The 122,239-nt window shown below is 44.4% G+C and overlaps 2 protein-coding genes across 2 annotated transcripts; one reads left to right on the top strand and one right to left on the bottom strand.

Annotated features, from left to right (window-relative positions):
- Nucleotides 1-1,455: 1,455 nt before the first annotated feature.
- On the bottom strand, nt 1,456-80,943 carry recql4 (RecQ helicase-like 4). The gene is made up of 25 exons (XM_068015737.1): nt 80,874-80,943; nt 64,567-64,684; nt 63,359-63,392; nt 60,313-60,443; nt 56,662-56,808; nt 54,577-55,838; nt 47,869-47,971; nt 47,236-47,359; nt 44,854-44,973; nt 43,916-44,068; nt 38,114-38,206; nt 36,142-36,278; nt 32,856-32,939; nt 28,107-28,295; nt 26,209-26,391; nt 25,478-25,682; nt 22,677-22,954; nt 14,176-14,313; nt 10,377-10,554; nt 9,964-10,093; nt 8,305-8,480; nt 6,247-6,433; nt 5,554-5,713; nt 4,034-4,142; nt 1,456-2,862 (listed from the first exon to the last, which is right to left on the bottom strand). Exons 2-25 carry the CDS (start codon nt 64,648-64,650, stop codon nt 2,741-2,743), a joined length of 4,527 nt encoding a protein of 1,508 aa, XP_067871838.1. The 5' UTR covers nt 64,651-64,684; nt 80,874-80,943; the 3' UTR covers nt 1,456-2,740.
- On the top strand, nt 15,289-17,072 carry LOC137351010 (acyl-coenzyme A thioesterase MBLAC2-like). The gene has a single exon (XM_068015736.1). The coding sequence runs from the start codon at nt 15,348-15,350 to the stop codon at nt 16,149-16,151; it is 804 nt and encodes a 267-aa protein (XP_067871837.1). The 5' UTR covers nt 15,289-15,347; the 3' UTR covers nt 16,152-17,072.
- Nucleotides 80,944-122,239: the final 41,296 nt, after the last annotated feature.

Raw genomic sequence — 122,239 nt, 5'->3', positions numbered from 1 at the left:
AATGTTGTGTTTCTCACCTCAATGAGCATAAAAACACAGGAGGTAAAGATAAAGATAATGTTTGCTACACTCTACTTAAGAGGTAAAGAGAAAAAAAGGAAATGCCATGGTGTAACCTGTTACACATTTCCAACAGTGACCATTTTTGAAAGCTTTCATTTACAACTTATATTTTATATACCACCTTAATAAAACATCCCAAGGCACTTCATAGGAGCATTGTAAAGCAAAATTTAACACTGAGCCACGTAAGGAGAAATTAGGGAAGATGACCCTTGGCCGGTCACCAATGGTGCAGCAATTAAAATCAGGGATGCAACATTCTGCTCAATTACTAGGGAATAGTGCTGAACCCTGGTCACACTCTTGCAGCCCAATGGGCCCATTGAACCTTCAGTGATTGGAATATATATCCTTGTGATGAATTCAGCTCAAAGGTTGAAAACTGTACTTTGAAATTATAGGATTGTAAATTCTGCAAGAGGGTCTCCAAATGGCTCAGTAACTTCAGTCCATAGTTGAACCATACAGAAAGTGATGGTCACAAATCTCTGTGCTTGAAAATGTGAGTTCAAGTCCCACTCCAGAGATTTGAGCACAGAATCCAGGCTGACACTCCCAGTTCAGTACTGAGGAAGTGCTGCACTGTCTTTTGGATGAAGTGTTAAGAACATAAGAAATAGGAGCAGGGCCCCTTCAGCCTGTTCCACAAAATCTGCCCAGATGTAAAAGATCCTAAGATTCTACTCAAAGAGCAGCAGGGGGGTTTTCCCCAGTGTCTTGGCCAACATTTTTCCCCCAACCGTCACTAAAACAGACTATCTGGTCATTATCTCTCTGCTGTTTGTGGGAGCATACTGTGCAGAAATTGTCTGCCATATTTCCTACATTACAACAGTGACTACATTTTAGAAGTACTTATATGGCTGCAAAGTGCTTTGGGACATGCAAGGCTGTGAAAGGCACTGTAGAAATGTTAATTCTTTCTTTCAACCTTTGCCAATTTAGCTGATCTCAGCTGAAGCAATGCTAAATGCATTATAAATGGCATCCGCCAAAGAAAAATTGTTGGAAGCACAGACCACACAAGGTTAATTCAGCAACAACAGCTCAGTCATATCCCATTCTACCCCTTCTTGTACAAGTCCTCCCTCGGAGCTTTGAGTGAAACAGCGATACAGACACTGGTATGACAGTAGTCTCTGCAGGACTGTTCCCAGGGTAGCTTGAAATGGTGGAACAACCTATCCTAGTGAATCAAAAAGTTTGGTATTGCATGATTGTTTGTTGTATTGCTTTTTCCCTCCCATGTTGAATGCTATGATAGATACAATACTGGTGTAGTGCAAGAATAAAAGGATGCAAGCTGTGCAGAGTGTGGTCAATCTTTCTCAGCAAAATTTATTTGGAAAAAATGACATTAAAAAAAATGTACAAAAAAGTTACTTTTTGGAGTTAGAGTTCAAAAATGTTTAATTTACTACAAATATGTATGAGATTCAAAACAGTGCACAGGCACAGTGTAAAATGTGAATATTGTGGCACCTCTGGAATGTTCCTCCAGATACAGGATGACTCATTCAATAAACACTGCAGCACACAATCTCCGTGCAGCCACTACAGCAGTGAAGGCTGTTTTCAAGGAGGTAACTGAATTAATAAAGACACTTGGAAGACATGATTGCTGAATCACTCAAGTTTCCGATGACCATTATTCATCTACCCTCAAATATCTTTCAAAAGAAGGAAGTATTAAAGTTACCTCAGGCTACCACTAAAAACTTTGCAACTGATTTAAAGACTTTAAAATGCCAGACTGTCACAGCTTTGTAAAAAAGGGAAAAACACAAAAGCTGAAAACCCAAACTGATAATTGAAATGTCTATAAAAACGCAGCACAATCATCAACACCTAGAGAGAGACAAGAATGTTTTGGGCGCATGTCTTTCACGACAGCACTTTTGATAAAAGGTTCAGCCCAGCTGATTTAGCTGCACCTTCTTCACAGATGTTGAAGATCTTGCTGTGATTCAATATTTTATTTTTGTTTTAGATTTGTTTAGTGATGCCAGCACAGCACAAACTAGTGACAAGAAGCAGTTACCAATACAGCTTGCTAAGGGTGACAGTTACAGACAAGTTTTTTTTATCTTTCATCAATGTTTTGTCAAAGCTCACGATCCCTTGCTTGAAGGGTCCCTCGATACCTTGTACCAATGTGATATGATTCAGGTGCCCCACCTGTGAGCTCCTGGTTTTAATCCTGCCACTGCTGGCATATTTGCCCAGTTAAAGCCAGGTACTTTGATACAGGACCAAGGTTTTATTCGCAAGGTCTATTTCAAGAGGATCCTTCCTCCTGTTCCACGAAAGTTGGGATATCCCTGCTTCCTAATAGCATTCCCTTGCCTTTTATTTTGGGTTGGAAAGCAAGATGCAAACAGGGAACAGCCCTGAAATCCAGGTGGGTCAATGTCCCACAGCTAAGAAGGCCCTGAATGGCACCTGGAGCATCATAGTCTACAGAGGGTCACAGGTGAACCCATAGTACCAAAGCCACGTTATATCAATGTAACACTAAAAGATTGTTGCCTCCAAGGTGTTGAATTCCTCACTTTAGGACCATAGAATTTGTGGAATATTTGAGGCAACTACAACACGGATGGTACCAGTAATGGTGCCAGGTGACACACAGTTCATCCCAGGAGTCACGCTGCCAAAGCTCATCGCACTCAGCACTTCACTTCATTCCAATAATTTCCTCCGTTGCAATCCGTATTATTTCGTTGAAGTCAAAGTTGAGATACTTCCGCCAGAATCTTCGATCCCGTCCATAAACCTGAGCTGGATAACATGGGCTCTCTAGGTGAGGAAAAGGTCATTCTATTAATAGCAAATATCGAACAGCTGTTTGGTTTTCATTCTCTTATCCAACAATGAACCAAACTTCAGCTCTGAATGCACCATTTAAATAGAAGCACCAGCTGGCAGCCATCTCATCTCTAGATTCTATACTCAGACTCCCATCCAGGAGAACAAGGCATGTGTGAGGGACAGGGTAATAGTGGGAACGGATGTGGTGTGGGCACACACCAATACCTCAATCCCAGGTCTGTACTGAGGTGACTGAGCAGGTAGATGCGTTACCCAGTGTCTATGTCTCGTGGTTATGGCACTGGACCAACAACCTAGAGATGCCATAAATCACAAAGTATGAAAACAGATGAGTTAAATCTGGTAAGTTATGGGAAAGCGCCAGAAAATGACCATGAGAGCTGCCAGAGTGTGATTAAAAATCCAACTGGTTCACTGTTTTCCCTCAGGGAAGGAAAACGCCATGATTTCAGTCCCACACTTTGTGATTGACTTTTAATGTCATCGGGACAGCTCAGGATAGCAGGTGAAAACAAAATTTGCCAGGTTTCCCACTCCTGACCACAATCCTAGACAGGGGGCGGACACATATGACTGAGACATAGAGAAATTTCTTCACTCAGAGCGTTGTGGATCTTTGGAATTCTCTACCCCAAAGTGGTAGATGTGGACGCTCAGTTGTTGAGTATATTCAAGACAGAGGTTGATAGATTTTTGGATACTAAGGGAAATAAGGGATACAGGGATAAAGCGGGAAGGTGGAATCAGTCATGGTTTTAGTGAATAGTGGAACAGGCTCAAAGGGCTGAATAGTCTACTCCAGCTCCGATTTCTTATGTGCCTACTTATTCCAGTAAGTGTTAGAAGACTATGTCTCTCTCAAACAAGAGAGGCTGAGTTCAGGCTCATACACTCACTGCTGACATTCTCTCAAAGCTCACATATGAATAAGAGGCACTTGGATGAGCTACCGGAGGCAAACTGGTTCCCATGGAACCACAATCCAGGAAGAAAAGGGAAGGAAGGAGAAAATTGGCAAGAAAAAATAAGTGACATTACAAATTCACCCCAATTCCACTAGGCCTCAAAGCTGAAACAGTGGTAACACATTTTTACTGTGTTAATATATAAATAAATGCGGTTAAATCCAGTGCCTCACCGATCCCATGAAATATTCTTGCGATTGCTCTGCCTGAGAACTTTTCGTCATGACGAATGGACAAGAACTGGCGGATGTCAGTTCGGATCTGACTCTCCCAGTCTTTGACCTGAAACAAGAGACACCATTGGGTGAAGTGTTACAACACCTTCCCTCCCTCGAGATTTTTTTTTTTTTTAAAAGGCCACACATAGTGACACTGCTAGTCCTGGCCAGAATGGAGATGATTGGGTAATTCTCCTGTCAATTACACCTGGGGATCACACTGCTGTAAGTGACTGGGACTGATGTTATGCACATAGTTTGTATGATGTGATTATCCTCCACTTACAGCATTTTCCTGCTTTTACCAAGGGAATGCTGTAATTTTGGTCATAAGTTGTGTTTGCTGTAGTCCGTAGGGACTCCATTTAAATAGCCTCTAACAGAACAATGGGCTGCCTTTAAAAGAGATGGTTTGGGTACAGTCGGGGTACGTTCTCACAAGCGTGAAAGGTAGGGCAAACAGAGCTTCCTGGTTGACAAGAGAGTAAAATGAAGCTGAAAAAGGGTGCATTTACAGATGCCAGCTGGATAATACAATTGAGAACCAGGATGAATATAGCAGGTTCAGAGGGGAAGTGAAAAGACAACTAAGAGAAGCAAAGAGAGAGCGGATGAGAAGAGACTGGGTTCTAAAAGAAAGAGTGGGGCCAATTAGGGACCTAGACAGGCTGGTGCAATGGCAGACAAGTGACAGATGAAATGTAAAACAAAAAAGTGTTAAGTGATTCACTTTGGTAGGAAAAACATGCAGAGGCAATATAAAAGAAAGGGTAAAATTCCAAAGTGGGTGCAGGAGAAGAGGGACCTGGGGGTGGGGGGGTGTATGTACACAAATCATTGAAGGTGGCAGGATAGGTGGTTAATAAAGCATACGGGATCTTGGGCTTCATAAATAGGGGCATAGGGTACAAAAATAAGGAAGTTATGATAAATCTGTATCATATACTAGTTCAGTCTTAACTAGAATACTATGTTTGATTCTGGGCACCACACTTTTGGTGACTGGCAAAATGACAAAAGGCGAAATGAGAAAAACATTTTAAGAAGCGAATGGTTAGGATCTGGAATGCACTGCCTGAGTGTGTGATGGAGGCAGATTCAATAATGGTTTTCAAAAGGGAACTGGATAATTGAAGAGAGGAAATTTGCAGGGCTACGAAGAAAAGGTAGGGGAGTGGGACTAGGTGAGTTGCTCTTGCAAACACCAGCATGGACACGATGGGCCGAATGACCTTCTTCTGTGCTGTAACCATTCTATGTTTATAGTGAGACCTGCTGTAAGTGCAACTACATCTCTAACCAATTGGCTGTCACAACACTCACTGCAATTTTAAATGCTGCTCATTGCCAACATCTTCACCACAAGGTTAAGTTGTCAAACGGCCCTCAGCTCCTAACACGGTCAAATACACTGTTCACCCAGCTCATTACAACACACCAAGCAGCGCCTATAAAGGCCGTAAGTCGTTACAAACCTTCGCTCTGTTCAGAACGTCATCCTCTTGTTCTGCACAATTCGTGCTTTGACTCTGGTCGTTCTTCTGGTCAAAATAGTCCTTCAGCAACTGCTTTAAGCATAAGCTCTTCTCCACAGAAACAGCATCTGCACAGATGCTGCAGTTCTTAAAGGCCACACTGGAAGACAGTGCGAGAGACAGAGCGGGCGAGCAAGCGACAAAGACAGAGCCGGCCGAGCGCATCAAGAGGCAGAGCGAGCGAGAGCGTCAGAAACAGAGGACAGAGTGAGAGAGACACAGACAGAAACACACAAAGGGAGACAGTTGTTAATTAAATCACTTCACAGAATGCCATAATTTTTAATCAACTGAAAGTACCTCCTGGACCCACTCTAACTCTAATTACTAGAATTACTGGTATGCAAGCAGTGAGGAGCAAGGTCAACTACCCAATTATACTGCAGGATAATGGCCATCTGCTTCAGTGTTCACTTTTCGTACAGACTGCTACCCACTTACATGACAACCTTATTTAACACATTTGCACAACTGTGTCATTACTGTAGAATGGCACCAACTTGCTGGACTTCACTTTACTGAAAGATGGCATTTGTCGAAATAACTGATCCACTCCTCCCCACTCCATTCTGTAACATGGTGCTCATCTACTTGATTACCACAACCTGTCTTTTCCAGGAGGATGCTGCCTACCTGTGAAATGACTTGAAGCAGGCTTTGAGGCGGTATAGTGCAGTCTTCTCATGGGCCAGTATACGCTGGTGCAGGAATTTGCAGACTGCATCTAGTTCCTCATGGTCGAGATCTCCATAGGATCGAAAGTGGAAGGACAGGTTACTGAATTCCACCAGCACTCCACTCTTCCCTGAGCCTTGAAATCCTACCAAATCACAGAAAGAGCAGAAACACAGGATAATTGAGTGAATACAACTAGACACCTAAGCTGACTGAGCAAAATCTCAACAACGAGCTTTTACCAAGGGAAAGCAGAAAGCAAATGTGGCTGGAGCAGGAGTTGGTGACTGCGTTATAAGTGCATTGTGTAATCACATCAATGTGAGGTCTTTGAAATGAAGAGCAGCTGAAAAATGGAGAAAGTTTTTTTTTTAAAAGATGGGAACCAAGTGACTTTGGCCAAGTCGGAGTGGGTCTGGTATCGCCGACCAGGCAGGTGAGTGAGAATGTGCTCTAATTATTAAGTCTAGAGTAGGCTAGAATTTAGCAGCATAGTAATAGCAGGATAAGGAGCTGGGCTAGTGAAATGTGGAGTGTTCAGATAGTGGCACGTTCCAGATCTGCAAGGTATCCCGGAGTTCATTTCAGGAAGAGCCTGAAAGTTGTGTTGTTCAAGTAGAGGCTAGCTGGCTCTATCCAGTATCACACCTGGAGAGGAAAGGTTACTTGAAGACTTATTCGAGAAGCTCCAACTCAAACAGTAAAATAAATGGTGATTCAGAGAAAAGGAAATCAGTCACTGCACAATGGAAAGAGAGGAATACCCAGTACAGGAAAACCTTATTGAGATTACAGTCATAGAGTCATACAGCACAGAAACAGGCCCTTCGGCCCATCGAGTCTGTGGCGGCCATCAAGCACCTATCTATTCTAATCCCATTTTCCAGCACTTAGAGTCATAGAGGGTTGTCCAATGGGTACACAATTCTCTATGTCTATGATGAATACAAGGAAGGAGCCATAAGCAAGGGTAATCAACAAAGGAACACTGGAATATTGGAACAGAAGTAGGCCATTTAGCCCCTCGAGTCTATACTACCATTCAATGAAATCATGGTTGATCTGCAACCTAACTCCATATGCCTTAATACCAGCTTTGGTTAACAAAAATCTATCAATCACAGTTCTAATATTTGCACTTGATCTAACATCAACTGAGTTCCACTCTTTGCGTGAAGAAGTGTTTCCTAATTTCAATCCTCAATCAAGATTACACCAGGGCAGTATGAAGTAAATATTTACCTCACAGAAAAAGGAGACACACTAGACATGGGAAGAGTAGAGTGACAGTGGTGGGAAATTCTATAACTGGTGAGTAGGCAGCTTTTGCAGTCATGATTGCAAGTCCCAATGGTATTATACCTCTCAGCTCCCAAGGTAAAGGTCTTAACAGAGCTTTTAAAAAAAAAAGTCTTTCATGGGATTTGGGCATCACTGGCAAGGCCAGCATTTGTTACCCATCCCTAATTACCCTTGAACAACTGAGTGGCTTGCTAGACCATTTCAGAGGGCAGTTAAGAGTCAACTACATTGCTGTGAGTCTGGAGTCACATGTAGGCCAGACCGGGTAAGGATGGCAGATCTCCTTCCCTAAAGGACATGAGTGAACCAGATGAGTTTTTATGACAATCGATGATAGTTTCATGTCACCATTACTGAGACTAGCTTTCAATTCCAGATTTGTATTAATTAATTGAATTTATTAATTTATTGAATTTAAATTCCACTAGCCGCCATGATGGGATTTGAACCAGGGTCCCCAAGGCATTAGCCTGGGCCCCTGGATTACAAATTCAGTGACATTACCACTATGCCACCATCAAAGAGAGGGACAACAGTTAGAAGTGGTTTGTGTAGGAACCAATGACATTGGAAAGTTCAGAAGAGAAGTCAGCAGAACGAGTAGTTATTTTCTAGACTGAATACAAGATGTAGAGGGTAGCAGTCTCAGGATTATCCCAGATTCCCAACATGAGATTCTCAGCTGGACCAAGTTCAACTTCCTTTGACACTCACCTTTCTTGGACTGAGTCATTGTCCACTGTAGTTGCCTTAGTTCTCGTTTGACTGGGAGCAGCTCCCACCCCATTGAATCTGCCAGTTCCACCACATCAAACTCAACTGAACTGGAGTGGGTGTGATCCACACCACATAAGCGCTCTTTAGCAAGGGCCACGGCCACAGGAGGGCATCTTCATACAAAGGAAAGATGGAGATTAAACACCTTCAATCTCATGGGATATCAAAGTCAAAACATGCTAAATTACTTGACAAATAAGACATCAACTTATGGGACTGAAAGTCCTGGGGAGTGAAAGGGTTTAAAGCAAATGAGGCACCCAAGGGTGTGGTAAGGACCGGTATTTGCAGCGGGACCCACATCAGTCTCACTTCCGCTTTAGGCTCTGCCATAAATTGAGATTAGTGGAGGGTGAATGAGAATGCCGTCTTTTGTTAGGAACATAAGAGATAGGAGCAGGAGTAGGCCATTTGACCCTTGAGCCTGCTCCGCCATCCAACTAGATCATGGCTGATCTTCTAGCTTAATGCCATTTTCCCGCACTGTCCTCATATCCCTTGATGCCTTTAATATCTAGCAATCTATTCTTTCCTCTAGACGGAGTGTCCAGGTTGTTTCTGGGTTACCTCGGGAATCCTACCCATTACAACCTTGTTAGAACCTGCAGAAGCCATGCTTTCTAAAAACTGACCCCAGAAGGATGATGGAGGAGTAGCAATCGACCCCTAGGAGACTGATTACCGAATTGTGGCCAAGTTTTGTGTTTCGGATGAAACAACATTTGTTTGAAAATTCTCCCAAAGGCCTGTAAACAGCCTCTGGCTACCCCATTTGGAGTTGCAGGACAACATTCCGATTCCTGGGGCTTTCTCGGGGAAGGTTCTGCTGCAGGTGCAGGTCACCAAACCCTTGTACTTAAATGACACTAATTACAGGGAGCGGGAAGCCAATGTCATCTGCTGCAGGTGACCAGCAGTCACACTCATGGCAGTGGAGCTGAGACCCTGGAAACTTGTCCCCAATATCACGAAAATAGATACTCCAGCTTCAACGAAAGAAAGCGAGTTTGAGAATTCATAGAATTCACTCCTTGGTATAGGTGAAGCATCAGCTGATGGGATGGGGAGGAGCTGCAAGAGACCACAGAGGACCAGGTGCAGCAAAACTGAAAAGTAAGCTTGGATGCACTGGAAAGTTTTCCTATGCGCAAGGTGCTAGATAAATGGCAGTTGTTGTTGAAAGTGAGAAAGATAATTTTGACCCACACCAACATCACCACAAGCTGGGTACAGCATGGACTACAGCCTAGTAAACCTTGATCTACACTGTCACACTCACGGCAACTTGCTTTATCCTTTCCTGCCTCAATAAGCTGGACAGTAATTGCTTCAAGTAACATTTTCCAGCCTTAACAAGGCATTGTGTTTATGCAGTTTCAATTGTAACCAGTCATGCTCATCACACCCTACCACCTGCACGACTTCTCAATGCGCCAAGATGCGAGTTTGCTGTCATAAACCGCCTTTTATTGAGATGTACTCTGTCTTGTTCCTTTTTCAACAGACACCACTAAACTCTGCAATGAAAGCCTTTCTGCTCAGGGTTACACTGCAGAGGCCATTACCTCTAATCATCGTAGCAGGAACAATGTTTACCTTCTTGCCGTGGTTCTTAGCTGCATGGGTCCGCTGTAACACATGAGGCGACAGGTTGAAAAGGTTGGGTGCATCAACTCCACCCAGCGCTGGGGGTGAAGCTCCAAGTAACAGAGCAAAGTCTCAATTCCTGCAAGTTAAATAGAAATGTGCAGGAGTCACCAATGTGCTACAATTACCAGTACAGAATCAACATCACACAAAACAACACTTTCCTCTTGTAACCTGGTCACGACAAGAGCGTGGGCATTTCGAAGATTGGGATACCAGTGAAAAATACTGCCCACAATCAGCTCGATTTTGCTTACTTCAGTTTCTCTTTATTAAATGTAAAACAATTGAGCATTTTTTTTTAAACTGAGATATCCGACTCCAGGAAAGATGGCACTGGGACAACAAGCATGGCTACTTACCTTCCTCTCGGAGATCCAACATTTCTACAGTTGTCTGAATAGGCATCGCCCTCTCGTGCCTGTGGCAGATCCTCAGAGAACTCCTGTCAAATTCTTCGAGGGGCTGAGCCTCCTCGGGGGGCATTTCCTCAGATGGGTCAGGGATCTCCATCATCTCATCATCCGCTATGGCCCCACACTGTCAGTGGGAGAAAATAATCACGAATCTCACTTTCTACCACCTTTTACAGTATAAAATCAAATGCACTACAACAGCGCACGATTCCAAGAAATCAGAACACAAGAAAAAGCCTATGAACTGCTGGGGCCATTCCCCCTCTCACCTCCAGCTTCCAAAATTGTCTCTCAATTACAACCCTTTTTTTTGATTCTACGATGGTCTTTGACCTGTGATTTTTTTTCATTGCTCCTAGTATTCAAATACTCCAACCTACACACTCACTAGCCAGGATTTCAATTTCCCGTTAGGAATCCAGATATCGTGATGATTTCCGAGTCTCGGCCACGCACCGACAAGGAAATGCATACTTGCCGCAATTTTGTTATGCCAAGTGCTTATTTGGCCAGTGAACGAGGGAAGGAGGCGGGACCAAGCCAGAAGGCCCGATTTGAAGGGTAAGCGGCAGCCATTCATCCACAAAGTGGAAGCACAACCTGAGCAGAGGGCGGTGGGCAGGAAGGGCCCCGTGCTACAAATAGGCAGTAGGTCCATAAACTTTTCCAAAGAAAAAGATACATTAACATCTTGGGCACAGGTCCATTCAGTTCTAATGGTAACAAAAGCAGCTTCCATTTAAATAACATCTTTAATGTATAGAAATTTCCTAAACAGAGGCATCAGGACAAATAAACACTAAGCCAAAGAAGGAGAGATAAGGAAGGGTGCCCACAAAAAGGGTCTGCACTTCAAATATGAGCCTATTCTTCCTTTTTTCAGATGCTAATAGACTTGCCAGCATGTTACCAGAATGTTTTGTTTTTGTTTGCCGGTATTGAATCCTATCTCCCCAGTGTACCTTGACAATTTGCTGCTGCCAACACTGAGGGCCATCTCACAGTCTTCTCTCTTCAATGCTGCCTTTTGCCTCCGTCCCGCCATTACAGATCACTCCCAGCCATGTCACCATCTCCTACATGTCGTGGTTCTGACGCTGCACTGAACTCAACCCATGAAAATAAAATCCCAATCTATCCTGTGAATGAGCTGACAACAAGCTCATTAATGGCGTTAAGTGGCCAATAAGGTAATTTTATCAGGCTGCCTCCTCCAGCTCATTCCAAAATCTGAGCATGGTGATCTCGGGTCGGGAAACTGGCATGCCAACCTAGGTGGTGGGTTTAAGTGACCCAAACCCACTCTCTCCAATAAACCAAAATCTTTAGTATATTCTTTCCCAGGAGCTCAAATCAGTACAGCACCTCATCTCCCTCAGTCCTACAATCTAAAGACATTAAAACTTAAAGATTAGCATTATCTAACCACTACTTCCCAATTTACCTGGTTTTCTTCACTATTCTTTTTTTTTAACAAGGCCTCTGCCCTTCACCTGGGGGCACAGAACACAAAAGTCCAAGTGTATCAAGCCTGTGTCCTCAGTACCTTGCTCTATAGCAGCGAGGCCTGGACAATGTATGTCAGCCAAGAGCAACGTCTCAACTCATTCCATCTTCGCTGTCTCCAGAGAATCCTTGGCATCCTGCCACATCCAGCCATGAATGATGGTAGACAATTAAACAACTAACTGGAGGAGGTGGCTCCACAAATATCCCCATCCTCAATGATGGGGGAGCCCAGCACATCAGTGCGAAAGATAAGCCTGAAGCATTTGCAACAATCTTCAGCCAGAAGTGCCGAGTGGATGATCCATCTCGGCCTCCTCCTGAAGTCCCCAGCATCACAGATGCCAGACTTCAGTCAATTCGATTCACTTTGCGTGATATCAAGAAACGACTGGATACTGCAAAAGCTATGGGCCCTGACAATATTCCGGCAATAGTACTGAAGACCTGTGCTCCAGAACTTACCGCGCCCCTAGCCAAGCTGTTCCAGTACAGCTACAACACTGGCATCTACCCTGCAATGTGGAAAATTGCCACGGTATGTCCTGTACACAAAAAGGACAAATTCAACCCGGCCAATTACCGCCCCATCAGTCTACTCACAATCATCAGTAAAGTGATGGAAGGTGTCATCAACAGTGCCATCAAGCGGCAATTGCTTAGCAAGAAACTGCTCAGTTTGGGTTCCGACAGGACCACTCAGCTCCTGACCTCATTACAGCCTTGGTTCAAACATGGACAAAAGAGCTGAACTCAAGAGGTGAGGTGAGAGTGACTGCCCTTGACGTCAAGGCAGCATTTGACCGAGTATGGCATCAAGGAGCCCGAGAAAAACTGAGGTCAATGGTAATCAGGGGAAAAACCCTCCACTGGCTAGAGTCATACCTAGCGCAAAGGAAGATGGTTGTGGTTGTTGGAGGTCAATCATCTGAGCTCCAGGACATCACTGCAGGAGTTCCTCAGGGTAGTATTCTAAGCCCAACCATCTTCAGCTGCTAAGGTCAGAAGTGGGGATGTTCGCTGATGATTGCACAATGTTCAGCACCATTCGTGATTCCTCAGATACTGAAGCAGTCTGTGTAGAAATGCAGCAAGACCTGGACAATATCCAGGCTTGGGCTGATAAGTAACAAGTAACATTCACACCACACAAGTGCCAGGCAATGACCATCTCCAACAAGAGAGAATCTAACCATCTCCCCTTGACATTCAACGGCATTACCATCGCTGAATCCCCCACTATCAACATCCTAGGGGTTACCATTGACCAGAAACTGAACTGGATTAGTCATATAAATACCGTGGAGCCAGTTGCCAGTGATCGTCAGAGCTGGCGGACAGCCATAAAGGTGGGGCTAAAGAGTGGCGAGTCGAAGAGACTTAGCTGTTGACAGGAAAAAAGAAAGAAGCGCAAGGAGAGAGCCAACTGCGTAATAGCCCTGACAACCAATTTTATCAGCAGCGCCTGTGGAAGAGTCTGTCACTCTAGAGTTGGCCTTTATAGCCACTCCAGGTGCTGCTCCACAAACCACTGACCACCTTCAGGCGCTTACCCATTGTCTCTCGAGACAAGGAAGCCAAAGAAGAACTCCAGGACTACAATGAAGGTCCTTGTTAATGATTACAGTCATGTTATTAACAAAATGGATTCTCTGCATGAAATAATCGCCAGAGACTGTAAAATTAGATGTTAGGGTCAACTATTTCATTTAAAAATGTGCGTGCTTCAGGACACTCTGGTGGTGATGTGGTATTTAAATCAGGTCTAGCGGTCAGTATTCTGCAGCAAGCAGTCCATTCACAAATATTATTTAAAATATTTTACTACTAAAAATAGCTGACAGCATTTGGTGATTTTGAAAACTTATATTGCTTTACGTTTGGAGCGGTCATTAATGCCACAAAGGTGGCATCCATAAACTATGAAAATTGTAGACTGCTCCATGTTGCTTTGATCACTTGTTTGACTTCGTGACGTTCACCAATGCCTAAAATAAACAACTATTTTACGGATTTGCTCAGGTCTTTCTGGGCTCTAATCTTTCCCCAATATTTTATAAAAATAAAAACTGATAAACACCCAATATCCCAGGTTTCTGAATTGAATATAAAAACTTATATATGACTTAGCATGGCACTGAGAAATACATCAAAGCCTTTTGTATTTTGTACTGCTCATAATGAAAATGAAAGGGGAAAAAAATCACCTCGATGTTGAAAAACAAATTCTGTGACTTACACTGATGATATCCTGCTGTCTCTGTTGAATTTCACGGCATTTGCAGGGCAGGAATACTTTCTGTACCAGTTTCTTGACTGTGTAATAATCCACAGTGTCGGTGTAGATATGTCGTCGCAGCTCATTCATATCTCCACCCTGAGTAGAAAAAACCCAGAAGCAAACAGATAACAAAGGATGCAGCTCACAAATTAAAACTTAAGTTGGTCGAAAAATGTATGTGGAAGATGAGAACACCCAAACGTTTTCGAATGTTCTACATGCAAACCCTTATATAACATTTTACTTACACATACAAACACGCATGGTTAGGATTGCCAATTCTGGCTGGACGTATTCCTGAATGTATCACGTCACCTCCAACCGCTCCACTTTCACACTTCCTTCATCAGTTTCTTAAAATAACCAACCTGTGAGTTACTGCCTTCCCCACCACTCGGAACGCAAACAGTCTCTTCATTTACACAAAATAAAAACTGAAAATGCTGGTAATACTCACGAAAGGTCACCGACCTGAAACATTAACTCTGGTTGTCTCTTTGCAGATGCTGAGTATTGCCAGCATTTTCTAATTTTATTTCAGATTTCCAGTATCTTCATTTACCCAATTCAAAATCATGAGTGCTACGGACAGAAGAGATAGGGATAAACTGTTCCCATTGGTGGAAGGATCCAGAACCAGAGGGCTGAATTTAAGGTGAATGGGAAAAGAAGCAACAGGGACATTAGGAAAAACTTTTTATGCAGTGAGTGGTTAGGACCTGGAATGTACTGCCCGAGTGTGTGTTGGAGGCAGGTTCCATTGAGGCCTTCTAAAGAGATGTGGATAAATATCCAAAGAGAAAACATTTGTAGGGCTATGGGGAAAAGTCCAGGGAGTGGGACTCCCAGCAACTAGGTGAGTTGCTCTTGTACAGAGCTGGCATAGACAAGATGGGCCGAATGACCTCATCCTATGCTGTAACCTTTCTATGAAATGGATGATTCCTGAATGTCTGTGAAACAGCGTTTTTTGTCCCCAATCTTGATTTTATTATATAACTCAAAAGAAAATACACTAGAGTGAAAAGCCTGCTCTCTGAATGTTCTCCTGAATTAGTCTGGATGTTGAAGTGCTGGAGACTCCCGGGCAATCCGGGAGGGTTGGGAAGCGGGTGCCGTGCAGCCGGACGATGGACGGGGACTGGTTCTGGGTGCAGCAGGTGGCGGACGGCCTGTACCTGATCCGGGAGCGCTACTTCCAGTCGGGGAACCGGGCTAACATATGGCTGCTGCAGGGCTCGCAGCGGGACCTGGTGGTAGATGCCGGCCTGGGCCTGAGCAGCCTCCCCGAGTACCTGCGCCGGGCCGGCTTGAGCGGCTCCAGGCCGCTGCTGGCTGTCGCCACCCACATCCACTTCGACCACTCGGGCGGCCTGCACCACTTCGACAGTGTGGCCGTGCACCGGGCCGAGGCCGCCGCCCTGGCCCGGGGGGACAACCTGGAGGCGGTGACTTGGCTGAGCGACGGGGAGGTGAGCAGGCGGCCGGAGCCCGGCTGGAGGGCCAGCGGCTACAGGGTGATGGCCGTGCGGCCCAGCCAGCTACTGGAGAGCGGGGACATCATCAGCCTGGGGGACCGGCAGCTCGCCGTGCTACACACACCCGGCCACTCCCGGGGCAGCATCTGTCTTCATGACCGGGAGCACGGCCTCCTGTTCAGCGGGGATACGGTGTATGATGGAGCTCTGATTGACTGGCTCCCTCACAGCAACATCAGCCACTACACCCAGAGCTGCAGACAGCTCCTGGCACTGGTGGAACAAGGCCTGGTGAAGACTGTGCTGCCCGGTCACTTCAACACCTTTGGCCCAGACAGACTCTACACTCTGGCTTCGGACTACATCGCCAATGCTGGGGTGTGCCACAAGATATCAACCAGTGCCATCAGCTGCATTGCAAACCTAGCCCTTCGGGGGAAGAATTTGGGCAGATGAAGAGCGGATCAATATTTAAGACTACAGGTTTCTGCAAATTGATGTGATAGGATGGACCACATTTGTAAATAAAAGTTCTTGGGGAGTTGAAAGTTAGTAGTTGAAGGAGGCATCTTTGTAACCATCTATGTTTCAGTAGGAGTAATGTCATGAAACAAAAATTTCATGACAATTTGTTAAAAGCAAATTGTCATTATACAGTCATTAATAAAAAGGAATTAAACTTGATTCACAGAAGTTTAAAAAAAAAATAAAGATAGACTACCAAATTCATACTATAGATCAATTTTGTATTTGCTTGCTGGCCTACACTGGCTCTAAATACAAGAAATGCTGCAAATACTCAGCAGGTCTGGCAGCATTTGTGGAGAGAGAAGCAGAGTTAACATTTCAGGTCAAGCCAGTGGCTTTTAACCTAGTTTTCAAATCCCTCCCTAATTCTGTAATCTCCAGCCCCACAACCCTCCAAAATATCTGCACTCATCTAGTTCTGGCCTCTTGACCATCTGCGATTTTAATCGCTCCACCATTGGTTGCCCAGGCCCCAAGCTTTGGAATACCCTCCCTACAACTCTCCACCTCACTTTCCTCCTTTAAGCCACTCCTTAAGACCTTGTCTTTAACCAAGATTTTGCCCATCAGATCTAAAAAAAATTTTATGTGGTCTGTCATATTTTGTGCTATAATGCTCCTGTGAAGTGCCTTGGGACATTTTATTATGTTAAAGCTGTTCTATAAATATAAGTTGTTCTTGTTGAAGAAAGGCTACCCAGAGAATTAGATTATCATAATAACAAATTTTTCAATATCATACTTTTATTTCTCTGAGCTTTAATTCTAGAACATTGGTTCCATATTTCATTTGGTTCCCAGCTTAGAACTCAATTTTGCAGATTAAATGAAAGCAATTACAAAATGGAACTGCTTAAATTTTATTAACGTTTCTTTCTACTCTCTTTTCTTGTCTTCAACATAAAGATATATAAATCACATCATCCAAACCCTTTGATTAAACCCTAGCTTCATTCGGTTTAGTTGTCCAGTCACCCTTAGGGCTCTATTGTGCTTCTGTGACTGCCAGATTAAGACAGGATGCTCCCCACTGTGAAATAGCTTGCCAACACCTGCTCGATAAGGTAACATGAAGAAGTCACTTGGATGATATCTGAGAACTGGCTGAACCCATGGAGATATAATGCTGCATCAATCAGCATTTTCAAAAACAGGGAGAAATTGGAAAACGTTTTTTTTTAATTTTAGTTTTTGAACAGAGATGTTTGACTAACAATTTACAGCTCAGAGGTTTGATTGTTAACTTGTTAACTATGTGTTAACTTAGTTCTCAATTGTGGTAGAAATAGTGATATTACGATTGGCTTGAGTGGCTCTGTGCTCTCAAAATTGGGGTAGGAGGACAGGGAGAGAAGGAAATATCAGTATGATACTTCCTACTATCACGATCATATTTCAACTGTTGGAATTGTGCCATTCTGATTTCAGATAATAGCATCAGATTCTGTCAAACTGAATCCTGTGTTAATGTTTCTGTATGAACAGAATTATATAGCACAGGAGGTGGCCATACAGCCCATTGTGCCTGTGCTGACTCCTTCTAAGAATTACCCAATTAGTCCCACTCCCCCTACTTCATTCACCATAGCCCTGCAATTTTTTCCTTTCCAGATATTTAAACGTTTGAAAATTATTGAATCTGCTTCCACTGCCCTTATAGGCAGTGCATTCCAGATCATAACTTCGCTGCATTTAAAACAAAATTCTCATTGTTCCTTTGGTTCTTTTGCCCAATATCTGAATTCTGTGCCCTGATTACTGAATCTCCTGCCACTGCAAACAGTTTCTCCTCATCAACTCCATCAAAACCCTTCACAACTTTGAGCACCTCTATCAAATCCCCTCTTAACCTTGCTGCTTTGAGAAAAACCCCAGCTTCTCTAGTGTCTCCACATAACTGAAGTCCCTCATCCCTGGTACCATTCTATAAATCCAAATAAAGTCAAAGAGTCATTTATGGCACAGAAGGAGGCCATTCAGCTCATCGAGTCCATTCCGGCTCTCCGCGGAGCAATCCAGTCAGTCCCACTCCCCCACTCAATCCCCGTAGCTCTGCAAGTTTATCTCCCTCAAGTGCCCGTCCAATTTCCTTTTGAAATCATTACCTCCGCTTCCACCACCCTCATGGGCAGCGAATTTCAGGTCATCACCACTTGCTGCGTAAAAAAGTGTTCTTCCATTCTCCCTGCATCTCTTGCTCAAAACCTTTAATGTGTCCCCTAGTCTTTATAACCATTAACGGGAAATGTTTTTCCTTGTCTAACTTATCTAAGCCAGTCACAATCTTGTACACTTCTATCAAATTTCCTTTGCTCCAGGGAGAACAACCCCAGTTTTTCCAATATAAACTTGTAACTAAAATTCCCCTCCCATCAGTGGAACCATTCTGGTAAATCTCCTCTGCGTCCTCTCAAGGACCCTCACGTCCTTCCTGAAGTATGGTGACCAGAACTGAATGCAGTACTCCATTTGGAGCTAAACAAAGCTTTACAAAGGTTCAGCATAACTTCCCTGCTTTTGCACTCAATGCCTCTATCTAGGAAACCCAAGATCTCAAATGCATTGCTAACCACTCTCTTATGTCCTACCACCTTCAAAGATCGATGCACATGCACCCCCAGGTTCCCCTGTCCCTGCACTCGTTAGAACTGTGCCATTTAATCTATATTGCCTCACCCTATCCCTTCTGCCAAAATGCATCACTTCACACTTGTCTGTATTAAGTTCCATCTGCCACCTCTCTGCCCATTCTGCTAGCCTATCTTTGCCCTGTTGCAGGCAGTTCGTATCATCCTCACTGTCTGCCACTCCTCCAGGTTTGGTATCATTAGCAAATTTTGTGATTCTACTCTCCAAGTCATTTATATATAGCAAAAAAAAGCAGTGGTCCCAGCACTGACCCTTGGAAACACCAATGTCTAACATTCTTCAGTCTGAAATCAAACAACCATTTACCATATCTCACTGTTTTCTGTCCTTAAGCCAATTTTTTTTTTATCCAATTGGACACCAACCCTCCTATTCCATGAGCCCCAACTGTGTTAACCAGCTTTTTACGTGTTACTTTATCAAAGACTTTAAAATCCAGAGACAACATCCACCACATTCCCTTCATCAATCCTCTCTGTTACTTAATCAAAAAATTCAATTCGATTAGTCAAACACGATCAGCCTTTTACAATTCTATGCTGGCTATCCTTATTAACTCAAACCTCTCCAAGTGACTGTTGATTATTTTCCCCTGATTATTGTTTCTAAAACCTTACCCATCACTAATGTTAAACTAACTGGCCTGTAGTTGCTAGGATTATCCTTACACCCTTTCTTGAATAAGGGTGTCACATTTGCCACTTTCCAATCATCTGGCACCTCCCCCATATCTAGGGAAGATTATGACAAGCCCTTCCGCTATCTCTACCCCCACTTCCCTTAGCAACCCGAGATGCAAGCCATCCAGACCAGGTGACTTATCTACCCTAAGCATAGCCAGCCTTTCCAGTACCTCCTCCCTCTCAATTTTTACACTATCCATTGCCTCTACTCTCTCCGTCCGCTTCTACCGATATTTTGTCAGATTCCTCTTCCTTAATGAGCACTGATACAAAGTAAGAATTAAGCATTCGAGTCTTTCCCTGTGCCTCTCAGCATATATTACCCTCTTTGTCCCCAAAAGGCCCCACTCCACCTCTTACTACCCACTTACTATTTACATCATAGAAGATTTTTGAGTTCCCTTTTATGTTAACTGCCATTCGATTCTCAGAATCTCTCTTTGCCAATCTCATTTTCTTCTTCACCTCCCCTCTCAACTTATATTTGGCTTGGTTCTCACTTGAAGAATTCACCTGACATGCATCAAACACCCTCTTTTTTGGTTTCATCATAATCTCTATCTCCCTCGTCATCCAAGGAGCCCTGTTTTTGGTTTCCCAACTTTTGCATTTGTTGGAACGTACCCAGCCTGTACCTGAAACATCTCTTTCTTAAAGATCACCCATCGTTCCATTACAGTTTTTCCTGTCAGTCTTTGGTTCCATTTTATCCTGGCTAGATCCATTCTCACTACATTGAAATTAGCCCTCTTCCAATCTAGCCATTCTACTTTATATTGTTCCTTGCTTTTCTGCATTACAAATCTAAACCTTGATATGACGATCACTCTTAGCAAAGTGCTCCCCCACAGACACTTGGTCCACCTCTTTTTTAAAAAAAATTTGTTCGTGGGATGTGAACATCACTGGCTAGGCCAGCATTTATTGCCCATCCCTAATTGCTCTCAACAAGGTAGTGATGAGCTGCCTTCTTGAACCGCTGCAGTCCTTTGGGTTTAGGTACACCAACAGTGCTGTTGGGAAGGGAGTTCCAGGATTTTGACCCAATTTCCCAGCACCAGAACTAGTAATACCTCCTTTCTAGTTGGGCTGAGAACATACTGATCAAGTAAGTTCTCCTAAACACAATCCAGGAATTCCTCCCTCTCCTTTCCCTTTACTCTAACATTATCCCAATTGATATTCGGGTAATTATAGTACCCCAGTATCACCACTCTATAGCTCTTGTACATCTTGGATGATTTCCCTGCAGATTTGCTCCTCCCTCTCTCACAACTTGAAGGCATATAGAATACCCTTTTTGCTCCTGAACTCTAACCAAATGGATTCGGTCCTTGCTCTCTCAAGGATATCCCCGCTTTCCAACACTACAATGTCTTCCCTAATCAGTACTGCCATCCCACCGACCTCTTTTCATTCTCTATCTTTTCTGAACACTCTATATACTTGCATATTAAGCACCAGTCCTCAGCATTTTTAAGCTGTGTTTCTGTTATTGCCACTACCATCATATTCTCATACTGCTAATTGTGCTTGTAGTTCAGCAACCTTATTCACCACACTTTGTGCAATTACATACATGCATTGTAATCCTGTCTTCGCATTCCTCGTAGCCCTTCTCAGTCTGCTCCTGTTTAATATGGAACTACTCCTGTCTCTAGTACTGTCCAACCCCTCACATTATACATCTTATTCCTTTTTCTACTTCTATACACTGGTGCCCATCCCCCTGCCAATTTAGTTTAAACCTTCTCCAACCACACTAGCGAGTCCTCCCCACAAGAAAATTGGTCCCAGTCCTATTGATGTGCAAGCCTTCCCTTGTGAATAGATGCCTTCTGCCCAGAACTGGTTCCAATGCCCCAAAATTCTGAAGCCTTCCCTCCTGCACCATGCTTCAAGCCATGCATTGATCCTCCCTAACTTCCTATTTCTACTCTCGCTAGCATGTGGCACTGAGAGTAATCCAGAGATTACTACCTACAAGGTCCTACACTTTAATCTCCTCCCTAGCTCCTGTAAATCTGACCATAGGACCTAGATACCTGCCCTTGCTATGTCGTTGGTACCATATGTATCACAACTTATGGCTCACTCCCACCCCCCTGCAGAATATCTTGCACTCTCTCTGTGATGTCCTTTATCCTGGCACCAGGGATGCAACACACCATACAGGACTCATGAGTGTTACAGAAATGCCCGTCTGTCCCCAACTATGGAATCTTCTATAACAACTGCATTTCTACACTTTGCTGCTCCCTCCTGTGCAGTCAGTTGCCCAGTGGTACCATGGTCTGCACTGCACTCCTTCAGGGTATCGTCACTCCGAGCAGTCTCCAATGCAGAGTACCTGTTTGAGAGTGGCGCACACCCTGAAGACTCCTGCACCTCCTGCCTCTTCCTAGTCTTCCAGATAGCCATCCACCTAGTATCCCAAACTCTTACTGCCTGTGAGGTGACCACCTCTAAGAAAGTACAATCCAGGCAACGCTCCTGCTCCCTGATGCTCCGTAGTGACTCCAGCTGCCGCACAAGGTTGGAAATCCTGAAGCAACTAGAGATACTTCCTACACATGTGTTCATCCAAGACATGAAGTGTTCTGGAGTTCTCACACGGTACTGGAACTGCCAAATAACAGGTCACAGCTGCCCAGCCATGATTTAAAAAAAAACTTTATTCCATTTTTAGAATCTAGTTGGAACCTTGTTTAAACTATTAATTTAATTAATGCCTCTAGACCTCCTCTGTGCTACTATTCTTATTAATTCATTCACTGTTATACTCACCCTGATTGAGGTTATTAATTTTCCACCTCCTAATTTGAAAGGATGTCCTAGTTTAGAGAGAAAAAGAGAAATACTCACCAACCAATCAATCACTTACCCGCTTTCCTGTGATATCACATTGATTTTTTTGCCTTTGTTTCCTCTCACAGTGTTCTCTCTCTCCCTCTGCTTTTTCCCTGCTGTGCTCTCGGGCCTTCCACTGTTCTTGCAGAGTGGCCAGTTAGATTACTTCCACCCAAGACAGCAAGTCCCAGTGAGACAGTAACTGCTTTCAGGAGGATGTAGGTAGGGGAGAAAATTTCAGATCAGTAAATACAAACAGGTTGATCCTCACCTCCGCGTCGAGGAAGAGATGGCAATGGGCTGGCTTTCCATCTCTCCCAGCCCGGCCAATCTCTTGCACGTAGCTCTCAAAGCTCTTTGGCATATTGTAGTGCACGATTCCTCGGACATCTGACTTATCCAATCCCATGCCAAATGCTACCGTCGCCACCACAATGCGTAGCTGACCACTCATGAAGTTGTTCTGAATTCTTCTTCGCTCGCCTGCTGACATTCCAGCGTGGTAGCAATCAGCAATCCACTTTAAAGGTCGCCTCAATTTCTTTCTGGCTGTGTTTTTTATTAGAAAAATTAAAAGAAAATCTAAGAACCTTCTCCCCAATCAAAAATAAAATCATATGAACATACTTTTCTAATGTCATCAAAAGCAACTTCTGTATAAAAAAAAAATCATTTAAGTCTCCCAGTTATAAAAACAAGAAATGCTGGAACCACTCAGCAGGTCTGGCAGCATCTGTGGAAAGAGAAGCAGAGTTAACGTTTCGGGTCAGTGACCCTTCTTCGGAACTGACAAATATTAGAAATGTCAAAGGTTATAAGCAAGTGAGGCGGGGGTGGGGCAAGAGATAAAGGAGAAGGTGTAGATTGGACAAGGCCACATAGCTGACCAAAAGGTCATGCAGCAAAGGCAAACAATATGTTAATGGTGTGTTGAAAGACAAAGCATTAGTACAGATAGGGTGTTAACGGACTGAAGACTGAACAGCAGCAAGTACAAACATGAAAAAAACAGTGGGTAAGCAAACTGAACAAACTAAGATGAAATGAAATAAACTTTAAAAAAAAAAATTGTAAAAAGTGTAAAAAAGAACAACTAAAAATAAAGGAAAAAATGGGGGGCCCATCATGCTCTGAAATAATTGAACTCAATGTTCAGTCCGGCAGGCTGTAGTGTGCCTAATCGGTAAATGAGATGCTGTTCCTCAAGCTTGCGTTGATGTTCACTGGAACACTGCAGCAATCCCAGCACAGAGATGTGAGCATGAGAGCAGGGGGGAGTGTTGAAATGGCAAGCAACCGGAAGCTCAGGGTCCTGCTTGCGGACTGAGCGGAGGTGTTCCGCAAAGCGGTCACCCAGTCTGCGCTTGGTCTACCCAATGTAGAAGAGACCACATTGTGAGCAGCGAATACAGTATACTAAATTGAAAGGAAAGGAGTACGAGTAAATCGCTGCTTAACCTGAAAGGAGTGTTTGGGGCCTGGTATAGTGAGGAGAGAGGAGGTAAATGGGCAGGTAGTCTCCCAGTTGTTGAATACACTGCGCAGGGTTGGCATTGAGCCACACTAAGCAGTTTAATCCCCAGCTGCTACTGGTTTTCATTGATCCGAGAGAGAGTGGCAGACCAAGTGTTACAACTGGCATCAGGACTAACAAGAGAATGATTACAATCGAGTTAAGTATGCAAGTCCGTTGCAAAGATAAATACAAAGCTCATCTAGCTGATCCTATTCTTCCAACCATTAGAACACTGAACTGCCAATTCAGTGATTCCAGAGACCCTCCTTCCACTACCCTAACCAGCATTCTACTTATCAGTCGTAGAATGGTGACAGCACAGAATGAGGCCATTCAGCCTGTCGTGTTCATGCCAGCTCTCTGCAAGAGGAACTCAGCTAGTCCTACTCTCCCGCAGCTCTGCAAATTTTCTCTTTAGTTACTTATCCAATTCCCTTTTAAAAGCCATGATTGAATCTGCCTCCGTCACACTCTCAGATAGTGCATTCCAGATCCTAATGATTCTCTGCATAAAACAGTTTTTCATGTCCCCATTGGTTCTTTTGCCAATCACCTTAAATCGGTGTCCTCTGGTTCGCGACCCTTCTGCCAATGGGAGGGACTCTTCATATGTCATGCTTCCCGACATAAATGTCGAACTTGTCAATTATGAGTTAATACCTGTCTCCTTGTCCTACAATCCAGATATAACTTGGAATAGCACTCCAGTTGGTATTTCACATACCTATGTACAGTCCCCTCTCAATCTCTCCTTTTCAGGCTGACCCTATTCTCATCACTCAGTCCTCTGAAACTAGAGATCAGCCTGGTCTCTTTTTATGCCCCAATCATTGCTAACAGATTTCTCAATGGGATCTTTCAACATTAAGCCCCTAATTTACTTATTTAAGCAGCCAAATGCCTTTTTTAGATGTCCACCTGGGAAGCCTAAAAAAAAAGCTGCACAAATTTAGCAGTGGGATCACGGCTGCACGGACTGGACACATGTTGTACCACTTCCATACTGGTATGTTTGATGACAGGTTTTTTTTCAGCCTTTCATGGCACGTGGGAGTCACTGGCAAGGCCAGCTTTTATTGCTCATCCCTAATTGCCCTTGAACACCTGAGTGGTTTGCTAGGCCATTTCGGGGGGCTGTTCAGAGTCATCCACATTGCTGTGGGTCTGGAATCACATGTAGGCCTGACCAGGTAAGGACAGCAGATTTCCTTCCCTAAAGGGCATTAGTGAACCAGATGGGTTTTTATGACAATCGATGATATTTCATGGTACCATTACTGATTGCATATTTTTATTAATTATTTGAATTTAAATTCCACCAGCTGTCATGGTGGGATTTGAACCTGTGTCCGTAGGGAATTAGCCTGGGTCTCCAGATTACTAACCCAGTGACATTACCACTATTGCCAGACACCGCCTCCCCAAATATGCCAATACCAGGTCCAACACATTTCAATTTCTACCCAAATAATTTATTCTGAACAGCATAATTTCAAAATCTATATTGTATGCCATTTTTCTCACTATCCCCTGCTCATGCAACGTAGAAGTCTTACCCATGGCTTTCTTTCTTTTTGCGAGAATTTCTTCAGCCGTCTCCCCCTCCTCTTTCAGTTCCAATTGTGGCTCCTTCAGCGTAACTCCCTGAAGGCACGTCCGAAGTAGGGCTGCAATGCGGCTGGTCTCCTCTCGCCGGGTGCAGTAGACAATAATGGAATCCAAGGAGGCAAACCTGTCACCTCGGATCAAAGTTACAAGAGCCTAGGGCGAAAACACAGTTAAAGAATTTACTGAAATCCAGTACAGATATAAAACACAACAAAGACCGCTTTTCGGAGGAAAGTATCTACCACCTAGAAGAACAGGGCAGCAGACGCATGGGAACACCACCACTTGCAAGCTCCCCTCCAAGCCGCACACCATCCTGACTTGGAACAATATCGCCATTCCTTCACCGTCGCTGGGTCAAAATCCTGGAACTCCCTCCCTAACAGCACTGTGGGTGTACCTACCTCACATGGACTGCAGTGCTTCAAGGCGGCAGCTCATCACCACCTTCTCAAGGGCATTTAGGGATGGGCAATAAATGCCAGCAATGTCTACATCCCAAAAAACACAGAATAAAAAAGTTGTATGTTCTCCTCGTCTACAAGGCCAGCATTTATTTTACAACGGGGACTATGTTCTCAAACACCCAAAGATTGCAAGTTCTTACCCTGCCAACAGCAAGAACCAAGTTGTTTTCTTTCTCTCACTCCCTCCCATCAAGTGCTATACAGTGCTTTACCTGGTCTCTGTCTCGGTCTGTAGATACACTGAGGAACAAATTGGCTGGCACATCCGCAGAACGTACAGCTATCCCTTCTACCTCCTGGATTCCAAGGTGATGTGCAATGTTCTGGGCTGTTGTTAGTGTGGCAGTGGCTGTTAATCCCAGCAGGCATTTCACTCCCAAACGTTCCTTCAGGACCTGCAGATCAGACACAAAACACATCTACTGAAGAAAGAAAATATTAAGCTACAAATTGCTCTCTAGTGTTACTGATGTTCATAATTTAAACTGAATTTGTTAAGCCACTGGTTGAAGACCTGACATAACCGAGAAAAGACAGAATTTTAATCAGCTTGCTGGCTAACTGACAACAGCAGGAAATAGTTTTCAGTGAGTGACTTTAGCGCACATCTTTATTTCTTTCATTTCCCCCAAAATCTTCTCTCATGTCTTAAAGTTGCTGACTTAGGATACAGTTCCATTGGCACTGACTATCCTCTGCTTCCCGACCCATGTGTCCAGAGGAAGTGGTTTATGTACACTATAAAATTGCTTCATCACATTGAAGGCCTCGATCAGATCACTTAACTTCTAAACTCAAGGGTATACTAGCCATGTTTAATCCAACCTGTCCTCATAATTTAACCTGTTAATCTCTGGTATAATTCTAGTGAATCTGCTGTAATGTATCCATGGTTAAGAGCAAGGAAGTTATGTTGAATTTGTATAAGACACTAGTTTGGCCTCAGCTGGAGTACTGCATCCAGTTCTGGGCGCCGCACTTTAGGAAAGACGCGAGGGCATTGGAGAGAGTACAGAAAAGATTCACGAGAATTGTTCCAGGGATGAGGAATTTCTGTTATGAAAATGAATGAGAAGTTATGACTGTTTCTCTTGGAGAAGAGAAGGCTGAGAGGTGAGTTGATAGAGGTATTCAAAATCATGAGCGGTCTGAACAGAGTAGATAGGGAGAAACTGTTCCCATTCATGAAAGGATTGAAAACGAGAGGGCACAGATTTAAAGTGTTTGGTAAGAGAAGCAAATGTGACAGGAGGAAAAACTTTTTCACGCAGCGAGTGGTTAAGGTCTGGAATGCACTGTCTGAGAACGTGGTGGAGGCAAGTTCAATTGAAGCATTCAAAAGGGAATTAGACAGTTATATGAAAAGGAAGAATGTGAAGGGTTATGGGGAGAAGGCAGGGAATGAAACTGAGGGAATTGCTCTTTTGGGGATCCAGTGTGGACATGATGGGTCGAATGGCCTCCTTCTGCACTGTAACGATTCTATGATTCTGTTAATAGATCCTGCCTGAAGTTTGGTGTCCAAAACTGAACATAATACTCCAGATGGGATCTAGCCAAGGATGTGTACAATTGAAGTATCAGCATCTCACTTCTGTATTCCAACCCTTTGAGATAAAGGGCAACATTCCATTAGGTTTTTTGATTATTTATTGTAGAAGACAGTTGGTAAAATGTATTGTGGTGCTGTAGTATATTACTCAGAAAATTCCAAGGTTTAAATTAGGTCTGTGTCATGTTGGCTCATCACAGCCAGGAGGAGCAATGAGGAGCTGACAACTGGTTGGGGTGACTGGGAATCATTCTGGGTTTCCACTGCTTATTGCTAGCCAATGAGTCCTTCTGGGAAATGCGTCAGGGTGGAAATTGGTCAAGGCCAGCACTGTGGTACCCACCACAGTCAACTCTCAAACTTAGGGTTCCACTTGAAGAATAGGGCACGGGTCTCACACTCCAGCAAGCATATTCAAGAGACGGACAGAAAACAAAACGTAGTTAGATGCTTAATTTGAATTCAGATTATTTCCCTCAAGTTAATTCTGACCACAACTGCACTGCACAAAGGGTCCACCTTCTACAGCACTCCACCAGTGAGTTGCTCCTCCCTTACCTTGCACAGACGGAGGTAGCACGGTCTGAAGTTGTGCGACCATTCCGAGACACAGTGCGCCTCATCGATACATGCAAAAGCCACCGGGGGAAGCTCGTGTGCAGGCGGGAGACAGCTCGATCCAGCCCTGCCACCACCAACTAGCGCCTCTGGGGACAGCAACAGCACATGGACCTTACCGTCTTTCACCTGTGGACTCAAAGTTGAACACATGAGAATTGGAGAAAATATGAAATGACATCCAATTAAATTCAAAAATGTTTCTTACTGCCATCCAGTTTGTTTTAATTTACTTCCTGTCTTTGGGGGTATGTTTTGTGCTAATCAAGTTGAAAGAATTCAGCACTGTCCCACCCAGTGTCAGCACTGAGCATTCTCAGTTAAGGTAAAGCCTCCTCTACTCTGCAGCAATCTGGTTATGCACCTCAACACCACACCCCTCTTACACCATCCATCGAGGAAGTCTTGACAAGTTGCTGCAGTGCATCCTGTAGATCATACTGTAGATGTGCATCTACATTGAGTGTTGTTGGAGCTGCATTCATCCAGGCAAATGCAAAGTATTCCATCATACTCCAGACTTGTGTCTCAAAGGTGATGGAAAGGCTTTGAGGAGTTAGGAGGCGAGTCAGTCGTTGCAGAATACCTAGCCTCTGACCTGCTCCATTTGAGTTTCTGGTAAATAGTGACTCCCAAGATGCTGATGGTGGGCGTTTATAGACATTGGTAATGCCACTGAAAGTCTAACAGCCTCCTCTGACAATCTCTTGTTGGAGATGTCTGGCATTTAAATGGTACAAATGATACTTGCCACTTTTAGCACAAGCCTGACAGGCACAGATTGCTTCATTACTGGGGTAAATGGAAGAAGGTGCCATGTAGTGGTCTGTCACATAACATGGAGAAATAGGAAAGCAAGAAACACCACAAACAAGTCTCTATTTGATCTGTCCCACCTGATCTCCAGGAAACTGCATAACGTTGGTTAGGCCGCATTTGGAGTTCTGTGTGCAGTTCTGGTCGCCGCACTACAGGAAAGATGTGATTAAGCTAGAGAGGGTGCAGAAAAGATTCACAAGGATGTTGCCTGGTTTGGAGGGCTTAAGTTATAAAGAAAGATTGGATAGGCTGGGTCTGTTTTCCCTGGAGCGAAGGAGGCCGAGAGGGGACATGATAGAGATATATAAAATTATGAGAGGCATAGATAATGGGAAGGGAGGGGAAGATGTGTTTGGTAGTGGCATCATGCTGGAGGTGGCGGAAATGGCAGAGGATGATCCTTTGGATATGGAGACTGATGGGGTGGAAAGTGAGGACAAGGGGAACCCTGTCACGGTTCTGGGAGGGAGGGGAAGGATTGAGGGCAGAGGTGCAGGAAATGGGCCGGACACGGTTGAGGGCCCTGTCAACAACAGTGGGGGGGGAATCCTCGGTTAAGGAAAAAGGTCATATCAGAAGCACCGTCATGGAAGGTAGCATCTTCCCCTCCCTTCCCGTCAGCATTCCGAAGGGATCGTTCCCTCCGCGACACCCTAGTCCGCTCCTCCATTACCCCCACCACCTCGTCCCCGTCCCATGGCACCTTCCCCTGCAATCGCAGGAGGTGTAATACCTGCCCATTTACCTCCTCTCTCCTCACTATCCCAGGCCCCAAATACTCCTTTCAGGTGAAGCAGCGATTTACTTGTACTTCTTTCAATGTAGTATACTGTATTCGCTGCTCACAATGTGGTCTCCTCTACATTGGGGAGACCAAGCGCAGACTGGGTGACCGCTTTGCGGAACACCTCCGCTCAGTCCACAAGCAGGACCCTGAGCTTCCGGTTGCTCGCCATTTCAACACTCCCCCCTGCTCTCATGCTCACATCTCTGTCCTGGGATTACTGCAGTGTTCCAGTGAACATCAACGCAAGCTTGAGGAACAGCATCTCATCTACCGATTAGGCACACTACAGCCTGCCGGACTGAACATTGAGTTCAATAATTTCAGAGCATGACAGCCCCCCATTTTACTTATTTTTTCTTTTTTTACATTTTTTTTTTACAATCTTTTTTTTTTGTATTTATTTCATTTCATCTTAGTTTGTTCAGTTTGCTTACCCACTGTTTTTTTCATGTTTGCACTTTCTGCTGTTCAATCTTCAGTCCGTGAACACCTTATCTGTACTAATGCTTTGTCTTTCAACACACCATTAACATATTGTTTGCCTTTGCTCCATGACCTTTTGGTCAGCTATGTGGCCTTGTCCAATCTACACCTTCTCCTTTGTTATCTCTTGCCCCACCCCCACCTCACTTGCTTATAACCTGTGACATTTCTAATATTTGTCAGTTCCGAAGAAGGGTCACTGATCCGAAACGTTAACTCTGCTTTTCTTTCCACAGATGCTGCCAGACCTGCTGAGTGGTACCCAGCCCTGAATTACGCTCCTCCATATTGGCCATGCTTTCACTGGGGTTACTGTGTCGCCACCCACCCACCTCAGTTAACTGAAGTCGTCTCAGCTCTCTCTTCGCATTCCTTCTGTAAGGCTCTATCTTTCTCTCTCTCTCTCTCTCTCCAGTCTTGCTTTTCCTTTCTCCTCTCTCACTCTTTTCTCACATTCCTTCTGGAAGGCTCTCTCTCTCTCTCTCCTCAAATTCAAGTTTCCTCTGTTCCAATTGTATCTTTGCTAGCAATACCCTGTCAGGGTCTACTTCTAACCCGGTTTCTGCTTCTTCAGATTCAAGGGAAAAATGGTTGGCCACTAGCCTTAGGAGTTCAGACTTTCTAGCCTTGGCACAGACAGTGATCCCACACTGCTCGGCCATTTTTCTCAACTCCTCCATGGACAGTGCTTTTAACTTATCCCAAGTTACTTCACCCTGACTTGGGGAGTTACTGACTTCAGTCACAAACATGTTAGTATTCTAGCACACATAAACACAAGAAAACCTGTATTGAAATTTTTTCTCTTTTTTGATTGGGATCAATTTGGCTTCCCACTTGCTCGTTTGTCGTGGGTTAAATGCAGGACGCTAGCCCCCAAGTTTCTGTTACGACCAGGTGAGAAAAGGGTCCAGGGATTCCCTCTCAGCCTGGTTTAACCGTAGCTCCCCCTCACTGAATCCTTGTTCACTGCTTTCCAATTGTAAGGCAAAGAAATCAATCCTACAGGTTTTCATAGATTTAAACAAGAAAGGTGGAATTTATTAACCTTAAACTCTAATCCGGTTAACGACCACGAATACGCGACGCGACCACGCTAGCATGCATACGCGATAAACACACACGCAGATAGAGACAGAAAACGTAGAAAGAATGAAGGGGAAAAGTTTGAGGCAATAGCTGGGTTGTAATTACAGTCCTTTGAGTTCGATGTGGAGTCTTTGGTTGCTGGTAAGTCTTGCCGTTTGTTGGGGTCTAGTACACGCTTTAACTTGTTTCAATGTAGGAGTCTTTTCTCTCGAAGTTTAAGCGACTTCAGTGGGTCCGGAGGTTTGTGAGAAAGCGAGAGTGCGCCAGCCAGGAGAGGCTCTCTTGTTCCAGGTTCAGTCTGTCTGCAGTCTGTCTTCAAACTGTCCTGTGTGCAGTTCAAAAAGCGCCTGGGCCAGCAGGTCAGTCATGTGGCCAGATGGTTTAACCACACCTGCGTTTGTGGATTCACCATCTTAGCAGACACTGAAATGCAAGTTTCCTTACACCTTCAATGTCTGGTGATCAAAATCCATTTGTGTTAATTGGACCAGGGAGCAGTTCCGTTGTCTCTCAAGCACTGTCTCTTAGTATGCAAATGTCCTCCAGCCAAATGTCTGGTGATCTCTTTAAGCAAGTCATTTCTTCACTCCAGCAACAGTTTAAAATCAATGTTCATATGACTAAATTAAAATGCCTTATTCTTGACAGGTGGGGGGGGGGGGGGGGGAGGGTCTCCATGACATCATGGACAGTAACAAGAATGCACTCATACAGGTTTAATTGTTTCATTTTTAAGGCAGTGAGCTAACCATTTCCCATCTCCTAACCCCAACATTTACTGTAAATTAGGAAATTCAAAAGGAGAATCTAACACTTTCGTGACAGAAGTTTTCAGAAGTAAATATTCTCACTGCCCAAAGGCATGAGGCAGCAAAATGTAAAAGAATTAGAAGTATTTGGATGTTTCTGAGAAGTTAATGTTTTCAAGTCTGCATGCAAGAAGGACATAAACCTCCTTCTGAGTATATTCCAGCAGCTGCTTTTGAAATACTGATAACTCCTCAGAATACCTCAGTGATAGTATGCAATGGTTTGCAATGGAGTCACTATTTGCCTCTATGCTAATGACAGCACTGCCACTGATCTAAATGTTTTCATTTAAATGGCACTGGATGACATTTTCTCCAGGTTGTAATGTAAAATGGACATCCAGGTGCACAACAGAGACAGAAATAACAGGGATTCTTTTCATACAAGATACTTATGTATACCATTAAATAACATCACTTAGATACAGCCTAAAAGAATGGTGGAAGCGGATTCTACATGAACTTCCAAAAGGGAACTGAATAAATACTTGAAGGGGAAATATTTGCAGGGTTATGGAGACAAACCAGGAGATTGGAACTAATTGGACAGCTCTTCCAATGATTCGGCAGAGGTAGGATGGGCCAAATAGCTTCCTTCTGTATTGCATGATTCTATAAACAGGTTGAAGAACATTTGCAATGAGATCAGTTCAAAGTTCCCACATTCAATGGCCACAATGAGCCACTAAATTGTCAGCTGACCTTTGCAACAGCTGCTTCTCTCTGTGTCCTTGTCATACTGGAGTGGATACAAACAGCTTTTAGATTAGAAGGAAGCCCCGACACCTGTAGGAATATACAAAGTGGTTTCACGCCAATAACCTGATACAACACAAACTTTAACACTGCATACTATTCATGGTTCCTTCCTAGAGAAATATAAAATAACCCCACACCTGATACACAGTTAAAAAAAAAAATGAATTCATATAGTGCTTTTCATGGCCTCAGGACATCCCAAAGAGCTTCAAAGCCAAATACCTACTCTGAAATGTAGTCACTGTTGTAATGTAGGAAACAAATTGTCTTCAGCAAGATCCCACAACAGCAATGACACAAATGACCAGATTTTTCAGTTCTACAAAAGGCCCCTCAGAAAATGCTGCCTGACCTGAGTATTTCCAGAATTTGTTTATATTTCAGATTTCCAGCATCTACAGTACTTTGCCTTTATATCCATTTAGTGATGTTAACAGAGGTATAAATGATGGCAGTAACACTACCTCATACAAAATACACATCGTTTAGGTCTATGACTGAGAAGCAACTGAAAAGGGGATTAGTACATTATCTGGTCGTGGGGTGAAATATACTTCATTATTTGTTTTGTTAACAGTCATGAGACTGAACAGAACTGGAGTCTTGGATATAAAAACAGAAAGTGCTCGAAATACTCAGTAGGTCTGGCAGCATCTGTGGAGAGAGAAACAGAGTTGATGTTTCAGGTCTGTGACCTTTCATCAGAACCTCGATGACTGTTTTGGGTTACTAATTAGACCAATACGTTGAGGAACCAACTAGAAAATAGGCTATCCTAGACTGGGTATTGTGCAATGAGAAAGGATTAATTAACAATCTTGTTGTGAGGGGTCCCTTGGGGAGGAACGACCATAACATGATAGAATTCTTCATTAAGATGGAGGGTGAAGTAGTTGAATCCGAAACTAGGGTCCTGAATCTAAATAAATGAAACTACGAAGGTATGAGGCGTGAGTTGGCCATGGTAGATTGGGGAACTTTACTAAAAGGGTTGACGGTGGATAGGCAATGGATAATATTTAAAGAACGTGTGCATGAATTACAACAATTATTCATTCCTGTCTGGCTCAAAAATAAAACCGGAAAGGTGACTCAACCATGGCTTACAAAAGAAATTAGGGATAATATTTGATTCAAAGAGGAGGCATATAAAATTGCTAGAAAAAGCAGCAAATCTAAGGATTGGGAGCAGTTTAGAATTCAGCAAAGGAGGATAAAGAGGTTGATTAAGCGGGGGAAAATACAGTATGAGAGAAAACTTGCAGGGAACATAAAAACTGACTGTAAAAGCTTCTATAAATGTGAAGAGTAAAAGAGGAGTGAAGACAAATGTGCCTTTACAGTCAGAAATAAGGGAAATTATAATGGGGAACAAAAAAATGGCAGAACAATTAAACACATACTTTGGTTCTGTCTTCACAAAGGAGGACACAAATAATCTCCCAGAAATGTTAGGGAACCAAAGGTCTAATGAGAGGGAGGAACTGAAGGAGTATTTGTAAAAACTAGTGCAAGGGAAATTAATGGGGTTTAAAGGCTGACAAATCCCCAGGGCCCTGACAAATCTACATCCCACAGTACTAAAGGAAGTGGCCCTGGAAATAGTGGATGCATTGGTGGTCATCTTCCAAAATTCTATGGACTCTGGAGCAGTTCCTACAGATTAGAGGGTGGCAAATGTAACCCCACTATTTAAAAAAAGGAGGGAGAGAAAAAACAGGGAACTACAGACCAGTTAGCCTTACATCAGTAGTGGGGAAAATGCTAGAGTCTATTATAAAGGATGTGATAGCAGAACACCTGGAGAGCATAAATGGGATTAGGCAAAGTCAGCATGGGTTAATCAAAGAGAAATCATGCTTAACAAATCTACAGGAATTTTTTGAGGATGTAACTAGTAGAATAGATAAGGGAGAACCAGTGGATGTGGTGTATTTGGATTTTCAGAAGGCTTTTGATAAGGTCCCACATAAGAGGTTAGTGTGCAAAATTAAAGCACATGGGATTGGGGGTAATATACTGGCATGGATTGAGAATTGGTTGACAGACAAGAAACAGAGAGTAGGAATAAATGGGTCTTTTTCCAGGTGGCAGGCAGTGACTAGTGAGGTACCGCAGGGATCAGTGCTTGGGCCTCAGCTATTCACAATATATATTAATGACTTGGGTGAGGGAACTAAACGTAAAATGGAACTAAATGTAACATTTCCAAGTTTGCAGACAACACAAAGCTGGTGGGGGTGGGGGGGAAGGGAATGTAAGCTGTGATTTGGACAAGTTGGGTGAGTGGGCAAATGCATGGCAGATGCCGTATAATGTGGATAAATGTGAGGTTATCCACTTTGGTTGTAGAAACAGAAATGCAGATTATCTGAACGGTGATAGATTAGCAAAGCGGGAGGTGCAAAGAGAACTGGGTGTCCTTGTACACCAGTCGCTGAAAACAAGCATTCAGGTGCAGCAAGCAATTAGGAAGGCAAATGGCATGTTGGCCTTCATTGCAAGAGGATTTGAGTATAGGAGCAACGAATGTCTTACTGCAGTTATACAGGGCCTTGGTGAGACCACATCCGGAGTATTGTGTGCAGTTTTGGTCTCCTTATCTGAGGAAGGATGTTCTTGCCTTGGAGGGAGTGCAAAGAAGATTTACTAGGTTGATTCCTAGGATGGCAGGATTGACGTATGAGGAGAGATTGGGTCGACTAGGCCTATATTACTAGAGTTTAGAAGAATGAGGGGGGGGATCTCATAGAAACCTATAAAATTCGAACAGGACTAGACGGGCGAGGTGCAGGGAGGATGTTCCCGATGGCTGGGGAGTCCAGAACCAGGAATCACAGTCTCAGGATACGGGGTGTGCCATTTAGAACCGAGATGAGGAGAAATTTCTTCACTCAGAGGGTGGTGAACCTGTGGAATTCCCTACCACAGAAGGCAGTGGAGGCCAAGTCATTAAATATATTCAAGAAGGAGATAAATATATTTCTTAATGCCAAAGGGATCAAGGGATATGGGGAGAAAGCGGGAACAGGGTACTGAATTAGACGATCAGCCATGATATTTTTTGAATGGCGGAGCAGGCTGAAGAGCCGAATGGCCTACTTCTGCTCTTATTTTCTATGTTTCTAACAAGGGCTGTGTTTTTTTAAATTTGAGAATGCAATCAGGGCTACTCCTTAAAAACAAATGGGCATTAAAAAAAAACTAAAAAAGAAACTGAAAACCTCACCTGGTCATCCATCAGTGAGACAAGAGGTGAAACCACTAAGGTGATGCACTTTGACCTCTTGGCGTACAGGTACGCAGGCAACTGGTAGCAAAATGATTTCCCCATTCCAGTGGAGAGCACAACCAAAGTAGAAAGACCTTGTTTGGGGCAGAAAACAGACACCATAAGAGAGCATCAGAAACCTCTGAAAGTATTGTAATCAACAACTTTGGTTTTTAATTATTTGGTTGAGTTGAAGTCGGTTTACATGCTGAAGCACAGAGGAGATGTGACCTGCTTTTAAAATATAAAGCATTCAAGGGATCAAGAATTCAGGACAGACTGGAGCCTTGACACTGATAGACTTTCCCTCTCCTTCCTTCCCACCTCTTGCAGCTCCCACATTCCATCCAAGTGCCCACACCTTTCCTCCTTCTGGCTGGAGGACTTACTTTGAGTCTGGGTTTCAATATACTGTCAACAATTACTTTTATAAGCAGACTTCCCAGCTCAGTGGTCTTTTAAAGAAGTGATTCTACCCACTCCATAACAGTTCCCCATCCTATCCCCTCCAATCCTCTGCATTTTAGCAATTCTCTCCAAAACCATTCCATAACCCTTACTCCCTCACAGTAGTTCGACATAGTGCAACCATTATCTTCCAACTTCACATCTGATGACCAACCCCCAACCAATTGTCCTGAGCCCACTAATCCCAGATCTCCCTTCCTTAATACCCACTGAATCCAGCAGCCTATTGCTTCCAAAAGCTTTAAGACATGTTGTTCCTGGTTCCCACTTTCCTGGACCCCTTTCTCAGTATGCTCACTGCCAGAATCCATCTCCAAGCTTCCATAACCCTCTATCAAGGTCCTAAATTCTCCCACATCCCAAGATCAATCTCCCAAATCTTGAGAGAATAGGAAAGAATTTTCATGCTCTGGGAGTAGAGAACCAAGGATTCCCTCCCAATGCTCCAGCACTGCCTATCCCTTCCCACTGAACCCTGAGCCACCTGCCACGTTCAATTTTTATGAGTCTAATGCAACCTAACCAGTGGGTCCTCAAAGTGAGGTCGCCAACAAAAAAAGGTAATTCTGTTCTTTTCTATTACTTAATGTGAAGTCAGGAGCAGGAGGAATTCCTTCCTTCTGGCTCCACAGCAATATTGTGGGACGCTGTAGACTCTTCCATCTCCTGTTTTCCTTGCCATCACCACCCCACTTTCCCACATACTTCGGACCTAACCAGGGGCCGCAGCTGGCCCAAAGTAATCTCCTCCAAACCGAAGATCACTGTCAGGATGCCGAATTTGTGTCCATAGCTGACTAGTTCCAAACAGATGAGCCCCAAGGCTGAATTTTGATCAGGCCTCGGGCCCATCGCTTTGGGAGCAGAGATCGTTCTCTGTACCTAGTTTCGATCGGCAAACAGGTCTTCTCCAATTCCCCCCAATGATATTCCTCTTCTCCCTGTGCCATATGCCTTCTCTGTATCGCACACTTTGAAAAAGGCAAGACATGAAATTGAGTATGGAGATAAACAAACATCACAATGCCACAACATTTTGTAATAAAAGCACAATTTTGCTTCAATCATAAATCAGTGATAATTAATGCAAACACCATCAGATATATTTTCATGTGCATTCTTTAAATGGGGTTTTGATGCAGTAGACAGATAGGGAGAAACTTTCCACTAGCAGGAAGATCAGTAACTAGAGGCCACAGATTTAAAATAATTGGCAAAAGAAATAAATAAGGGATGAGGATTTTTTTTTTTTACACACAGTGAGTTGTTGTGATCTGGAATGCACTGCTTGAAAGGGTAGAGGAAACAGATTCAACAGTAACTTTCAAAAGGGGATTGGTCTCCTTCTCTACTGTATAATACTAGGTAATTGAGGAGATAGATGGGATTCACCTACTATTGCTACTAGTAAGTACAATATGAAATGTGATCACGTAGCCTGAAAAATTCCTTTCTCACGTACCTGATAAGATCCTCATAACGGTTAATTCCTGCCCTGGTCTGAATGAATGGTACCCGAGCTCCGACAGGGCTTCGTGGACCTCTGCTGGAGTAGCTGACAAAGAGGGTAAAAACATTACTAAAATGAAGTGCAGCCCAAATCCTTACTTGTGTGTGTCAGCTGTGGCTCAGTTGGTAGCACACTCACTGCTAAGTCAGAAGGCTGTGGGTTCCAGTCCCACTCCAGAGCCTTGAACACAAAATCCAGGCTGACAGTCCCAGTATAGCACTGATAGGAGTGCTGCACTGTCAGAGGTACCATATTTCAGATGAGACATTAAACAGAGGTCCTCCAGTCTGCTCTCACAGGTGGATATAAAAGATCCTGTGGTTCTATTTCAACAGAACAAGGGAATTATCCCTGGTTTCCTGGCTAACATCCCTCAATCAACATCACAAAAACAGATTATCTGGTCATTATCACTTAGCAGTTTGTGGCAGCTTGCTGTGTGCAAACTGGCTGCCACGTTTCTTACAGCACAACAGTGACTACACTTAAAGTGCTTCATCGGCTGTAAAGCTCTTTGGGACATCCTGAGGTTACAGAAGGCGCTACAGAAATGCAAAACTTACTTTTCTTTCTTACTTTTTTCTTCCTATTTCAACACTGAAGAAGCTTGACATCATCCAGGACAAAGCAGCCCCATTGATTGGGACCCCATCCACCATTTTAAACATTCACTCCCTCCACCAGTGCACTGTGGCAGCAGTGTGTACCATCTACAAGATGCACTGCAGCAACTTGCCAAGGCTTCTTCGACAGCACCTTCCAAACCCGCAACCTCTACCACCTTGAAGGTCAAGGGCAGCAAACGCATGGGAACACCACCATCTACAAGTTCCCCTCCAAGCCATGAACCACCCTGACTTGGAACTGTATTAGAACTAAAAGGCGGAGGTGGAGGCATAGTGGTATTGTCACTGGACTAGTAACCCAGAGACCCAGGATATTGATCTGGGGATATGGGTTCAAATCCCACCTCAGCAGAAGGTGGAATTTGAATTCAATTAATAAATCTGGAACTAAAAAGCTCGTCTAAATGATGGCCATGAAACCATTGTCGATTGTTGTAAAAACCCATCTGGTTCACTAATATCCTTCAGGGAAGGAAATCTGCTGTCCTGACCTGGTCTGACCTACGTGGCTCCAGACCCACAGCAATGTGGCTGACTCTTACATGCCCTCTGAAATGTCCTAGCAAGACACTCAGTTCGACCTAACCGCTACGAAATCAATAAAAAAGAATGAAATCGGACGGACCACCCGGCATCGACCTAGGCACCGGAAACGACAATGGCAAACCTAGCCCTGTCGACCCTGCAAAGTCCTCCTTACTGGGGCTTGTGCCAAAGTTGGGAGAGCTGTCCCACAGACTGGTCAAGCAACAGCCTGACAGAGTTATACTCATGGAACCATATCTGACAATGACCCACCGGCAGGACAGAGCCAGCAGAGGTGGTGGCACAATGGTATATAGCCGGGAGGAAGCTGCCCTGGGAGTCCTCAACATCGACTCCAGACCCCACAAAGTCTCATGGCATCAGGTCAAACATGGACAACGAAACCTCCTGCTGATTACCACCTACCGCGCTCCCTCAGCTGATGAATGAGTACTCCTCCATGTTGAACACCACTTGGAGGAAGCACTGAGGGTGGCAAGGGCACAGAATGTACTCTGGGTGGGGGACTTCAATGTCCATCATCAAGAGTGGCTTGGTAGCACCGCTACTGACAGAGCTGGCCAAGTCCTTTAAAGGACATAGCTGCTAGACTGGGTATACGGCAGGTGGTGAGGGAACCAAGAGGGAAAAACATACTTGACCTCGTCCTCACCAATCTGCCTGCCACAGATGCATCTGTCCATGACAGTATTGGTAGGAGCGACCACCGCACAGCCCTTGTGGAGACGAAGTCCGCCTGCACACTGAGGATACCCTCCATCGTGTTGTGTGACACTACCACCGTGCTAAATGGGATAGATTTCGAACAGATCTAGCAATGCAAAACTGGGCATCCATGAGGCGCTGTTGTACTCAACCACAATCTGTAACCTCATGGCCCAGCATATCCCCCACTCTACCATTATCATCAAGCCAGGAGACCAACCTTGGTTCAAAGAAGAGTGCAGAAGGGCATGCCAGGAGCAGCAACAGGCACACCTCAAAATGAGGTGTCAACCTGGTGAAGCTACAACACAGGACTATCTGCGTGCAAAATTGTGTAAGCAGCATGCAATAGACAGAGCTAAGCGATCCCATAACCAATGGATTAGGTCTAAGCTGTGCAGTCCTGCCACATCCAGCTGTGAATTGTGGTGCACAATTAAACAACTAACTGGAGGAGGTGGCTCCACAAATATCCCCATCCTCAATGATGGGGGAGCCCAGCACATCAGTGCGAAAGATAAGGCAGAAGCATTTGCAACAATCTTCAGCCAGAAGTGACGCGTCGATGATCCATCTCGGCCCCCTCCTGAAGTCCCCATCATCACAGATTCCAGACTTCAGCCAATTCGATTCACTCTGCGTAATATCAAGAAACGACTGAAGGCACTGGATACTGCAAAGGCTATGGGCCCTGACGATATTCTGGCAATAGTACTGAAGACCTGTGCTCCAGAACTTGCCGCGCCCCTAGCCAAGCTGTTCCAGTACAGCTACAACACTGGCATCTACCCTGCAATGTGGAAAATTGCCCAGGTATGTCCTGTACACAAAAAGCAGGACAAGTCCAACCCAGCCAATTACCGCCCCATCAGCCTACCCTCAATCAGTAAAGTGACAGAAGGTGTCATCAACAGTGCCATCAAGTGGCACTTGCTTAGCAATAACCTGCTCTGTGACGCTCAGTTTGGGTTCCGCCAAGGCCACTCAGCTCCTGACCCCATTACAGCCTTGGTTCAAATATGGACAAAAGAGCTAAACTCGAGGTGAGGTGAGAGTGACTGCCCTTGACATCAAGTCAGCAGTTGACCGAGTTTGGCATTAAGGAGCCCTAGTAAAACTGAAGTCAATGGGAATCGGGGGAAAACTCTCCGCTAGTTGAGGTCATACCTAGCGCAAAGGAAGATGGTTGTGGTTGTTGAAGGTCAATCATCTGAGCTCCAGGACATCACTGCAGGAGTTCCTCAGGGTAGTGTCTTAGGCCCAACCATCTTCAGCTGCTTCAACAATTACCTTCCTTCAATCATAAGGTCAGAAGTGGGGATGTTCGCTGATGATTGCACAATGTTCAGCACCATTCGCAACTCCTCAGATACTGAAGCAGTCCGTCTAGAAATGCAGCAAGACTTGGACAATATCCAGGCTTGGGCTGAGAAGTGGCAAGTAACATTCGCGTCACACAAGTGCCAGACAATGACCATCTCCAACAAGAGAGAATCTAACCATCTCCCCTTGACATTCAACGGCATTACCATTGCTGAATCCCCCACTATCAACATCTTGGGGGTTACCATTGACCAGAAACTGAACTGGAGTAGTCATATAAATACCATGGCTACAAGAGCAGGTCAGAGGCTAGGAATCCTGCAACAAGTAACTCATCTCCTGACTCCCCAAAGCCTGACCATCATCTACAAGGCACAAGTCAGGAGTGTGATGGAATATTCTCCATTTGCCTGGATGGGTGCAGCTCCAACAACACTCAAGAAGCTCGACACCATCCAGGACAAAGCAGCCCGCTTGATTGGCACCCTATCCACAAACATTCACTCGCTCCATCACCAACGCATAGTGGCAGCAGTGTGTACCATCTACAAGATGCACTGCAGCAACGCACCAAGGCTCTTTAGACAACACCTTCCAAACCCGCGATCTTTACCAACTGGAAGGACAAGGGCAGCAGAAGCAGGGGAACACCACCACCTGCAAGATCCCCTCCAAGTCAACACCATCCTGACTTGGAACTATTTCGCTGTTCCTTCACTGTCACTGGGTCAAAATCCTGGAACTCCCTTCCTAACAGCACTGTGGGTATACCTACCTCACATGGACTGCAGCGGTTCAAGAAGGCAGCTCACCATCACCTTCTCAAGGGCAATTAGGGATGGGCAATAAATGCTGGCCTGGCCAGCGATGCTCACATCCCATGAATGAATAAAAAATAACTGCAGTTCCTTCACTGTTGCTGGGTCAAAATTCTGGATTTCCCTCCTTAGCAGCACTGTGGGTGTACCTACATCGTATGGACTGCAGCAGTTCACGAAAACAGCTCACCCCCACCTTCTCAAGGGCAATTAGGGTTGGGCAATACCAGTGATGATCGAACCCATGAATGAATATTTTAAAAAATCTATATTTTTTTCCACAAATAAGAGCCTCGCTCCTCCTCATCCACTATTTATTCTGTCCTTGATTTGGTGGGAAGGAGTGTGCCACTTATTGAGATGTCAACCAACAGTAAAAAGATTGGAATAAAAACAAAACACTGCAGATGCTGGAAATCTGAAATAAAAACAAAGTGCTGGAAATACTGAGCAGGTCAGGTAGCATCTGTGGAGACAGAAGCAGAGTTAACATTTCAGGTCTGTGACCTTTCATCAGAACTGGTAAAGGTTAGAAAATTAGGTTTTAAGCAAGTGAAGGAGGGGAGAGGGGGTTGGTGGGGAAGGAAACAAAAGGGAAGGTGTGCGATAGGGCAGAGGGCAGGAGAGATTAAATAACAAAGCTGTCCTGCAACAAAGGCAAAGAGCATGTTAATGCTTGTGGTGAAAGATAAAGCATTAGTCCAGAAAGAGTGTTAATGGCAGAATAATGAGCAGCTGTCTACATGAAGAACAGGCACATGGTTAAAAAATGGGAAAAAAGACTGAGCCTTGATTGTTTGTGTTTTGTAATAAAAAATTATTTTTCATTGTTATGATCCATAATACTGGCTCAGCAATTCAGATTTTTCTAATCAATAGTTTTCAGCATAAAAAATGCTCACTCCTCAAGTTGTCACTAAGTCACCTGAATGTTCTCTCACATACAGAGTGCGAGTTTGCTTCAATAAATGTTTTCTTCTCCCTAATTACAAACTCTGTATAAATTACATGGTTAAAAGAGGACAGAATATCCAGGGAAATCAGCAGAGGTTACCCTGCTCTCCTAATCCCTAGTGCAGAGACCAACTGACAAGGAGCACTGCGTATATTCTGATTTTAATGGAGTCGTGACCATTTCAAAATGCAGGTTTATTTATAAAACACAACTGAAGAGAAGATAAAAGGGCAGGGGATGTATCAGGAGAAGTAGACGAAGTAGAGGGTGGGAAGAGAACTTGCAAGTTCCACTGGGAAAAGTAGCCATTGGCAGGTCCTTTCTCCACAATACCCTGCCATACACCATCGTTCTGTCTGAGGGACTGAGGCCAGTTGTAGTGCAGCACTACTGCCATGTAAACCAGAGTGTGTGCTATTGTTGCTTCACGTTTTGTTTTTGAAGGGGGGTGGGAGACATTCATTCAGAAACTGTAACTAATTTCTTGAATTGTGTTACATTCCACTAGCTTCATCTAGTTGGTGGCTATGTACAGGAACAGTAGCATAACAGTTCTATGAAATAGTCAGAATATGCTTTAAATTAGTGCTATCCAGTTATAAGAATAAGCTAAGGCAGCCAGACAGCCAAGCACTACACGATGTAAACCATCAGCTGCATATTAACTGCAAAAATGATCCTTTTTCTGTGTTTATACAAGCTTCACATGGACTTTCTGGTGAGGAAAGCTTACATAGACTGCAGGGGGAAGGGGCTGCTGAGACTCAATTAGATGTCGTACCTATGACCTTTCCATCCTCTCCAAGTCTGTACAGAGGTTCCATGGGTGGTGGAGCTGCTGGCTGCTCAAATGTGGGATGAACAGTGTTCAGTAGGACCTCAGCAGCAGGCATTGGTTCAAGCTGTTCCCTTGTATCATCTGCAGCTGAGATACCTGCAAGGTGCGATACGAAGAACATTCTCCTGGTTACAGTAAGAACAAAAATTAAACATTATGTTTCTGGGTCACTGATTAAGGACCGTTTCACAGTCAGCAGCCCTAAATAGTAATGATATAAAAAAACACAACAGGGTCAATTTTAACTGCTTCTGCCTGGTGGGAAAGGAGCTTACAATTTACACTCCACCCAACTTTCCTTTCCATTGACATCAGAATAGTTAAAATTGACCCCAATGTTTCTCTACCACAGCACCTAAATTACAGGCATAGAAGAGAAACTTCAGGCAAATGATCCAAACAGGGTGGACTATGGAAAATTGGAAGATTTCCCAAGTGTCCCTGTGAATGGTTCTCTAATGCTGATTATCGACATCCTCCACTGCCAGGAAAAATCCCATGTCCAGTCCGCCCATGGATCCTGGAGAAGATTACTAATGTTTAGCTGTCCTCGCCACATTTGGAATGTGCCTTGAAATCCATTAATGTTTTAAATAGGAACGTCATTCATAGTACAACAGTACAAGTCTTGCTCTGTTACAAGCTGCAAGCAACCAACTACGAGCAATTAATGTGACTTTGTTAGTACTGATATCACTGAATTGGGTCAACAGGAGTCTCTTTCCCTCCAACGCGCTACAAAATGCAGTTTCACAAAGCTTTTTAATTTTCTTTTGCTCCACCCTCTTCCTTTACTTAGTATGGATTAAAAATAAAAATGCTTTTATTGAAAATTAAACGACTTTGTCTCGGTCAGCAGTCCCTCTACAGCATCCTCTTACCCCTTGCAGTGTCACACATGGATGTCAAACGTGCCACCTCTTCCAGGGTTGGTAATGGAGAAATGTCATTATCTGTCATCTCAGAAATTTCCACCTTCTCCTCAGTTACTGCTTTAAGTCCTGAGGGAAGGAATGACATAACCAGTGTTACTGCACTGTTCAGAGATATGATCTGATGTTAAACATCACTGCTACAATTTAAAATCTCCAGTCCAGAAATAGGCAATGACTTGCAACAGAGTTACAGCACTGTTAAAATCTGTCTAGACACAAGAGCGGCACAGTGGGCGGCACAGTGGCGCAGTGGTTAGCACCGCAGCTTCACAGCTCCAACGACCCGGGTTCGATTCTGGGTACTGCCTGTGCGGAGTTTGCAAGTTTTCCCTGTGACCGTGTGCGTTTCCACCGGGTGCTCCGGTTCCCTCCCACAGCCCAAGACTTGCAGGTTGATAGGTAAATTGGCCATTATAAATTGCCCCTAGTATAGGTAGGTGGTAGGGGAATTGAGGGAAGGTGGGGATGTGGCAGGAATATGGGATTAATGTAGGATTAGTATAAATGGGTGGTTGATGGTCGGCACAGACTCGGTGGGCCGAAGGGCCTGTTTCAGTGCTGTATCTCTAAATAAAAAAAATAAATAAGAGCTTATATTAGCTGGGGTTACTGTACTGTAAAATGTTCAGTCTAGAGATAAGGTATAACATTAATAAGTGTGGATTAGGGCTAGGGTTAAGGGCACTGCTGAGTTAAGAGGAAAGGAGCTTGTCTTGTGACTGGGGAGGGGATAGAACAGCTCTTTGTTATTACCGGCTATAGGCTAACATTAGAACACCTCCTGCCTCACTTTCTTGGGTCTCCGCCAGGCAGTAATCCGAACAATGAAAAGCCACTGAAAGGGCCTCAAATTATACTCAGTTCCTACAGATTGGAGCTTCTAACAACCTCTAAGCAGGGATTTTTTTTCTATATTAGTCCTGGGCCAGCAAGGAGGATTATTGAGTCTGAAGGCCAGTTAACTGCTGCTTTTAAAGAGTAGTCAGAAGGCTCTGAAGCCACTGGTCATTACCAGCAAATGTCATGGAGTCCTTCCCAATTTAGGGTGGACACGCATTCCAAGAAGAGTTCCAGCAAAGATAAAAGATTTTATAATAACCTGAATCTTGAAATATGGACGCGTGCAGGTTCATTCAGGCTAAACACATTTCTCCAGTTCACTACCCGAGTTACACAATGTAGGGCGGGGGAAAATGGAGGAGCTGACAGGTGGTTAGAGAAAAAAAAAAATCAGCCCCACAGTGTTTGGAACAAGTGTAGTGACTTCTTTCACAGCTCTTCCAGTTTTCTATAATTTAATATTTGAATTTGTTCAAGTCGGTTTCAAATGGTCACAGCGACTATATTCTTCTCCTCAGACTGCAAACCACACAACTGGGACTGCATGCATGAAAAATATGCTGCCACTAGGAATAAGATTTGTTTATATGACATGTTCCAGCATCCTTCACTCATTGGCAAGCTGCAAGAGCATGAGGAGCACTCACATTCCCATCTCACAAAGGGAAAAAATATATAGACACAAACTACTTCCACGTCCAGTTGCCAAATAGCATCCTTACTCCCACCTCCCCACCCAGAACAAATAAAAGACATTCAATCCAGATAAATTCCTATAAAATCTGGTTTACAGGTTACATCTCATGTCCTTTAAGTACAAGCAAGTAGCTAGTTGAGACCTGGATAACCCGTCTCTTGTTTGATTGCTGCTCAGGTTTATAGCTTCATCACTTTCTGCTAGCTTCGTTGGTTCCAACAAACACAAGCTTAGGCAGTCATAACACATCCCTAGCAGAATTGCTACTAAATTCACATTAGGGTGTCACCCCAGGGAGGCGTCCATCTAACCTGCACTACACCAATCACGTAAACTGCCTCTTGGCAACAAGTGATAACGTTTGTTCATAGGTGGCCTTAATTTTAACAGTCCCCCACCTGGCAGAAATCGGGGAGGGGCGAGAGAGGGGCAGGGGAAGTTACCTTCCCCTGATTCAGCTTCCTTCCTATTATCTCCCTATAAGCTGTTATTTTGAGCGAGTGAGCAGGACTCCTACTGGAAGGACACAGGCCCTCTTTTAAATATGAAGATTGGGTCCAATTATATCATCAGGATCTGACCTGAAATATACGGCAGTATCAAGTCCCGCATCAGGCAAAACATGCCCAAGGGTCATTGACTGCAGTCTCCTGCCGCTTGCTTGTGCTCCCGCCCGGCAGTCAGGCTGCCAACTGCGGCCCTCTCTTCATCCCTGTAAATATCGCCTTTGTGTTTTTAAAAGAGTTAAGTCAAACCTCTTCAAGCAGAACTTCATTGCTGTGTGCACTTACCCTGACCTCTGCAATTCTTTGCCCAGTGACCTGTTGCTCCACAGCGGAAACACACATCTCCATTCCTATTAAATCGACCACCACCAAAACGTTCCCCTTTCATCTGTAATTTCTGCTTCCAGACCTTTGGAAATCCATAACACCAGAAAGACGAACATTAGTGAACTATATAAAACACAATACACTGTGACATACAGGCTTGAGACTGATGTTTTTCTGGCAAACTGGTAGATATTTCATATAGTTAATTATGTCACCAAGTAAAGGTTCATTCCCCATGAGAAACATTGCAGTGATGTGATTGTTGCCTGAGATATAATCATTCAAATAACTCAAACATATGTTTTTTGGTAGACAGACCACATCACTGCCTGATGCTATCAACATTCAGGTCCTTGTCCATTTTAAAAACATCTGTCTAGTAATGTAATACTGCAGCATTCCAAATTGAAATATTAGTTACAGTCTAATGATGAAGAACAAAAATTTGGAACACAATTTGCATCGTTTCCAAATTTCCATATCAGTTTCCAGATTTCCATATCAGAAAAAAAAAATTACCTCAAAAGGGAGAATTTGCTACATCTACATTAATACAGGTTCTTCCGCAAAATGTCCATTCAAGTACAGTACCTGTTTGCGAAGATATGCTCCTCTTAACACCCCACCTTTGACATGTGATTTCTTCTTCAGGTTGACCCGCACAAAGTTTCCATCCTTTTTAGGTGGTGCGACTCTAAAACATTATAAGCACAGACAAAAATGGCAATGTCAGAGAAGACTGATCAATCAGGGCTCAATCTGACTACAGTGCAAAACTCCAGTTATCAACAGAAAATTTTTCTCAGTACATTTGCACTAATTACACTGGTTATTAGTTAATGCCTTGTGATCATCATGTGTAAATGACATGAACTGAATGAAGTGCCTGCACTGATCACTACCCTCTGGTACAAACCTGCCACAAAAGAAAGTCACCCCAGATTGTAAACATATTACTAAATGTAACTGCTACCAGGAGTGATTGAAGCAGTAGTTTAAGCAGACTTAGGATGAATATAGTGCTCAGAATTCACTGTTGAAAGTTAATGTTTGAGCCATGAAATTCGAGTTATAGCCCTGTAATCATATCCATTTATCGATTATGATATCCAGCAGCTCATGTATTACAAAAGCTGGGAAGATTAAGATTAGAGAAACAGAGTTCAAAAAGTCAACATCATTTAGGATGAAATTACTATAAACTTGGAAAGCAATGGACCAATCAGGTGCAGTCTGCATGATCTGCAAAAGCCCAGATGAAACTTGACTAATTTAACTTATTTTAGGAAATCACTTGGTTATCAATAAAGGTAACGATCATACATGAGTCACAATGTTAGAGCACCGATTATAGGCTGTTCAGCCCATCCATTCTAGGCTGCTGTTTCTCTCCATGAGCAGAGTTTAATTCCACTCTCCTTGCTCAAGTAACCACCGAACTTTTAAAAATAATTTATGGTCTTTGTTTCAACAGCTCGTGGCAGAAAATTCCACATTATGACCACAAAGAGAATTTTTCGAACCTCCCCTTTCTCACTTAGTGGTTACCTTAAATTTGCACCTCAATGTTAGTGAGCAGTATGAAATGTTTTGAGGAGGTAGAGTTAAAGATTGTTTTACTAGCTGTCAAATCAATAAAAAAATGGAACACATACTCAGATCATCACTAAAAGAACAATTTACACCTTTAACATAGTAAAAGATAGGCACTTGGAACGTAAATAAGAGAGAGAGAGAGATGTGGCTGAAAATACTCAGCAGGGGAGAGAAGAATTTGTTTTCCCATGTAAAGGTTTATTACAACATAATACTAATACCACTATTAAAAAGTAGAAAATATAAAATCATTTGAACAGAATTGGATAAATATTTGAAAAGAAGAAAATATAAAAAGGATGAAGGGAAAAAGCAGGAAAGTGGAATTAGAATAGCAAGCTCCAGCTGAACTCATGGAATGGACTAAATGACCACCTTCTGTGTTGTAATTCCCATGATTATTTGCAGTAAGTAGCATTGGTCAAAGACAAGACACTAAACTCTGTTTTGGTGTCAAACATCACTATCTGTAGAAGTTCATGAAAACTTACAGTAAACTTGTGGATTCAATGCAAGTGGAGCAGTTAAAGTCTGACCCTGGTGTATCTTTATCAGCTACCCCTCAGGGACATGATCCAGAAAACGGGGTCAGTGTCCATCGGTATGACACACAACTGTGCATCCTCACCCATTCCATCTGCTTGACAGGAATTAAGAAGTCAATGAGCTGAAGGGTGGAGGGAGGGTTTATTTTTTTATTCATTTGTAGGATGTGGGTATCTCTGGCCAGGCCAGCATTTATTGCCCATTCCTAATTGCCCTTCAACTGAGTGGCTTGCTAGGCCATTTCAGAGGGCCTTTCAGAGTCAACCACATTGCTGTGGGTCTGGAGTCACATGTAGGCCAGACCAGGTAAGGACAGCAGATTTCCTTCTCTAAAGGACATTAGTGAACCAGATGGGTTTTTACAACAATCGACAACGATTTCATGATCCTTAGACTAGCTTTTTAAATTCCAGATTTATAAATTGAATTCAAATTTCACCATCTGCCATGGTGGGATTTGAATCCATACCCCAGAGAATTAGCCTGGGCTCTGGATTACTAGTCCAGCCACATCACCACTACGCCACCATCTCCCTTGTGCGGAGGGAAGGGGGGGGGGGGCCCAAGGAGTGGGGGTGAAGGGAGGGGGAGGAGAACAAGAACATTTATGGAATCCCTCTCCAAATCACTTTGCTGTCATCTGTCCTAGAGTCAGAGTATCCTTTTCTTTGCTCCTGCTCTGAGATTTTCCCCATCTCCCACCTACTCAGCATCCCTGTATATGAGCCACACGATTTCTGAGCTTAGGATCCCAGCAGTTGAAGGCACATTATGGAGTGATGAAAATCAGGATTGTGCAAGAGACCAGAATTTACTCAACAAAAATTCTATAAATCTCCGTCTTGAAAGCTCCAATTTTCTCTGAATTCACAAACTTTTGGGAGAGAGTGAATTCGAGATTTCTATCCCTTGAACCAGAACACAATGTTATATTTATGAAATAGTGCTCCCGATGCTCAGGAACCTTTATAAATCCATATCTACTCCATACCTGGAGTAGTGTGTGCAGTTTTGTTCCCCTTACCCTAGGAAGGATATCATTGCAATACAGGGAGTGCAACGAAGGTTCACCAGAATTGTTCGCGGGATGGCGGGACTGTCTTATGAAGAAAGACTGGGGAAACTGGGCCTGTATTCTCTAGAGTTTCGAAAAATGAGAGGTGATCTCATTGAAACTTACAAAATACTTCAACTGATAGACAGGGTAGATGCAGCTGAGATGTTTCTCCTGGTTTTAGTTTAGATTTAGTTTAGAGATACAGCACTGAAACAGGCCCTTCGGCCCACCGAGTCTGTGCCGACCATCAACCACCCACTTTCACTAACCCTACACTAATTCCATATTCCTACCACATCCCCACCTGTTCCTGTATTTCCCTACCACCTACCTATACTAGGGGCAATTTATAATGACCAATTAACCTATCAACCTGCAAGTCTTTGGCATGTGGGAGGAAGCTGGAGCACCCGGAGGAAACCCACGCAGACACAGGGAGAACTTGCAAACTCCACACAGGCAGTACCCAGAATTGAACCCGGGTCGCTGGAGCTGTGAGGCTGTGGTGCTAACCACTGCGCCACTGTGGGGAGTCTAGAACCAGGGGACACAATTTGAAAGTATGGGGGAAGCCACTTAGGACCGAGATGAGGAGAAATTTCTTTACTCAGAGGGTTGTGAATCTTTGGAATTCTCTTTGGAAGCTCTGTCATTGAGTATGTTTAATGCAGAGATTGACAGATTTCTAAATACAAATGACATAAGGGGATATGAGGATAGTGTGGGGAAAAAGGCATTGAAGCAGATGATCAGCCATGATCATACTGAATGGCAAAGCAGGCTCAATGGGCTGAATGGTCTACTCCTGTTCCTATGTTCCTATATGTGGAGCCGATCTGTGCTTTTAAAAAAAAATGGATTCTATCACTACCACGTTCAGTCCTCTCCCTGCTGCACTCTTTTCAAAGGCATTCTTTAAAAAAGATAACACAAAATACAATGGTGTAATCCTTCTGGCCTGCCTGATCAGTATCTCCCCTTTACAGATTGCTTGTTTACTGCTAGATCAGTCTAATCCAAAGATAGCACTATTCAAACCTCCTGGATTCAAATTCTTTATTTTATCTAAAGGGTATTTTTTGTAAACTTTAAATAAAAATTAAGCTTATAAAACACTTTTTTCTACACGTAGAAGGGTTAGTGTAGTTTTAAAAAAGACAACATTTCCTTTGTTTAGCCTAAGCTTTACTTTAAAAGCAAAAAAATCTTCAATGATGTGTAACTTAAATCCAGGCAATCTTAGGAACAGATATATAAATAATAGCTCTAAAACCACTTGCATGGAATTCCTTATAAAATGCACCTGAAACTCTTATTAGATTACAGTCTTGCAATTATTTTTACATAGATGAGCCACATATACCTGGGTAATAAGCCTAACTTTAACAGGTTCTGTGCTACAGCGAATGTCCCACAGAATCGTTACAGCACAGGAGACCATTCGGCCCCTCGTGTCTGGCTGGCTCTCCGAAGGAGTTAATTACCTAGTGTCACTCTCTTGCCTTCTCCCGTAGCCCTCCACATTCTTCTTTTTCAGATAACAATCCAATTCCCTCTTGAATGTCTCGATAGAACCTGCCTCCACGACACTCTCAGGCAGTTTATTCCAGATCCTAAACACTTGCTGCGTGAAAAAGTTTTTCCTCGTATCACCATGCTTCTTTTGTCAATTACCTTAAATCTGTGCCCTCTTGTTCTCAATTCTTCCGCCAATGTGAAGAATTTTTCCCTACCTACTCTGTCCAGACTCATGATTTTGAATACCTCTATCAAATCTCCTCTTAATCTTCTCTTCTCCAAGGAAAACAGTCCCAACATCTTCAATCTATCTTCATAACTGAAGCTCTTCATCCCAGGAACCATTCTCATGAACTTTTTCTGCACTCTCTCCAATGCCTTCACATCTTTCCTAAAGTGTGGCACCCAGAACTGGACACAATATTCCAGTTGAGGCCGAACCAATGTTCTATGTAAGTTTAACATAACTTCCTTGCTCTTGTACGCTATGCCCCCTTTAATGAAGCTCAGGATGCTGTATGCTTTACTAACCACTCTCTCAACCTGTCCTGCCACCTTCAATGATTTATGCACATATACACCCAGGTCCCTCTGCTCCTGCACCCCGTTTAGAATTGCACCCTTTATTTTATATTGTCTCTCTGCGTTCTTCCTACCAAAACGAATCACTTCACACCTATCTGCATTAAATTTCATCGGTCACTTGTCTGCCCATTCCACCACAGTTCACAATGTTTCCAAGTTTCGTGTCATCTGCAAACTTTGAAATTGTGCCCTGTACACCAAGGTCTAGGTCATTAATATATATCAGAAAGAGCAAGAGTCCTAACAGCAATCCTTGTGGAACTCCACTACAAACCTTCCTCCAGTCCAAAAAACATCCAACCACTAACCTCTGTTTCCTGTCACTCAGCCAATTTCATATCCATGTTGCTACTGTCCCTTTTAATTCCATGAGCAATAACTTTGCTCACAAGTCTGTTGTGCAGCACTTTCTCAAATGCCTTTTGGAAGTCCATGTGCACCACATCAACAGCATTACCCTGATCAACCCTCTCTGTTACCCCATCCAGCAAGTTAGTTAAAAACTATTTGCCATTCATAAATTCATGCTGGCTTTCCCTAATTAATCCGCATTTGCCCAAGAGGTTATTAATTTTGTCCTGAATTACTGTTTTGAGTAGCTTCGCCACCACCGAGGTTAAACTGACTGGCCTGTAGTTGCTGGGCTTATCTTTACACCCTTTTTTGAACAAGAATGTAATATTTGCAATTCTCCAGTCCTCTGGTACCACCCCTGAATCCAAGGAAGACTGGAAAATTATGGCCAGTGCCTCTTCACTTTTCACTCCCACTTCCCTCAGTATCCTTGGATGCATCTCATCTGGTCCTGGTGCCTTCTCAACTTTAAGTGCAGACAGCCCATCCAATACCTCCTCCTTATCAATTTTAAACCCTTCAAGAGTCGGAATTATCTCCTCTCTCACCATGACCTGCGCAACATCTTCTGCATTGGTAACGACAGATGCAAAGTATTCATTTAATACCTCAGCCATGCCTCCATGCGTAAATCTGTGTTTTGGTCCTTAATCGGCCCCACTCCTCCTTTACGAATCTTTTACTATTAAAAAGTCTATAGAAGACTTTTGGATTCCCTTTTATATAAGCTGCCAGTCTCTTTTCATACTCTCTCTTTGCTTCTCTTATTTGCTTTTTCACTTCCCTCTGAACCTTTTATATTCAGCCAGGTTCTTGGTTGTATTATCCACCTGAAATCTGTCATAAGCACACTTTTTCATCATCTTAATCTCTACCTCTGTAGTATTAGATGAATATTCCATGAAATATTAATTAGATTTACGTAAGAGATGATAGTGGAGGGAACTACAGTGTAATGATGCAGCACACAAGCAGACTGTGCTGTGAAATATTGGGTTTGCTCATGTGATTTCCCACATGTTGTCTTTGTGAAATATACTGAGTGTTTACAGAAATCTGTTTGAAGGATTAAAGGCATTGAGAAAGCAAGTTAACCCATGCACCCTCTAGTGGATGATGCCAGGGTGCCAATGGAGGTGGAATCCGATTTAAAGATAGTGATAGGGAAACATCGCAATGGGAGAGGGCCAATTTAATAACCTCAAGTGGTCTTAGGTGCATTAATTTCAGATTGGTCTAAAGAAAGCGAAGAGACGGCCTGGAAGTTCACATCCAAAGAACATTCTCCATCCTCAAGTATACAATAGCATTCCCCACCTCTTTGACCATGCTTTTGATCATCTGACATTGTATTTCCTTTGAGGCTTGGTGCGATACTTTATTTTATGATGCTCTAGTAAAGGCCTTGGGGCGTTTAGTTATGTTAAAGACACAATATAAATATAAGTTGTTGTTTCCCTCAACTAGTGAAAGACAAGTGGCTCCATCTCAGTGCTTGGCCTAGAAATAGAGATGATAAAACTAAAACCAATGTAAGATTTTGTTCTGTTCAATTAAGTTATTTAAAAAAAATAGAAAGCAAGGTTAAATATACCTTTCTCACATATGTGGGATTTGATTGTTGGGTCAGTGTCTGTACATACCTCACTGCACTGCTCTTTCTAGCCTCTGAACTGAGACTCTCTTCTTCTACATCTCCATACAGATTCTCCCTCGGCATCTTAATTTTTGGTTTCTTCTTGCTGTCATTCACAGCAGGACTGCTTTCATCTCCCATAGATTTGGAAACAGCTTTGGGAGTTCGCCTCTTCTTCTGAGCTGAAGTAGTGTCTGAAGATTTGGTTGCTTTTCTACGTTTCTTGGTGTTGCCTTCAAGGTCTTCACAAGCTTCAGAATGCTCTTCAATGTCTGCTGTCAATTCTCTCTGTCTCTTTTTGCTGCTTGTCTTTGTATCTCCAGATCCTTTCCCAGGATTCAGCACTTCAACAAAAAGCTCACAATCAGCCTTTAACCCATAAAACTCTGCGTTGTCGCAAGTCTCCTGTGAAGAATCTTGGGAAAAAGAACTCTCTTCTGTGGTCACTGAGTCAGTATTTAACTGGCACTCCAGTCTACTTTTTATTGCATTTTCTATTTTCCCTGAACGGAGCTTTGTTTGGCAAGTATGAACATCTTGAAAATAATCATTCTCCGATTCTGCAGACTTTCCAGGATTGGTTACATAAATAGTGGAAACCAATGGTTCATCACATTTAGTTTTTAAAGGGACATCACCCAACAATGACAGTGTATCATCAGCTGCTGTAAAAGTACAATTCACTGTACAGGACCTTTTATTGACTGTAGGAAAAACATCACTTTGGTGCAGAAGCTTCTCACTGGCTACCTGTATTGTGTCATTTAAGCTTAGAGGCTTGTCATTGGCTTCTGACACAAAGTCACTGAAAGACAGAGATTTCCTATTAGGTGAAGGTTTCCTATAATCAGAATTAAAATCACATGTTCCACCATTTGTCCCACTGGCTAGTAGTGAACAACTGCCAGAAATGGGCAACTCAGTATCTGCCTGTATTCTCCCCTGGCATCTGTCTAACCAGCCAAGATCAATTGAGGATATACTTCTTGCCACACTCTGCTGCAATTGTTGTAATTTATTTACAGATTGGGGAGTCCGTGCCTGAGCTAGGAGCACCTTTGATGGAGTAATACCCTTCATGGTTGCGTGCAGAAATTCCAGTTGGTCAAACCCATCATGAGATTCTTTGGTTGCAGGCTGCAGATTTTGTGAAGGTTTGGGGGCGACAGGATTTGTCCCAACAACTCGGTTGATTTCCCCATCCTTGATCTCTTTGGACACCCGTGGCCTTCTTGGCATCAATGATTTACGGAGACAAATTGGCTTTTCCTTTCAAAAAAATAAAATTTGTAAAAGATACCTGCTGTTTGCTTTCATCTTTTATTTGTTTAGCTGTTACAAATTCAAAACATTTAACAACCAAGTTGCTAAGACTATTAAACATCATTTAAAAATAAAACACACAGACTTTGCAGCTCCTATGCCCAGCATTGTTACACTTTCACAATTCCTAGAAGCTACAAGGCAGAAGCAGGCCAAATGGCCCATCAACTGGTGTTTTTCTTCGACACAAGTCACTCAGTCTGATCTTACTTTCTTGTTCCCTCCCTATCCCCCTTAATGTTCCTCTTTATCAAGCAACTATTTAATTCCCGTTTAGAAGAATTTATAGTCTCTGCATCAACAATGTTTTGTGACAGAGATTTCCACATTCCAACCACCCACTTTGTAAAGATATTTTTCAAACTTCCTCTTTAGTTCCTTTATTGAGGTCCTGATCTAGGCCATGGTATCAGGTAAACACAGCATCCGTCGCTAACATGCTCGACAGAGACAGGCACAGAACAGCTACGACTGAAGTTGGTAACCTCCTTAGTCGGGCAGGATGTATGGCATGGTGAGGTCCCCCAATAGGTGTCCAGTTACCCACAAAAGAAGTGTGTCTGTATTGACATTAAACAAGGCTGGGTTTGGTCTTAACTGTACTAAGATCCCAACATTTAGCATCAGGATTTATGTAATGACCACTGAGCTGAGGTTAGGGCAGGAGACTGGTACCTAGGAATCACATCCCAACAAGCCAACACCTTCAAGTTGGGCAGGGTGGGGCAGGGGGTGCAGGGAGGATAAGAAAAAGGAAAAAAACGCTTGCCTTTCCTGATGCTCCAAGTTTCTCCTTCAATTTCATTCCATAGTACTGAGCTGATGCTTTGAGGGCACTGTGCTCCTTCGACGCGAGTTCCTGAACATTTCTGTTCTGACGATTAAGATGCGATCCCCAAATATCATATTCAGAAGTCTGGAAACACAACTCAGCTGATTATATTTTTTTCCAAACTAGATTTCCACCTCAGCTACAGCCTGTCTTAAAAGATAACCAATAAGTGGTTGGAAAGATATGCAGCATCTGGCAATGGAAGGCTCTCATTAGCCAACCAATCACAGGTTAAATCATTTTCAGTAATATAGAAGCAAAATACTGCAGGTGCTGGAAATCTGAAATAAAAACAAGAAATGCTGGAAATACTCAGCAGGTCTGGCAGCATCTGTAGAGAGAGAAGCAGAGTTAATGCTTCAGGTCAGTGACCCTTCTTCAGAACATTTTCAGGTTGCAATTACTGTAATACCCAGTGTATAAGTCATATCTTAACCGTGATTTTACAGACAGTGAACCTGCATTAAGATTTGATTCATGCACCAGGCAGTCAAGTGTAAAAGTTGCTGTGCGAAAAACAGACGAGATCTAATGACAACTGTAATGTGTTTGTTTAAGTCTCCTTTTCAATTCTTGTTTGAGTTTTACTCGTTAGAACATCTGAATTATTCTACAATCCCCTGCCCCCTGAAAAACAAGCATTTCTTTTTCAAAATCTCCATTCCTGGCATTTGCCTCACAGCTCCAGCGACCCGGGTTCAATTCTGGGTACTGCCTGTGTGGAATTTGCAAGTTCTCTCTGCGTTTGCGTGGGTTTCCTCCGGGTGCTCCGGTTTCCTCCCACATGCCAAAGACTTGCAGATTGATAGGTAAATTGGCCATTACAAATTGCCCCTAGTATAGGTAGGTGATAGGGAAATATAGGGACAGGTGGGGATGTGGTAGGAATATGGAATTAGTGTAGGATTAGTATAAATGGGTGGTTGATGGTCGGCACAGACTCGGTGGGCCGAAGGGCCTGTTTCAGTGCTGGATCTCTAACTAATTTCAAATGCATCACTTGGCAGGAGTGTGTATGTATGCTGTTAATTCAGCAACATTCATGTTACTGGATTGAAACGTGAATGTATTGTATTATCAGAACCAGCTGGTAAAAACAAACACTTTTAATGTGGACACCATTAACTCACAGAAATCTCGGGTGGAAGCTGCAATATGCAGTCCACCGCTCAAATGATTTTTCTGAAACTACTTTTTCCTGACATACATCCTCTGCTTATCCAATCCTTCAGTTTTTTGCTCTGCTGATCCTGTGTCCTGGTGCACTTTATTGCAGCAGTACCAAAGGTGCATTTCACTCCTTTTAACGATTCATTTGGTTTAATTTCATTTTATAGACTTCAGTGAATTCAGAAGAAAATCTAACTTGCCAGCTGTTAAGGAACATTTTTCTAGTGTTCTATCTACAATGTTTTCCTTTGAGCCTTTGCATCACTCTCCAAATTTGCAACGATGCTCATCTGTCAGTTTGGCGTCCCACTCACTTCAGAGCCAGAATGTTCTGGGTTCAACACTCCAGTGTCGAACAGAGGCAATAATGCAATGCTGAAGGTGCTGTCAGTTAGATCAGACATGAAACTGAGGTCGCATGCGTCAGCTGTAGTTATTTAACATTATTTAAAGAACAGGAAATTGTCCAGTTGTGCCTTGACCAACATTCCTCCCCTCAACCAGTATCACGAAAATATTGATTGATCAATCATTTTATTGACATGGGATTTTGCCACTGGAGAAGGGTTGCTGCGTGACATAGGAACAAGAGTAGGCCATTCAGCACCCCCCAGCCCTGTTCCACCATTCAGTTATATCAAGATTGATCTGTATCTTAACTCCATTTATCCAACTTGGTTGCATAACCCATAATATCTTTTGTCCAATAAAAATCGATCAATCTCACATTTGAAATTTTCAATTGACCCCTAGATTCAACAACTTTTTGGGGGGTAAGAGAGTTTCAGATTTCCACTACCCTTTGTATGAACTGCTTCCTGACATCACCCTTGAACAGCCTGGCTCTAATTTTAAAATTATTTCCCCCATCAGAGGAAATATTTTCTCTCTATCTGCCCTACCAACTCCTCTATTCGTGTGAACTTCAAAAAGCCATCAACTTTTAAAGTGATTTGATGCATCTCTGGTCCATCACTCGGATGGAGAAAACACACTGGTAGCTTAAACCTTCCTTATTAAAAAAGGGACATAAAAGCCAAATTCAAGAGACTGTAGTGTTTTGCAACTGCAATTGCATTGTGTACTCTAGAGGCTGCTGTAGAACACACATGCGACAGAATAAAAGAGAAGCCTTTATGTTCAGCTGCTGCAGCCTTTGTCTCTGTTTTTGCCTCATACATTATATACTAAACTCGGCTAGACTTCACTCAAGTCCCGAGGACATCACAAGACACCACAAATCAGATAAAACTCCTGTATAAAAAAAAAATACATTCTAATCTTGTTGGCTGAGAGGCATGATCAATTGGTTCACTTCAGTTGTCCCTTTTTAATGTCACAGCCCATCCTGCTACTAAGTCACAATATTCTGTCATTCTTAATCTGGTCACTTAGAGACACACAAGAGCGACTAGATCATCATCTTCTTTGGCCTCCTTGTCTCGAGAGACAATGGGTAAGCGCCTGGAGGTGGTCAGTGGTTTGTGAAGCAGCGCCTGGAATGGCTATAGAGGCCAATTCTAGAGTGACAGACTTTTCCACAGGTGCTGCAGATAAAAGTGGTTGTCGGGGCTGTTACACAGTTGGCTCTCTCCTTGCACTTCTGTCTTTTTTCCTGCCAACTGCTGCTAAGTCTCTTCGACTCGCCACACTTTAGCCCCGCCTTTATGGCTGCCCGCCAGCTCTGACGATCACTGGCAACTGACTCCCACGACTTGAGATCAATGTCACAGGACTTCATGCCGCGTTTGCAGACGTCTTTAAAGCAGAGACATGGACGGCCGGTGGGTCTGATACCAATGACGAGCTCGCTGTACAATGTGTCTTTGGGGTTTCTGCCATCTTCCATGCGGCTCACATGGCCAAGCCATCTCAAGCGCCGCTGACTCAGTAGGGTGTATATGCTGGGGTGTATATGTTGGCTGCCGCGAGGACTTCTGTGTTGGAGAAACGGTCCTGCCACCTGATGCCAAGGATTCTCTGGAGGCAGCGAAACTTGAAATAATTGAGACGTCGCTCTTGGCTCCAGGCCTCGCTGCTGTAGAGCAAGGTACTGAGGACACGGGCTTGATACACTCGGACATAGCAGTGGAAGCCTTTCCCAAGCGCTTGTTGATTTCTGCATCGAGAGACAGGTTACTGGTGATAGTTGAGCCTAGGTAGGTGAACTCTTGAACCACTTGCAGAGCGTGGTCGCCGATATTGATGGATGGAGCATTTCTGACGTCCTGTCCCATGATGTTCATTTTCTTGAGGCTGATGGTTAGGCCAAATTCGTTGCAGGCAGCCGCAATCCAGTTGACGAGTCTCTGCAGACACTCTTCATCTAGATCATAACTGTGCACAAAATTCTAAACAAAGAAAAATTATGGAAACAGAGCCAGAGAAAACAGACATGATTCAGAAAACTAGACTTACCTTCTGCTTCTCCTTATCTTGGCTAGTTTTCAGCGAGGGTTTCGTCCCAGTATCTGAGTGTACAATTTGATTGTTCTCTGTAGCGTGTCCCTCCCTAGTTTGCTTGATAGCTCTGTACTCTCTGTACAATTCTGTGAATTCAGAAAACACAAATTATCAGTATGGTCTGGTGGCTTAATCTATTACACAATTACTATGGTTATGAATCTTTGGAATTCTCTACCCCAGAGGGTTGTGGATGCTCCATCGTTGAATACATTTAAGGCTGAGATAGACAGACTTTTGATCTCTCACGGAGTCATAGAGTTATACAGCACAGAAACAGGCCCTTCAGCCCATCGTGTCTGTGCCGGCCGTCAAGCGCCTAACTATTCTAGTCCCATTTTCCAGCACGTGGCCTGTAGCCTTGTATGCTATGGCGTTTCAAGTGCTCATCTAAATACTTCTTAAATGTTGTGGGGGTTCCTGCCTCTACCACCCCTTCAGGCAGTGTGTTCCAGATTCCAACCACCCTCTGGGTGAAATATTTTCCCCTCAAATCCCCTCTAAACCTCCTGCCCCTTACCTTAAATCTATGCCCCTGGTTATTGACCCCTCCACTAAAGGAAAAAGTCTCTTCCTATCTAACCTATCAATGCCCCTCATAATTTTGTATACCTCAATCATATCTCCCTTCAGCCTTCTCTGTCCTAAGGAAAATAACCCTAGCCTGTCCAGTCTCTCTTCATAGCTGAAATGCTCCAGCCCAGGCAACATCCTGGTGAATCTCCTCTGCACCCTCTCCAGTACAATCACATCCTTCCTATAGTGTGGTGCCCAGAACTGTACACAGTACTTCAGCTGTGGCCTAACTAACGTTTTGTACAGCTCCATCATAACCTCCCTGCTCTTATATTCTATGCCTTGGCTAATAAAGGCAAGTATCCCATATGCCTTCCTAACCACCTTATCTACCTGTGCTGCTGCCTTCAGTGATCTATGGACAAGTACACCAAGGTCCCTCTGACCTTCTGTACTTCCTAGGGTCCTACCATCCATTGTATATTCCCTTGCCTTGTTAGTCCTCTGAAAATGCATCTCCTCACACTTCTCAGGATTAAATTCCATTTACAACTGCTCTGCCCATCTTACCAGCCCATCTACATCTTCCTGTAATCTAAGGCTTTCCTCCTCACTATTTACAACACCAATTTTCGTGCCATCTGTGAACTTACTTATCATACCTCCTATATTCACGTCTAAATCATTAATGTACACTACAGTGAAGGGATAAGGGGAGCAGATGGAAAAGTGGAGTTGAAGCCTAAGATAAGCCATGATCATATTGAATGGTGAAGCAGGCTCAACGGGTCATATGGTCTACTCCTGCTCCTATTTCTTTGTTCTTGTGTACACACTACCATTATTAAAAAAGACAGATAAGCCAAATTCAAGTCAGCTTAGAAAATTAGACAAAATTCCTGAAATAACCAAAAGTACTGTATTAGGATTTGTAGAAAGATAGTTAAGATGGTGAATGAACACATGGTATTGTACTGAGCCAAATGGACCAGGAGTCTTGGGTCAAATTTTTCACCTTTATAGAGGTAAGTGATTTTAACCCCTGTGACAATGGGATGCAAGAGTTGACTTCAATTTCCCTGGACAGAGAATGAGGGAACTAGAAAAAGACAGAGTTCTTACTCCTGATCGCCATCATCCAGTGACCTCTGCTGGAAGTGTACATTTATAGATGTCAAGTAAAAACAAGATCAAGGTCACCTGTAATGAACCCTATGGTTGTGTAACCCAATAACATTCAATGCTTAGACTCATAACTGAATAATGGTCCTGGAGGGTTGGCCACCACCCAGCATCATTGCAACCATTCCTAAATAAGCATAAGTTAGCACTTTCAGGAAAGACCAGGAACTGGATGGGTTTCAGGAGGGCGGGTTGTGGGCTTTTGAGGGGGGAATCACGGGCATCAGGAAAAGGAGAGATTGGGAATACTTAAACATCTGCAGGGTTTACAATGTGGATATCATCATGTGGAAATGTGTGAATTGGTGCTCACAATTCCCCTATACCTTGACATCACCAAGATTGCAAGCCAAGCAGATAAAGGAAGAAGTGGGATTGTTGTCAAGCCGCTCTCTTGCATTTCCTACTAACTGTCTTCCGTATTGGCATATGCCTAGGACCTACTCATTCACTCTCTTGGTTGGATCAGGTATATATAGCAGGGGAAGAACAAACATGATCAGAGTCAAAACTTCCTTAGGTTTAATGCATCAGAACTGAAGCCATCTTCTTCAGCTCCCTCAAACACACACATGCTTCCTGCTCAATCTGCCCGTTTCCCCAGCTACAACCTCAGTTTAGCCCAGAACTACAAGAGGCACACCAAACTGCTTTCAAATTTGCGACATTGGACCCCTCCACCCTTACCTCTCTACTTCCACTACAGAAACCTCCATCCACATGGTTACCACCTCACAGCTGGACTTCTCTAATACTCTCCTTCCTGGCTTTGCTGTTTCTACCATTCATAAGCTCCAGCTCATCCAAACTGTCCCCAGCCACAATCAATCCCACATTCTCATCACTCCTATCCTCGCCAAATTCCAATGGCTTCTCATGTCCTTGTTGTACCCTCATTGCCTTACCACCTCCCTCCCTTCTTTAATACCTCCTCTTCCTTCCTTCCCCTTTGTGGCCCAATAACTGCCCATAAAGCAACCTCAGGCTTGAATATATATTGAGCACCACAATTAAGTTATTGTGTATGAAGCAACACAATACACTAATGAGGACTCTTGCTTTCAGTGACAAAAAACAAGCGAGCAGAATGACATAAAAGAAGAAAACAGAAAAAGCTGCAAGGAGAAATATCACAGGCGGAATTTACTCCAGTTATGTGCTGCATGCATTCTTCCCTCTCCCCAGATTCTGTAAAGAAAGATTCCATTTATTTTCCATAACCACTCCCCACCCCGTCCCATCCACTCCCAACAAAAACCTCTGAATTAAGGAAACACCACAGATTTTTCCATTCATTACTTACTTTGTATCTCCTCTGAAGCACAGGCCACATCCACCTGAATGAGGGGAAAATTGAGGAAAAGTAAGTTTTCTGAACAGTTACGTGCATGTATTAGTGTACAGAAGCACCTTCATCACACATATTCCACCACAAAATAAAAAGACTATACTTGGAAATCATACTTTATAACCTGCGGCTACCTGAAGCTATGGCAACTGTACATTGCATTAGCTAGATCTGTCATTCTGGTCCATCACATATTGCTTTCCCTCCACAGAAATGAATACCAACAATCATTACACAGAGTGTCACAGTTTTAAAATATTGTGAATGGTCTGTAAGTTTGATCTGTAAGATGACACCAAACTAGTGATGCAGCTAAGTGTAAAAACACTAGGTAAAAAGTTTAGGTAAAAGAAAGAAAAATTTTGAATACATATTAAAAACAGTAATGTGCTTGAAATAACAGTGCAGAAACGATATGGACAGGTCACTAAAACGGCTCACATGCAGTCCAAAAGGAAAAGGGGATGCACAGGCAAGGGTATAACTTAGAAGTCAAAAGTATTTTTTGCAGTTGTATCGGGCCTTGCTGAGATCGCATGTGGAGTACTGTGCAGTTCTGCACTCAATTTTGGTCTCCACATTACAGGATGATGTAGTTATTCAAGGAAGTTCCAAGGAGCACTACAGAACTGGCTCCTGAATTTGCCCAGTGTCCTGGCCAATATTTATCCCTCAATCAACATTACAATCTGGTTATTGTTGCATTGCTGTTTGTGGGAATTGGCTGTAAAGTCATCAGGGACATCTTTTGGGTGTGAAAAGTTCTATATAAAATCAAGCCTTATTTTGTTTTTTGAAGTTTCACAGGTCGGCGCAACATCGAGGGCCGAAGGGCCTGTACTGCGCTGTAATGTTCTAAATTCTAAATTCTAAATTCTAAGACTGAGATATGCAGAAAGATCATTTACCTTGGAATGTCACTTTGTTCAAAAGAGGAAAATAATGGGGAGGAATATTTGATAAACACCATTAATGTTTAGTGGTATAGATGAATTAGGTCCAGGAAATTTCTGTCAAGCACAGAACTGAAGGACTAGGGGAATATGTTTAGTGTTAAAGGTTTCAAAAGATAAGAAAGTCAGGCACATATTTTCATTACAAGAGTGATGGAAATATGGAAAACCAGCTGGCATGGGATCAGAAACTATGTACTCAATGCCTACCTTATTTGGCTTCCGTCTGTGTTCCTGAAAGAACGAAGTCTCCCAGTTCTTCAGCACAACTTTTAATTCATTGTATCGATCCATCTCCCACTGGTTTCTCTCAATCTTTTGTACGTCTCTACAAGGGAGGAAAAGTCAAATCAAATGGCTTTTTTTCCCCTTATGAGACACTTTTGGGAAACTCAGAAGTGGGAAATGGCAAATTTAGCATGAGATGGTTAAAAAAAAATCTTTTACAACTCACAATCATATAGGTGCCCCAATGACTGACTGGGTGTATGTGACGTGCATCGTGCTAATTCATATACACTACAAGGTTTTGCAGATTTACGTGATCTCACTTAAGGGGACTGTACTGGCTCTACGCTTGGACTCAGCAACCTTAATATGTCACTGGGGTGGGGGCGGGGAGGACAAAAAAAAGCCAGAATTCCTGCCCCGGGACTGCATTGATCCCAACTCACTACAAATATCTGATATATTATTTAATCACCCATCAATGACCCAGTCAACTCCTGATCTTCCCTCTACCATCAATCCCCTCTTCCATTACCACCCATTCACTCACTTCCCAAAAGGGTCAGATCATCCCCCTGCATCCAAACATAAATCATAAGGACGGACCACCTGGAATCGACCTAAGCACTGCAAACAACGGCAAACCTAGCCCTGTCAGCCCTACAAAGTCCTCCTGACTAACATCTGGAGGCTTGTACCAAAATTGGGAGAGCTGTCCCTCCGACTAGTCAAGCAACAGTCTGACATAGTCATACTCACAGAATCATACCTTGCAGAAAATGTCCCAGACACCACTAGCACCATCCCAGGGTGCGTCCTGTCCCACCAGCAGGACAGGCCCATCAGAGGTGGCGGCACAGTGGTATACAGGTCGGGAGGAAGTTGCCCTGGGAAACCTCAACGTTAACTCCGGACTCCAAGAGGTTTCATGGTATCAGGTCAAATATGGGCAAGGAAATCTCCTGCTGATTACCACCTACCACCTCCCCGCTTCTCCCACCCCCCAGCTGATGAATCAGTGTTTCTCCATGTTGAACACCAATTGGAAGAAGCACTGAGGGTAGCAAGGGCGCAAAATGTAGTCTGGGTGAGGGAATTCAATGTCCATCACCAAGAGTGGCTCGGTAGCACAACTACTGACCGATCTGGCCGAGTCCTAAAGGACATAGCTGCTAGACTGGGTCTGCGGCAGGTGGTTTAGTTTTAGTTTAGAGATACAGCACTGGAACAGGTGAGGGAACCAATAAGAGGGAAAAACCTACTTGACCTCGTCCTCATCAATCTACCTGTCGCAGACAGGAGGTATGATCAGTAAGTTCGCAGATGACATGAAAATTGGTAGTGTCGTAAATAGTGAGGAGGAAGGCCTTAGATGACAGGACAATATAGATGGGCTGGTAAGATGGGCGGAGCTGTGGCAAATGGAGTTTAATCCTGAGAAGTGTGAGGCGATGCAATTTGGGAGGACCAACAAAGCAAGGGAATATACAATGGATGGTGGGACCCTAGGGAGTACAGAGGGACCTTGGAGCACTTGTCCATAGATCACTGAAGGCAGCAGCACAGGTAGATAAGGTGGTTAGAAAGGCATACAGGATACTTGTATTCTATGCCTCGGCTAATACAGGCAAGAGCAGGGAGGTTCTGATGGAGCTGTATAAAATGCTGGTTAGGCCGCAGCTGGAATACTGTGTACAGTTCTGGTCACCACACTATAGGAGGGATATGATTGCAATGGAGAAGGTGCAGAAGAGATTCACCAGGATGTTGCTGGGCTGGAGCATTTCAACCATGAAGAGAGACTGGACAGGCTGGCGTTGTTTTCCTTGGGGCGAAGAAGGCTGAGGGGGGACCTGATTGAGATATACAAAATTATGACTGGCACTGATAGGATAGATAGGAAGAAACGTTTTCCCCTTAGCGGAGAGGTCAATACCTAGGGGGCATAGTTTTAAGGTAAGGGGCAGGAGGTTTAGAGGGGAGTTGAGGAAAAAATATCTCACCCAGAGGGTGGTTGGAATCCGGAACACATTGCCTGAAGGGGTGGTATAGGCAGGAACACTCACAACATTTAAGAAGTATTTAGCACTTGCAACGCCAAGTGCAGGGAAGTGGGATGAGTTTTGGACGGGTGCTTGATGGCCGGTGCAGGCGCGTTGGGCCAAAGAGCCTGTTTCTGTGCTGTAAAACTCTATGACTCTGTGAGATGCATCTGTCCATGACAATATTGGTAGGAATGACTAGCACAGTCCTTGCGGAGACGAAGTCCCATCTTCACACTAAGTGTACCCTCCAGTGTGTTGTGTGGCACTACCACTGTGCTAAATGGGATAGATTTCGAACAGATCTAGCAACTCAAAACTGGGCATCCATGAGGCACTGTGGGTCATCAGCAGCAGCAGAAATGCATTAGACCACAATCTGTAACCTCCTGGTCCGGCATATCCCCCATTCTACCATTACCATCAAGCCGGGGTAGCAACCCTGGTTCAACGAAGAGTGCAGGAGGGCATGTCAGGAGCAGCACCAGGCATACCTAAAGATGAGGTATCAACCTGGTGAAGCTACAATCTAGGACTACTTGCATGCCAAACAATGGAAGCAGCGTGCAATAGACTGGGCTAAGCAATCCCACAACCAACGGATCAGATCTAAGCTCTGCATCCTGCCACATCCAATAGTGAATGGTGGTGGACAATTAAACAACTGATAGGAGGAGGAGGCTCCACAAAACATCCCCATCCTCAAGAATGGGGGAGCCCAGCACATCAGTGCAAAAGACGAGGCTGAAGCATTTGCATTCATCTTCAGCCAGAAGTGCCAGGTGGATGACCCACCTCAGCCTCCTAAGGTCCCCAGCATCACAGATGCCAGTCTTCAGTCAATTTCACTCCACATGATATCAAGAAAAGGCTGAAGGCACTGCAACAGCTATGGGCTCTGACAACATTCCAGCAATAACACTGAACTAGCCGTGCCCCTAGCCAAGCTGTTCGAGTACAGCTACGACACTGGCATCTACCCAGCAATGTGGAAAATTGCCCAGGTATGTCCTGTGCAAAAAAGCAAGACAAATCAAACCCAGCCAATTACTGCCTTATTAGTCTCGTCTCGATCATTAGCAAAGTGATGGAAGGAGTCGTCAACGGTACTATCAAGTGGCACTTGCTCAGCGATGCTCAGTTTGGGTTCTGCCAGGGCCAGTTTAGGGAGGTGGTGGTCTAGTGGTAATGTCACTGGACTAGTAACCCAGAGGCCTTGGCTAATGCTGTGGGGACATGGGTTCGAATCCCACCACGACAGAATGTGAAATTTGAATTCAATTAATAAATCTGGAATTAAAAAAAATAATCTAACGGTGACCATGAAGCCATTGTCAATTGTTGTAAAAACCCATCTGGTTCACTAAAGTCCTTTAGGGAAGGAAATCTGCTGTCATTATCTGGTTTGGCCTACATGTCATTCCAGACCCACAGCAATGTGGTTGACTCTTAACTGCCCTCTGAAATGGCTTAGCAAGCTACTCAGTTCAAGGGCAATTAAGGATGGGCAACAAATGCTGGCCTAGTCAGCGATGCCCACATTCCACAAAAGAATTTTAAAAAAAGTCAGCTCCTGACCTCATTACAGCCTTGGTCCAGACATGGACAAAACAGCTGAACTCCAGAGATGAGGTGAGAATGACTGCCCTTGACTGAGTATGGCATCAGGGAGCCCTAGCAAGACTGGAGTCAATGGGAATCAGGGGGAAAACTCTCCGCTGGTTGGAGTCATACCTAACGCATAGGAAGATGGCTGTGGTTGTTGGAAGTCAATCATCTCAGTCCCAGAACATCACTGCAGGAGTTCCTCAGGCTAGCGTCCTAGGCCCAACCATCTTCAGCTGCTTCATCAATGACCTTCCGTCCATCATAAGGTCAGAAATGGGGATGTTCGCTGATGATTGCACAATGTTCAGCACCATTCACGACTCCTCAGATACTGAAGCAGCTCATGTCCATATGCAGCAAGACCTAGACAACATCCTGGCTTGGGCTGATAGCACAAGTCAGGAGTGTCATGGAATACTGTCCCCTTGCCTGGATGGGTGCAGCTCCAACAACATTCAAGAAGCTTGACACCATCCAGGACAAAGCAGCCCCCTTGGTTGGCACCCCATGCACAAACATTCACTCCCTTCACCATCGACGCAGTGGCAGCAGTGTGAACCATCAACAAGATGCACTGCAGCAACGCACCAAGGCTCCTTAGACAGCACCTTCCAAACTCGCAACCTCTACCAGCTAGAAGGACAAGGGCAGCAAATGCATGGGAACACCACCACCTGCAAGTTCCCCTCCAAGTCACACACCATTCTGACTTGGAACTATATCGCCGTTCCTTCACTGTCACTGGGTCAAAATCCTGCAACTCCCATCCTAACAGCACTGCGGGTATACCTATACCGTAAGGACTGCAGCTGTTCAAGAAGGCAGCTCACCACCACCTTCTCAAGGAAAATTAGGGGTGGGCAATAGGCCTCGCCAGTGACGCCCACGTCCCCAGCGAATATAAAAAATGGTTTTCCACTTCTCATTCCTTTAAGATTCCCTCAAAAAGACATCTTGTTTTGTTTTTATTTAAAGAAGGAATAAAATTGGAATCAATCAGATGTGCCTATGATTTCCCCATTACTGAAAAACTTGCTAATCAGTGTAATGTATGAAGACTAAAGACGGGGCCAAGCGCTTGCAAACAGCAGAGGCTGAACTTTATGGGCATTCCGAGATAGGATTGAAGGTGGGGTGTGGTGGAGGGCCCCACAGGACTTCGACGGGAGGCAGTGGGTGGAGGGCCCATTGCAACACCATTTTGTCAGGAGCAGGATAGGCCAAAAACAACAACCCTCCTGCCCAGAGGCCGACTGAAGCCCTTAAATGGCCTATTAACTGCCACTTAAGGGCCTCAGCCCCATCCCCACTGGGATTTAACCTGCGGTGAGGGTGCCTCCGCCACTCAGGGAGGTGGCTCAGTAAAACAGGGCAACCTCCCTGCAGGCTAGGGCGGGTGAGGGATGGGGGCTCCTCCTTGGGCAATCTGTGGCCCAGGGAGGGAAACCACTGGGAAAAAAAGTCTACCACCCCCATAAACTCCACCCCCTCCCCGGGGCTCGCTAGTCTGGCCCTGGCAACCCAGCCTCACCTACCTTGGATCCGGGCTCCAGCACTGGGCCTGGGTCCAAAGCCTCTGCGGTATCAGCAGCGGTCACCGTTCCCAGTGGCACTGCCGATAATTGCTGAGCTGCCAGCCCTCTGATTGATCGGCAGCTGGTGGAAGCGGGATCCCAGTCTTTAACTGGCCCAACGCCATAGAAACGCTCCCAGGGTGGGGGTCCAACTGGCCGAGGCAGGATCCCCTCCCCCACCTTTTCAGCACAGTGCTGGGAGCCCTGCCGTGGGCATAAAACCTAGCCCCAAGTGTCTGTCAATCTGTACCCCCAGCTTAAGTCAGCGTCTTTAGAAGACAAAAAATTGAAATGAGTTAAAAAAAAAACGGATTACGAATGACTCATGGGCACTGCCAATCTTTCCCATATGGAATTGCATATAACGGCGACTAGGGGAAGGGAAGTGGCTCCAGAGAAAAAAAAAATAGAATCTATAATTTAATAAAACTATTTATGTGGTTAATCCCCCTTTCTCAGTGCCAGTGAAATGGGTAAGAATAAATCAGCAAAAATGAAAAGGGTAAACAATAATTCTGTTTTTATTTCTATTAAAGTTGGAAACGTTTGTAGAAATACTTCATTTGAAAACTTCTAATAATTTTGTGTACAAAGCAATAAGGGAAATGATGCTGAGTGTAACAGGAAGGGACGGAGTGTACAAAGCTAAGAGTGCACCAGCAGATAAGACTACAAAAATAGTAAAAAGACAGAACTAAAAGCTCTGTATCTGAATGTACATAGCATTTGTAAAAAGCAGATGAATTGACAGCGCAAATAGTAATAAATACATATGATCTGAGAGCCATTACAGAGACATTGCTGCAAGATGACAAAGACTGGGGCCTGAAGATTCATGGGTACATGACATTTAGGAAAGACAAGAAGCGAGGAAAAGGTGGAGGGGTAGCTCTGTTAATTAAGAATCACATTGGTACAATAGAGAGAGATGACCTTAGTTCTGGAGATCAAGATATAGAATCAGTTTGGGTAGAGATGAGAAATAGTAAAGGTAAGAAGTCACTTGTGGAAGTGGTTTGTAGGCCCCTAAAAGTAACCACGCTGTAGGACCGGGTATACAGAATGAATAATGGGGGCCTTGTAAGAAAGTACGACTATAATCATGGGTGATTTTAATCTGCATATAGATTGTACAAATCAAATTGACAAAGGTAGCTTGGATGATGAGTTCAGAGTGTTTTCAAGAAAGTTTCTTGGAGCAGCACGTTCTAGAGCCAATCAGAAAGCAGGCTACATTAGATATGGCACTGCGAAATGAAACAGGATTAATTAATGACCTCATAGTGAAGGCACCCCTGGGTAGCAGTGATCATAATAGGATGAATTTCACATTCAGTTTGAGGGAGAGAAGGGTGAATCTAAGACTAGTGTTTTAAACTTAAATGAGGGCAATTATGAGGACATGAAGGCAGAGCCTGCCTAAAGTAAACTAGCAAATTAGGTTAAGGGATAAGTCAGTAGAGATGCAGTGGCAGACATTTAAGGAGATATTTCAGAATATTCAGAAAAGATACATTCCAGTGAGAAAGACAGACTCTAAGGGAAGGATGCTGCATCTGTAGCTAACTAAGGAAGTTAAAGATAATACGAAATTGGAGTCGATGCTATTGGTCTGGAGGGCATTAGCTATGAGGAGAGGTTGGATAAACTCGGATTGTTTTCACTGGAACGACGGAGGTGGAGGGACGACATGATAGAGGTTTACAAAGTTATGAGCGGCATGGACAGAGTGGATAGTCAGAAGCTTTTTCCCAGGGTGGAAGAGTCATTTACTAGGGGACATAGGTTTAAGGTGAGAGGGGCAAAGTTTAGAGGGGATGTGCGAGGCAAGTTCTTTACACAGAGGGTGGTGAGTGCCTGGAACTTGTTGCCGGGGGAGGTGGTGGAAGCAGGTACCATAGAGACATTTAAGAGGCATCTTGACAAATACATGAATGGGATGGGAATAGACAGATACGGACCCCGGAAGTGCAGAAGGTTTTAGTTTAGGCAGGCATCAAGATTGGCGCAGGCTTGGAGTGCCGAATGGCCTGTTCCTGTGCTGTACTGTTCTTTGTTCTTGGTCTTTGTCTGGAGTCACATGTAGGCCAGACCAGGTAAGGACAACAGATCTCCTTCCTTAAAGGACATTAGTGAACCAGATGGGTTTTTACAACAATCGACAATGGCCATCATTAGACTAGCTTTTAATTCCAGATTTATTAATTAAATTCAAATTCCACCTTCTGCTGTGGTGGGATTCGAACCCATGTCCCCAGAGAAATACCCTGGGTCTCTGGGATACTCGTCCAGTGATACCACTACACCACCGCCTACCCGCAACTAGACCTCTGCCAAATAGAAGGACAAGGGCAGCAAATACATGGGAACACCACCGCCTGCAAGTTCCCCTCCAAGTCACACATCATCCTGACTTGGAACTATATCGCCATTCCTTCACTGTCGCTGGGTCAAAATCCTGGAACTCCCTTCCTAACAGCACTGTGTGTATACCTACCCCAAATGGACTGCAGCGGTTCAAGAAGGCAGCTCACCACCACCTTCTCAAGGGCAATATGGATGGGCAATAAATGCTGGACTGGCCAGCGTCGCCCACATCCCATGAATGAATTTTAAAGAAAGAAAGAAAAAGCATACAATTCCGCAAAAGGTGAGTGGTAGGTCAGAAGATTGGGCAGAATAGGAGGGAAAATGAAAGTACAAGAGAAAACTGGCTAGCAACATAAAAACATGCATTTCAAAAGGAAAAAAAGTAAAGTGAGCATTGGTCCTCTAGAGAGAGTCTGGGGAATTAATAATGGAAAATAAGGAGATGGTGGATGAATTGAACAGATATCTTGCATCTGTCTTCACTGTAGAGGATACAAATAACATCCCAGAAATAAATAGTCGTTTGGTAGTACAGAACTTGAGTATTGCTGAAAATAGAGACATGTTGATGCTTTTCATCTTGCACTAATCAGGACAATCCGCAAGAATACCAATGTAAGGGAAAACAACAACTTTATACTGTATGAGAAGAGATTACTCATTGGTTTGCGAGTGAACTCTGATTGGTAGAAGCATTGCCATGGAGAATGCACCAGTTTACAGTGACTGATAGTTAACTGCCAAGCTTTGTTTTAAACCAGGCAGCTTGACTCTGGTCAAGGCATTGCCCTGAGGAATGAACCAGTGAATGGCTGTCACTTTTTTTGTTTAGCTGAAACAGGCACAAAGTTTGTACATATTCTATCGGCGAAGGACAGGCCCTGTGTATTAATATATGTAGCTTCCAGTATGTGCAAATGCGCCACACTGCGAGCCCTACTGACAATCTTAAATTGGTTGTCAGTGTAATTCTTAGCACACTGAGGATTATTTAGCAAATGTTGGTCCAATCACGGAATCACATCTAATGTCGGACACTGTTTTGAGTTTTGCAAGTACGGGCTTGCTGGGTACAGCCTGTACCTTGCCCACTGCAAACAGCCGAAGGGATACATTGTTTGATACGATCTGCCAATCTTTGGGACATACTGCCTATATACCTAGCATCACACTGGCACTGAAATCATATCACATTACTCATTTGTGTGATCGGCAGGATGCCTTTTCGGCTTGACGGCAGCATCCTGTTAGCGGCAAACACCACACGTGTTGCTACTGCACAGTAGCAGCATGAAACAGCTAGCTTCATCTATGGTTCACATTTTTCGGATACATTACCCTTCCAGGGTAATTTGAAATAGACTGGGCACTTTTCAGGGCTGAAAATAACGGCCTATGGCCAGTTCATAGTTTTGCACGATATGCAGCGTGAAATGATGTGATCAGGGTAGCCACTGTCATGCAGGATGCCTCTGATTCACCCTATTTCAGCATCAAGCTTGCATGGTCAGCAAATAGCTCAGGCCCTATTACAAGTTTGCCTGTAAGGGCAATCTTATAGTGCGTGGAACAGTAAGAATCCCAACAAGTGTATTGACCAGTGAAGGTAGGTTTGCAGTAGACCATGGTAGAGAACCCCTTAGCAAATTTCTCAACTCATACATAAAGGAAAGGGAGCTCACTTGACTGCTCTATTTCAAAGGTGAATTTGAGCTCAGGATGGAGCTCATCAAGACATGTAAGGAAATTATTCCATGCAGCTGCGGATTCAAAAATAGCAAACGTATCATCTACATATCGGAAATATGCAAGAGGTAGGAGATTAAATGTCATTCCGCGATTGGACAACATTTGCTAAATAATCCTCAGTGTGCTAAGAATTACGCAGACAACCAATTTAAGATTGTCAGTAGGGCTCGCAGTGTGGCGCATTTGCGCGTACTGGAAGCTACATGTATTAATACACAGGATCCTGTTCTTTGCAGACAGGAAGAATATGTACAAATATTGCGCCTGTTTCAGCTAAACAAAATAAGTGATAGCCATTTGCTGATTCATTCCTCAGGGCAATGCATTGACCATAGTCAAGCTGCCTGGTTTAAATTTCAAACAAAGCTTGGCAGTTAACTGTCAGTCACCGTTAACTGGTGCATTCTCCATGGCAACGCCTCTATCAGAGTTCACTTGCCAACCAATCAACACTCTCTCCTCAAACAGCATAAAGTTGTTGATTTTCCCTTACATTGGTATTCTTAGATTTTTTTTTTGTAAAGAGATACAGCACTGAAACAGGCCCTTCGGCCCACCGAGTCTGTGCCGACCATTAACCACCCATTTATACTAATCCTACACTAATCCCATATTCCTACCACATCCTCACCTGTCTCTATATTCCCCTACCACCTACCTATACTAGGAGCAATTTATAATGGCCAATTTACCTATCAACCTGCAAGTCTTTTGGCTGTGGGAGGAAACCGGAGCACCCGGAGGAAACCCACGCAGACACAGGGAGAACTTGCAAACTCCACACAGGCAGTACCCAGAATTGAACCCGGGTCGCTGGAGCTGTGAGGCTGCAGTGCTAACCACTGCGCCACTGTGCCGCACTAACCACTGCGGTGGATTGTCCTGATGAGTGCAAGATGAAAAGCTTTGACAACATGTCTCTATTTTCAGTAATAACCCAAAAATAATTGTGAATCAGGAGGCGAAAGGGAGGGAGGAACTTAAAACAATTACAATCACCAGGGAAAGCGTACTGAGAAAATTATTAGAACTAAAAGCTGACAAGTTCCCAGGTCTTGATGAAGTTCATCTTAGGGTCTTAAAAGAAGTGGCTGCTGAGATAGCAGATGCATTGGTTTTAATTCTCCAAAATTCCCGAGATTCTGGAAACGTCCCATCAGATTGGAAAATAGCAAATGTGACTCCTCTATTCAAGAAATGAGGGAGACAGAAAGCAGGAAACCGCAGACCAGTTAGCTTAACATCTGTCATCAGGAAAATGCTGGAATCTGTTATTAAGCAGGTTAGAAAATCTCAATGTAATCAGGCAGAGTCAACATGGCTTTCTGAAAGAGAAATCATGTTTGACTAATTTACTGGAGTTCTTTGAGGAAATAACAAACAACACAAATAAAGGGGAACCGGTGGATGTGCTATACATAGATTTCTAGAAGGCATTTGACAAGGTGGCACATCAAAGATTACTAAACAAAATAAGAACTCATGGCATTGGGGGCAACATATTAGCATGGACAGAGGACTGGTTAGCTAACAGGAAACAGACATTAAGTATAAAGGGTCATTTTCGGGTTGGCAAGATGCGACGAGTGGAGTGCCACAGAGATCGATGTTGGGACCTCAACTATTTACAATTTAGATCAATGACTTGGATGAAGCGACCAAATGTATGGTTGCTAAATTTGCTGATGACACAAAGCTAGGTCGGAAAGAAAGTTGCGAAGGGATATAGATAGGTTAAGCGAGTGGGCAAAAAGTTGGCAAATGGAGCATAATGTGGGAAAATGTGAACTTGTCCACTTTGGCAGCAGGAATAGTAAAGCAGCATATTATTTAATTGGCAAGAGATTGCAAAACACTGAAGTACAGAGGGATCTGGGTGTCCTGGTACAGGAATCACAAAAGGTTGGTATGTAGATACAGCAAGTGATTAGGAAGGCAAATGGAATGGTGTCATTTATTGCATATGGAATATAAAAGTAGGGATGTTTTGCTACAGCTGTATTGGTGAGACCACATCTGGAGATTTACCAGAATCCTACCAGGGATGAGGAACTTCAATTACATGGAGAGACTAGAGAAGTTTTCCATAGAGCGGAGAAGGCAAGATTTAATAGAAGCGTTGATCTGGAATGCAATGCCTGAAACAGTGGTGGAAACAGAGTCAATAATAACTTTTGAAAGGAAACTGGATATATTTGTGAAGGGGGATAATTTGCAGGGCTGTAGGGAAAGAGCACGGAAGCGTGACCAATTGGACAGCTCTTTTAAAACGCTGGCACAAGACCAATGGCCTACTTCTGTACTGTAGGATTCTTTACGTGACTTATAACAAGGCCATTTGATAGTTGGAACCCGAGCTGATTTTGCCCCCTCCCTGATTCAGTGGTACCAACCCTTCAATCTCCACCTAATGAGACTGGCTAAGTTAGCTGAGGCTCGAGTGACAGTGTGGGCCATATTGACTGACTTAATTCCACACCATTTGATGCATCTACCCATTACGCCACCAGCCAAGCAAGCTACTGTCTCAGAACAGTAACACATTCACAAAATGAATTTACCTGGAGGATGTTGTACATTTTGCTCTCTTTAATGAGGAGTGTCACTATAAAGCAGCAACTGATCAGTAATCACTTGGCTCTGGAAGATGAGAGCATCAATAATAATACGATGTGTCCACAGTATGATGATAACACAGTTCAACTCTTCCAGATAATGCTGTATCCCAAAAACAGTGGCAGCTCAATCCTCTTAAAGTGGCCCTCTTCAAAAGCTGTTTACAAGCACATGACAGCATATAAACTGTATTGAAATATACTATTAATTGCATGCAACAATGGAAAAGGGCCCTTCTGCCCCATTAAAAAAGGTAATACTTTTTAAAATGGAGACACTGTACTTCTAAAAGAGACACTGGCTTAACTATGACAAGTCAAGCCTGACAGTCATAATTACCAAATAATAGCTTACAGCCAATGTTCCAGACCCAGTCTTCCATCACCTTTACAAAAGCAAAGTACTATGGATGCTGGAATTCTGAAATAAAAGCAGAAAATGCTAGAAATACTCAGGTCAGACAGCATTTGTGGAGAGAGAAACAAAATTCATGTTTCAGGTCGATGACCTTTCATCAGAACTATCCTGATGAGAGGTCACAGAGCTGGAACGTTAGCAGGTCTGGCAGCATCAGTGGAGTTAAGTATTTCCAGTATTTTCTGATTCTATATCCTCCGTATGCCATGTTCCACTAGCAGGACAGACCCACCAGAGGTGGCAGCACGGTCAGAGGGAGCTGCCCTGGGAATCCTCAACATTGACTCCACTCCCCATGAAGTCTCACGGCATCAGGTCAGACATGGGCAAGGAAACCTTCTGCTGATTATCACCCACCACCCTCCCTCAACAGGAGGACAGTAGCATATTACTACTGTTACTGGACTAGTAACCCAGAGGCCTGGACTAACACTCCGGAGAAATGAATTCAAATCCCATCATGACGGCTGGGGAAATTTAAATTCAAATAATTAATAAAAATCTGGAATAAAGCTAGTCTCAGTAATGAGGATCATGAACTACCAGATTGTCATAAAAACATCTGGTTCACTAATGTCCTTTAGGGTAGGAAATCTATCATCCTTACCCAGTCTGGCCTGCATGTGACTCCAGACCCAAAGCAATATACTGACACTTAACTGCCTTCTGAACGGGCCCAGCAAGGCACTCAATTGTATCAAATCACTACAAAAAAGTCAAATAATAAAACTGGACAGACCACCTGGTATCAAGTAAGGCAATGGAAACAACAAAGGCACAGGTGACCCTGCAAAGTCCTCCACACTAACAGCTAGGGACTTGCCCCAAAATTGCCAGAGCTGTCCCAAAGACTAGTCAAGCAACAGCATAACAGTTATACTCACTGAATTATGCCATACACATAATATCCCAGACTCCTCCATCACCATCCCTGGGTGTGTCCTGTCCCACCACCAATGCAGACCCACCAAAGGTGCCAACAGTCAGGGGGGAGTGGACATGGGAGTCCTTAACATCGACTCTGAAGTCTCACAGCATCAGGTCAAACAGAGGCAAGGAAACCTCCTGCTGATTACCACCTACCGTCCTCCCTCAGCTGATGAATTAGCAATCTTCCATGTTGAACACTACTCAGAAGAAGCACTGAGGGTGGCAAGGGCACAGAATGTACTCGGGGTGGGAACTTCAATGTCCATCACCAAGAGTGGCTCGGTAGCACCACTGCTCACTGAGCTGGCCGAGTCCTGAAGGACATATCTGCTAGACTGGGTTTGCGACAGGTGGTGAGAGAACGAACAAGATCGAGAAACTACTTGACCTCGTCCTCACCAATCTACCTGTCGCACATGCATCTGTCCATAACAGTATTGGTAGGAGTGACCACCGCACAGTCCTTGTGGAGACGAACGCCCATCTTCTCACTGAGGACACTCTCCATTGTGTTGTGTGGCACTACCACCGTGCTAAATGGGATCAACTCAGACAAATCTAGCAGTTCAAAACTGGGCATCCAGCAGCGAAACTGTATTCAATAACAATCTGCAACCTCATTCCTCACTCTACAATTACCATCAAGCCAGGGGACCAATCCTGGTTCAATGATGAGAGCATGCCAGGCGCAGCACTAGACATACCTAAAGATGAGATGCCAACTTGGTGAAGCTACAACACAGGACTACATGCAAAATATTGGAAGCAGCATGCTATAGACAGAGCTAAGCAATTCCACAACCAACAGATCAGATCAAAATCTGCAGTCCTGCCACATCCAGTCATGATGGTAGTGAACAATTAAACAACTAACCAGAGGAAGAGACTCCAAAAATATCCCCATCCTCAATGATGGAGGAGCCCAGCACATCAGTGCAAAAGAAATCTTCAGCCAGAAGTGGACGATCCATCGCGGTCTCCTCTTGAGGTCCCCATCATAGATGTCAGTCTTCAGCCAAATTGATTCACTCCATATGATATCAAGAAAGGCACTGGATACAGTAAAGGCTACGGGCTCCGACAACATTTCGGCTGTAGTACTGAAGACTTGAGCTCCAGAACTAGCTGAACCCCTAGCCAACCTATTCCAGTACAGCTATAACACAGGCATCTAACTGAAAATGTGGAAAATTTGTCCCACCACAAAAAGCAAGACAAATCCAATCTGGCCAATTACTACCCCATCAGTCTATTCACAATCATCAGCAAAGCAATGGAAGGTGTCAAAGTGCTATCAAGCAGCAATAACCTTTGAGTTTGAGTTCTGCTAGGGTTACTCTGCCTCAGACTTCATTAAAGCCTTGGTCCAAACCTGGATAAAATAGCTGAATTCCAGAGGTGAGGGATGAGTGACCATTCTTAACATTAAGGCAGCATTTGACAAAGAGTGGCAAAAAGGAGCCCTAGCAAAACTGAATTTAATGGGAACCAAAGGGAAATCTCTCTGGTTGCAGTCATTCCTAGGAAGATGGTTGTGGTTGTTGGAAGTCAATCATCTAAGTCCCAAGACATCACTGCAGGAGTTTCTCAGGGTAGTGTCCTAGACCCAACCATCTTCAGCTGCTTCATCAATGACCTTCCCTCCATCAAAAAGTCTGAAGTGGGGATGTTTGCTGATGATTGCACAACGTTCAGTACCATTCGTAACTCCCAAGCCCACATGCAGCAAGACCTGCACAATATTCAGCTTTGGGATGATAAGCGTCAAGTAATATTCACACCTTGCAAGTGCCAGGGAATAACCATCTCCAACAAAAGAGGATCTAACTATCTTTGCTTTTCGTACAAAGGCATTACCATCACTGAATCCTCCGCCATGAACATCCTGTGGGGGGGGGGGTTACCACTGAACTGGACCAGCCACATAAATATTGTAGCTAGAAGACCAGGTCACAGGTTGGGAATTCTGTGGTGAGTAACCCACCTCCTGACTCTCTCAACGCTATCCACAAGTCAGGAGTGTGATGGAATACTCTCTACTTACCTGGATGAATGCAGCTCCGACACCACTCAAGAAGCTTGACACCATCGAGGACAAAGCAGCCCGCTTGATCGGCACCCCATCCACCACCTTAGGCATTCATTCCCTCCACCACAGTGTGTACCATCTACAATATGCACTGTAGCAACTCGCCATGGCTTCTGAACAGCATCTTCCAAACCCATGAACTCTACCACCTAGCAGGACAAGGGCAGCAAATGCACGGGAACAGCACTACCTGTAAATTCCCCTCCAAGTCACACTCCATCTTAACTTGGAACTATATCACCGGCAATAAATGCCAGCCTTGCCAGTGATGCCCACATCGCATGAATGAAAAACACCAGGGCTGAACCACGGAGCACCATTTCAATCAACATCTCGAAACAGCACATTGCAGCATTTAGCAAACATTTTTTCCTGACAATAAGGGTGAACTGTTTTATAAATATTAAAGAACCACAGGATTAGATTGTTTCAAATTGGAGATAGAAATAAAGAAAATGAATAAAAGTTTAAAAAATAGATACAAGATCGAGAAAATGCCTTAAATCCACAAGACTTTACTTGGATATGTGGGAAAAGGTTATCATATTTGAAGTAGTTGGAAATTAATTTGAACAAAGCCAACTAAAATTATAACCAGGAAACGGAAGGGTGAAGAGAAATGGGATTTGCAAAGTTGCCCTGCATTTTCCTGCAAGCATTCCGTCTCCACGGCAACCGCCCGGGCCCGGCTCTACGCCTGCGCACATCTCCGTCCAGGGAAGCGGAAATAAATGGCCGACCGGGCCCGAACAGCTGCTGCGGTGGCGGTGAGAAAGAAGTGGCTGATTTATTATCCTTTCCGCCTCCCATCCAACTCTTCGAAAAGTTTCTGCTCCCGGCCGGGCTTTCGGTAATAAATGGCTGCGGGAGTGAACGGCCGCGGGTCGCACTTACCGGGGGCCGGTGCTGGGCACCGCTTTCCGACCGAAGCTTCCAGAATCAGACTTCCCGCCTTTAGGGTCACCTGACTCGGCCCGGCGTGCGCGCGCAGAAGCCTGACCCCTGAAAGAGACCTGAGCGCTTAGAAATTTCGGGTGGCCTGAAAGACGGCTGGTTTTAGGCTCATGTGTATACATACAAACCAGGCTTCCTGGTTTAGCCGACTCGATTCAGATTGGTAGCTACAACAACTTGTATTTATATCGTTAAAATTGCAAATGGTACACCCTTGTTCAAAAAAAAGGCTACAAAAAGACAAGCCCAGCAACTACAGGCCAGTTAGTTTAACTTCAGTGGTGGGGAAACTTCTAAAAACTATAGTTCTGGACAAAATCAATTGTCACTTGGGTAAATACAGGTTAATTAAGCAAAGTCAATGTGGATTTGTTAATGGAAAATTGTTTAATTTGTTGGAGTTTTTGGTAAGGTAATTCTTTTGGGCCTCCTTATCTCGAGAGACAATGGATACGCGCCTGGAGGTGGTCAGTGGTTTGTGAAGCAGCGCCTGGAGTGGGTATAAAGGCCAATTCTGGAGTGACAGGCTCTTCCACAGGTGCTGCAGAGAAATTTGTTTGTTGGGGCTGTTGCACAGTTGGCTCTCCCCTTGCGCCTCTGTCTTTTTTCCTGCCAACTACTAAGTCTCTTCGACTCGCCACAATTTAGCCCTGTCTTTATGGCTGCCCGCCAGCTCTGGTGAATGCTGGCAACTGACTCCCACGACTTGTGATCAATGTCACACGATTTCATGTCGCGTTTGCAGACGTCTTTATAACGGAGACATGGACGGCCGGTGGGTCTGATACCAGTGGCGAGCTCGCTGTACAATGTGTCTTTGGGGATCCTGCCATCTTCCATGCGGCTCACATGGCCAAGCCATCTCAAGCGCCGCTGACTCAGTAGAGTGTATAAGCTGGGGGTGTTGGCCGCTTCAAGGACTTCTGTGTTGGAGATATAGTCCTGCCACCTGATGCCAAGTATTCTCCGAAGGCAGCGAAGATGGAATGAATTGAGACGTCGCTCTTGGCTGGCATACGTTGTCCAGGCCTCGCTGCCGTAGAGCAAGGTACTGAGGACACAGGCCTGATACACTCGGACTTTTGTGTTCCGTGTCAGTGCGCCATTTTCCCACACTCTCTTGGCCAGTCTGGACATAGCAGTGGAAGCCTTACCCATGCGCTTGTTGATTTCTGCATCTAGAGACAGGTTACTGGTGATAGTTGAGCCTAGGTAGGTGAACTCTTGAACCACTTCCAGAGCGTGGTCGCCAATATTGATGGATGGAGCATTTCTGACATCCTGCCCCATGATGTTCGTTTTCTTGAGGCTGATGGTTCGGCCAAATTCATTGCAGGCAGACGCAAACCTGTCGATGAGACTCTGCAGGCATTCTTCAGTGTGAGATGTTAAAGCAGCATCGTCAGCAAAGAGGAGTTCTCTGATGAGGACTTTCCGTACTTTGGACTTCGCTCTTAGACGGGCAAGGTTGAACAACCTGCCCCCTGATCTTGTGTGGAGGAAAATTCCTTCTTCAGCGGATTTGAACGCATGTGAAAGCAGCAGGGAGAAGAAAATCCCAAAAAGTGTGGGTGCGAGAACACAGCCCTGTTTCACACCACTCAGGATAGGAAAGGGCTCTGATGAGGAGCCACCATGTTGAATTGTGCCTTTCATATTGTCATGGAATGAGGTGATGATACTTAGTAGCTTTGGTGGACATCCAATCTTTTCTAGTAGTCTGAAGAGACCACGTCTGCTGACGAGGTCAAAGGCTTTGGTGAGATCAATGAAAGCAATGTAGAGGGGCATCTGTTGTTCACGGCATTTCTCCTGTATCTGACGAAGGGAGAACAGCATGTCAATAGTCGATCTCTCTGCACGAAAGCCACACTGTGCCTCAGGGTAGACGCGCTCGGCCAGCTTCTGGAGCCTGTTCAGAGCGACTCGAGCAAAGACTTTCCCCACTATGCTGAGCAGGGAGATTCCACGGTAGTTGTTGCAGTCACCGCGGTCACCTTTGTTTTTATAGAGGGTGATGATGTTGACATCGCGCATGTCCTGGGGTACTGCTCCCTCGTCCCAGCACAGGCATAGCAGGCTAGGCACTCTTGATTATTTCAGGGGTAATGCTGTCCTTCCCAGGGGCTTTTCCGCTGGCTAGGGAATCAATGGCATCACTGAGTTCCGATTTGGTTGGCTGTATGTCCAGCTCATCCATGACTGGTAGAGGCTGGGCTGCATTGAGGGCAGTCTCAGTGACAGCATTCTCCCTGGAGTACAGTTCTAGGTAGTGCTCAACCCAGCGGTCCATCTGTTTGTGTTGGTCAGTGATTATGTTCCCCGATTTAGATTTGAGGGGGGTGATCTTCTTGATGGTTGGCCCAAGAGCTCTCTTCATGCCATCATACATTCCTCTGATGTTTCCGGTGTCTGAGGCCAGCTGAATATGACTGCATAGGTGTTGCCAGTAGTCGTTTGCGCAACGCCTAGCTGTTCTTTGTGCAATGCGCTTAGCGGCTATGACAGGTTCCAGCTCTTCATTATGAGATTGAAACCAGTCTGCATTTCTCTTCGCACTTTTGCCGTAGGTGGTCAAAGCTGACTCATAGATGGCGTCTCTGATGTGGGCCCACTTGGTCTCAGCATCCCCTGTGGGAGTGTTTTGAAGGGCTGTTACAAGTGAATTTAGAAATTTTTGTAACAGCTGTGGGTGAGAAATTCTGCTCGTGTTGATGCGCGGGTGGCCCTTCTGCTTGGAATGATGCAACTTCTTTGGTCTGAGTCTAACCTTGCTGCACACCAGGGAGTGGTCGGTGTCGCAGTCCGCACTGTGGAAGCTGCGTGTGATTTGAACACTGTTTAAGGCGGCTCGCCTTGTGACAATGAGGTCTAGCTGGTGCCAACGACGTGATCTTGGGTGCCTCCATGAAACCTGGTGACAGGGTTTAGTGTGAAAGAACGAGTTGGTGATGCAGAGGTTATGATAGGTACACAACTCAAGCAGTCTCTGCCCGTTCTCATTCATCCTTCCAATGCCATAGCGCCCAAGGCAGGAGGGCCATGAGTCATGGTCGGCCCCAACCCTGGCATTAAAGTCCCCCAGCAGGAATAGGTGTTCGGTGTTGGGGATGCTGCTAATGATATGGAGTTGTTCATAGAACTGGTCTTTAGCTTCAGGTGCGGAGCAGAGTGTTGGGGCATAGATGCTGAGTAGGTGTACTGGACCAGAGGTGGTGAGCAGTCGGATGGACAGTATGCGTTCCGAGCCATTTGAGGGAGGCTCTATCATGCTGAGCAAGGAGTTTCTGATGGCGAAGCCCACTCCATGCTGTCTTGGTTCTTCAGGATCCCTGCCCTGCCAGAAGAAGGTGTAGTCTTGCTCTGCTAGAGAGCCACTCGCGGGGAGGCGAGTCTCCTGAAGTGCTGCAATGTCCACATTGAATCTACTGAGCTCGTTGTTAATGATGGCGGTCTTCCGAGAATCGTTGATTTGTGTAAGGTCTTCCGACAGGCCAGGACACATAGTTCTGACGTTCCAGCTTGCAAAGCGAAGGGCTGGTACCTTCTTTCCTTTTTTCATGTTGTTTGGTGCGGTGTATCAGTCCACCTTTCGGGCAATGACCCTGAGCTCCAAGCACCCATTGAAGCAGGCAGACTGTGGCGGGACAGAACCTTATTGACCGGGGGCTGCCCGGTTTGAGGCGGGCGGTAGCTGTCCAGTGAGGTGCAATGACCTCTCCCACCGACAAAGGCAACCCGTGGCGCCCAGTTTCTACGCCAATTTATCTGGACTTATAACCCGTAACTGCTGCCTTCCGTGTTGTTTTAGTCGCTGTGAGGCAACTATGGAGTGACCTCTCCATGGCGCATGCCTGGGCAAATTTATGGAGGTTGAGAGTTGCCCAGTCGTCAAAACCCCCCTCTCGGCCTTTCTGGTGGGGTCCAAAGGGGTGCAGGACACGACGTTTGGCACCAGTATGGCTGCAGGAACTGCCGGAAACATGCCAAAGGTGACACATGACCGCCTACGGGGTTCCGCTCCGGATTTTCTGTTAGGGTTTACTCCCTTAGCCTTGGTCTCTCCCGAGACGCCCACAAGGCAGTGGGGTTGTTGGGGCCCCTACACAGGTGTAGGATGGTGCCGGTGGGAGGGGGGGGGCGGGCTGGGACGGGGTTGTGAGGGGGTGAGCTGAGAGGGTGGAGCAGGGAAGGGGACGGGGGAGGGGGGGTGGAATCTGGTGCAGGTAATAAGCCATTTCCTCAGTGCCCACCATCGACGTCCGGAAAGCATCATTTGGCAGACTTAGAGGTGATTACATTTGCTAAGGGTTTTTTTTTTGCAGTGGTTTAAATAAAGGCATGCAGCATTGCCGACAGTGCGCTGCAGATGCTCTCCGAGCCATCTCCCGCGGGCGCTTTGAAGTTGCGGCCGGGGGGGCCGTTCGTGGATGTTTTGGGTGTTCGGGGCACCTTTTCACAGGACTTCTCTCGGGTCCCGCAGCTCCTTCTTCACCTCAATGGACTTACCGCATGCCGTGGCTGCAGACACTCTGGGCGGTGAAGACAGCAGGATCGGAGATTGAAGTATCGGCAGCTGTGCTCGTCAGTTTCATCCGGATCAATTTCATTGAGAAAACAAAGAGCAGGTGTGGCTGGGGGAGGGCAGTGGGCCCAGGTAACATACACTAAACTAACTGTTAACTTTTAGATAGGGCTAAAATGAACTGATTTAAAGAGCCAGGGGAATTTAAACAGTTTAAGAGGGCAGATTGGGGGAGAAAACGTTCGGGATGGGAGCAGATGGCCATGGATAGAGTTGAACAGCAAGGGAGCTTCCAGCCCAGGAGCCATCTTGAACTAGACCCCGGTAAGGTAATAAAGAAGGTTGATCAGGGTAATACTATTGATGTGATGTACATGGACTTCCAAAAGACATTGTTCACAAGTCTGTTGTGTGGTACTGTATTAAAAGTTGTAGCTCGTGGAATAAAAGGGAGAGTAGCACCATGGATAGGCAATTGGCTGGCTGAGACAGGAAACAGTAATGGTTAATGGATGTTTTTCAGACTGGAAGAAAGTGTGTAGTGGAGTTCCCCAGGGGTCAGTGTTGGGACCCTTGCTCTTTCTGATATATATTAATGACCTTGTTGTACAGGCCACAATTTCAAAATTTGTGGATGATACGAATCTTGAAAACATGGAACTGTGGAGGATAGTGTAGAACTTAAAATGATATAGATAAGTTGTTGGAATGGGTGGACAAGTGGTAGGTGAAGTTCAATAGAGAAATGTGAAGTAATCAGTTCAGCCATGAACTTATAGAATGGCAGAGCGGCCTACTCCAAGGGTACAATTTGAAAGTGGGTGTATATGTGCGTAAGTTATTGAAGGGGGCAGAACAGGTTGAGGGACCCATTAATAAAGCATTACAGTATCCTAGGCTTTATTAATAGGGGCATAGCATACAAGAGCAAGGAGGTTATGTTAAATTTGTATTAAACACTAGTTCGGCCTCAACTGGAATATTGCATCCACATTGAAGGTAAGATGTGAAAACATTGGCGAGAGTGCAGAAAAGATTCAGGCGAATGGTTCTCGAAATGAGGGAATTCATTTAAGATAGGGAAGAGAAGGTGGAGAGAAGATTTGATAGGTATTCAAAAATCATAAGGGATGTAGACATAAGGAAAAAATTCCCACTTGCAAAAGCATCAAAGAATGAGAGGCCACAGATCTAAGGTAATTGGTAAAAAGCAATGGCAACATGAGGAAAAACATTTTCCCGCAGCAAGTGGTTGGGGCAGGTTCACTCAAGGCATTCAAGAGGGAATTAGATAGGTGGTGTGGGATTGGCGCCAGGTAAATTGTTCATTGAGAGCTGATACAGTACAGGAGGCCACTCGGCCCATCATGTTTGCAACAAATTCTGTGATTCGGTGAAAAGTCCTGCTGCCATTTTCTTCCACTTCACTCTGGCGTGACTCTAAGAACAGGGCCCTATCAAGCCAAGGAGCCAGAGCAGCTCGGTTCATCTCCACTCCAGTCCGGCAATGGGTAGAGGCTTGTGGCTTTTTTGTTTAATTACTGAATTGACTGATAACCACAAGGATTGAGGTCCAACATGAGCTTTGGGCAGGGTGGGGCAGTTGCAGGTACTATGACTATATTCCAGGTGGTTTCATCAGTGAAAAGTCAACTTTTTATTTGTACATGCTAGGGTTGCCATTCTTTCCATTTCTACAATTCAATATGGAATAGTGTAAAATGGGAAGTAGACTTGTTTAAGAACAAAATAGTCATTCATTAAGAGAATTTCAAATAATTTGTCAAAAACATATCACTGTTACCAGGATCAGCATAAATGGTTTGGTTTTGGGCTAGTGTGGTTTTGAATGGATTGCCATTTGGAATTTTCCAAAATGTAAACTGTACTTTTAAACACTGGCCTTCACGGATAACATAACCTTAATCTTGCCCAGTCTTTCTGCGAGAACACAGGGTTTGCTATTGACACCTTGAAGACTAAAGGGGAAGACCTTTTTGTATAATTATAAAGATAACAAAGTTAAAGGATTGTACCATCTCTTATATTCCACCAGGGGAGACTGAAAAATATTTAGGTGCCTGTAATGATTGTTGGGCAGGTGTTGCAGAGGGCGACTGGGAAGAGAAGCTGAAATCCTTGTTGTTAAATCTCAGGGCTGCAGCACTCAAACCATTCAGAGTCGAGATCCTTAAAACATATCATCCCTCAGATTATTAAGAACGCCACAAAGCAATTCCTACACGTTCCACCTCATACAACGGACAGCCTCCTGTATTCCAGTAACAGGAACGGAGGGCTCGGTATGCCAAAATTATTCGTAAACACAAAGCACCAGAAATGTTTGAAGTGATACGGGCATTATTTCAATTCCAAGGTAAGGGTAATAATGCTATTGAAGGGCTGCAACAACTTAAGTTCCTTAGGAAATTGAAGAATTTCTACAAGTTAAAGTTGGTAACACCTTAGAAAAGGACAATCTTGAGGAACCCACCTTGGACATACAAGCTTTCGTAAACCAAAGGCTTTGAATAATACGCAGCATGGAGGGAGTGGGAATTTGCCAAATGAGTTCATTTTGAAAGTCAAGGTGCTGGAATTTCATATCAATGATATCTCAAACTCTTGGATGATGCCTGTGTTTTAATATTAAATCATCGTGGTTTAAATAGTCTACTGCTACGCTGAAATTTATATACTACTTGATCAACCCTAACAAGGGACTCACCTTATACAGTTAAAACCTGTTAGATATGAGGCTCCAAACGAAACCCTGTGATACAGTATAATACACTTGGTATCTTGGCCAGTTGGTAGGATAGTATCCTAATTTAGTTTTTGCTCTAACATCGATCAGCATAGCCCTCTTATTTTATTTTTATTTATTTAGAGATACAGCACTGAAACAGGCCCTTTGGCCCACCGAGTCTGTGCCGACCAACAACCACCCATTTATACTAACCCTACAGTAATCCCATATTCCCTACCACCTACAAGTCTTTGGCTGTGGGAGGAAACCGGAGCACCCAGCAAAAACCCACACGGTCACAGGGAGAACTTGCAAACTTCGCACAGGCAATACCCAGAATTGAACCTCGGTCCCTGGAGCTGTGAGGCTGCGGTGCTAACCACTGCGCTGCTCTTCTGTGGTTAGTGCTAATGCTTGGCTTGGGCTGATGAGTGGCAAGTAACATTTGTGCCACACAATGACTTTCTCAAACAAGAGAAACTTACCATCTCCCCTTGATGTTCAATGGCATTACCATCACTAACATCCTGGGGGTTACCATCGACCAGAAACTGAACTGGACCAGTTACATAAATGCTGTGTCTACAAGAACGGGTCAGAGGCTGGGAATTCAGCAGTGAGTAACTCAACTCCTGTCTCCCCAATGCCTGTCCACCAAGGCACAAGTCAGGAGTGTTATGGAATATTCTCCACTTGTTGGAGCTACACCCATCCAGGCAACACTCAAGAAGCTCAACACCATCCATGACAAAGCAACCCACTTGATTGGCACCTCATCTACCAGATGCACTGCAGCAACTCACCAAAGCTCCTTCGACCTCTGCTATCTATGAGGATAAGGGCAGCAGATGCATGGGAACACCATCCTAACTTGGAACTATATCACCAGGTCAAAAATCCTGGAACTCCCTTCCTAACAGCACTGTTGGTATACCTACATCTCAGGGGTTCAAGAAGGCGGCTCACCACCACCTTCTCGAGCAATTTCAAATGGTTTAGCCAGTGATGCCCACATCCCACAAATGAATAAAAATTACACGTAAGGATTATGAATAAGTTTAATTGACACTTTAGAAATCCACTTTTTTCTCCAAGATTTATTTTGGGCTTAACAGATTTTATTCTCTTGTTTCTTTAAGCACTAAAAAGTACATAAATTGAGATCATTTTTTAGTTTGAAGGAAACTTAAAAGATATAGTCAATCTAAATAGACCATAATTATTTTTTCATGTTTAATAAGCCCCATTAAAGATTTCTACAGATTCTCAAGCTTAATGTAAAACTGAAAAGGATTACTATTCTGGACACACATCACTACGTTGGTGGAGTAAGAACATTTGCGCCTTGGTGCACAATCTGACTTGATGGTTCCCTGAAAACTAATTGCCTTTTTTCAATACTGCATTAGGATTCAAGAACTGATGATTATTGCAATATAATGATTATCTTCACAGTACCTTCAAACAATCCAAGTCCCCTTTAAAAAAAAAAATCCAACTATTTTCCTCCCAAAAATTGGTCTTGAACCTGTATGCATGACTTCGTTAGGGGCATTGTACATCATAACATGCTCAACCTGGCTCAGGAATTACCACACAATCATGGTAGATAACCACATCCAGGAAATCATGAGGATTATTTCTGGAATATTAAAACCAACACAGTGCAATTGGCTTATTGTGCTTGCACACATTGAACCTCTTGATATCTGCAGGAAAAATATTCTCAAAGAATACCATTGGCTGACAGTTATAGAACTCCCATTGATTTAAAACCTCCATGCACTCGCCTGAAATCTCGTTGCTCCTACTGGAACATGCTCCATGCCCTACAAACAGATGATACGGACCAGGTACTGAAAGGTGAGATTAGTTTGGGCGGCTAGTTTTTTCAGCTAGTGCAGACATGATGGGCTGAATGGCCTCTTTCTGTGCCATAATTTTTCTATGGTTCTGTGATAGCCCAACGTCTCGATGCACACCTCCCACAGAAAATCTGGACAACGAGGATGTGGCCACTTACTGCACAAGTGGAACATGGGGACCAGCTCAAATTGCGACTGTGGCCATCCAAGTCAGACTACATATTGAATTCTTTCCCTGAGAGGTCCATTCATGGTGGCATCAGCTGAAGTCATTAATGGATTGTTAACCTCAACATCTCACTATATCTGCTTCCCCAGCCAAACTAATACATATATAACATATGCAAGGATAACACAGATGTGATAGGGGCATAGCTCCAGTCCTGATATTTTGTCGAACAATGTGGGGGTATTCTGAAATTCAGGAGGAAATCAATTTTTGCTAATTGACTAGTGCAAAAAATTGTAATTTGCAGAAATCTGTACTAACCAAATTTTCCCAACATCTCTAACTATACTACTGCAATCCTAGAGACAACTCTGTGCTTACAGTAAACTGGTGCCAGTTAGGATTCAACTGAACCTCAAGAGTCTAGTTCCTGACCTGGCGTCTATACAGATTGTGGGAAGAAAATCCACCTTTGAGGAATGCATTTAAAAACTCTTTCAATAAAGTGAATAAATATGTGTGGACTAATTTTGCATCGATGTCGATCTCTTTCAAACTGTTGTACACACACTCTCCCACTGAGCAACTCATTAAACAATTTTTTTCAGTTTTGGTGATACTCAGTATTTAGGCCAGGTTTTTGTTTTAAGTACACTGGTTCTAATGTGATGCAAGAACCTTTTGGAATGAAACCAAGATTGCTTCAGTGTTCAGATTGTGAGAGTATATAGTTCGTAATTCAGCACCTCTTATTGCTCCCACTGCTACCAACATCAGTTAGCTGATCTTGAGGTGGGAAGTAGGGAAATCAGGCGCAGTTCCTATTCCTGTTCTCTACAGACCTAGAGCAGGATTTGGACAACATCCAGGCTTGGGTGAACAAGTGACAGGGAATGAGTCTCCAGGAAGTAAAATCCAAACCACCTCTGCTTGACCTTTTAATGGAATCTCTGTCGAGTACCTCACCCTCAACATCTTGGAGATCACCATTGGCTGGAAACTTAAGATAGGCAAGTTAACAGTGGGGCCGCAGAGGCCAGATACTCTGCAACAATGCTGTAGGTAGTTTTGCAGTGGTTAGAGTTAGCTTTGCTTTCTTCTTCAATCTGATACTCACACATTGTTAAAGGAGTCAGTTATATCTTATACTAATGTATTAAAACAGATCAGTCACAATCCTAAAACCTTGAGTTTTATATATTGTTACGACCAGGTGAGAAAGAGGTCAAGGGGTTCCCTTTCAGCCTTCACCTGGTCTTAGCGTAACAAGGTTTAATTTTAAACACACTTTTTAGCTCCCCCTTGGTGAATCCTTGTTCAACGCTTTCCAATTATGAGGCAAAGAAACCTGCACAAACAGGCTTTCTTAGGTTTAAAGAAGAAAAATTGAAATTTATTAAACTTAAACTCTAATTCAGTTAACGCCTACAGATGCACACATGCAAATAGAGACAAAAGGGCAGAGGAAAAGTCTGAGGCAATATCTGAAGAGGTTTTTGTTACGGTTATTCGAGCTCACTTGATTGTATGTAGATCTTGCTTTTCGTTGGGGCCCAGTATTCTTCTTAAACCTTGTTCACTGTAGGAAACTCTTCTCTCTTGGGGTTCATGTGTCTTCAGTGAATTCAGAGGCATGTGAGAAAGATCTTCTCAGTCCAGGAGCAAACAGACACCGAGTTAAAACTGTTAGTACAATTCAGAAAAATCAGGTTGGTCATGTGACTAACTAGTCTGACTTGGCTCTGTGGATTGTATTATCTTAGCAGGGTCTGGATTGCTCTTACACAAAATACCTGGTGATCAAGATCCATTGTCCTTCCAATCACCGTCTGTTAATATGCCAATGTCTTTTCCAGCCACGGCTCATCTGTTTGACAACTCCTTTCTTTACATCAATGTTCATGATAATGTATTAAATTGTGCTGCGTAGTAGTAACCACTGGAAGTGGTTAGCAAATTCTGCTACCTTGTGTCCACAGTCACAGACAATCTATCCCTTTTTGCAGAACTCGATACACGCATAGGGAAAGTAGTTACCACCTTTGGCCGACTTGCAAAACACGCATGGGATAACACCAAGCTGATGGTTTGAGGTCTGTGTTATCAGCACCTTGCTGTATGGCTGTGCAACATTGGTGACTTAACAACTACCATGAAATGATGCCCAATGATATTATTGCTATTACTGAGACTTGGTTGAGGGAAGGGCACGATTAGTAACTAAATATCCCAGGATATCGATGCTGGAGGAGTTGCATTACTGGTCAAAGAGGATATTACAGCTGTGCTGAAGGAGGGCACTATGGAGGACTCAAGCAGTGAGGCAATATGGGCAGAACTCAGAAATAGGAAGGGTGCGGTAACCATGTTGGGGCTGTACTACAGGCCTCCCAACAGCAAGCGTGAGATAGAGGTACAAATATGTGGAAAGATGTAGGAGCAACAGGGTGGTGGTGATAGGAGATTTTAATTTTCCCAACATTGACTGGGATTCACTTAGTGTTAGACGTCCAGATGGAGCAGAATTTGTAAGGAGCATCCAGGAGGGTTTTCTAGAGCAGTATGTAACTAGTCCAACTCAGGAAGGGGCCATACTGGACCTGGTGTTGGGGAATGAGCCCGGCCAGGTGGTTGAAGTTTCAGTAGGGGACTACTTTGGGAATAGTGATCACAATTCTGTAAGTTTTAGAATACTCATGGACAAGGAAGAGTGTTAAATTGGGGGAAGGCCAACTATACCAAAATTCGGCAGGAACTGGGGAATGTAGATTGGGAGGCTTTTAAAGAGAGGTTGATTAGCGTGCAGGAGAACATGTTCCTGTGAAAATGAGGGATAGAAATGGCAAGATTAGGGAACCATGGATGACAGGTGAAATTGTGAGACTAGCTAAGAGGAAAAAGGAAGCATACATAAAAGGTCTAGGCGGCTGATGAAAGACGAAGCTTTGAAAGAATATCGGGAATGTAGGACCAATCTGAAACGAGGAATTAAGAGGGCTAAAAGGGGTCATGAAATATCTTTAGCAAACAGGGTTAAGGAAAATCCCAAAGCCTTTTATTCATAAATAAGGAGCAAGAGGGTAACTAGAGAAAGGATTGGCCCACTCGAGGACAAAGGAGGAAAGTTATGCTTAGAGTCAGAGAAAATGGGTGAGATTCTAAACGAGTACTTTGCATCGGTATTCACCGAGGAGAGGGACATGAAGGATGTTGAGGTTAGGGATAGATGTTTGATTACTCTAAGTCAAGTCGGCATAAGGAGGGAGGAAGTGTTGGGTATTCTAAAAGGCATGAAGGTGGACAAGTCCCCAGGTTATTGAGGGAGGCGAGAGAGGAAATAGCTGGGGCCTTAACAGATAGCTTTGCAGCATCCTTAAACACGGGTGAGGTCCCGGAGGACTGGAGAATTGCTAATGTTGTCCCCTTGTTTAAGAAGGGTAGCAGGGATAATCCAGGTAATTATAGACCGGTGAGCTTGACGTCAGTGGTAGGGAAGCTGCTGGAGAAGATACTGAGGGATAGGATCTATTCCCATTTGGAAGAAAATGGGCTTATCAGTGATAGGCAACATGGTTTTGTGCAGGGAAGGTCATGTCTTACCAACTTAATAGAATTCTTTGAGGAAGGGCTGTAGATGTCATATACATGGACTTCAGTAAGGCGTTTGATAAGGTTCCCCATGGTAGACTGATGGAGAAAGTGAAGGCGCATGGGGTCCAAGGTGTACTAGCTAGATGGATAAAGAACTGGCTGGGCAACAGGAGACAGAGAGTAGCAGTGGAAGGGAGTTTCTCAAAATGGAGACGTGTGACCAGTGCTGGGACCACTGTTGTTTGTGATATACATAAATGATTTGGAGGAAAGTATAGGTGGTCTGATTAGCAAGTTTGTAGACGACACTAAGATTGGTGGAGTAGCAGATAGTGAAGGGGACTGTCAGAGAGTACAGCAGAATATAGATAGATTGGAGAGTTGGGCAGAGAAATGGCAGATGGAGTTCAATCAGGGCAAATGCAAGGTGATGCATTTTGGAAGATCCAATTCAAGAGTGAACTATACAGTAAATGGAAAAGTCCTGGGGAAAATTGATGTACAGAGAGATTTGGGTGTTCAGGTCCATTGTTCCCTGAAGGTGGCAACGCAGGTCAATAGAGTGGTCAAGAAGGCATACGGCATGCTTTCCTTCATCGGACGGGGTATTGAGTACAAGGGTTGGCAGGTCATGTTACAGTTGTATAGGACTTTGGTTCAGCCACATTTGGAATACTGCGTGCAGTTCTGGTCGCCACATTACCAAAAAGATGTAGATGCTTTGGAGAGGGTGCAGAGGAGGTTCACCAGGATGTTGCCTGGTATGGAGGGCGCTCGCTATGAAGAGAGGTTGAATAGATTAGGATTATTTTCATTAGAAAGATGGAGGTTGAGGGGGGACCTGATTGAGGTATAGACAGGGGGGATTCAATTACTAGGGGTCACGAGTTCAAAGTGAGAGGGGAAAAGTTTAGGGGGGATATGCGTGGAAAGTTCTTTACGCAGAGGGTGGTGGGTGCCTGGAACGCGTTGCCAGCGGAGGTGGTAGACGTGGACACGATAGCGTCTTTTAAGATGTATCTAGACAGATACATGAATGGGCAGGAAGCGAAGAGATACAGACCCTTAGAAAATAGGCGACATGTTTAGATAGAGGATCTGGATCGGCGCAGGCTTGGGGGGTGCTGAAGGGCCTGTTCCTGTGCTGTAATTTTCTTTGTATAACTTTTGTCTTTGCTGTCTGCAGCATATTGAGTATATCCTGGCAAGACAAAATCACAAACGAGGTAGCCGGGGCCAGCTGATCAGTGGGGCACCCAAAGTTCCGCTTCAAGGATGCTTGCAAGCATGACATGAAGGCTCTAAATATCGACTCTCACACCTGGGAGTCACGAGCTGGCGAAAGAGAAAAATGGCGACGCATCCTGTGGACACTACCATGCTGACCAGCTCTTACAGCAGCTTGGCAACAGAGGCCAACATCAAAAACAACAACAACTTAGAGCATCACTTGGCAATTTCACTTGTGGCAGAGCCTGTCTCTCAAGGATCGGCCTTCACAGCCAACAAAGGTGTACCACCTATATGGATTGTTTGCTGTATGTCCATTATCTTTCATAGATGGAAGAATGCCAACTAAATTGTGTTGCTTCAGTGTAGTTTTACTAATGGAGATATATAATGATGTTTCCCATAAACAAACAAAAAAAAGTTATATTATTGTTTAAACATTTAAATAAAAGCAAAATACTGCGAATGCTGGAACCACTCAGCAGGTTTGGCAGCATCTGTGAAAAGAGAAGCAGAGTTAACGTTTCGGGTCAGTGACCCTTCATCGGAACCGAAGTTCGGAGTTCCGAAGAAGGGTCACTGACCCGAAACGTTAACTCTGCTTCTCTTTTCACAGATGCTGCCAGACCTGCTGAGTGGTTCCAGCATTTCTTGTTTTTTATTTTAGTTTAAACATTTAGTTCTTTTGTATTTTTAAAAATTCTTTCACAGGATGTGGACGTCGCTGGCTAGGCCAGCATTTATTGCCCTTGAGAAGGTGGTGGTGAGCTGCCTTCTTGAACTGCTGCAGTCCATGTGGTGTTATGAAGGGAATTCCAAGATTTTGACCCAGCGACATAGTTCCAAATCCAGATGGTGTGTGACTTGAAGGGAAACTTGCAGGTGGAGGCATTCCCATGCCTCTGCTGCCCTTGTCCTTCTAGGTGGTAGAGGTTACGGGTTTGGAAGGTGCTGTAGTGCATCTTGTGGATGGTACAAACATTGCTGACACTGTGAGTCAGTGGTGGAGGGATTGAATGTTTGTGGATGGGGTGCCAATCAAGTGGGCTGCTTTGTCCTGGATGGTGTCGAGCTTCTTGAGTGTTGGAGCTGCACCCATCCAGGCAAGTGGAGAGTATTCCATCACATGCCTGACTTGTGCCTTGTAGACAAGGCTTTGAGGAGTCAGGAGGTAAATTATTCCCTGCTTCTGGCCTGCACTTTATATTTATATGGCTACTCCATTTCAGTTTCTGGTCAAGGGGAACCCCATGATGGTAATGCCATTGAATGTCAAGGAGAGATGGTTGGATTCTCTCTTGTTGGAGATGGTCAGTTCCTGGCACTTGTGTGGCATGAATGTAACTTGCCACTTATCAGCCCAAGCCGGAATGTTGTCCAGGTCTTGCTGCATATGGGGAGGGAGTGGGATAGTGGTTATGTCACTGGACTAGTAATTCCAAGGCCTAGGCTAATGCTATTAGGACATGGGTTCAGATCCCACTGTGATAGTGGTGAAATTTGAATTCAATTAATAAATCTGGAATTTAAAAAAAGCTAATCTAATAGTGACTATGAAACTGTCAATTGTTGTAAAAACTCATTGGGAAGGAAAGCTGCTGTCCTTATCTGCTCTGGCCCACATGTGACTCCATACCCACAGCAATGTGGTGGACTCTTACATGCCCTCTGAAATAGCTGAGCAAGCCACTCTGTTCAAGGAAAATTAGGATGGGCAATAAATGCTGGTTTCAAATCCTGGAACTCCCTTCCACAGAACTGTTAGGGTGTACCAAAGACTGTAGCGGTTCAAGAAGGCAGCTCACCACCACCACCTTCTCAAGGGCAATTAGGGATGGGCAATAAATGCTGGCCTAGCCAGCGATGCCCACCTCCCATGAATAAAAAAAACATGGACACGGACTGCTTCAATATCTGAGGAATGGTGCTAAACACTCTGCAATCAGCAGCGAACATCCCCAACTTCAGACCTTATGATTAAAGGAAGGTCATTGATGAAGCAGCTGAAGATGGTTGTGCCTAGGACACCACTGCAGGAGTTCCTCAGGGTAATGTCCTAGAACTGAGATGATTGACCTCCAACAACCACAACCATCTTCGTGTTAGTTATGACTCCAACCAGTGAAGTGTTTTTCCCCTCATTCCCACTGACTCCAGTTTTGTTAGGGTGCCTTGATGCCAAGGGCAGTCACTCTCCCCTTAGCTTGAGTCCAGCTCTTTTGTCCATGTTTGAACCAAGGCTGTAATGAGGTCAGGAGCTGAATGACCCTGGTGAAACCCAAACTGAGCGATAGTGAGCAGGTTATTGCTGAGTAAGTGCCACTTGAAGATTGAGGGTAGACTAATGGGTGGTAATTGGCCAGATTGATTTGTCCTGCTTTTTGAGTACAGGACGTACCTGGGCACCTGCTGTGTCTACCCACTGCTTTTTTTGTTGTCATATTTGTGCTTTGGGCCAGGTTGTTCTATTTTTCTGTCAATTAACACCCTCTCTGCACTAACGCTTTGTCTTTCAGCACACCATTAACATACTGTTTGCCTTTGCTCTATGACCTTGTCCTATCAAAACCTTCTCTTTGGGTTATCTCTTGCCCACCCCCATTACATTTCTAGCCTCTGCCAGTTCTGATGAAGGGTCACTGACCTGAAACATTAACTCTGCTTCTCTCTCCACAGATGCTGCCAGACCTGAGTATTTCCAGCATTTCTTGTTTTTATTTTAGGTCTGTAGTTTCCCTTTTTCTCTCTTCCTCCTTTCTTAAATAGTGGGGTTACATTTGCTACTTTCCAGTCTGCAGGAACCTTTCCAGAATCTATAGAATTTTGAAAGATAACCACCAATGCATCCACTACCTCTACAGTCACTTCCTTCAACACTCTGGGTGTAGCTTATCTGGTCCAGGGGATTTATCAACCTTCAATCCAGTTAGTTTTTCAAGTACTACCTCTTTATTAATACTAATTTCTTTCACATCCTCATTTTCACAAGTCCCTTGGTTCCCTAGTATTTTTGGGAGATTTTCTGTATCTTCCTCTGTGAAGACAGACACAAAGTAATTTAGTTTCTCTGCCATTTCCTTATTCTCCATTACAAAATCTCCTGTCTCCACCTGTAATGGACCCACATTCGGCCTTGCTAACCTTTTGCTTTTCACATTCCTAGTAAGTTTGTTTCTCCCTAGCTTGCGTTCGTATTCTCTTTTCCCTTTATCAGTTTCTTGGTCATCCTTTGATCCAATGCAATCTTTAACGTTTGTTCGCCAAGGTTGATTCATCTTTTTGGGTTTTAGTGTCTTACAGGAATGTATATTTGTTGTAGACCATGTAATACTTCTTTAAGTACTAGCCATTGACTGTCTACTGTCAAATCTTTGTGTATTTTCCCAATCCACCATAGCCAACTTGCCCCTCATACCCTCAGTTTCCCTTATTCATATTTAAGACACTAATTTCAGAATTAACTATATCACATTCAAACTTAAATGTAAAATTCTATTATGCTCACTATTTCCCAAAGCCTCCTTTACAACAAGGTTATAAATTAGCCCTTTCTGATTATGTAAATATTAAATCTAAAATAGCCCAATCCCCAGTTGGTTCTTCAACATACTGCTTCAGAAACCCATCCTCCACAGCATTAGTTCTGATTAGGTTTACCTAGTCCAAATGTAAATTGAACTCACCCATTATTACTGTATTACCCATGTTACATGCACCTCTAATTTCCTGTTTTATACCATGCCCAAATTTACCACTACTGTTTGTTGGCCTAGAAACAACCCCCATCAATATTTGCTGCCCCTTGCTGTTTTAGCTCCACCCAAATTCATTGTACATCTTGATGCTTCGAACCAAAATCCTCTCACTGCTGTACTGATCTCATCCCTTAAGAGCACTACCCCACCTTCCTAAGTGAATATCCTTGAATATTCAGTTCCCAGTCTCTGTAACCATGTCTCTATAATGGCAATCAAATCATACCCATTTACTTCTTTGTGCCTTCAAATTATCTACTTTGTTGTGAATGTTGTGTGCATTCAGATGGAGTGCCCTTAACTTTGTCTTTTTAACATTATTCCGCATTCTGATCCTTTGATGCTTTCCTTCATTTCATCTGCATTCTAATTTTGATTACTTTTCTACTTTTTTAAATTCATTCATGGGATGTGGGCCATCCCTAATTGCCCTTCAGAAGGTGGTGGGGAGCTGCCTTCTTGAACCGCAGCAGTCCTTGAGGTAGGTACACCCACAGTGCTGTTAGGAAGGGAGTTCCAGGATTTTCACCCAGCAACAGTGAAGGGACGGCGATATAGTTCCAAGTCAGGATGGTGTGTGGCTTGGAGGGGAACTTGCAGGTGGTGGTGTTCCTATGCATTTGCTGCCCTTGTCCTTCTAGTTGGTAGAGGTCACTGGTTTGGAAGATGCTATCGAAGCTTGGTGCGTTGCTGCAGTGCATCTTGCAGAGGGTACACACTGTGCGTTGGTGGTAAATGGAGTGCCAATCAAGCAGGCTGCTTTGTCCTGGATGGTGTCAAGCTTCTTGAGTGTTGTTGGAGCTGCACCCATCCAGGCAAGTGGAGAGTATTCCATCACACCCCTGACTTGTGTCTTGTAGATGGTGGACAGGCTTTGGGGAGTTAGGAGATGAGTTACTCGCTGCAGGACTCCTAGCCTCTGACCTGCTTTTGTAGCCACGGTATTTATATGGCTACTCCAGTTCAGTTTCTGTTCAATGGTAGGCCCTAGGATGATGTTAGTGGGGGATTCAGCAATGGTAATGCCACTGAATGACAAGGGGAGATGGTCATTGCCTGGCACTTGTGTGGTGTGAATGTTACTTACCACTTATCTGTCCAGGTCTTGCTGCATTTCTACACGGACTGCTTCAGTATCTGAGGAGTCACGAATGGTGCTGAACATTGTGCAATCATCAGCGAACATCCCCAATTCTGACCTTATGATTGAAGGAAGGTCATTGATGAAGCAGCTGAAGATGGTTGGGCCTAGGACACTACCCTGAGGAACTCCTGCAGTGATGTCCTGGAGCTCAGATGATTGATGCACAACAATCAGGGAAGGCGGAGGCGTAGTGGTATTGTCACTGGACTAGGAACCCACAGACCCAGGGCATTCCTCTGGGGACATGGGGTCAAATCCCACCGCAGCAGAAGGTGGAATTTAAATTCAATTAATAAATCTGGAATTAAAAACTAGTCTAATGATGGCCATGAAACCATTGTCGATTGTTGTAACAATCCATGTGGTTCACTAATGTCCTTTAGGGAAGGAAATCTGCTGTCCTTACCTGTTCTGGCCTACATGTGTCTCCAGACCCACAGCAATATGGTTGACTCTTACATGCCTTCTGAAATGGCCTAGCAAGCCACTCAGTTGTATCTAACCGTTACGAAGTCAATAAAAAGGAATGAAGCTGCAACACAGGACTATGTGCGTGCCGAACTGCCTAAGCAACATGCAATAGAGAACTAAGTGATCCCATAGCCAACGGATCAGATCTAAGATCTGCAGTCCTGCCACATCCAGTTGTGAATGGTGGTGGACAATTAAACAACTAACTGGAGGAGGTGGCTCCACAAATATCCCCATCCGCAATGATGGGGAAGCCCAGCACATCAGTGAAAAAGATAAGGCAAAAGCATTTGCAACAAACTTCAGCCAGAAGTGCCCAGTTGATGATTCATCTCTGCCTCCTCCTGAAGATGCCAGACTTCAGCCAATTCGATTCACTCCATGTGATATCAAGAAACAACAGAAGGCACTGGATACTGCAAAGGCTATGGGCCCTGACAATATTCTGGCAATAGTACTGAAGACTTGTGCTCCAGAACTTGCTGTGCCCCTAACCTAGCTGTTCCAGTACAGCGACAACACTCATTTTGAGGTCTGTCTGGTGCTGCTCCTGGTATGCCCTCCTGCACTCTTCATTGAACCAGGGTTGGTCTCCTAGCTTGATGGTAATCGTAGAGTGGGGGATATGCCGGGCCAAGAGGTTACAGATTGTGGTTGAGTACAATTCGGCTGCTGCTGATGGCCCACAGGGCCTCATGGATGCCCAATTTTGCATTGCTAGATCTGTTTGAAATCTATCCCATTTAGCACGGTGATAGTGCCACACAACACGATGAACGGTATCCTCAATGTGAAGGTGGACTTAGTCTCCACAGGGACTGTGAGGTGGTCACTCCTACCAATACTGTCATGGACAAAAGCATCTGCAACAGGCAGATTGGTGAGGATGAGGTCAAGTATGTTTTTCCCTCTTGTTGGTTCCCCCACCACCTGCCACAGACCCAGTCTAGCAACTATGTCCTTTAGGGCTCAGCCAGCTCAGTCAGTAGTGTTGCTACCGAGCCACTTTTGGTGATGGACATTTAAGTCCCCCACCCAGCATACATTTTGCGCCCTTGCCACCCTCAGTGCTTCCTCCAAGGAGTGTTCAGCATGGAGGAGTACTGAGTCATCAGCTGAGAGAGGGCAGTAGGTGGTAATCAGCAGGAGGTTTCCTTGCTCATGTTTGACCTGATGCCATGAGACTTCATGGGGTCCGGAGTCAATGTTGAGGACTTCCAGGGCAACTCTCTCCCTACTGTATACTGCTGGGTCTGTCCTGGCGGTGGGACAGGACGTTCCCGGGGATGGTGATGGCAGTGTCTGGGACATTGTCTGTAAGGTATGATTCCGTGAGTATGACTATGCCAGGCTGTTGCTTGACTAGTCTGTGGGACAGCTCTCCCAACTTTGGCACAAGCACCCAGATGTTAGTAAGGAGGACTTTGCAGGGTCGACAGGGCTGGGTTTGCTGTAGTCGTTTCCGGTGCTTAGGTCGATGCCGGGTGGTCCGTCCGGTTTCATTCCTTTTTACTGACTTTGTTTAGTTTAGTTTAGAGATACAGCACTGAAACAGGCCCTTCAGCCCACCGAGTCTGTGCTGACCATCAACCACGCATTTATACTAATCCTACAATTATTCTATATTCCTACCACATCCCCACCTGTCCCTATATTTCCCTACCACCTACCTATACTTGGGGCAATTTATAATGGCCAATTAACCTATCACCCTGCAAGTCTTTGGCATGAGAGAGGAAACCGGAGCACACAGGCAGTACCCGGAATTGAACCCAGGTCCCTGGAGCTGTGAGCGGTTAGATACAACTGAGTGGCTTGCTAGGCCATTTCAGAGGGCATGTCAGAGGCAACCACCTTGCTGTGGGTCTGGAGTCACATGTAGGCCAGACCAGGTAAGGACAGCAGATTTCCTTCCCTAAAGGACATTAGTGAACCAGATGGGTTTTTACAACAATCGACAATGGTTTCATGGCCATCATTAGACTAGCTTTTAAATTCCACCTTCTGCTGTGGTGGGATTCGAACCCATTTCCCGAAAGTAATGCCCTGGGTCTCTGGTTTACTAGTCCAGTGACAATACCACTACGCCACCGCCTCCCTTGGTTACCAGTTTTGCTTCCCTCCAATCAGAGCGCCATTTCAGGTTTCCAACCACCTGTCAATCTAATTTAAACCCTCCCCAATAGCACCAACAAATCTCCCTGTGAGGATATTAGTCACAGTCCTGCTAAGTTGCCACTCGTCCATCTTGTACAGGTTCGACCTGCCCCAAAACTGGTCTCAATGCATCAGCAATCTGCTGCCCTCCATCCTACATTAATTCTCCAGCTATATGTTCACTCGCACATGGCACTGGGAGTAATCTTGAGATTACTGCTTTGAGATCCTGCTTTTTATCTCTTTCCTAGCTCTGTAAAGTCTACTTTCAGGACCTCATTCCTCTTCCTACCTATGAGAGCTGGGCATCACAAGCTCCAAGTAACCCTTTTAGTTCAAGGCTGAGAAACCTCCACAGGCAACATAAACCAGATTCTACCTCTAAGAATGAACAAGTTCTGTGCAAAAGGGACAATATTTCAGTCAAAGCATCTGGTATCTTGGACAGCATGAGTACTCCTTTGTTCATGTTGCCCGGGTGTCTTTTCAATTTGAAGTTGTAATTAGAAGCCAATCTAATTAGGCTAGTAACAGCTCGACCCAATTACCAGCCCAGCTTGTCCATGACTGTAAAGGGGCATGATGGTCAGGAAAGGTTATAAACAGGAGTCTCATAAAGGTTTCATTGCGCCAATTCAAAAGATCCACAGAAGTAGAATAACTCCAGCACGTGTCGAAGAGAGAAGAAAAGAACTGAGTCTTTACATTGTCTGCAAACAAAACTTGATCAGCAAGCACAACCGTGAGAGTAAAGTCACTACCTGAATTTTGTTAAATATAACTTTTTATTTCTTAATAAAATTTTCCTGATTATAGGATACTTGGTATAGTAAATAATCATATTGATCATAGTTTTGTCGGGACAAGAATTATAAGTGAGAGACTCAATAAAGAGAAATTTAATCTAAAAGGCCTCACTTGACATTTCAAAGCATCTTCACCTACAAAACAACTTGCATTTTTATAGCACCTTTTAATGTAGAAAAATGCCTCAAGATGCTTCACAGAAACATTCAATTTTGTTTGATAATGCTCCTGTGAAGCACCTTGGACATTTTACTACATTAAAGGCACTAAATAAATGTAAGCTCGTAGAAAAACAGACACTGCGCCCAAGGAGGAGTGATAAGTGAACAGATGGAGGGCTTTAGGGAGCGACAGAGGGAGATCAAGACTGCTGAAGACAATACTGTCAGTGCTAGTGGGCAAAGAAAAGGGAAGATACACAACAGGCCAGGGTTTCAATAATGGAGATGATGGGTTTCTTTTTGTGGGGGTGGGGGTGGTTAGAGAGGGAGAAATAGATGAGAACTTTGAGACATTGGGTCAAGTAGGTCAGCAAGGACAGCGATGAAGTTGTGAAGGACAAGCTTGACTTAGTGGGAGATAGGGTTTTTTTTGATTTGTTCAAGGGATGTGAGTGTCGCTGACAAGGCCAGCATTTATTGCCCATTGCTAATTGCCCATGAGAAGGTGGTTGAACCACCTTGTTGAACTGCTGCAGCCCATGTGTTGCCGGAAGAGAGTTCCAGGATTTTGATCAAATGGCAGTGAAGGAACGGCGATGTGTGGTTTGGAGAGGAACTTGCAGTTGGTTATGTTCCCAAGCATCTGCTGCCCTTGTCCTGCTAGGTGGTAGAGGTAGTGAGTTTGGAAGGTGCTGCAGTACATCACGTATATGTTACTTAACCCTGTGCCCAGTGGTGGAGGGAGTGAATGGGTTGCTTTGTGCTGGATAGTGTTGAGCTTCGAGTGTTGTTGGAGTCACACTCCTGACTTGTGTCGTGTAGATGGCGGACAGGATTTGGGGAGCCAGGAGATGAGTTACTTGCCACAGAACTCCCAGTCTCTGACCTCTCCATTTAGCCACAATATTTATATGTGTAGTCCAGTTAAGTTTCTGGTCAATGGTAACCCCCCAGAATGTTGATGGTGGGAGATACTGCGATGTAGTGCTTTTGTATGAAAAGCAAAGATCGTTAGATTCTCTCGTTAGCGATGGTTATTTCCTTGCACTTGTGTGGTCCAAATGTTACTTGCCACTTATCAGACCAAGCCTGAATGTTGTCCAGGTCTTGCTGCATGTGGACACAGTCTGTGGAGACACCTCCTCCTGTTAGTTATTTAATTGTCCACCACCATTCAGCATTCACAACTGAATGTGGCAGATTGCAGAACTTGGATTGGATCCATTGTTGATGGGATCGCTTTGCTCTATTAGATGCTGCTTCCCCTGTTCTGTAGCCTCAGGTCGCACCTCATTTTTAGGTATGCCTGGTGCTGCTCCTGGCACGTTCCTCTACACTCCTCATTGAAATAGGGTTGGTCTCCTGGCTTGATGGTAATGGTGGTGTGAGGGATATGCCAGGCTATTCTGTTACAGAATATTTGGTTGAATACAATTCTGCTATTGCTAATGGCCCACAGTGCCTCACGGATGCCCAGTTTTAAGCTTCCAGATCTGTTCTGAATCTATCCCATATATCATGGTGGTTGTGCCACACAGCACGGTAGAGGATGTCTTCAGTGTGAGGATGGGGTTTGGTCTACCATGCGGACTATGTAGTGGTCTCTCCTTCCACTATTGTGTGGACAGATGCATCTGCAACAGGTAGAATGGTGAGTGTCTTGCTAGACCATTTCAGAGGGCAGTTAAGAGTCAACCACTCGAAGAAGGGAGGGAGAGAGAAAACAGGGAACTACAGACCTGTTAACGGCCACTTAAGGGCCTTCGCCGGCCTCCACGCAGATGTTACGCGTGGCAAACGGACGTCCTGGAGCCGAGAGAAGTCACTTAACAAAACCTGGCAGCTCTCAAACATCCCAGGGGGTGCCCTCATGTTCGGGCACCCTGTGCCCGATGGAGGGTCACTCCCACTACCTTCAACACATAACACGCCACCCTTGCCTCGCTGGGGCCTGACCAGTTACCCCCGGTGAGGCAACCAAAACTTACTTGCCTTCCCAGCTTCCAGGCATCTTCTCTTCCTGCTGGGCTGCAGTGGCCACCGCTCCTGGGACTAAGAGCTGCGGGCCCATTGATTGGCCAGCAGCTCTATTAGGCGGGACCTCCTACCTCAAGCTGGTGGATGTCCCGCCTCACACCAATTGAAGCCCGGGGACCCACAAAATACGGGTCGGATCCCCAAGCGAGGCGGAAGTGGATTCGCCATCAACTTTTCAGTTGGTGGCCAGCTCCCGCCCGCTTACCGTAAAATTCCGGCCCATGTCTCCTGAGCATTAGCCTGGATCTCTGATTTACTAGTCCAGTAACATTGTCACTATACTACGGCTCCCACTGGTAGCAGATTTATGGAGAATGGGAAGCTAGACAAGAGAGCATTGTGTAATTAGGTCTGTAAATGAGGCATGAATGAGGGGTTTAGTGTAAAATGGATTAAACCAGGGACAGAGGCAGCCAATGTTGGAGGTGGAAGGAAGCTATCTTTGTGATAGTGAGGATTGGAGGTGGGAAGCTCAGCTCAGGATCAAACAAGCCACAAAGGTCATAAACTGATTGATCCTGAGGCAGAGGCCAGCAAGGGGACGGGGGGCAAAGTCACAGAATTTGTGGCATTGTCCAAAGTTTTTCAATGTTTAGCTGGAGGAAGTTACAACTGGCACCCCCTGGGTGGCATTGTTAGTTAGAAATAGTGTAACAACTGCTGAAAGAATTTTCGAGGAGGATCTGCCGACTGAGGCACTGTGGGTTGAGGTCAGGAACAGGAAAGGAGCAGTCACCTTGATGGGAGTTTTCTATAGGCCCCCCAATAGCAGCAGGGAGGTGGAAGAGCAGATTGGGAAACAGATTTTGGAAAGGAGCAGAAGTCACAGGGTAGTAATTATGGGGGATTTCAACTTCCCAAATATTGATTGGCAACTCTTTAGATCGAATAGTTTGGATGGGGTAGTGTTTGTGCAGTATGTCCAGGAAGCTTTTCTGACTCAGTATGTAGACTGCCCGACCAGAGGGGAGGCAATATTGGATTTGGTACTAGGTAATGAACCAGGGCAAGTGATAGAGCTGTTGGTGGGCGAGCACTTTGGAGATAGTGATCACAATTCTGTAGCATTCACTGTGGTAATGGAGAGGGATAGGTATGTGCAACAGGGCAAGGTTTACAATTGGGGGAAGGGTAGATATGATGCTGTCAGGCAGGAACTGAGGAGCATAAGTTGGGAGCATATGCTGGCAGGGAAGGGCACGGTCGAAATGTGGAACTTTTTCAAGGAGCAGATAGTAGGGGCCATTGATAAGCATGTCCCTGTCAGACAGGGAAGGGATGGTCATGTGAGGGAACCGTGGTTGACAAGAGAGGTTGAGAGTCTTGTTAGGAAGAAGAAGGATGCGTATATAAGGTTGAGGAAAAAGGGCACAGGCATAGCTCTGGAGGGATACAAGATGGCCAGGAAGGATCTGAAGAAAGGGATTAGGAGAGCTAAGAGAGGGCATGAAAAATGCTTGGCGGGTAGGATAAAAGAAAACCCCAAGGCCTTTTACGCGTATGTCAGAAATATGAGGATGACTAGGGGGACCGTAGGTCCGGTCAAGGACAATAGCGGGAGACTGTGTGTTGAGCCGGAAGAGATAAGTGAGGTTTTGAATGAGTACTTCTCTTCGGTATTTACGAATGAGAAGGGGTGTATTACTGAAGAGGACGGTGGGAAGCAGACTGGTAAGCTCGAGGAAGTGCTCGTTAGGAGGGAAGATGTGTTGGGGTTTTTGAATAACTTGAAGATAGACAAGTCTCCCGGGCCTGACGGGGTATATCCAAGGATGTTATGGGAAGCAAGGGATGAAATTGCAGAGCCGCTGGCAATGATCTTTTCATCTTCTCTGCTGACGGGGGTGGTACCAGGTGATTGGAGGGTGGCAAATGTTGTGCCCCTGTTCAAGAAAGGGAATAGGAACAACCCTGGGAATTACAGGCCAGTTAGTCTTACTTCAGTGGTAGGCAAGTTGATGGAAAAGGTGCTGAGGGATAGGATTTCTGAGCATCTGGAAAGACACTGCTTGATTCGGGACAGTCAGCACGGTTTTGTGAGGGGTAGGTCTTGCCTCACAAGCCTGATTGAATTCTTTGAGCAGGTGACCAAGCAAGTGGATGAGGGTAAACCAGTGGATGTGGTGTACATGGATTTTAGTAAGGCATTTGATAAGGTCCCCCATGGTAGACTTATGGAGAAAGTCAGGAGGCATGGGATAGTGGGGAATGTGGCCAATTGGATTAAGAATTGGCTAACTGATAGAAGGCAGAGAGTGGTCTTAGATGGTAAATACTCAGCCTGGAGCCCAGTTACCAGTGGCGTGCCGCAGGGATCAGTTCTGGGTCCTCTCCTGTTTGTGATTTTTATTAACGACTTGGATGAGGAAGTCGAAGGGTGGGTCAGTAAATTTGCAGATGATACAAAGGTTGGTGGAGTTGTGGATACCGAGGAGGGCTATTGTCGTCTGCAAAGGGACTTGGATAGGTTGCAGTGCTGGGCTGAAAAGTGGCAGATGGAGTTTAACCCTGAAAAGTGTGAGGTCGTCCATTTTGGAAGGACAAACATGAATGCAAAATACTGGGTTAACGGTAGGGTTCTTGGGCATGTGGAGGAGCAGAGAGACCTTGGGGTCTATGTGCATAGATCATTGAAAGTTGCAACTCAAGTGGATAGGGCTGTGAAGAAGGCATATGGGGTGTTAGCGTTCATTAGCAGAGGGATTGAATTTAAGAGCCGTGAGGTGATGATGCAGCTGTACAGGACCTTGGTAAGGCCTCATTTGGAGTACTGTGTGCAGTTCTGGTCGCCTCATTTTAGGAAGGATGTGGAAGCCTTGGAGAGGGTGCAGAGGAGATTTACCAGGATGTTGCCTGGAATGGAGAATAAGTCTTACGAGGAAAGGCTGAACATTCTAGGCCTCTTCTCATTAGAAAGGAGAAGGATGAGGGGTGACATGATAGAGGTTTATAAGATGATCAGGGGAATAGATAGGGTAGACAGTCAGAAACTTTTTCCCCGGGTGGAGCAAAGCGTTACAAGGGGTCATAAATTTAAGGTGAAGGGTGGGAGATATAAGGGGGATGTCAGGGGAAGGTTCTTTACCCAGAGAGTGGTCGAGGCATGGAATGCCTTGCCCGGGGAAGTTGTTGAGTCAGAAACTTTAGGGACTTTCAAAAGGCTTTTGGATAGGTATATGGATAAAGGAGAATGATGGGGTATAGATTAAATTGTCCTTGACAGAGGACAAAGGATCGGCACAACATCGTGGGCCGAAGGGCCTGTTCTGTGCTGTATTTTTCTATGTTCTATGTTGTTCTATGTTCATCTAAACCGAGACCTCAGACAAGCAGTCTGACAGCAGGGAGACAATGGAGGGATTGAGCGAGTAGCTGGAGAAGTACAGCTGGATGTCATTGGCATAAACATGGAAGCTTACCGCATGCCTTCAGCTGATCTCAGCAAGGCTCAGTGTCCAGTGGAGGGAAAGGGGACCATGGATGTATTCCTGGGGGAATTCATGGTGATTTTAGGAAGAAAAACCATTGCTACCGATTTTCTGGCTATGATTGGATTAAAAATAAACAGACACAGACAATAGCAACTTGACCTGGTAATGTTTTTTCATTGTCACTGGGTTTAAGTCCTGACGTTTGCTACCTACCTAAAACCATTGAAAAAGCATTACAGAGCAGCTGAAAATCTACTTATTTAATCAGTTTTACATTAGCCATAAAAATGTGCAGCCTTGTGAGCATCAACCACAACCCATAAACACATTAAAAATAATCCAGTGAATGCCTATGTATGTACAGATATTGGCAGGTTTCATGGACAGCCTGGTCTCATGATGCTTTAAAGTGACCAGTGATTGGAGTGTGAAGGACTGGAAGGTGTCCTTGGACTGTCCCTCAACATATACTCAACACCTTCTAGAGGCAAAGCAGAGTAATTAGTGAGGAATGGGGACAAAAAACAATGTCTGTCACAGAATATTTAATCCCAAATATGAAAAATGATTTGTCAAGTTTGTTAAATTGTTCCATTAATTTCTTCAGCAATATTTCATAATTCTCAACAAACAGTACATTCGGCCCTCCAAGCCTGCACCGATCTTCATGCCTCTCTAAACTAAAACCTTCTGCACTTCCGGGGACCGTATCCCTCTATTCCCATCCTATTCATGTATTTGTCAAGATGCCTCTTAAACATCGCTATCGTATCTGCTTCCACCACCTCCCCCGGCAGCAAGTTCCAGGCACTCACCACCCTCTGAAAAACTTGCCTCGCACCTTAAACCTATGTCCCCCAGTAACTGACTCTTCCACCCTGGGAAAAAGCTTCTGACTATCCACTCAGTCCATGCCACTCAACTTTGTATACCTCTATCATATCCTCAGTCATTCCAGTGAAAACAATCCGAGTTTATCCAACCTCTCCTCATAGCCAATACCCTCCTGACCAGGCAACATCCTGGTAAACCTCCTCTGTACCCTCTCCAAAGCCTCCACGTCCTTCTGGTAGTGTGGGGACCAGAACTGCACGCAATATTCCAAGTGTGGCCGAACTAAAGTTCTGTACAGCTGCAGCATGACTTGCCAAGTTTTATACTCAATGCCCCGACCGATGAAGGCAAGCATGCCGTATGCCTTCTTGACTACCTTATCCACCTGTGTTGCCGCTTTCAGTGATCTGTGGACCTGTATGCCCAGATCTCTCTGCCTGTCAATACAAGTAACATTCGCGCCACACAAGTGCCGGGCAATGACCATCTCCAACAAGAGAGAATCTAACCATCTCCCCTTGACATTCAATGGCATTACCATTGCTGAATCCCCCACTATCAACATCCTGGGGGTTACCATTGACCAGAAACTGAACTGGAGTAGCCGTATAAATACCGTGGCTACAAGAGCAGGTCAGAGGCTGGGAATCCTGAGGTGAGTAACTCACCTCCTGACTCCCCAAAGCCTGTCCACCATCTACAAGGCACAAGTCAGGAGTGTGATGGAATACTCTCCACTTGCCTGGATGGGTGCAGTTCCAACAACACTCAAGAAACTCAACACCATCCAGGACAAAGCAGCCCGCTTGATTGTTTGTAGATATGGTGCCATTCACCCCCTTCACCACTGACGCACAGTGGCAGCAGTGTGTACCATCTACAAGATGCACTGCAGCAACGCACCAAGGCTCCTTAGACAGCACCTTCCACCAACTAGAAGGACAAGGGCAACAAATACAAGGGAACACCACCACCTGCAAGTTCCCGTCCAAGTCACACATCATCCTGACTTGGAACCATATCACCGTTCCTTCACTGTCACTGGATCAAAATCCTGGGACTCCCTTCCTAACAGCACTGTGGGTGTACCTACCCCACATGGACTGCAGCGGTTCAAGAGGAAGCTCACCACTACCTTCTCAAGGGTAATTAAGGATGGGCAATAAATGCTGGCCTGGCCAGTGACGCACACATCCCATGAATGAATTTTTAAAAACTCCTAAGGGTTCTGCCATTTACTGTATACTTTCCACCTGCATTAGACCTTCCAAAATGCATTACCGCACATTTGTCCAGATTAAACTCATCTGCCATTTCTCCGCCCATGTCTCCAACCGATCTATATCCTGCTGTAGCCTCTGACAATCCTCATCACTATTCGCAACTCCACCAAACTTTGTGTCGTCCGCAAACTTACTAATCAGACCAGCTACATTTTCCTCCAAATCATTTATATAAACTACAAACAGCAAAGGTCCCAGCACTGATCCCTGCGGAAGACCACTAGTGACATCCCTCCATTCAGGAAAGCACCCTTCCACTGCTACCCTCTGTCTTCTATGACAGAGCCAGTTCTGTATCCATCTTGCCAACTCCCTTCTGATCCCGTGTGACTTCACCTTTCGTACCAGTCTGCCATGAGGGACTTTGTCAAAGGCTTTACTGAAGTCCATGTAGATAACATCCACTGCCCTTCCTTCATCATCTTCGTCAGTTCCTCAAAAAACTCGATCAGGTTAGTGAGATACGACCTCCCCTTCACAAAACCATTCTGCCTCTCGCCAATAGGTCCATTTGTTTCCAAATGGGAGTAAATCCTGTTCCGAAGAATCCTCTCCAATAGTTTCCCTACCACTGACATAAGGCTCACTGGCCTGTAATTCCCTGGATTATCCTTGCTACCCTTCTTAAACAAAGGAACAACATTGGCTATTCTCCAGTCCTCTGGGACCTCACCTGGAGCCAATGAAGGTACAAAGATTTCTGTCAAGGCCCCAGCAATTTCCTCCCTTGCCTCCCTCAGTATTCTGGGGTAAATCCCATCAGGCCCTGGGGACTTATCTAACTTAATGTTTTTCAAGACGCCCAACACCTCCTCCTTTTTGATAATGAGATGACTGAGACTATCTACACTCCCTTCCCTAGGCTCATCATCTACCAAGTCCTTCCCTTTGGTGAATACTGATGTAAAGTACTCATTTAGTACCTCGCCCATTTCCTCTGGCTCCACACATCGATTCCCTTCTCTGTCCTTGAGTGGGCCAACCCTTTCCCTAATTATCCTCTAGCTCTTTATATATGTATAAAAAGCCTTGGGATTATCCTTAATCCTGTTTGCCAATGACTTTTCAATGACCCCTTTTGGCCCTCCTGACTCCTTGCTTAAGTTCCTTCCTACTGTCTTCATATTCCTCAAGGGCTTAGTCTGTTCCCGGCCTTCCAGCTCTTAAGAATGCTTCCTTTTTCTTTTTGACTAGGCTCACAATATCCCGTATTATCCAAGGTTCCCGAAACTTGCCAAGGTTATCCTTCATCCTCACAGTAACATGCCGGTCCTGGATTCTAATCAACTGACGTTTGAAAGACTCCCACATGTCAGATGTTGATTTACCTTCAAACAGCCGCCCCCAATTTAAATTCTTCAGTTCCTGCCTAATATTGTTATAATTAGTCTTCCCCCAATTTCGCACCTTCTCCCCAGGACTACTCTTATCCTTATCCACAAGTACCTTAAAACTTATGGAATTCTGGTCACTGTTCCTGAAATGCTCCCCTACTGAAACTTCGACCACTTGGCCGGGCTCATTCCCCAATACCAGGTCCAGTACGGCCCCTTCCCTAGTTGGACTATCTACATATTGTTTCAAGAAGCCCTCCTGGATGCTCCTTATAAATTCTGCCCCATCCAAGCCCCTAGCACTAAGTGAGTCTCAGTCAATATAGGGGAAGTTAAAATCACCCACCACTACAACCTTATTGCTTTTACATCTTTCCAAAATCTGTCTACATATCTGCTCCTCTATCTCCCGCTGGCTGTTGGGAGGCCTGTAGTAAACCCCCAACAATGTGACTGCACCCTTCCTATTCCTGAGCTCTACCCATATTGCTTCGCTGCATGAGCCCTCCGAGGTGTCCTCCCGCAGTACAGCTGTGATATTCTCCTTAACAAGTAATGCAACTCCCCCCACCCCTTTTACATCCCCCTCTATCCTGCCTGAATCTTCTAAATCCCCAAATATTTAGCTGCCAATTCAGTCCTTCCTTCAACCAAGTTTCTGTAATAGCAACAACATCATAGTTCCAAGTACTAATCCAAGCTTTAAGTTCATCTGCCTTACCTGTTATACTTCTCGCATTGAAACAAATGCACTTCAGACCACCAGTCCCGCTGTGCTCAGCAACATCTCCCTGCCTGCTCTTCCTCTCAGTCTTACTGGCCTTATTCACTAGTTCCCCGTTATTTCACCTGCTGACCTACTGCTCTGGTTCCCACCCTCCTGCCACACTAGATTAAACCCTCCTGAGTGACGCTAGCAAACCTCGCAGCCAGGATATTTGTGCCCCTCCAGTTTAGATACAATCCGTCCTTCAAAGTTATATTCCATTGAGAAAGAAAGACTCTGAGAAGGATGCACCATCTGTGGCTAACTAAGGAAGTTAAGGATGGTATCAAATTGAAAGAAAAAGGCCAGAAGATTAAAAAAGGGGAGATATGAAGAGTATGACAGTAAACTAGCAACAAATAAAAACAGTAAAAGCTTCTTCAAGCATATTGTCACGCTCACAAGGAGTGTAGTGATGAAAATATAGAAGCAAACTGAAAAGTTATAAAACTTAGAACAAATTTAAAAGATTGGGACATTGGCTGTCAATAACAGAGGACAAGTAATGACTCCTACCACCTCCTGCACTGTAATCCACATCCATTGACTACTAAGACTGGAAACCAATCAACTCCGTGTGCATGGAAATAAGACAGATAATCACACATGGATGTGAGCTATATTCAAACGAAGACAAAGGCCTTCCCAGACTTCTCATTTCCAAATCTTCACAATGGGGTTTGGAAGGCACTCATCCTTAAAACAGGGGCATCAAAAGGCCATTGAGCAGCCTCGCAAGAACTGAAACCTAAAGTCACATGGGCAGAACTAACACAAAGTTCACCTAATAAGGTTATTGTTTTGAGAAAAAGTGCGGTCTTGCCAGGACAGGACTTTAGACATCAAGATCAGGCTGGTCTCTCTTCAGACAAACAGGAAATACTACTAAAATAAAAGCAAAATACTGCAGATGCTGGAAATCTGAAATAAAAATAAAGTGCTGGAAATACTCAGCAGGTCAGACAGCGTCTGTGACCTTTCATCAGAAGCAGTTCCAGCCAACACAGTGAAGCCTGCTGAGACAAGTTGGAAGCCAGCTACTGCAGAAACAAGAGAGTGCCTTTGTAAAAATTACTCTTCTACCTGTGAGAATTGAACTAAGCCATCAGCACTGTCTTCAACCTGAAGTAGATTCCAGAAGGCTGTAACAGCCCAGTAATGTAAGATAGACAAAAGTAGGCCTGAAACAGTAAAATTCACCTTGAGAGAATCCCACAGGTTTTCCCTGAAACAGACTTTTACACCTTGAACTCTTACCCCTTACCTTCAATCTATTGTCTCTTGAGAGTGCATGAGAGGGTGAATGGTGTGAATATTTTGGGGATTGAATATTGTTTTAAACTGACAAGAAAACCTGTCATTGTCTGTTTATTTGGGAAATAAAACACAGGGGGTGAAACAGTAGTAACATAAAAAACACTGTGGTCATTTGGGAGGTGAACAGTGGAAACCAGCCATGCCATCACCCAGCTGTCCATAACAATATAAAAAGGAAGAGTAGCTAAAGTAAACATTGATCCCTGAGAAGTTGAGAATGGGAAATTAATAATGGGAAACAAGGAAATGGCAGAAAGTTTGAACAAGTGTTTTGGTGTTTGTCTTCACAGTAGAAGACACAAAAAGCATCCCAAGAAAAGTAGAAAATCACGAGACAAAAGGGAGGGAGAAAAAATAATTAGGACTAAAGGCTAACAAGTCTCCTGGACCTGATGGCCTGCATCCGAACGACTAAAAGGAAATGGCTGCAGAGATAGTGGACGCATTGGTTGTAATCTTCCAAAATTTCCTAGATTCTGGAAAGTTCCTAGTGGATTGGAAAAATTCAAAACGCAACACCTCTATTCAAGCAAGGCGGGAGAGAGAAAGCAGGAAACTATAGGCCAAATAGCCTAACATCTGTCATTAGGAAAATGCTGGAATCCATTATTAAAACTGTTGTAACAGGACATTTAGAAAACCATAATACAATCAAGCATAGTCATCATGGTTTTATGAAAGGGCAATAGTGTTTGACAAATTTATTAGAGTTCTTTGAGGATGGAACCAGTAGATGTAGTGTACTTGGAATTCCAAAAGGCATTCGATAAGGTGCCGCATAAAAGGTCACTACACAGACAAGGGCTCATGGTTTTGGGGGTAATATATTAGCATGGATAGAGGATTGACTAATAGTAAACAGAGTTGAGATAAATGGGGCATTTTCAGGTTGGTAAACTGTAACTAGTCGAATGTCACAGGGATCAGTGTTGGGGCCTTAACTATTTACGATATATATTAATGAGGTGGATGAAGGTACCAAGTGTATTGTAGCTAAATTTGCTAATGATACAAAGATAGGGAGATAGGTAATGCTCTCTCAACCACGACTCTGTCTTCGACTTGAATGTCCTTAACTTGATCCCTCAACACCCTCTCCAGCTCAGTCTTGGTGCTACACCAGTCCAGAGCAAGGTCAGAAAAATCATTCAGCAGCTGAGGAACAACAAGGCCTCTAGAGCAGACAGAATCCCTGCCGAAATCCAGAAACATGGTGGAGATACACTCCTAGCACGACTGCACAACCTCATATCCTTCATTTGGTTCATGAGTGCTTGCCGAGGGACTTGAGGGACACTGTGATTGTGACTGTATTCAAGAAGGGAGACTAGAGACATTGAAGCAACTACAGAGGCATCTCCGTGCTGTTTGCATTAATTGCCTCTGCCCAGGTGAACCATTTTCTCTCAGCGAAGGCAGACATAGATGACCAGGTTCATTATCGCCTCCAATGTGCCAGCTCAGCCTTCGGCCGACTGAGGATCAGAATCTCAAACCCAAGACTAAGATCATGGTTTACTGGGCAGCAGTGATCCCTGTGCTCCTATATACTTCAGAGACTTGGATATCCTATAGGAGGCACCTCAAAGCACTGGAGAAGTACCACCAGAGATGTCTCTAAGATTCTCCAAATCGGGTGGCAAGAAAGGCAGTTCAATGGTAGCATCCTCTTCCAAGCCAACCTACCCAGTTTGGGGGTGGGGGGTGCACTAATCACCCAAAACCAGCTCCACTGGGCGGGACAAGTCATTCACATGCCTGATACTAGACTCCTGAAGCAGCTGTTCTACTCGGAACTTGGTCGCAGCAGGAGACTCCCAAGAGGATAGTGGAAATGCTTTAGTGATGTTCTCAAAGCATCCCTGAAGAGATCAAACATCCCCATCAAATCATGGAAGTCCCTAGCTGGAGAAAGCTCATTCGGGAAGGCATTGTACACCTCAAGCAACCTCATTGGGAACATACAGAGGTGAAGCCGAGACGTCAGAGGGAGTGCACAAACCTCCAAACTACTCATCTACCTGACCCTTCAAGCACCACCTGCCTCTCATGTGGCAGAGTCTGCAGATCACGCATTGGACTTATTAGCCATCTCAGAACCCATAGAACTGGAGTGGAAGCAAGTCATCCTCGATTCCGAGGGACTGCCTAAGAAGGAAGACTTAAGGAGAGATATACTTGCATTGGAAGAAGGTTCACTAGACTGATTTCTGGAATGACGGGGTTGTCTTATGAGACAGGTTGAGCAAGGTGTGTCTATACTCATTGGAGTTTAGAAGAATGAAAGATGATCTTATTTAAAAAATAAGATTGAGGATGCTTGACAGGGTAGATGCTGAGAGGATCGTTCCTCTCCAGGGAACAAGGTTTAAAAATAAGGAGTCTCCCATTTAAGATGGAGTTGAGGAGGAATTGCTCCTCTGAGGGTCATTAATCTTTGGAATTCTCTTCCCCAGAGAGCAGTGAAGGCTGAGTTAGACAGATTTTTGATCTACAAGAGAATCAAGGGTTATAGGGCCAAGGGAGGAGCTGGCAGGGAAGCAGATTTAAGGCCACAAGCAAATCAGCCATGATCTTATTGAATGGCGGAGCAGACTCAGGGGGCTGAATGATGCACTCCTGCTCCTATATCTTGTGATCTAATGCATTAAGCATGAATTAGAAATATTTAATGTTGCAATTTTGTAATACTTCCTTCTTTTATTACTATAGAGTCAAACAAATGACTGATTTCCCTCCATACACATCACTGAGAAAGGACTGCAGGACTGTACAAAACCCAGGAAGGTTGGTGGAATGGGTAGATGGGTAGCAGATGCAAGTGAATGCAGAGAAGTGCAACCCTAAACATTTTGGAATGACACTTGCAGATGTGCACGAATATAAACATTTGGGTGCAAATCCTCAATTTCTTAGCATCAGTGTCAATAAATAAAGCCATAATAAATAGTATTTAATTGTACAAGCTTAGGGCATGGAATAGAATAATGAAATAATGAAATTGATACAAGGCAATGACTAGGTCAAAGTTAGAGCACTATGTACAAGTTTTAAATACTTGTTATACATGGGAAAAGTTGGTGGTTGTGCCTTCAGCTGCGAGGGCCCTAAACTCTGCAATCCTTCCCTAAACCTCTCTACCTCGCTTTCCTCCTTTAAGACGATCCTTAAAAGGTGGCTTTTGGCCACCTGATCTAATATGTCCTCATGTGACTCGGTGTCATATTTTGTTCTATAATGCTGCTGTGAAGCATCTTGGGATGTTTTATTGCATTAAAGGTGCTATATAAATACAAGTTGTTGCTGAGACATTAAAGCCTTGGTTTGAGAAAGTGCATATTTAATCCACCTACCAAAGATGAGGAGACTTATCGGAAAGTAGCATATGCTGCCAAGTAAGCCAGAGTAGCAAGGGCATCACTATTTGAGGCCTAGGTCCCACTATCGTTTATCTGGATATTGAGCAGATAAAAAGGTATGGTCCACTTCATATGGGATGTAGAGTCCGTTTTAGCAATTTCGCAAAATCTTTTGTGTAAATTACAAAAAATGTGGGTAATGGTGTGTCCCAAGGATGTGCTAGAACCTCTAACATAATTGTTTGATACAAGTACAAGTTTGTTAATGATGCTAATGTGGGATTGATAAATCAGTAACAAAGGGATAGACTCCAGGTTATCAGTAGAAGTGGGAGTATTCTACATTGAACAATATACTGTATGTTGTCGAGCTGTATTGGGGGCTAAGTGCCAAGATTTATGACTTTTCTTTCTGATTTAATAAGAAATTATATTTTATTGAAATTATTGAGCCATACAGCTGAATTTCTTAGTTTTCCACTGGAATGAGAATGTTGCATAGTAATATCTTCCTACTGGTGACAGTTTGCACTCGAATACATATGCAGCCTATAGAATGAAATCAAAGCTGCAATCAGATTTTTCCATGTCCTGGAGGCCTTTTCCAAATAGACTGATCGTTGCCCAAATGCTAGTGTTTGCATAACTGCTGTGGGTACACAAAAGTGGTTGGAAGTTACATAACACAAGAATATAAATAACATAAGAAGGGGCCACCGACATGCCGCTCCCCCCAACCCCACCCTGAAACCATCCAGGACCAAGCAAATAAGTCAGCCCCCTCCAAACAAACAGTGGGATTCCGACATGATAGCCAGGGGCAACCGATGATCCCTGTCATTCTAAAAAGGGGGCAGACGACAGATTATGCTAATAGACACAGGATCAGCTGTCACTAACATACCTTACGCCTCACGATGGCAGGAAGAGATCGTTTGCTGCTCATGAGCTTTGATGGGAGGCTTAGTCTGGGAGCTCTCATCATCGTTTTCATGACCACCCCAGATGGGAGGGTGGGGGGGGGAGATTTTGGGAACTGACGTACTGAACCGGTAGGGAGCAATTATTAACAACAATCATAATTTGTTATGGTTGATTTCCTCAGCCAATAGAAAAGGGAATGCTGTTGAGATCACGGATGCTCATTTCGGTCTTCACAATTAAAAAGCTGTTGGCCTATGACCCCCCCCCCAAGTCACGAGGATACCAGGGTAATGGGATTAATCCAAAAACAGCTCAGTGTTGGCCACTGATAAGCATTATTGTGGTTGAATGGCAGGGGAGGAATCCATAAATGGGCCCCCAGGGAAAGCCACCCCTATGTTAGGGACACCATTTAATCTCTGTTCCAGCAGGGTCATTAGACCAGGCACTTTCACAACCAATTTACCTATTCAGCCTGTAAAGAACCAGATGGCATTTGGAGGTTAACCAACAACTACCACAAGCTTAACACTAATGCCAGCCTGCTCTCCAGTCGTGAGGGAAACACCTTCACTTCTATCACAAATGCCGACCAGGTCTAAGTACTTTTCTACATTAGACATTTTGAATGGGTTTTGGAATAGCCAGTCAGGAAGAAGGATCAGTACAAGTTTGTATTTACCTTTGAAAATCAAAGCTGTACTTGACATGTTTGCCACAGAGCTTTTATAATGCCCCAACCATAATCCATAAGCATATGGCAAGGGCACTCAAGGGATTTGAGACCGACTGTTTACTTCAGTACATGCACATTCTGCTTCTGGTTATCACCACCATGGACAGACACTTAACCCTCCTCAATGAGTTACTGACCACACTGATTCAATAGGCCTCAAGGTCAACCCATGCAAGGCCCAGTTGCTGGGATTGTCCATCTCGTTGGCCGGGAAGACCCCAGACAGCCACAAAGTGGATGTTATACAACAAATGTTCCCAGTGGTCAAAACTGCACTCCACTCATTTCTGGTAGAGTATCAGAGAAACTTCATTCCAGAATTTACAGAAGTAGCAAAACCACTCTACAAACTGTTGAAAGGAAAGGATAACTATATCTGTCCTGTCTGGTCAGAGCTCCACAGTGATGCAGTAACCAAACTTAAAACAGTGTCATGAAGTCTTGTTACTCTGGACCTGACTCCGCCCTTTCACCTTGAGGAATGACGGACCAGTTGGAGTTTTTTTTGAGGATGTTATTAACAGAATTGATAAAGGAGAGTCAGTGGAAGTCGTATACTTGGATTTTCAGAAGGCTTTTGATAAAGTCCCCCACAGGAGGCTGGTTAGCAAAATTAAACTACATGGGATAGGAGGTAATATACTGGTGTGGATTAAGGATTGGTTAACAGGCAGAAAAAAAAAAAAAGAGAGTAGGAATAAACGGGTCATTCTCATGTTGGCAGGCTGTGACTAGTAGGGTAATGTAGGGATCAGTGCTTGGGCCCCAGTTGTTCACAATATATAATCAATGATTTGGATGTGGGGACCAAATGTAGTATTTCCAAGTTCGTGGATGACACAAAACTAGTTGGGAATGTGTGTTGTGAGGAGGACGCAAAGCGGCTTCAAGGGGATTTGGACAGAATTAGTGAATGGGCAAGAACATAGCAGATGGAATATAATGTGCTAAAATGTGAGGTTATCCATTTTAGTAGCAGGAACAGATGTGCAGAGTATTTCTTAAATGGTAAGAGATTAGAAAGTGTAGATGTACAAACGGACCCGGGTGTCCTTGTCAGTAAGTCACTGAAAGCTAACATGCAGGTGTAGCAAGCAATTAAGGCTAATGGTATGTTAGTCTTTATCGCAAGAGGATTTGAGTACAGGAGTAGTGAAGTCTTGCTTCAATTGTATAGAACCTTGGTTAGACCACACCTGGAATACTGTGTGCAGTTTTGGTCCCCTTACCTTAGGAAGGCTATTGTTGCCAGGTTCACCAGACGGTGGGACTGTCTTATGAAGAGAGATTGGGCCTGTATTCTCTAGAGTTTCAAAGAATGAGAGGTGATCTCATTGAAACCTACAAAATATTGAAAGGGATAGACAGGGTCGATGCAGGTAAGATGTTTCCCCTGGTTGGGGAGTCTAGAACCAGGGGTCACAATTTCAAAATAAGGGGAAGCCACATAGGACAGAGATGAGGAGAAATTTCTTTACCCAGAGGGTTGTGAATTTTTGGAATTCTCTATCCCAGAGGGCTGTGGAAGCTCAGTCATTGAGTATGTTTAAAGCAGAGATTGACAGATTTCTAAATACAAAAGGGATATGGGGATAGTGTGGGGAAAAGGCATTGAAGTGGATGATCAGCCATGATCGTATTGAATGATGGGGCAGGCTCAATGGGCTGAATGGCCTACTCCTGTTCCTATGTTCCTGATATAAAAACAAAGTGCTGGAAATGCTCAGCAGGTCTGGCAGCATCTGTGGAGAGCGAAGCAGAGTTAACGTTTCAACTCAGTGACCTTTCAATAGAACAACCAATCGTCTATGTCCTTGAATTCTTAAGAGGTGCCGAAAGAAATTACACCCCTTGTGAATGGCACTTAATTGCGTCATTTTGAGTGGTGTGTCACTTTACTTATATTACTGACCTACAAAGCTTAATCTTACATTCCCCTCATTCGCCATTGAACCTGTTAATGAAAGCAATAGATCAGCAAATGCACTCTCGCGTTGTTACACAGAGATATCGACATCACGCTGCAACAGGCCTCACTCTTTCTTCAACACTTATGGTGGGGGGGAGGGGGGGGCCTCCCTCATAATAAGTGCCCACTGCCCCGATAAACTTTGAATCATATCCAAGCTTCCATTGCCAATTGTATCCCCAATCATTGTACTGATTTGATAACAGTGCAACAGCAGTATCCGCTCTATGCTACTGTAATCTCGTGGCACAAACAGGGCAGGCTTTTTCTTGGGCCTCTGGTACCATGCTGGCCCCTATCCCTAGACCTGGCACCCAATTATTATGATGCCTTTCCAGTGGTATGTTTTCTGCCGGCAGTAGGGATGAACTTTTATTCCTTCTCCACACTCACCCAGTAGGCAGCCACTATTCAGCTGATGTAACTTTGTAAAAGCTCGCTAAGGAAGCATGGGGGGCTAACATGAAGGGTACTGTGGATTCCACAGTCTCAGTGTTTGGTTGGTCTGCAATATAATCCCTTCCCCAACATGAACCAGGCTCTCCTCCAGAGTGCCCCACCAGCAGAGGGACCCTGCACAAACTTACAAATTGACTTCAAATCGGTCCCATGCCCAAAGCCCAAGGAAACTAGGCCTGTCGCGGTGGACCAATTTACTAAGTGGATTGAGGCCTTCCCCTGCCATTCCAATA

The sequence above is a fragment of the Heterodontus francisci genome, chromosome 2 (genome assembly GCF_036365525.1).
Source record: "Heterodontus francisci isolate sHetFra1 chromosome 2, sHetFra1.hap1, whole genome shotgun sequence".
Taxonomy (NCBI): domain Eukaryota; kingdom Metazoa; phylum Chordata; class Chondrichthyes; order Heterodontiformes; family Heterodontidae; genus Heterodontus; species Heterodontus francisci.
This window is presented reverse-complemented; position numbering and strand designations above follow the sequence as displayed.

Coding starts and splice junctions, on each gene's coding strand:
- LOC137351010 (XM_068015736.1), top strand. CDS start 15,348: ATGGACGGGGACTGGTTCTGGGTGCAGCAGGTGGCGGACGGCCTGTAC.
- recql4 (XM_068015737.1), bottom strand. CDS start 64,650: ATGGATCGATACAATGAATTAAAAGTTGTGCTGAAGAACTGGGAGACT. Junction 47,972..54,576: donor AGAAAGAGCAGTGCAGTGAG/GTATGTACAGAC, acceptor ATAATGTTTTAG/AGTCGCACCACCTAAAAAGG. Junction 2,863..4,033: donor AAGAATATTTCATGGGATCG/GTGAGGCACTGG, acceptor TTCCTCACCTAG/AGAGCCCATGTTATCCAGCT.